Here is a 127,895-nt window from a genome sequence, read left to right on the forward strand (position 1 = left end):
CTACTTTAATGATCAATGGAAAAAAATATTTGAGGGAGGAAAGATTCACTGCCTGTCAGAATTAGACAAGAAACACAAGAAAAGCACATATAGGTCTAGGTCTTAGTGGGCTAGGACCACTCAAAGCTAGGTGTCCAGTAGAGCTGGTTACACTTCCATCCACACCAGATCAAAGAGAGATGAATTCAAATGGCACCTGGAGCAAGACAGAATTAGCAATAGGATGGGGTGGCAGCAGATCAGTCCCAAGTGAGAAGATTGAGTCTGTTGGCCTCACAAAAAAAAAAAAAAAAAAAAAAAAAAAAAAAAAAAAAAATCCTGGAGTGGCAAGGCTTGAGAAGGCTGATGGCAGCTGGGATCATAAAAAGATGCTCAAAAATTGCTGCCTATGACATTCAAAGAGTAGCTTAAGGTATAGAATAATACCAATAATAGCTTTAATGGGAGAAAGTATGGCTATATCTAAACCAGAAGTTATGTGGAGGTTTCTCACCCTGGTGGCACAAGGCTCTGGGGCAATCTTCTGATGGAAAGCAAGGAAGGACAGCTGCAGGGCTGTAGGATGGAGCCTGTCCAGGTTACAAGGGAACTGATATGGTGCAGACTCCAGGGAGGAGGAACCAGCATTGATGAAATTCTACCCTGTGGAAATTGATAAACTGTTGAACCATATTCTCTCAAAGGACAAGTGTTATTGTACACAACATGTTACATTTATTTCACATACTATATAGAACACAGGGCATGCATTATACCCAAATTCCTAATAACAATTTCCTTCCTCTGTGCAAAAGATACAACTCAGCAATTCATTTTGCAGTTCCAAGTAAGTTTATAAGTGTATTTTTCTTTCCAAGACAATTTTTTATTAACTCTAATTGGCATTGTCTCAGTCTTCATGAACCAAAGGTCTGGTGCTAGTTTGCTGAGCTTGAGTGAGGTGAGCTCAGGTGATCCCTTGAAGAAGAATGTGAATGTCCTATCCTCACCAGGCCTGTTCTGCCCAATGGTGCATACTGAGACTCAGGAATTAAATCAATTATCTTCTTATTTCCCTTTCACTTTTTCTGCCTTTCTTAGAAAATCTAACCTTTCACAGGACATTTGATTTCAGATGTTTCTTTCTTGCAAGATTTAAGAAAAACTGTATATCTCACCTTCCCTCATATTAAATAGGGATAATAACACTCTCTCCTTCCATTAGTAGAGGGAAAAGAATCTTCTGTTTTCAGATATTTCTCTAAAAGTTTCATTTGCTGTAGTTAAGTTTTTCTGTTAGTGTCCTTGGAGATCAAATAAATTGGCTGCACCTACAGCATATATTTCCTACCTTGTTATTGGCAAATGATACAACATCAGCAGAACTGGAAGCTGTCCAGTCTTCTGAGAAAACTCCTCACAGTTATCAAAACGCACAGTCAGCATTCAAGAACAAAAAGAAAGGAAAGCTGAATCCAAAGCAAATCCAGTATTGTGGTTAGGGAATATATATAAATATTTATTGTATCATATATTTTCCTTGCTTATACAAAGACATCAACCCTTTAAAACCAGTGGCCAAATTGAATGTTCTAAGATTGTTTTTTAAATAACTTTTTAAATAACTAGGTTTTTTTGCCAGTGAAGCTGGATCTAGGTCTTGCTCCCTATCACTGAGTAAGTCCTGAGAGTTGGATCCCTTCATTTTAGGTAGCACAGGGCACAGCAAGGCATTATTGACTCTCTCATTCTGTCTCTCTCACACACTCACACTTTCTCCCTCTCTCTTCTCTCTTCACATGTATGTGTGTATGCATATGTATGCACACATGTATGCATATACATATCCATATGGACAGTTTATTTTTAGCTTTTCAAGTAATTTGAATACTACAGAGCAAATCACAGTCACCATTTTTAAACACATTTTCAAAAGGAGAAAGTAATGTCAGGCGTATTGAGTGACCTGTGCTACCACAATGACAGCCCAGGTTAGCCATCCTTGTCCCATGTGGCAGCAGCAATGACATTCCCACTGAAGGGAAAGCAGACCAACAGTAGGAGGACGTCTTGAAATAGATGCAGCCTTATAATGCCAGACATTTTATAGTTTGAAAAAAGTTGGTTTTGATGATTTCAGCTTAAGTTACAGGCATTTTGCTTTTTTTCAGGTCTGTCAATGGAATGATGAATGTCATTTATTCAGCACGTGGTGGTGATAAAAGGAGATAAACATCTTTGGACTGTGGGTCTTGGAGTTCATCAAAGCTGTTTGTTTGGAGTTGTTGCTTTTAATGTGAAAAGGTCACAGTATCACACTTAAAATAGGTACAACTGGAAAGAAATTAAAATAAATAAACAGTGGTTCCCACTGGGATAAACAGAGAAACTCTTGCATTAAGAAATAATCAGTGTCTGTTCCCATAAAGCTCATCACTGACACATATCCACAGACACATGTGCCGGTCCTCATTCACACCTCCCTTCCTCAGTCATGCTGGTCCATGTCCATGGAGATTCTGCTCCAGTGCCTGGGAACGAGAGCAGCGTGGGAGAGGAGCCACTTGGTGATTGTGACCTTAGTCACAAAGCTGCGGAGCATCCCTCAGCTGAATCATTCCTGCCTTTTAAAAAGTCTTGGACAATGCTTTGGGACTCAGTGACCTGCAGGGACACTGTTTGAACTGTTCTGATGATCTGTGTGGGAGGGAGGAAGGCACAAGTTTTAAAAAGGACAAGTCCATTAAAAAAACAACAAAGCAAGGCAAAACCAACAGCCTATCATTTTACTGCAAAATATGCTGGAGGATTTCAGGGCCTTGGTTGCTGAAGGCCCTCAAATTCTTCTCCTGATATAAATACATGAACAAATTAAGCTCTTTGTGGTTTTGGCTGATCCCAGCCATGTTTAGTGTTAATCTATCTCAGTCATGGGCTACCTTTTAAAAATAACATTTTGTGGTTCCAAGACATCTTTAGATAATCCTTGCTTAGTTTGGAAAAGAATTATATTTGGAAGGATGCACATGTCCATGTGGCTTTGAGGGATACTCCCTTTAAAGTTCTCATCCATCATAAATTTTCATGAAAAATAATATATAATGCTTCTGCATCATGCTACTGAACACTGGATTCTAAATAATATGCTTTTTTCCCAGGGGAACCTACAGCTTGTAGGAGAGAAAAAAAAATTAAATTATTGAACATATGCCAAATTGATCCATGAATGTGCTTGGATCTTCTCCATGCTGGAAGTAGAGGCATCAGTGCTACTTACCACACAAGAAGTTAAGGAAAGAGAAACAAAAATTTTGTAATATTTCAAAGATCACAACCACAAATGCATCTGGAAAACGCCTGACATTCACATGGAGATGTAACGTTCTCTGAAAAACAAGAACTTGACTTTAAATACTGAATGTAAAGAAAACAGTTTCTGAAATTATTTTCTAATCCATGGGTAATTGAATAAAAGGCTTTTAAAGGGTTCATTTCAGGACATCTTTTGCACTTTTTTCTCAAGTGAAATATTAATTTTCATTCCTCATTCTCCTCTCAAATTAAAGCACTCTGAGAGACAACAAATCTTGAGAAATCTGGTATCGAATTCTCTTTTTATACTTCTTAATCAAACTTTTTTTGCTTTCCACTTCACCTTTCAGATACTCTACTGAAATTTTTAATCAATGACACTATTCCATCTAATAGAAAAAAAAAATTAAATTACATTTCATAAAAAATAACTTTTCTGCAGAAAATGTATACATTGCTTAAGGCTCTCTCAAATTTTTAAAATAGGTTTGCATGACACAAACACTGGGGATATATTTTTTTCTAAAGCTTAAATCTGAATGCAACACTGTCATCCTAATATTTTATGGATAGCCCTCATTTGTATTATAGCTAACAATGTTTATGTCCCTCTCAAGTAAGTACTTTTCAGTGAGGGCCCTGTGGTTGGTGTACTAAACATAAAAGTTCTTGTCACATTTACAATGTTCTTGTTTTGTGGTAAAAACTTTAGCACAGGATTTTTGCAACCAGTTTTCAGTTTATACCTTCAGATTGCATTTATGCAATTATGGAATTAAATGTTTTGAGAGCATGTCTGCTTGGTCATGTGGATATGTGTTAATACTGCTAGCATGCACATATCTGATACCACAAACAACAGCACATAAATTTCTGGACAAGCAAAATTAAGAGTGCAGTTGTAGAAGCCAGCTCAAAACCACCTACAAAGCAGTTAGGAAAAATTCAGGGATAATATTCAAAGAGCACAAAACCAAGGCTATGCAGTGCTGTCTGTACAATTTGAAACAATTCAGTATTAAATTCCAGAATGCAAGCAATTGCACAAAACATAAAAAACCTCTGAAAAAAAAAAAAAAGTAAAATTATTTTCAAATTAGTTCTGGTTTGTGAATCAGTTTCCAGCTCTCTTGTTTCCACTGAACAACTGGAACTGGAAAGCAATAAAACTGTGGAATTGCTATCGTAAGGGATTTTGGAGTGCATCTGTTAGCTTTTGACAACTAGTGGGGGGAGAGAGGGAAGAATTATATCAACAATTTCCAAAGTAATTTGACATTTCTTATATTATTCAAGACAAGTTACTGGAATCGAGTGCAAAAATGGTGTGACATGTGGTGCATGCCAGACACTCTGGGTCAGTTCCTCAGAGAAATGTGATTTATGCAGCCAGCCACTGCATATAATGTCACAAGAACTTGCTGTCTCCACTGACAGCACCCAGTACAGATCAACATCAACATCAACATGCTGCAAATAGCTGCAGCAAGGAGTACAACCCTGCCAAATATGGGTAGCTAAAGAATGCTTCACTAAACACATACTATGATCTATTAATTTAATTAAATATCCATAAACATTTGCATTTCTGCATGTATGTAGAATTTTTTTACCCTTTTCTAAAAACTGATTTTCTTTCATGAACCAAAATGAAACTTTGGGGCTTCTATATGAGCCAGACTTTCATCCAGATGCTGGTGCTGCTGTTGTGCCTGTCCGAAATAAATGCCCATTTAAACCTGCAGTAAATGTCCAAAATTGGGGGTACTGTCTGTTTTGGCATCTTCTTTATCACAATTAATAGGATTTCCCAGGTGTTAGGCTGCTACCCACACAGAGGATGACAGCTGAGTTTTGTCCAAGGTCTGCATATATATTTGGTATTTTCAGTTTCTACAGTGTATAGGAAGTTGTGGTGCAGCCATCGGATAAGTCAGATTTAAGAGAGGATTTTCATCCTCAAAACGTACATTCCTTGGCTGTAAAGGACACTTCCGCAGTGAGTCAGAAGGACACAGAGACCTTTTGTTTACCAAAGGCTGGCAAATCATTTCATCTCAAGCAACAGCCTCCTTAGTGACAACATCCTGACTACTTCTAGCAACCAAATGGTTTTTCACAGCAGGGTTCAGGCAGTAATTTCCTCTAAGGAACCTGCTTGTATTTTGCCTTGTTAGATACCATTCTTCTCCAGGTTTAAACTGCCACATGCAGAAAATATTTGCAGCTGGAAAACAGCTGCAGTAAGATAAGATGCCATATTTTAATTATGTTCAATTTAATCAGCTGCTGAAAAGCCAGGTGGAAGCCCACGAGCAGCTTGCACCCAGGGAGAACAGGTGTGAGAGAAGAGTAAAGTCTGCTACATTATGTCTTTAGTATTGCACTCAAAAATCCTGGGTTTGCTGCTTTTTACACTTACAGCAAACCCTGTAGAAACATGATTCAGCATTTCAACACTGTATTGATTTTGCACGGCCTGGTTTTAGGTAGCAGGGGGCCACAGAGGTGGCTCCTGCGAGAAGCTGCCAGAAGCTTCCCACCACATCCAGCAGAGCCAGTGGCTGATGGCGCTGAAGATGGACATGCTGTGGCCAAAACTGGGCCAGTGAGAGAGGCTGGTAACACCTCGGTAATGACATATTTAAGAAAATCAAAACAAAGTCACAGGTTTTTGCTCCTCATCAGAGAAGAAGAGGAGGTGAGAACATTTGAAGGAAACAACACGGAAACACTAAGGTCAGTGGAGAAAGAGGGGCAGGAGGCACTCCAGGCCAGAGCTGAGATTCCTCTGCAGGCCATGGTGAGATCATAGTGACGCATCCGTGCCCCTGCAGCCCTTGGGGATCCACAAGGGATGCAGAAATCCACCCACAGCCTGATCTCTGCATCCATGGGGGATGCAGAGATCCACTCATAACTTATGGGGGAAGTGTGCTGGCCGGAGTGGGTGGATGCCTGGAGGAGGCTGTGGTCCAGTAGGAGAACTGGAGGAGAGGGAGGGCCCTGCCTCCAGGCTGGAGCAGCCTGTCCCTGGAGGACTGCTCCCTGTGGAAAGGGAGGCCCATGTCACAGCAGTTTTGGGAGAACTGTGTGCCCTTAGAAGGGACTCAGCTTGCTGCAGGTGCGGCATGGCTGCTGCTCCTGAGAGTGGACCCACACCTGGGAAGCTCACTGAGAACTCTCCTGTAAGAGGGACCCCACGGTCTCACAGGGGAAGAACTCCTTTCCCAGAGCAGTGGAAGAAAGTCTTGGTGATGAACTGACCAAAAGCCCATGCCCTGTCTCCCTACTCTCTTGGTGGGAAATAGGGAAGGGCTGGGGTGGGGGGGGTGGGGTGGAAGGGAGAAGGTATTTTAAGGGCTTATTTTACTTCTCATTATCCTCCTCTGATTCTGTTAGTAATACATTTCACTTTGCAACTAAAGTTGAACCTGTTTTGCCCTTGAAATATTTCTCTTGGTCCTTATCTTACCCAAGAAGCCTTTGGTTTTTTTACCTTTTCACTCCTTGGCAGTGAGTGACTGGGTGGGTGCCTGGCGTCGGTCCAGTGTCAAACCAGAAAAAGCACCACAGGGTCAAAATGTTTGCATGTAGAGAAAGAGACAAGAGGAGAACATCAGACTGTGTTGAACCATGACTTGGAAATCAGTAGTACTGTCTGTCTCCAGTTGAACCTGTTGAGCCAATTGAACCACCAAGGTCACTGCATTATTCATCCTGCTGCTGTTTTCACCAAACACCAATAGACTAGAGCTGCTTAGGTGCCCACATGGCCAGTGGAAGTTGTAGGGCTGTGGAAATTCATCGGCATTTCTTGAGTGGATTGTTCCTAAGGTCTCCACACAAACTTCTCTAGGCTGAAAAACTACAGCTTGAGAGAGAGGTCAGCCATGGAGAAGCTGTCTGATGCAGACATCTGAGCTCAAGCACTGGTAAGCTGGCAAGAGCCCTGCTCTCCAGCCACCCAAACTCCTCCAAGCATAAAAGCAAGGGCCAGCACTGGCTCTGAGAAGTGTTTGTAAAGCTGCAAAGAAGCAACTCTCTTGAGGATGAGTAGAAGCTGGAGGAGGAAACATTGCAATCTCAAGAAGGTAACCAAGAGCACAGAAATGCTAATATGGCAGCAACAAGGACAGCAAGGCATGGCAGAGAGGCAGGGCCTAGGGCACAGCAAGGACACGAGGTGGCAGGCCATGAAATGAGAGGAGCAGCTGGGCTCTCTGAGTTCTGACCTACTCATGTGTGGCTGTTCTCCATCTGGGTGGCAGTTTTTGGTGACAACAGGGCTGGTCACAGGACTGGTGGAGTGGTGGCTGGTCTGGGTCAGAAAGGAAAGACAGAAACTGCTCAGTGTAGCATTGCTTTTCATCTTATTCTCTGGATTATTACCCATGATCTCTGTGTAGCTTTAAATAGGGCTAGCTCAGGGAGGCGGTTGCAAGTGATAGAAATTTGTGATGATTGGTAGGTGGCAAGGTTTATAATATTTTTAATTTATATAATATTAGGAATCACGAGGTAGAGCTATACCCATCATTTTCTCCATGAAATTGGCTTGTTACTTTTAGGCTATTAAGAGCAACCCAGTCTCCATACACCCACACATATCTGTGTTTAGCTAGCCAGCACTCAGCTGCTTATGTAGCACACTGAAGTGCACAGATATGCAATCCACTGTGTACATATGCACTGTATTATATACCCCAAAGATCAATAAAGTCATAATAAAATGACATTTGTGCAGGGTGTGCACAGTCTGTGTGTAACTGAACACTGAACAGTACTGCTGAGCACAAAGAGCCTTTGGGGATTACACCTGTTTGTACCAGGATATAAATGTTTTCTTTCCCAGGTTAGAGTCTATTCCATTGAGAATTTGGTCATGATCTTATATTCTGACTGTAAAATTGTCATTCTTTTAACATGCTCTTGGGAAAAAAAAAAAAAAGAAAAGGTCAAAATGATACTGTGGAAAAGAATCTAGGCTTGGAAAATACCTTAGAGATCAAAACGGTTTCAAACTCTCCCACTGAGGCACATCTTTCCTACTTATTCATGTAAACTTTCTTCTACTTAGAGCAGTTTGACATGAAAACAAGATTATTGCATTAGGAAGTTATGCACCCTGTGGTTGTGGATAATAATTTATTCTCCTTGTGGACGTCTGGTTACAAAATAGCTCCATTAAGGAAGGTGTCTGTCCTGAGGAAAACACCATCGAGCATAGCCTACGTTCTCAAAGTACTATGTGTTAAGACTTTTAGGTGATTGTAGCCTACTGAGATGAGCTTTTAAGAAAAATATTTGAGGGCTGCCTCACAGGGGACCTATTATATCCTCATGTTACCGTACCACATTCCTGATCAGATCTTTTAGAGGAACTCAGAACACCAGCCTTGGAGAGGAATCAATTGCTTTTTATCCATGGGTACAATGTCATGTGGCTCTTACATTATCATCAAGGCATAATAAATTACTTTTATTAGTAGAAAGATTAGTTCATTGTGAATTTCATGTACCTAGCAATCATTTATCCTTTTGCAAGGCTTCTGCACCCTGGGATGAAATGACTATCAAGTCCTTCTGGCTGTGTTCTGTATGTGTGACTTTCTCTGAATCGACAGACCAGCCCTGTGCCTGTGGTTGTTTCCCAGACACAGAAGTGTTGGTGTCCAGTAGGATTCATCTACTTTAACACCCATGCCATTTTCCCAGTTCCAGAGGTAGCAACAGCAATACAGACTTTGTGTGTAAAGCCCAGGGATTATGTTCTTCACCTCCAAAATTTAATATTTAGTGACACAAAAGGGTGAAGATATATAGGGAAGAGCTAAATACAAGTGCTTTGCTCTTCATAATGCAAGCTTTTCTGTCTGATCCTTCTCATGCTTACCACTCAGCCTAGTCTAAACTCCAGATGGGTGTATGTAGAGAGTGAATCCACTTTCTTGTGCAGCATCTAGCAAGTAATTTCTGTGTAATGTTATTCTAGAACAAATATTCATGCTAGTAATCAGTAACATCTTCTGCCTCCCTAAGTATTTAGTGAACAAAGTACACATAGTACCTTCTCAGTATTCACAGAAGCTCTGCAGAGCTTTTGGGGCTTTGAATTTAGTCTTTTGCATCTGAAAAGTTGCAAAAAGTTGGGAAATAATTAGATATCTGAAAAAATATATAATGGGGATCCTTTCAAAACTAACCTATTTTCCCTAAATTATTTTTGTACTACCCCATCCCAGGAACCCTGCATACTTCCCACTGGGTGGTAATGGGCCTTTTTGCTTTCTCTGCAAAGATTATATTGTTTGATTCAGGGCGTTTTTTTAATCCTCTGAGGCTGGTGTGATATATGAAATTAAACCTAGACAAGCCACATTTGAATTAGAGCAAGCCATTGTATATATGGAGACTTTCCCATATATCTGGGCTCCCTCATGAGGACCTCAGTCATGTACATACCCCTATGGAATGCTGTCAGACTGACATTTCCACAATACCTACCAAACTCTTCAAAGTGGAATCATTAGGCTTTTAACTCTATTAGTATCTCTTACAGAGCGCTCTTGATCAGCAGAGACAGCAGCTGAATTTAAGGCAACCTGGTATCTTGCAGGCAACAGCACCTTGTTATAGGTTTGGGTTCTCTGGAAGCTGGTAGGAGAGATAGGAAAAGCCAAGTGGCATAACAAATGAAAACTTTGAAACAAAATTAAATTAAGGGAAACTTGATGACAAGCAGTTTTGTTGAAAACTTTAATGTTGCTGGGAAACTGTCTTCTTGTATTATAGCACAGAGCTATACATTACAAATAACTGAAAATTCTACTTGGCAGAACACACAGTTTTGTTTATTCATGGATTTTTTTTTTACACATTATCCTTGATGGTGCTGTATCAAATTAAAAGGCTCACCTTATAGTAAAATATTTCTTCCTTTTATGTAGTATAAATTACCATCACCCCTTGTCATTTTGCTCCAGGCCCTGCTAAAAAGCCTGTCCCTGTCTTTCCCATAAACCCCCTTCCAGTAGTAAAAGGTCACAACCAGGTCTCCCTGCAGCTTTCAGTCTTCCAGGCAGAAAAACTGTAACTCGCACAGCCTTTCCTCATTGGAATGCCAACAGTGTTTTCATAATAAAAGTTGTCTTCTCTGAAGTCAGTGCCTGGAAATAGGCATGCAACAAAATGCAACTAAAAATATATGAAAATGTATTTTAAAAAAAGGAGGGAGAGGGGGTAGTACCAATCATAACTTAAGAGCTATGTGCCAGTAAATGCAAAGTAATACTTAATAGATAATCAACACATTTAGGAAGACATTCAAATGGCTTCCTCCCATTGCTCTATCCTGCCAACAAGGCTGCAGATGCAGCACAGGGACACACCTATAGATATACATTTAATTTCTCATACTGATGATCCAGTAAAGAACACTGTGCTATCAGGGCTGTGGGTTTACTAATTTGTGATTTCTCTTTTGTGAAACAACTGTACAAATAAAAAAAGCATGTAAAAGAGGCCAAGTGGCAGTAATGGGAGATTTTAACTACCAGCAATCAACTGCTACATTAGGAGGAGGAAATAAACCAGAAACTGGTGATCTCTGGTTTTTTACTTAATACAGAATATGCATTAAGTGTAAAAGGCTGGAATAAAATCCAGATTGCAGACAAGGGAGAAGGACTTTTAGAAATAGTCAGGTGGTTGCGAGGATGAGGAAGACATTTTTCCACATCTAATTTCTTTAACATTCTGCTGTAAAAAAGCAAAGAGACAGCACAGTTGCCTAATATAAAAAGCACCATTCAGCTTGGTCTCACCTGCGAATTTGCCGAGGGTGTGCTTGATCCGTGTGTCTATGTCATTAATGAAGATATTAAATAAGACAGGTTCTAATACAGACCCCTGGGGGGCCCACTTGTCACTCGTGTCTGTTGGGACTCTGAGCTATTGACCACTACCCTCTGGATGTAACATAATCATTTATTAGATGGATAAATCTAATAGTCCACCCATCAATTCCCTCCCTCTCCAATTCAGAGAGAAGGATGTTGTTGGAGACCATGTCAAAGGCTTTACAGAAGTCCGGATAAATTACACGTGTAACACTTGCCTTGTCCATTGATGCAGTCATTCCATCATAGAAAGCTGCTGCATTGGTCAGGCAGGACTTGCCCTTGGTAAAGCTGCAATTTTTTTTCAAATTACCTCCCTGTCTTCCATGTCAAAAGGTGCCATGGGGTCTGTGTCATGTAGGTGAGTGTATAGGCTGATGTATCTGGTTGCTTCAACTATGAATTTCTTAGCTCACCGATAGTGGCTGTAGACACCAGTGCTGCAGAGTTCCAGACAACATTTCTTAGAATGCACTGCAGTCTATTGGAAAGAAGGAAGGAAATCAGCTGGTTGACATGCAGAAGCTTGAAACATGTTTTTGTTAGAAAAAGTGCATGTGCACCAGTTAAGACAAGACTTGCTCTTGTCAAGGCGATCAGTCTAGCTTTTTGTCTTCTCCAAACTGATTAAATGAAAACAGGATTGTCATCAGAAAATTCTCTTTGTCAAGACACAGGACTGCCAATTTAGTAAAGAATTTCCACATAATCTTCTTTTTATAGAAAATGTACATGGCCCTGTGTCTAGACCATGGTGTACAGTATCCAAAGCTCATTTCAGAGGAAGGCTTTGCGAAGTAACTGTTTTTCACATGCTGAACTGCAGAACATAAGGGTAATCTGTCCTTCCTGGGAGTATATAGATGAGGGGATCAAGTCTATGATTAGCAAATTTACAGATGGCTCCCAGCTGGGTATGCATGTCAATCTGCTGGAGGGTACGGGGGCTCTGCAAAAGGACCTGGACAGGCTGGATTAATGGGTCAAATCCAGCACTATGAGGATCAACAAGACCAAGTTTTGGGCCCTGTGCTTTGGCCACAATAACCCCTTTGTAGGATTACAGGCTGGGGTCAGAGTGGCTGGACAGAGGCCAGGCAGAAAGGGACCTGGGGGTACTGATTGACAGTGGACTGAACATGAGCTAACAGTGAGTCCAGGGTGGCCAAGAAAGCCAATGGCATTCTCTCCTGTATCAGGAATTATGTGGCCAGGAGGACCAGGGAAGTGATTCTTCCCCTGAATTCAGCACTGGTGGGGCCATATGTTGACTGCTGTGTCCAGTTCTGCACCCCTCAGTTTAAGAAGGATGTTTACATGCTGGAGCATATCCAGAGAAGGGCATCAAGGCTGGTGAAGTCCTACAAGGAGCAGCTGAGGGAGCTGGGGTAGTTTGCCCTGGAGAAGAGGAGGCTCAGGGAAGAGCTTTTTACTCTCCACAGCTGCATGAAAGGAGGGTGCAGCCAGGTGGATCTTGTTCTCTTCTCCCAGGCAACCAGTAACAGTTCAAGAGCCTTAAGATGCACCAGGAGAGGTTTAGGTTGGACATTAAGATCCTTCACAGAATGGGTGACTGGGCATTGGAACGGGCTGCCCAGGGAGGTTGTGGAGTTGCCATGCTGGGATGTGTGTAAGACTGGATATGGCACTCAATGACAATCCATAGTCTAGGTGACAAGCTGGTGTTTGGTCATAGGTTAAACTTGAATTTGGTGGTCTTTAGCAGCATGATTGATTCCATGATTCTGTAATATCTTACTGTGCTTACCTTTACCACCCCAATACTGCAAGGCATAGTCTGTGATCTGGCTTGAGATTTTGCTTGTTGATTCCAGATGAGCAATTTATAAGCTGAAAGTAAAACAAATCACAAACTCTATTCTTCCATTCATTCTCATTTCTGTTCTCTGTACTAGTGGCTGGGTTGCCTGGCTATGACCTCAACCAAAGCATCTTTGGCAGCCTCTGAATCCTCAAGTCTGCTCCTTGTGCTTCACTTCTGTTGTTCCTCTATAGTAAAGGATTTTTCATTATGGTCTGTGTTGTTGGTGATTCTTCTAGTAAGTTCTTAAAAAACAGCCAAACCTGGGATTACTTGATTTTAGTATTGGTAAACACTCTTAGGTCTGGCTTCGATTACCCTTTTGAGCTGATTCACTCTGCATTCATACTAAAGTAATTGAATGCATCTTCTTACACTGGTTACATCTGCACTAACACTATAAGCAGATATTACACATCAGTGTTAATCAGGTAGAGTGTAATCCAAAAACTCAGTATAGCCCCTGTGGATGACATGTTGTACAGGGCTATATTTTATGACTTTTCCCTGGAGTGTTATGTGGTTAGGCAAAAAAGCATGCTGTTGCTTGATGTTTAATAGGTTGGACATTATTGTGGAGCCTGTAAAACCTCAACCTTGCTGTTATGTTAGCAACTGTACAATCAGCATGTTATAGCTGCAAAAGGATTCCTCAGTCAAGGGAGTTGAAATTTAAAATATTTAAAAGAAATATTCTGAAGGACTTTTGTCTACAGACTTGGGTCATTGCAACAGTAAAATTTTTTAAAGTGGATTTTTTTTGGCTAACTACAGCTATACAAATGAAAAAGCAAAAATTAAAATAATCAAAAACTTATTTTTGATAGACATTCACTTTCATAAATTGAAAACTGCTCATTCTTGCTTAACTCAGAGCTGTAGCATGTCAGCAAATGAAAAGTATTTCAGTGTTCAGTTTGCCCCCTGTGGTGGTACAGTTAATTACTGTGGGTGGAGTACTTCTGACCCTTTTGCCATTATTGGTTATTACGACTCTGATCATAGGTTAATGTCCAGGAAATTGTAAGGAAAAAAACCCAGCAGTATATTTAACTATAATTTCTGCAAATTATTATTTTCTGACAGTTTTCACTGTAAATAGAAAAATATAATTATACTGCTGTATAAGTATGTCCTCATGTGTCCTTCATCAAAGTACAGTACCAAGATCACATTTAATGCAGAGAAAATGAAGGTTAGGAATGAACTCTTGGCCCAAATAAAGCCAGTGGGAGCTTTGGCATGGCTTTTAGAGGACCAGCTTGTTACTCCATGTATTCAGCCTGAGTCAGTATAACCAATTCTTATTTATCGACTTTATTTTGAGCACATTTTTTTCTTTAGTGGTTAGAGTGTGTTGAAAATACTGACCTTCTGAGCTAAAGGAAAATGAAATAAGAAAAAGGAAAAAAAAAAAAGAAGTGAAGTGATTTGTGTGCATGATAAAAGTGTTTTTCTGCAATAACACAGCATGTGGTCAAGAATTATACAGGTTGCATTTGCCACTTTATATCTCCTGCCAGACGAATACAATTCAGGGCCTGTTACCCCCGCCTGCAGTACTGTTTCATAGTTATGAAGTCATGACAGCTGTGATTGCCCGTGTAGAGAATAAAGTCTGTGGAAAAAGTCTGGATAGCTTCCCACTGTACACAGGCCAAAAATAAGTTAGCTGGAATTAAAACAGAAGAGGAGAAAATTTGCAGGGGGAGAAAGCAAGGGAAGTAAATAACATTTCATACTGGGACACAAGCTGAGGCAAATAAGACTCTGGGGCAGATCCTGACTCCACTCCCATCTCTGCAGCATCCTGGATCTGATAAAAAATCTGAGGCGTAACCAAGAACCCATTTTGGCCAAGTGTACTCTACCTCATGGAAATTGGTACTTCCCATTTCCTGCCTCCCTGGAGATTCACAAGTCATTTGAATTAATTTCATTCCCAGCTTAACAATAACTGTGCAAACACACCACCTCAGTTCTTGCACCTGAGGAAACATTATGATCTATAAACTCACAATGTCCCACTTGAACATGGGGAGCAGGTGCTAATCAATAATGTGTTGCCGACATTTAAAAAAGGGAGCTCCACAGGCACAGTCTCCCATAGCTGGGACAAATGCTGCAGCTCCATCCCCCTGGGTTTGGGGCTGTATAATTTCCAAAGCAGGATCTGATTTCCTCTTACTTCATCTACCATCTGTGGAAAAATCTTCTCATATAATCAAAGCAACAATACTTTGCCAATGAATATTAATGGAAAATGTTTCTTTTAGGTTTGTGAAAAATAGTGCCAGGGTATGTGGAAGAGTATAATGATCAGTACAGTTTGGTTCTGCATGTTGCTGTGTAAGCACCACAGAGAAGAACGCCATTGTTTGGGGTTTTTGCATCTAGTAACTGATACTTGCCACAGCAAAAGATTTATCATTAAAGTGAGATCTGTGTTCTCAAGAAAGCCTTGGAGGAATCTTAGAGAGGTTGTTTTCTTTCTTAAAGAGAGGCATGATGAAGAAATTCCTAGAGATAGTGATGTGTTGGATACAGAGAAATAGAAGATGATTGCAGCACTTTCATGGGCCACAAAAAACTACTTTGCCCTATCTGTATCTCTGGCTGATCCAGGTAGACAGTAAAATTTGAATTCAGTATGGTTTTGGTGATTGCAATTGCATTGAAAAGGACCTACCCCAGGAAAAGCAGGTGTGGTCAAACAAGATATATGGCAAAAGCTCTTGAGAGAAAGGATTAGCCAAAAAGACAAAAAGAGGACTAAATTGGGGACCAGCTATTAAATTCTGAGTTCATGGGCATCAATTTCAAGTCGTCCATGACTCTATTCAGAGGGAAGGGTGCACTTCTGCCTGACTTGGGGAGAAGAGCTTTAACTCATTCTTACAATGGCAGTTCATGGGGGCCTAGCATTATGCTGCTGACCAGTTTCACTTGCGTGTCTCAGGAACTGTCCCTTACCTCCAACCCTTGCTATATGGTGATAAAGTTCCCTAGAACATACCAGTGACAACAGCAGCAATGATATTTTTTCTTTTTATTGCTCCAGCTTATGTGGTCAGAACTCATCTTTGCCTTATTTAGAAATAATCTTTTCTATTATGAAAGTATCCATTATGTTAACACAGAAGCAGACTCAGACTGTTTGACTTTTCTAATCTTTATTTGTTTATGATTTTAAAGTATTTAAAGCCAGAAAAAAAATTGGTTGAAAAATTAAACATGGTGAAAGCCACATGCAAAGGGAAGATTAGAGATGTAAGTTTTCCCCTTCTGCCTGTCCTCCCTTACCAATTACAGCATCACTGTAGCATCTCCTTCATGCAGTTCTGTGGGGTCTTGAGAAACATAAAAATAAGAAAACAAATATATTAATGGGAGATTTTAAACACTTGTTAAAATCTTCTCCAATGCCACTTGACAGTGAGGGACTTGTGCAGGGCTAAAGGACAGGTAAGAAAGAAAATGAACTGCTGCTTGCATTTTGAAATTGACTGTAAATAGGAGAAGGAAGAGCCAGTAAAAAAGCTGGGAAAATATCATCAAGGGCAAAGCTTGACCCATTCTGTAGCTATAGTACAGTCCTACAACAGCTAACACCAAAAATAAAGCCTCCTGTGTCCAGAAAATGACAGACATTTCTACTCCCACATCAACCATCCAAACAGTGCATTAAATATAAATACCCAAACCTGTTTGCCCTACTATTTTCCCTCACTATTTTTTTCCTTTGCATTTATTTTCTTCCTATGTCTTTAGCTTTTGAAAGGGAAACAAAGTTCCTGAATTAAGTACTTTCCCACTTCATCCAGATGGCAATGCCAAGGCTGCAATTGATCCATGCTTGGCACATAAGACAGCAGCCTCAAAGACAGAGTGAGGCTTCCAGCTGCTGGAGTTGGTCACCGTCCACAGGCTAGCCCCTGACACAAACGACATAGCAGAAGAGGAGAATAAAGAAACCTGAGAATTGAAGCACTGGATTTTAAGACAACAAGCATATGTTGTCTTAAAATACGTTTATTTCAAAATGAAATGCTTATTTCAAAATGAGCACAAGCACACATGAGCAACTGGATGGGGAATGCTGGGAAAATAATTTAACAAAGTGTATTCAGATGGCAGAAGTACATTGCCCTGGCCTTGAAGCTACAGACTGAGATGCTTTATTAACATGTAATTATGCTGATCCATTCCATTGATTTCCTTAGATCAGACTAAATGAAAAATTAGAACATCACTTTCTCTGAAGCCTCTTCCTGCTAATCACAGAGAATGTCCTTGGAGTATTTTTCATTTAAGAAAATTGTAGTCTGAAGACCTTTGTTTTATGTAAGACTACCCCTCACTTCTCTGAATCCTTAGGATTACAGGAGAAGGCAGTTGGATTGCACATCAGTGTACATCCAACAGTGTACAGTAAAAGCCCCCCCAAGATAGGGTTCCTTGAGGCAGGTGATAGGGCATTGCAGTTGAACAAAGACAGGGAAGGGTAACCCTTGGTGCTCATCAAGGCTGCAGGGCAGCACTTTGGGTTTTTTGTATTAAGGGTTTTGTTCTGTATCATGGCTGCTCCTCTCCTTCTGGGACTGGCTTTTTCAGAGGCAATTTCCATATAGGCACTGTAAATAGAAGTGGCATGATTTTTTGTTGTAGTGGACAAGGTCCACTTTTATTTCCTTAAATTACAATAATAGGCATGCTTCCTCTCCATTCCTGTTTTCCCATCAATCTTACTTGTATTTGCTGTGCATTGCACAGCTGCCTGAACTTGAGTCGAGGTTCAACTCTGCAGCTGCTCAGTGTGTCCTTCCCACTGCCTGATCCTAGTTAGGATTTGGTTGAACTGGTCAATGCACCTGAAGTCAACAGATGTGTCCAAAAGCTAATACAAACCTCATATATTTTCTTTATGTGCTGTTTTGTCCCTCTGCACAATAACATTGTACACATGATCTCCATGTTCCTTTACAATCATTATGTTCTTCAGTCCTACAGTCTGTGGTAAATGAGAATGACTGTGCACAAAGGAATAAACCAAAGAAGCACTGGGCAAGATCAGTCTTCTGATTGGTCTCTCATAAACAAAACTTCTCAAATTCTCATGCTTCATGTAATCCATAATGCACTGAAATAGTAATCCAGGGAAAGCAAATTAAATCAAAAGCAAAAATGCTATGTGGTTTTGGTTGTTTTTTTGTTGGTTTAGGTTTTTGGTGTGGCTTTTTCTTTTTTGTCCTAGGGAGAGAACAAATTAAATGAACAAAATTATTTTACTTTTTCATATCAACAAGAAGGAACCTCTAAGTCAACTAGACTTCCATTTTGAGCAAGAAATGCCCACATTTCCTTGTTAATAGTTTACAATATTTTCTGGAAAGGGTAGGCCAATTTTCTCTACTTTTATTGCCCAATGAAGGCAGAGAGGAGCACAGCAAGGGCACAAGTTTTTCTCACTGACCATTTGTGTGTCATTCTACTGGCACAATAAAACCAAGAAGTGCATAAACAGTGAAAAGCAGTACAGAATTGACAAGCATAGCTAGATCTCCATTTTCTCTTTTTCTATACAGGATGTAGGTATTACCTGTGCTTGCCCATGAGATCAGGGCAAGTCAATTTACTGCTATTATCAAAGTCCCTGTGACTCTTTTCAAGAGTCATGACATAAAACCCTTTTAAGGATTATACTTTTCTTTTCTGTAAAACACCAGAACACTGAAGGAAGACTCCAGTCTTTTCCTTTAAAGCTGCTATAGAGCAGAGGAGAAAAAGATCCCTGCAATGTGCTGTGAGCTGTACACTATACTCATTAGTGACTTCATCCTGTGAGCTGCCTTCTCTGGCCCACATCCAGGAAAACACGAAGTGTACATTTAATTTTCAGCATGTGTGTAGGGTCATTAACTGCAAGTACATTCTTACATGCCTCCCTCATTGCTTCTTTTCATTCTATTATAGAATATAAAAGGCAACAGTGGCTTTCAGGGGTTGAGAATATTTTGGAGGGGACTAAATGAAAGTACTGAAACCTCCTCACCGTATATAAGAATAGCAAGACAGTAATATTCTTCTGATTGACATGATATTCCTGCATGGAATACTGTACTGTGAACAAACTTTGTCAGCCAAACTTCTGTTTGCATGCACATTTCTCCATGCTGCTAAACTGAGCAGTAGGTTGAGAAAGGAAAAAGTAACTGTCAAATGATGTAGAATTTTCTCACCTTGGTCCATTATGCAGCTATCTTGCATCTGTAAAGACACTGCTTTCTTCTTAAAGAATAGCAGTGATATATTAATACAGTCTAGTCCAATTTATATTGCCACCTGCATGTGGCTGCCTTTAGCTATGTGTCTCTCTTGTTCCTCCTGGGCAAGGATCTGCCAGGAAGAAAAAGCCTTCCAGAGATGAAATTGCTGGGTTTGAGAACTTCCTCTGCAATCAGTCTCACTGAGGATCTCTGCAGGTGTCATTTCCTACCCTATGGCTCTTCCTGCAAGTGACCCTGTGGTTTGTCATGTGGGGAGATATGCAAAGTGAACTCCTGGCTCTAATAAAGTCACAAAAGATAGGTGGAATTATATTTTATCACATTTTCATTATTTCTTTAGCGTCACTGCAAAATCTCTTATACACATGCCTCCTTCTCAAGTTGATACAAATTCATTATTACGCCTGCTTCACCTGTGGAAGAACACAGGCTAGTACAATGGCCAAGGACCAGTGTGGTGGTAGAAGAAAAGTTTTAAATTAAGCAGGAGTGAAGTGGTGGGCTTGTGCCCAAATCATTGGATAGTGTAATTTCTTTTGAGATCTGACAGAGACTTGGTAAAGACAAGCTGCACAGGCTGCACAGCTGTCCATTTACAGAAATTCCTTGTCCTCTGTGCTGCAAACCTCCTGTGGGCACTGCTGGTGAGGACTGCCCAACTCCCAGCAGCGTTTGTGCTTGGAAGCCCAGAGAGCTGCCCCATAGCAGTGCTCATGCTGGCAGTTCTGGGCATGGGAAAGTCTTCAGCAGCAGGGCAGCTGTGCTCAGGGACTGATCTCTCTGGAAAAGCCACTCTGTGCTACTGTCCTCACCATCAGTCCTCTTTGAGCATTGTAAAGCATGGCAAACATAAATTAAATCATCTTTTAGCATTCCCCACAAAAAATAAATCTCAATTTGCCCTGGGAATTTGGAAAAACTTTCAGTGTAGGGCTAAATTTATCAAAATTGAGTGTTACCCACTACTAGAAAATATCCTTCCATTGCAGAAAAAGAAATATGTGAGTATAACGTTCAGACTTAGATCCTGAAGTTCCACAAACAACCAAACTTTTCTTTGACCAAAATTATTTGGCATTTATGGCAAATATATATGTTTCAAAGTAGCCTCTTTTATACATTCCAGTAAATAAAATCCCATTGCACTCGATTGGAAAAAAAAAATGGTGATACATTGTATGTGCCAGATATTTTTTGAAAGGTCTCTGGAGAAAAGAATACACACAGACACAGATTTATTAAAATCCAAGTCATTTTTGAAGAAGCCAGCTTTACTAATGAGACAGCCTGAAAACCAGAGGCTGTCCATTCAAGCATATGTGCATCATATGAAAGCCAGTAATTTTTTATTATCTTGGTATTGCCAGAAATTATATTAAGCTGAAACACAGCTCCAGCTAACAAAAGCTTCAAGTACATACTGGGACTTTTTAATGCTAGAACAATAAGCCAGCTTTATTACACTGATTATTGATAATATGAGGGTTGTACTGGCATTTAGTCATAACTACATAAAATTATTGTTTTTCTGCCATGATCATTGGCTACACAATTACAAGGGACCAATAATACGTTTACAAGTAATTACTGACAAAGATTTCTTTTGTTGTATATAAATGTAGTAAAAGCCCCAGGCTAATTTTACCAGCATGTTCATATGATATCACTTCCTGAAAATACATGGAAGTTAAAAAAATAAAAAGGCATATACACAAAGGAAAGGCTGTACAAGTCCTAAAGAAAAAAAATGCAACCTCAAGAAATATCCTGGGTTTCTACCTCAGAAACCTGTTTTAACATTGAGGTCATTGCAAGAGGAATTAAAGTAAAAACACTGTTTCTGTATTGACACAAGGCTTAGAGAGAATTTCTTTTACAGTGAGTAGCCTGCTTAGAGAATCATAATTCAGTGGCAATATTTTCTGAGTCACTCTATTGATTGGTGAGACTTTGGTTTCCTATATTTCCACACTGTCACTTTACCTAGGTTGGAGCCAACTGTACTCAACCTCTCCTCTAAATTACTGGTAGGCAAAACTGAATTGATTTAGCTGATTTTATAGGTTAGTCTATTGAGTTTACCAGCCTCTCTATGAATTTCCCCCAGTGAAGCATAATTTGGTCAGTTTTATGTTTGTAAGAAAATTTAATTAAGCATTACAGACATACTTATCCTAAAAAATATTACTATACTGTAAAAAGATATCAAAGATACCACTCCTTTAAATCCATGAAGCCTTTTTATCAGGTCCTAGAATATGTTTTGACTTTTTTTTCTAGCTTGTCCAGATACACCACAAATTTTCTAAAAGATTTCAAAACCCCAGATGAGTTTAAAGTAGTGTTTGAATTGAAAAAAAAAAATATTGCTACTTTTTTTCTGGCAGAAATCTCTCATGTCTTGTCTTTGGCTGACAAGCTTCTACTTTCCTTCAGATTATGGATAGAAATGTTCCTAAATATTTTTTTGCATGGGAAACTGATTTTGTTCTTATATCTATGTATTGAATGGTGTCAAATTTCCTGTGAACTCTTGAGCTATTCACAAAAAAATAAGAACCAGCCCAGATCCAACCCCAAAATCAGTGATGCCACTAAAATTGGCTATAGTGAACTTACTTGTTATATCCTTTTGCTCTGTACTCTCTGGATTTTGCTAGCAGCAAAACTTTTTAAGTACTCTGAAGAAGGTTAAGAGGTCTAACAAAAAAATCAGATGAGATTTTCCATCAGTTCCTCTTTAAGTATATGGTCTTTTTATGAATACTACACACTAAAATGAATTAGAGCAAAGGTGTAAAAACTTCCAACTTTTAAGTACAACCCATTGTTAACTCTGGGAACCTTATTTTTCTTCACATGGGTCATAAAAATATGATTTTTAAATTATTCCCATTAATCCAAAATGCCTTAATGCTTCATGTCAGATCACTAAGGCCACCTTATTGAGATGAAATGTTGTGGCATTTTGGGGTCATTCAGCTATTGTATGTAGGGTTACAAAATGGCGACATTTTTGTGACACTTCTGATAAAGAAAATCAGAATGATCCTGACATTTGTTGTAAGGAGACTTCTTTATACTAATCTGAATATTTAACTTTGAATTAAAATACTGCAAAGTTAATATTTCCCTTCTAAACATGCACCACAGACCTGTAGATTACAAGGGATCTCTTGTCACAGAGCCATGACAAAATGAACCAAAGCCATGCTTCTCAGTCTGGGTAGTTTTCATCCTCATTGCTTCAGCTACACTTCCTGTCTCTGTCCAGAAAAGAAAATATAGCATAATATATTGCAATATAATCAAATAAAGCTAGACAATATTATATGTAAGAAAGCCTGACTCTAATGTGTCACTACTGTAACTCCACAGGTCTACAGAAAATATTAGAAGCAGTTTCATGGAAAATTACTTCAAGAGTTCATTACCTGCATGAGTGGAAGTATACTAAATCATGTCCAACACAGAGACAATTACTTGCAAAGAAGTGCCAAAACCCTATTTTGAGTAAAGGAATAGTTCTGGCAGATGCATCAATTTGCTGGCATAAAGTACATCTTCCCCTAAGGGTTTTCAAAAGAAGAGTGCTGCCAGTCAGGGCTTGCACCCTGACATCACACATCCCTGTACCCAAACTGACATTGTTATGTTCATACATGTCTGTGAAGGTGAGTGTCACATAAGGAAATTTTTAATTTTTCACACTCTCATAGGCTCTGGTGGTTGCTAAGTAGAGCAGAATTTGCAAACATCCGATGATGATAAAAGCAGTACATCAGAGAAATACAGAATCAAATAATTATTAGAGTTGAAAGGGATGTCTGGAGATTATCCAACCTCCTGCAGGGTGACCTAGAGAAAATATAATCTGATTTTTTTGTTAGACCTCTTAACCTTCATCTCACCACTTCAGAACTTTGCTGCTAGCCAAATCCAGAGAGTACAGAGCAAAAGGATATAACAAGTAAGTTCACTATAGCCAGTTTCAGTGGCATCTCTGATTTTGGGATTGGATCAGAGCTGGTTCTTATTCTTTTCTGAATAGCTCAAGAGTTCACAGGAAATTTGACACCATTCAATAAATAGATAGGTTACACAGAAATTTATCCAGGTGGGTTTGAATGTCTCCAGAGAGGGAGCCTCCACAAATTCCCAGGGCAGCCTGTTCCAGTGCTCTGACATCCCTCATGAAACTCACACTCATGTAATGGTGCAGCTTCTTGTGATTTTGTTTATGGCCATTGGTCCTTGTCCTGTTACTGGGCACCACTGAAAAAAGCCTGGCACCATCTTCCTGGCACCCACCTTTCAGATATTTATGTATCTCTCAGTCTTCTCTTCTCCAGACTAAATAGGTGCAGTTCCTGCAGTCTCTCCTCAAAAGAGAGATACTCCAGACCGCAAATTATCTTTGTCAATCTCTGCTGAACACTCTCCAGAAGCTCCTTGTCTCTCTTTTTCTGAGGAGCAGAACTGGACACAGCACTGCAGATGCAGCCTCAGCAAGGCCAAACAGAGGCACAACCCCTCGACCTTCTGGCCAGGCCCTTCCTGAGGCACCCCGGGACACCCTTGGCCCTCCGGGCCACAGGCACTCTGCCAGCTCATGGACAGGGTGTGATCCACAAGAGTCCCAGGTCCTTCTCCCCAGAGCTGCTCTGTAGAACAACCCCTGGCCTGTGCTGGCACTTGGGGCTGTTCCTGCCCAGCTGCAGGACCTGACACCTGCCCTTGCTGAACTCTAAGTTTCTCTCTGCCCAACTCTCCAGCCTATCAAGGTCCCACAGAACAGCAGCAGAGCCTTCAGGTGGATCAGCCACTGCTTCAGTTTAGTGCCATCGGCAAACTTGCTGAGGGTACATCCTATCCCTTCATCTGGGTCATTGATAGACAAGTTGAACAAGACTGGCTCCAGTACTGATCCCAGAGAATGCTGCTGGCTGTTGGTCTCCAGTGGATTGTGCTCTGCTGATCACAACGCTCTGAACTCTGCCATTCAGCCAGTTCTCGATCCACCTCACCGTCCATTCCTCCAACCCACATTTCCAGAGCTTACCTGTAAGGATGTTATGGGAATCAGTGTCAAAAGCCTTGTTGAAGTCAAGGCAGACAACATCCACTGCTCTCCCTCCATCAATTTGTCTCCTGCCGTGCCAACCAGATATGCACCCATGATCAGAACTCTTATTTATTTATTTATTTAAGCCTCTGTAGATCTGAATTTTAAAATGGAGATAAATTAAATAGTCATACAATTCATTCACTGCTTTCCTGGATAGATTCAAAGGTGTTCTGCAATGCTAAAATCAGGTGGGCTCACAAATAAGAGGCTAGCCATTGGGATTGCCATTAGGTTACCTGGGTTTCATTAGGATTCTAGCACACAGATAATCAGGACATGTGGCACACCCAGCCTTGCCTATTTGGACTCCTCCACTGGGAAAGTGCTGCAGGAAGACATGTAAAAAAATATAAGAAGCAAGAACTCACTTGAGATCTAGCATATAAATACCAGTTTGACAACTGCTGGTCTCTTTAACAAAGCACCAGTTCAGGTTTCTCAAGAGCAAAGGCTTTACATCAGCTGCAAACCCACCTGGGAAACACTTTACTTCATAACTGGCCATGAAGCAGAGCCCCTGACACATGCAGCAAAGGGAGGGATGCAGAGGGTGCCAGAGCTGGCAGAGTGGCTGGGACACAAGGGGCTCGAGTGCCTGCACCAGCACCAAACCTGCATGTGCAACCACCATCCTTCATTGCAGTTGCTGCAGCAATGTTGTTCTCTGACATTCCAGCAGAGATGAGGGCCTATAATAACTTAAGAGCACACACACAAACCCCAAAATTTAAATAGCTTTGAGGTGATAAGGACAGTAGAAAGTAAAACAGAACAGCATTTTATTCACTTGATAAGGATAGTAGAACAGAACGATATTTTACTCTTATCTTAGGGACAGAAGATCAGAACAGCACAGCCTTGGAGAAATAGATGAAAGCCATAACTTAGCAAAACAGAAGTCGTGCAAAACACAAGCAGGGTGCCAGCTGAGCTCAGCAAGGCTGACAGAGCACCAGTTATCCAAAACAGCAATATTGCACTTACTCAAAAGTGGAGGTCAAGCAACAGCCACCTAAAAAGGATACTGAACAGTTCACCAGTAAGCTCGAGGCTGCTATGCAGGCTACCTGCCTGGTTTCTTAGAGAGAAACAAGAGTTAAATGTTATAAACTACATTTTAGGGCCTTTTACAAATAAATAGGAGTATTAATTAGGATGGTAATTTGTACAGTATCAAATAATGCAGTGCCTCTTCCGAACTTTTCAACCCTACTTAATAGTCAAGTATCTCTCTGGAACAGTAAGAGTTGAGGGGTATTTAGGGCATGAAACCAGCTGCTGTTTTATTGAGTTTCTAGTTCTAAATTGCTTTGGCTTTCCACTTTCTGAAGTCCACAAAAATCCTACACCCCCTGAAAAAAAAAATGGCATCCAGGTGGGAGGACTTAAAATCATAATACATATTTTTCTACTGGTTCTGAAAGGTTTTAGAGAAAATATTTTTGAAATAGTATTTTAATTTTTAAAAATATTTAAAATTGTTGTTGGTGTGCTGAAAACAAAGAGAAAGACAATCAAATTGAATTTGTCCCTCTTAGCTGAAATATTGCAGTAAATACTTGCATTCACTAAACTTATCTTAAATTACAAACATTAATAATGTTTTATTGCTTTATTTAAGTATATTAAAACATAAGCCTAGGCAACTTTGTACCCATGATAAGTAATAATATAAGAGCTGTAGCTTTTCCTGTGGTAAAAAGCCCCTTCAACTCTTTTTCACGCACATAAAAAGATACAAGATAAAATGGAAGATATAATGAAATAGTTAGGAAGTGGTCACTATGGAAAAAAGACTGGCAAACACTGTGAGAAATTCTGCTGACAGCCCAGGTGATTTGAGTTTCTCTTCACAGATCACTTCATGAAAGCATATGATCAGAGTAATCTAGTCTTGGATACTTTCTACTATATCTCTAGTCTTGCAAATGAACTGGAATGTTTGGGAATATAATTGGATGTCCTGAATATTTTTAGGAAAACCAGCATATTTGAACTGCGGTCACAGAACATTCTAGTTCATTTGCCAAGTAATATTTTTCTGAAGTCTGACTGAAAAAAAAAATAGACTCCACTGCAGCTCATAGCCAAATGTAGCCACTTAGAAACTTATTCATAACTATTCCATACCACCATTAATAAATTTCACATTAAATCCTGTCAATTACGAGGTATGCAAAACCACAGTACAGCTGCTGGCAGAAGTACAGCACTTGATAGAGCCATAAAAGCAGCCTAGACACATTCAGGTAGAAAATTGCATAACCTGTCAAAAGTTGAGTGCCATCCACCCCACAGAGGCACCTACGGAAACACGTCTAGTGCCCAGATTCAGACCCTATGCATAAGGGATAGAGCATTTTAAATATATCAACCAATTTTTCATTTCACCTATTCTTGGATAAAATGAGTAGTTTGGACTGCTTATTCCAAGATATTATTCAGCAAGGTTTTTTTTTTTGGTTTTTTTTTTTTTGGTTTTTTTTGGACCTAGGGATGAATGTTGCTTGCACAAAGCTGGACAAAGACCCTCTTGGTTAATGCTGACTGAAGAAAACACATCCTAGAGGTTTTACAAATGTTGCAATCTTATCATTCCTTTCAGTGAGGGAGATTAGATAAATACAGAAAGAACATATCAATCCAAGGGGAGGATCGGACTTTACCAGAGACAGCAGAGGGTGCATATTTCTCATATCACCTCTTTTTGGGGTGATCATCTGGAGCCAGATCTCCTTGTTACAGCTGGGTAGAACTTGGCAGAGAAGTTATAACCTCTTCTGCCTGCAGCATGAAAGAGGGATGTGTCATATCAGCTGGAGAGGTCTTCAGAGGAGGTGGTGGAGATAAATGCAAACAGCATGCCTTCCCACAGCCTCCCTCTCATCACTCTTTCTAGTCTCTTGGGCCACTACCCAGTGCATATCTGTCAGCTGCTTAACAAACTCTAGCTGTGGTTTCAGGCTGATAAATAATTATGCTAATTAACAGGTTGAAGGAAAATGTGATGTTGTTTCTGTGGAATGTTCTGAGAGGCTGGAAGCACTTAAATGTAAAAACGACATGTGGTGAAATAACCAATAATTTGCTTAAGAAACCCACATCTGGTATTCCTGCTAGAAACAGGGGTTAATAGTCTGTCAGGGGCAGGCAGTGGCAGTGAGTAGCTCTAGGATAAACAAAAAAGCCTTAACGGCAGGAAATGTGCTTGTTCTCCTAGCATAAGCATTTACATTGGCTGCTAACCAACAAGAGATGTAAAAGCAGTTGTTTAGTTTACACTTGGAAAAAAAATAGAGACGGAAACAAACAGACTTCTTCATTTTGTGTATCTGTGAAAAAAAAAAAAAGTCAGAATCTAGCTAAAAATAGTAATATATATGCTCCATGCTCTGAGATGGAGCCATAGACTAGGGTCAAGATTCCAGTCATAAAAGGGGAAAGGGACTGCTAAAATTATTTTTGTATTATTGAAATAACTGTCAGATAATTACATGCATGATTTTAGGTTACTCATACAGAAAATGGGAAAGATCAAGACAACAGAAGTAAGGACACTTGATTAATTGATGCAGGTTGACATCCTGATTTTTTTTTTTTTTTTTAATATAAGAAGATTGATCCTGGTTTTTGTTTTGAGGAAGGTCCAAATACTACTTGAAAAGTAAAGGCTTTCCCATTTGACACCACTGTAGTCCACAGGATACAGTCCACAATGTAGTAACACATGCTTGTGTTAGTGTGGCATTGCTACTGCACTTAAAAGCTCAAAAGAGAAAGCCACATTTTAAGATGGGATGAAATGTAAATAATGTACTCATCTGACAAGATTCAGATGAAGTTCTCTGTGTGTGGCAAGCTGAATCTGTATTTATAGCAGTTAAAGAAACACACAAGATTCTCAGGATACACTGAAGACTGTGAATAATACATTGTTGGTTCCTAATTTTCTTTTAAATAAACAGACAATGTTCTACCTTAGATGGTGTTTCTCTTCTGAAATAGTGCAACTCTTGAAAAGATTGCTGCTACAATCTGAGATGTATGTTTCACACAAGAAAACATGACACCTAAGCAGATGTTAGCAGCTTTCTGTTGCATGTTGGACTGCTTGACATCTCAAGCTAAATTTTGTTTCACAGTCACTCTCAAAGATGTATATTATCCCTTGTCAAAATAAAGTGTTGTGGTCTCTTTCCAGACCAGAGAAGTACAGTAAGTGCACATTGCCACCATAGCATCTAAGCTGCTCTCTCTTTCACTACATTAGTGCATATTGCAGCCTTGCAAATGACAGGCTTTCACAGCCTCATATTTTAGTGTCAAGCCTTGTTCTATAATGACACTGTGTTCTTTCTAGTGATACTAGCACAGCTTTGCAACCTTTCTCAAAGCAGTGAGAAAGGAGGTCTTCAAGGCCACATGCTGTTATCTGAGGTGGGAAGAAACAGCAATAAAATTCCTCAAAAGCCTCATTTGTCAGCCAAAGCAATTAGCATGGTTCAGCTCACATGGATGCAGGCAGCACTACATCCTCCACCATAGAATGTTTTTAGGTCTGAGGCTGAAGTCTTTTGTACAAAAGTTGAGTAAATTCTGGTGCTTTTTGAAGTTTTCTGTAAGCATCCAAGGCATTCAGCTGCTGAAAAGGTCTGCTTGCCACCACTGTACTCCTATGAAACAGCAAATCAGAGAAACTTGCTTCTTGTAAACAAGAAATGTCAGGGAGAGGCCATCTCAGACACTTCCACTTTTCCCCGATGTTGTGCTTACACTAAGCTGAGATGACACAGCCCTCAGTGTGCAATATGTTCCCGTGGGCTCATATCTGCTTAGGTTGTCTTTAGATCATCACATGAATAGCGTGAGGAGACAATAATTCATGGCTTCCAGGAACAAAGAGAAAGGTGGAAACCATAAAATGTATGCTTGACTTTTTGTTCCTCTGTGTTCTGGTTCAGACTAAATACTAGTGAAACAGTCAAGTTCTGAAACCAAGACTACATCTCATTTGTGAATGTATAAATTTAAGAATTCCAATAAAAACAGAGTCATTAATGCCATGAATTTCTGCTCACCAGAGACTGATACCCTGGATCTAAAATGGCTAGTAGCAACATGAAAGAACAAGTGACAAAAATAAAGTAAATTTTTGGAATGGCAATTAGATCTTAACTGAATTTTTCAAACTTCAGTAAGCTTGTTTTTTTTTTTTTTTTCAATTTTTTCTGAATTGTGATTTCCTTTTTGCCTTTTGCATATTCCCAGTCAGAGCACATCCATCATATTTTTCTTCATAGAAAAAATTTTATGATGAAGAGGAAAGGAGAAAAATGGGAAATGAACAGGAAAAACATGGAAAATGAGCATTAACATGGAAGCAATTATTAGTTATTAAAAATGTAAATCTTGCTGCACATTTTTCAGTTAAAGCATTACTCAAGGAATACAGTCATTCACCACAAAAAAAAATCACTCGCCAAATAGCTGTCTTTATTTTGTATTGTACTTCCATTTTCCATTAAGTTCCCACCAAAATGGTTTGTCTAGTAAAATTAGGTAGGAGATTTGTATAATTTCATATGGCTTATGTATAACTTGAATGAATTATGATTTAACTAAACTGTGAAACAGGCAGCCCCAATGCTCAAGATGTGAAGAACAACAGTCCTCACACTTCAGCATGGTTCTTTAGGGACAGGGCCACAAGGACAGTCACTGTGAGGCAAGGGCAGCCTCTCTTTGCTCCTATAAACCACATGTGGGGGTGTTTTATTTAGGTTGGCACTCAGTGAAGGCAGAAAGCAGCATGGGAGGATTCACCACCAGCCTTCTGCACCCCAAAGCTCGCAGAGTCGATCGCCAGGCCCTGGACATGTGAATGCTCACAGCACCCACTCCTGCCCACCACTCCTAGACAGAAGCTAAGTTACAACATATGATCAGATATCTAGGCTTGGGATCTAAAATGAAGCCTTACAAGTGTTTTCTGTTTTCTCAAGAAATTTCAGACTGCAGCCAATATTCGGATCTAAATATGGGTGTTCATATCTATTACATTTTATTCAAAACTCTGCAGATTTTTTAAATACCTGCTCAAAACTAAAACAAACAAAACAAAACAACAAAAAAAAAATAAACCTTTTGCTCAACTTTAAACATTACTATGGACTTGACTTTCACAACCGATTTATGTAGGGCTTGCATAAATAGAGCTTAATAAGCTTCCCATGCATTACCAAAACAAACTTTTAGTCCATATTGCATTGTTGGAGATTTGATAACACTGAAAGAATATCTGTTATTGATTCTCTTTTCCTCAGGAAAAGAATTTCTGTGATTGAAGAAAAAGCAGCAGGAAAAATCAGTCTTATGGGGTGGCCTGGGGAAGCTGTTCATAGAAGAATAAATGCTTTCTGAGCAGGTAATGTGGAAAGCAACCAAATATTTAGTCTCTAGACTGCATCTCCAAACATAGGGCCCACCTTTTGCTCTTACAAGAGAGATTGTTTTAAGCTGGGTGACAAGATTCCAATATTTTGACAATAACCAAGAATGACCATTTGGGGTGGTTTTTATTTGCATTAATATCCAATCTTTTTAAATAGTCTTGGCATGCTCTTGGCCTCGGGAACTTCCTGTGATAATCAGCACCAGAACTGAATCATGCATTGTTGTCAAAAGATATTTCTTGAACCAATATTATTTTGTCAGTTTGTTTTAAGGTCATTAAATGTTCTTTTTTCCCTAATGCACTTTATTTATAATTATGAAAATCTCATAATTATCAAAGTAAAAATTAAAGTGCATTTGTGAAAGGATAAAGTTTGAGTTGTAGTTTATGTAAAAATCTAAGTACAGAAGTAATTACATAGTCTGGGACAAAATGCCAATATTTGCATGGGAATAACACTGGGATGTTTCTTGACCATATGATTTATGTCAAGTTATTTCGCTGCACATCAGTATCTACATGGCTGTGAAATGTGCAACTGCATCTATTTTACATGCAAAGCTATGAGCACAATTTAAATCAGAAAGTTTATTTTCAAAAGAAGCAAAGTTGCTTGTGCCTATGCCTTTATGCAATGAGAACTCCCAGTAGGAATCAGAATAAGTGATGTGTTTCTGAATAGCTCATGTGTGTAGACAAATATTCCCAGTGATCATTTTAAAAAGAGCATTTAACTGGCTTAACAAATGGAAGGATGATTTAATGCTTGTAATATAGCAGAGTTGTGAGTTCCAGTGAGAACGAAATGTTCTGAAGGTTTACCTAGAAGCCCTAAGGCTGAGACACAGGCTGCTCCACTTCACAGAAGCTCATTGGGCCTTCTCAGTGTTGTGGTGGGAAAGTAATTTGAGCTACTTCCTTCCTTTTGTGCATTTTGCAGCTTAAAATTAAAAGAGATACTCCCCATGCACAATTGATGACACACACATCTAACAAGGGAAACTAGACAACTTCCCTTACTGCATTTGCAGTTTAGGTTTGTACAAATTACCTTTCCTTATAAAGCTGATTTTTAAATATCTAATAATTTCAATAACCTTTTCAAAGAGGCTATTTTCACCAATATTGGGCCATGTCACTGTTGGAGGTTAGGGTGGTTTCCTTTCTGTTTTCTCAAATTTTTCTCTCATTTTGTTGCTAAGGAACCAGAACAACCACTACTTAGGAGAGAGAAAAGAATTTGTCAAGCTTGGGAGGAGGGCACCTGGCTGCATTTCTCTGATATTAGGGTTTCCTCTTGGAGGGTCAGAGATATCAAGAGAATTGGGCTGGGCAAAAGAGGCCTGGGGCAGCTCCTAGCTGTCTTGCTCTCTCAGCTTCTGAGGAGGATGGTTGGGGTAGCTGCTTCTTCTAATCTGGACATTTAAAACTGATGTCTTTACATATGTGTAAAGTGTAGTGCTAGTTGCTGGAATATCCTACCTGTTTCCCCTCCAAAAGACTGGTTTTAAATTTTAATAATTTTTAAATGGTAGTCTAAGATTTTATGTAAAGCATATTGAATCTTAATAGTGAAACAGGACCAAGAGAAGTAATTATTTAATTAACATTTTAATTAAAATATTGATTGGCAATATTAAGCACATCCTGGTAAAGTTATACATTTTATTCTATATTTCTTAATTAGTCAGTGACACTCTGAAGTGGACATATTTAGAGAATTATCAGGAAGATAAGGACGCTTAAGTCAAAATCAGAAATCATCCCTCAACTTGTCTAGGTTGGAAAGGCAGTCTTTACATGTGTCACATCTCTAACATCCTACCTTTGGCACATCTGGGCAGATCAGAGCTCTCTAACACTGGGATGTGAACCCGTGCAGAAAAAATCTCCTTTAGGGCTGGAGAGAGTTCAGTCCACTTAATCATCCCACCTTGCTCTCTGTGTACTGAGGCTGCTAAAATCTGCCAGATATCCAGTCCTGTGGTCAGTTGTCTTCCTGAAACTGGGCTGAAACTTTGAAAAAGTATAAAATACTAAATAAAATACTGCTATTCAGTCTAACTTGGGAAGTCGGTGAGGCCTTTCCTCCATGGCTGGGTGAAGATGAGCCCCACTGATGTGGGATCCCAAAGCTGGTGATGTATGCTGTCACACCTGCAGGGCCTGGCTTCTTTCCCAGCCATCTGCTTCCACCTATACTGCCATGACATAATTGAAACAGCAGTAAAGTTTTGAACACAGTAAAGAAAGTGTTTTGTTTTGTTTTGTTTTGTTTTCCCCCTGGAACTCCAAAAATCATGAAAAATGCAGATTTTGGAGAGGAGGGAGGCAGAGGGACTAAATCCCATCCCAGACCTAATCTTTTTGCTAGCCCCTTGAAGCTCAGAGCAACAGCAGCTGTTGAAAAGTGCAATTGTCTTTTCTATATGTGATTAAATATAGTCAAATATCAAGTACTGTCATCAAGAGGTCAGTTAAATCTAATTTCTTTCCATTCTGCATATATGCACAGAGGGAGCTTAAGTCCTCTCTCATCTGGTTTCTTCATCTTTAAAAGAAACAAAAGCATACTGTGCAGTATTTCCTAATTTGATAGTATCTTTATAGGATTTTAATATCCTCCTCCTTGCCAGCAACAAGCCAGACCAGCAGCAAATACAGTCCAGTTATGAGCTGCAGCTGTTTGGGGCCTGTAAAGGTCTATCCACAGCCTGGAAATTTCCAATCAGTGAAGCAAAGGACAGGCTCCATCACCATTAGCAAAAGTTTGAACTTTTGCAAGCAAATATTGGCTGCCACAAGCAAAATGCTGGCAAAATCGAAACTGCTTAAGCAAGCAGACTAGTGTTGAAAGGAGTAGGGAAAGCCAGCTAACAGGGTGGGGCAGGGATCCCAGCAGTATTCAACACAGAAACTTCGTTGTAAGGCAGGGAAAATCCCACTTGCAAAAACTGTTCTGAATGGCACTTGTAATGGTTGACGTGGAGGACTATGTGCTTGATGAACATGAAGCATTTGGATCACTCATCCACTGAGCAGACCTATTTCCTCCTTCTCTTCTTCATGACATCAGGAAAGTTTTGCTATAGCAATGACAACACACTTGGAAGAATCAGAGGAAGCCTTGAAAAATACAGACTTTTTTTAAAATAGATTTTAATATATAAATTATTTGCATAGAATTTACATTACCATAGGTAATAAAATTCCAAGTGAGAAATTTCAGTTGCTTTAAAAGTGACACAGATAACAATGCCCAGGTTTACTGAACTGTGTGACAGCACAGTCTTGTTTTGTGATCCTTCTGTAGCTCAGATGCTTGTCACTGTCCTTGAATGACAACTACAATATCTTCATGCAGTCACAAACATGAACAGGGAGAAAAGCACTCTTCTTCCAGATTTTCAAAAAAATAAAAAAGACAAAGTTGAAAACAGATACTCATCTTTAAGCTCACTTTTGTTCTAAGGGTGGGGTTTTCTCCTCTTGCCTGTGTTGTTCATATCATGGGAAATTTTTATCACCCTTCACACACCATATTCAACTTATCCAGCATGTTGGAAATGCTGGTGAAGGATTAGCTGCTGAGGCTGGCACAATAAAATGTAGAGAAATATAGAAGGTTTAGCCACTTGCTCAGATGGCTAAAATGTTTGCCCATCCCCAGGAGTTAGCTTAGCTTACAACAAAGAGCGCAGTGTAGTGCAATGATACCCATTGGTTCACCGTATAGATAGGTCCACCTCTCTCACCTTTGCTGTAACTTCTGTACACACACTGTTTCACTGAAAAATCTGAAAACCTGTCTTCTGATGATGGCTTTTGCCTCAGTGTGAAATCAGTTGGAAAAGGATTCAGATAACACAAATATGAAGACACAATTACAGCATAAGAATGAAGAATTTGCAACACTTCTTTCAGCTTAATTCATTTTCTGTAAAATATAACCTATACCCACTCAAAGTTACAGAAATATGACTTTTTATTAAGTCTGAAAAATAAAAACTAATTTTAATTCCATAATGATGTTTTGTGGTTGCTGTTAAACTTGAAAGGATTATGAAAACAAAAATACATCATTCTATAAAGCAAATCCTCAGTCAATACTATTTTACAACTGCTTATTCAATGTATTAGAGGTAGTATCTCTGTTAAACAAGCTCTTTTTGTTTGAAGGTTCAGCATTAACATGCCCTTAAGTCTTCTTCAAACACTGGTAGCTCATCACCCTCATCCACAACAGCTTTAATAGTTGCTAGGCTTCATACAACAAACTCTGCTTTTGTTTCTGCCTTACCAGTTCTTTCATCAGCTGGTGTTGTGCACATTAGGTAAAACATATAAGAGCAAACAAACTACAAAATTGGTTTGTGCTAATATTTTAAGACAGCTGCTCCATTTTAAGGGTTTATCTTTACTAGGCAAAAAGGTGCAGTAACCAGATGGCTTCAAACACAGTGTGATCCTTGCAGGAATTTTATGGGTACACAAGCAAGCCTCAAAGCTGCTTTCAGAGAGCAGCTGTATCAAAATGAGAGTACAGTCCCTACCTCTCTCTGTATCCTTGTCCTTGTTCAGTCATCTTGGCTGAACTGGGACTTCATCCCATGCTAAGCTGACCACTTTACAAGTTAATTCTTTGCTCATGACTATACTGTACTTGGTGTAACAAGCACTTCATATCTCTCTCTCCCCAATTTCTGCCTTTTTGCCTTTTTGTGTGTAATGGTTTCCTGTCATGACTCCACCTCCTCAGGTGTTCAGCATCCTTTCCTGTACCTTCCTTGGTGCATAACTTCCTTGGGAAGAGACTGTGGCCCAGGGCCTAAAGGAAATAATGAACACTTATGAAGGTTTTCCAGTGGGATCTCTCTCTGAGCTTTATGATAGTGACACCCAGTGAGACATGGTTGCAGGAGCACCACTTTCTCAGATCATAGCAAGTGAGTGAGGTCTTACAACATCCACCTGGAAGCTAAGGGTGCTGGTTTCAGGTGCTGAAACCAGCACATTAAGAAAGGACTTGACAATAGGGCTTGTCCCCTGAAGGCCTGGAGCAACAAGGTGACTGTATTGAAGCTTTAGGAGAGGCATTGTTCCAAAATGCTAACAAACAAATTTCATTTGACTTTCTGATGCCACTTTCTCATTGTCTCATCTTTTTTTATCCTGATTGTTAGAAATATCCTATGAAATATAGAATTACAGAATCATTTAGGTTGGAAAAGACCTTTAAAATCATTGAGTACAACCGCAAACTTAAACTTGCCAAGTCCACCACTAAAACATGTCCCTAAGTGTCACTTCTTTACATCTTTTGAATATTTCTAGAGATGGTTACTTGAGCACTTCCCTGGGTGGCCTGAAATTTCTCACTTACACTCCCATAATCATTCTTTTCTTCTGAACAGGTTGCAGTTTAAAAATTTCCTTTTAAAAACTAGGCTCACTACACGAGCATCTTAAAAGTATCAAGCCACAGTTTCTGTGCTGGATTCAAGATGTAATATTTGAATTAAGTGTGTTGTTCTAGCACATTTTTATTGACTTTATTTCCAGTGGGCTTTAAATAAACATGCTTTAGGCTATAAATATATTCCTATCCTCTGAAATCTTGTCACGCTGAAATGAGTCTTCTAGCCTGTGGTCATCTTGAATGAAAGCTTGGAGAACCACTTCAACAACTGATTTAAAAACTTAGACCTAAGAATCCTATAATGTTCAACACTGTTAAATCATATGTTATAAAAGCCTTTTTTGCATTACTAAAATTATTCAAATAAAAATAAATTTAGCATGTGGGTTTAGACACAAATGTTTGTAAGCCAATACCTCTTGCTGATCATCATCTAGAAATAGGAGTACAAACACATCTGTAGATTAGACACAAAGGGTTGTATCAATCTGACATTCTTTTAAGAGGAAGTAGAAAACATTTTCTTTGGCAGTAAAGAAACAAAATACCTCCTTTAAACCATAACTAGAGAGGTTTATTTAGGCTCTTAACATGAGTAAACTAAGGATTATGGGAATTTAGTTCAAAAACTGTTGTAAAAGACTTGTCCTAATAAGCAAAGTGCCTGAAGTAGATACCTAAAATAACAGCAGATGTCAACACATCATAATGAGACATATTATTTTTATTTATACCTTTGATTTTTGCATTACTAATTACAGTAGGACACTAAAAAAGCATTTTCTTGTTTCTATTGCCAATTAAATTGTTTAACAAAATTTATCAAGCATTTAAAATATTTTTTAGTATCTGTTTTCTGTTATTGTTCATGCACACTCTTGGATGTTTATGAGTTTCATGCCAGAGTGGATTTGAAGGTAGAAAGTAATTTTTAGTTATTTATGTAAAATCTAACTTCAATTGGAATAGAAAATAATTAATCTGGAATAATGATCTGTTTAATTTCTGACAAAACAGATTCTGGAATAGTTTCAAACTAATACCTTTACAGTTTTATTGATTAGAAAAGGAAAAGTATGCAAGCTAATGCTGAAAGATAGATATTTAGTTCACAAATATAAAATATTTTATTTTATTCTCTCATGGCTGCTAGCAGGTATATCTGTGTTTCACCTCCTTTATTTTAAACCACCAATACATTTCATTCAAGCCATTATAACCCAGTCACCTCTCCAGGTAATATCAGTAGACAGTTAACTAGTTAACAAAAAAGTAATCAGCATATTAATGTGTGAAAAAAAAAACCCAACCCTGTAATAATTAAAAAAGCTAGCAGAATACGGTTACGTTATTTTTCTGGAAAATTAGGAGACATATTCTTTAATAACTGATTTTTTTAAAAAATCATGAAAATAATCCAGGCCAGTTAATAAGCTGATCTCCTTGCAATGATTCCAGCTAGTCACTCTCATTCCTTTCTGTGGCTTTGGGGCCTCATTTCTCTAGTGCTCCACATTGCAGCTTGGCTACTTGAACTTGCAATGCACCAATGTTGTTGTTCCAGCTCCAGAGCACAGCTGGAACTCCTGCCTCTAGGTATGCTCCTGGTTCCTGGTACAAGGCACCTAATCAGCTCATGCCAAGTGTCCAAATTAAGATAGCAGGAGGTGCCTGGCTTCTCTTCCCATTGTTCTTCTGGGCTATGCTGGGGTGATCCAGGAGATCCCTGCTGAGATGGTGCAACAGCCCAGTGAGGTGATGAGTCCTGCCCCTGGCTCCAGGCTGCATTTGCACACCAGCCAAATGTGTGGCCATTGCACGGAACAGAAAGAGTAATGACAGCAGCAATGACAGTTCCTGAAAGATATTTTTAAGGACAAAGGTGCTGAAGTCTGTAATGTGCTCAGTGGCTGTGGTCACAAGGGTCATGAACCCTAATCCTAAGTTAAAATGATTTCTCAGTGTACCACCAAACTGCAGCCTTCAAAGCCTGCTCAGTTATAATTTTTTCAGCGCTGGTCTCAAGACACTGTTCTGTAATCCCTTCCAAAAGGCATACCCAAGCTTCCTCTACTGGAGGACAGGCAAGCGAAGTGTTTTGGTGGTTGTTTTTGAGGACTACGCGGTCTCCTCATGCAGCTCCACCACATATGCAGCGGGATTCTAGCTGCATGGTGAATATACTTCCCATGTTCACTGCTCTGGTCCAGTGGGACTGCATAGGCAGTCAAATGTTTATATATATATGTGTGAACCTTGGCAAGGCTTTCTGTGGCTTTAAAATTTGTGCAAGGACTTCAAACTGTTTGGTGAGTTACATCAAGAGATACTAATCTGATTCAAAAACTAACTAGAAGAGAAAAACCCTTAAAAAAATCACTTCACTTAGCTAGATGGTGCTAGCTGACACCCTTCTTGTAAATATGTTCTAGGTCAAAGATGTTTTCTAGGAAGAAAGCCCTAATGATGACGCACAACACATTGCTACAAAAGGCAGGAGAAAAGGAAGTTATCACAGTACTGGAGATGGTGGTTAGCACCACCCTGTCACACTGCTCAGGGTCTGCCCTGTCCCCACAGCATCCCTGCTCACTGTCTGCAGAGTGTGCAAGAAATCAGCAGCAAAAAAAGCTCATACCTGCAGTCACATAAACACATAAACACTTTCACTCAGAGTTGTGCTCTCGTTATCTGGCCATCAGAGGCAGCTAAGGCTCAGACAGGAGAGACATTACAGGATCCTGTCTGCCTAGTGTGTTCACGGTCCACTCCAGCCGGGAATGACTTCCAGATGTTCGTGTGCTACAAATGCACCTCCAGCCCACAGCCCAACCCTTATTGATCACGCTGGACAACACTGGCACCGAGCGGGAGGAAGTGGTGGCTCAGTCAGCACAGAGGGACTTGATCAGGGAAACAACAAGTTGCCGAGGGAAAACATCTATTTTTGTTGCAGGAGAAAGGTTTCTTTAACTTAAAAAATTAGCCATAAAAATTAGAGCCAAAACAAAAACCCTAAACAAAACAAAAGGAAAGGAAACAAGCAAACAAACAAACCTCACAAAAATAAAAACCAAAACCAAATTAATCAAACTAAAAACCCAAACAAACACCCAACAAAAACAAATAAACAACGATCAAATAAAAACCAGAAATAAAAAACTCAGCAACAAGCCCACGAGGCTAGAAAAGTTGTGCCCTTATGTGAATTCTCTCTTACAGCAGAGGCTTTCTGAAATAAACTTCCATTAAAGGGTTAGCTGTTAAAAAAGCAAGTGTTTGGATCTTTTTGTGTTGGTTTGTTTCTTTATGATTGCTTTGTCAGCAGAGATATAAAAGCCTGCATAGATAGTCATTTTGATTTTAAATGGCATGGTTCAGGTTACCTTAACTGCACGTCAGAGATTAGTTTAAGCAACGCTGAAGTAATCAGGATCTGCACCACCAAACAATTGTTTCTGTGTGCAGCTAACTCCTGTTTAGAATCATGTAGGATTTTCTGTAGAAATTGTGTTCTTGAGGTATTTCTGTTTGTGAAAAATTTTTAACACTAACCTCTACAATAAGGAATGGAACTAATTTGCTGTAAAAAAGATTCCTTTCTTTCCAAGACAAGATCAGGCTCCTCCTACTGAAGGAAATAATTTATTCTTCTAGTGACAATCTCCTTGCAACCCTTAGGTTTTTAGCATGTCTATATTACAGAATAATTTCTCTCCTAATTTTTCTTCTGCAAACCCAGAAATCCCTCTTTTCTTTTTTATTTTTCCCCTTTTCAATATAAACAGAATACAAAAAAATTTCCTATTTTCCCCCCTTAATTTATAACCCTGCTATAGTAATTTCGAGTGTTCTCTATGTAAGATTGCAAAGCCTAAAGGGTTACAAGTTCCCTCTTCAATTCACAACCCCAGTGCTGTTGTGGAGGAATTGATTTATATTTTTCTGCCAAGCCATTATTAATAATTCAGTGTGGTTTTGCTATAACTGCAGGGATATGAACCTATCTGCCACAGAACGTGTGTCACATTGCAGCCCACACTGCATGGACTGGCAAAAAGTGTGCAGCTATACCTTCACCCAGGTCAAGGCCTTTTTTGCAAATGTGTAGTTGTTTTGAAACTAAGATCAAATCTTAAAAGTATTTAGCAACCTAAGTTTGTAAATTGGACATGCTTTTGGATTTTTCAAAAGAACACAGGCATAAATCTCCCACTAGATGCTTATCTGCATCATTAAGCCCCTAAATTACGTTATAAACTTGTTGCTTATGCTTTTTTTTCTTTGGCAAATTACTTAGAAACCAGATGTGCCTTTCCCCAAATGTATTATTTGCAAGTATTCTACCAAATACCTTGGCAGGATTACATTCATGCTTCGAGCTATTTGGAAAATGCTAATTTAATTTGCTCTCTTTTTGTTATTCATTTGGGCAACCAGTCACCTAAATCACGTTATCGTTTCTGCCTTCTTACTGGCTGCCTAAATGTTTTTACTAGGAGAATTATGAGTATCAAGGCATTAAGAAGCAAAGCCCAGGTGATTTGCAACAGATAGGATTTTGAGGATAATAGTTACTGCTGTTTAAATTCACTAAACCTGTAGGTGAACTAGGCATATTTGTGGCTTCCATCTCTTTACATCTAATATAAACCCTGTCACCACAAATCACAGTTACTGCATGCTTATCCACAGGAGTGTTTGCCAGACACTTTTCTTTCACTGTTGCTTGCTTCACCTGACTGAAGGTCCAATAAAGTCTGCATTGACAAATCTGAACTCTAAAAATTAGTGCCTTATCCTGTGCTTTGGAATTGAAAGAAACATTTAGATGTGATACATTCACTTAGGGGCTTAATGACAGACTTATGAGTGTACTAAGTAACCCAGTGTTGAAGATTAGTGTGAGCTGCCTGAACATATATGTCCATTAATTCATTTTTATTACCAAATTTAATTTGAAATTGTGGTCATTTCTTACTTTTTCAAATTGATCTAGATAATAAAAATGAACTATATTCCAGGTAACATTTAGGCCCAAAGCAGTGTTGACACTTTGTGGTAAGAAAGGTAAATATTTACTTCATGAAAGACCTGCCAAGCCCACAAACTCTGTGAAAACATGAGATTTCAGTTAAGTAAGCAACAGGCTTTCTTTCACAAAAATAGCATTCTGGTAGCAGTTGGTTTTCATGGGCACTTTTCACCAGAATTGAAGCATTCTATTTTACAGAGAAAAAGAATACTTTTGAAGAAGTGCTTTTGACCAGACTGGAAGATAAGCATATATATTTTAGTCTGTTCTGTGGTTTTTCCAAAGATTACATCTATTTTTTAAATGTTCCAGGCTTTGTGCATCATTAAGATAACGAGTACTCAGCTTCCCCAGCATCACTCCCTGCCTCCTCTGGCACATTTCCCTGAAAACGCATCTGAAGCCTTGTTTCTCTGGATAAGGAGGCTGAGACAAAGAGAGATGTGCTGCTCTCTTTCCATGTGTCTTCTGCAAACAGCTTGTATCATTCTGCTTTGTTCTTTACAGGAAGAGTGGCTGTGAATTTTCTGGGGACTTCTATGTTTTATGACTTTTACCTGCCAAATATAGAATGATTGAATGCCCTTACACCAGAGAATTGCCATATTTGAGCAGATGGGCTTAAGAACGTGAAAAAAAAAAATTACAGAATTCTGTTTCTTGCTAATTTGTGGTTGTCTGGGGTAACATGCCATCTTCTTTTGACAGAATAACACTACTTGGAGAGAAAGCCAAGAGTGGTCATACAGAGGTAAAACAGAGCCATTAAGGCAACTCAAGGGAGCAGAGAGGAATTTTACTTGTGCGTATTCCTAATTTCCTGTTTCAAAAATTTTTTAGTCCTTTAAAATTACCAGGCAGACCTGCTCTGCAGATTGGTCATTCCAAAGCCTCTCTGTAAATCAGCACCTTCATGACTGCAGCATAAAAACTCACTTCAGTGTAATACAACAGAAGGTTTGGCAAGTGCAGGTGCAGCCCCTTTGCCAAGGGTCTGTGGTCCTCATCAAATCAACCACTACCACTGCTAGAAATGTGAAGACACTCCTGCTGTGTCTGAGTAATGCAAAATCTGGGCTGTATATTTAACCCCAACCAAGATTGGTCACAAGTAGAGTAGAAGATCTGTGTGGCTTTCCACTGGTGCTCCTGCTGTGGTTTGGGGATTTAAAGAGGACTTTGATTTCTCAGCCTTCCTGCCCCACATCATAGACTTTAATGTTACCACTAGGTAAGAACAGGAAACATTTTTATGATGGTGAAGAGAAAGCAGAAAAGGAAAAAGAAAGGCTGTAGCTTTGTGTCTCTGCAAGACAGAATATCTCTCAGTACTGGTACAAATCATGGTTATCTTCGCCATCCCCACCAGCCCTGAGGAAGAAGACCTTTTTATCTCTGTAGAGCGATGCTCTGGCCAGAGCAGCCAGGCACATGAAAAAGCTACATTTTGGAAAGCAGAAATGCAAACATTACACTGCACAAGCTGTTCCATGGTACTTTGGTAAAGGTTTACTAACTTGACTGCCCCATGGCAAATGTGAGAAACATGACCCTGTTTTTGCCTGAGAAGTAAAACACCCCAAACCACAGAGAGGTAAATCAGGTAGCAGGGCACTCAGTAGGCAGATGAGTACCCATGAGTCTAAAAACTTGGCTGTATTTATTTGCTAACCTTAGACCTCTTCTATGTGGCTGCACACTGCTTTGTGAGACACGATGCAGTGCAAAAACAAAGCACTAGCAATGCATGTAGAAAAGGTTTGGTTTGGTTTGGTTTGGTTTGGTTTCCCTGTCTTTACCTACTTCAATTCAAATTAGACAATCTCTACAGCTATTGGCTTCATTCCATACCATACTACTGACCTGCTCCCTGGAGATATTTGTTTCCAAACCTCAAGTTATTTCCTTTAAATTTAACCTAAATGAAAGAGCCAGAAGAGGGATAAGTGAGTGGCGGTCTCTTAGCAAAAAATCTGTCCGCGTTCCAAATTTCCGAAGAGGTCATTTTTCAATTAAAGGACCACAGTTCTGGAGAGGAGAGTAGAGATTCATGATGAAAGCTGGTACCCAAAGCTGGTACCTCTGTTTTTGCCACTTCATGAATCTGAAATTCTAGAAAACTTCTCTTGCATGCTAACTATCATGTCTGCACACTGGGTATAATTTTTCCCCCCTAAAGCCTAACTTTCTCAAGGGACAATGCCAGCTGAAAAGGACAAAGCAACACAGAAGTACAATTTTACACAAAACTTGGCAAAAAGTTAAGCACATTCCTGTCGGGTTCCTCAAAGCTGGATGTCTGTAACAGATGCAGGGGGAGACTAGGAAGCCAGCCAATTCCCTCCTTTCAACCCCTGGAGCTCTTCCCACTTTCTGCACACAGCCCTAACCCCATGGGAGGTCTTGAGAATGTTCAGTGGAAGACATCCACCTTCCCTGCTGAAGCACTGAGCAGCACAAATGTGGAGGCTGCTGGAACTGGCCATCCTGCCATCCTTCCTGCCATCACCACATCAGGCAGGTCTCTGACATCCCCTCCAGGGTAGGAGGAAGTAAGGCTCTTCCTTGAGAGCCGTGCTGTTAAAGCCCTGCTAAGCAGACAATTCAATGCCATTTTTCAGTTGTTTATTGAAGACCTTTCTCCATGCTTCTTAGTCACTTGTTTTGCCATCTGTAAATAAATATAGTCCTCAGAAGGACAGCTTGCCAGGTACATGTCCTTTAACTACTGTTTCTTCTACAGAGCCCTTTCCCTGGTTTCATATATCTCCATATTTCAACCCTTTAGTGACTAAGGCTTTTATTTTCACTGTGTTTGAATTCCACCCCATAGTACAAACATTTAAATACATGAAAATGTATTCCAACCACAGTTTCCACTGCCCAGTGCATACTGGGTATATTTCCCCCTCCCCGGTACATTTTAAGGTCATTTCCATCAGTTCAAACACTGATTATTCATTATATCAAGTATCCAAGCTGATAGCTGATGACAGCCGGAAACCATAAGCTGCCTTGAGGCTTGTCTTCATATCAGCCCCTGCAGCTGGGTGATGGGGGACTATTTTTACTGCCATTGAAACCATTAGGTTTCTGTAGTTTGTTTGGTTTCAGCTTACCATAATTGCTGCCATTTCCATGGTTGATTTGGGCTATGTTTGAAGTTGATGTACAATGCAAAGTGTGCTGCATGTGTAGCTGCTCTCCACGTGTCAAGACATTAGAAAGAGGGAGAGTGTGTGTATATGTGTATGTGTGCATATATATAAACATCTGCCATGTAGCTGTCTTCTACTTACACATGTTTCTGAGGGGTTTACTCTACCAAGGGCAACTGAGTGTCTTAACTGCCCTCACAGTGATTCAGGTTCCTGCTACTGGGGAGATTAATTTTGGTTGGGTAGGAGCAGACAGAATTATTATTCATGCTTATTAGCATGAGCACAAATCTCATGAGCAGGGAGGTGTATGAGTGTGTGAAGCTATCAGGGTGATATTTGCACATAGCCCTGGGACTCCTGTCTCTCTTTGAGGAATTGTAATTCAGTGCAGTCACGGAGATCCCCTTATTACAATCAGCAAGGCCAACAGATATCCATGGCCCACAGATCTGGAAGGAATCCTAGCCTCGGAAAGAACAGGCAACAGCTGTCATAGGAAGATAGGGCAGTCTTCCTTGGAGCTGCTGACACAGGACCTCAGGACAATGAGGTAAAAACACTTCCTTGCTGCATCTCAGGTTCTCATTTGTAACTGAAGTATAACAGAGGTGCTGCCCACTGCCTTCTCATACATTTGTGGTACAAGCTCCTTCAGGACAAACCATCTTCTAGAAACAACAATAATAATCCTAATCCACCTTCCAAATAATTAGGATTAATATTAGGATTAGGATTTTTATTATCCATGAATAAAAATATATATAGTCTTTCTGTGAGTCTTACTTGCCCTTTGCTGACCAATGCTGGCAATCATTTTGTCCCTTTGAATCTTCATGAAGTAAGAATAAAAGAAAAAGAGAATGAAGGAAGCCACCACTGGAGGGGCTTTTTTGTAGCCATATGAGAACTAGACGAGAAAGAAAGAGTGCTCATGGGTAGGAGGACAATGAATCTCATTCTTTTTTACATTGTTTGCAGCTTCCAGCACGCATGAAAGATGCAGAAGCATATCATCAGGTAAAAATAAATACAATTAGATAGGTGATAGAAGTGTACACACATGATATGTTGAACTAGCCATAGTGGGAGGAACCTCAGCTCTGCTCTGGAGGTGAGCTGTTTTGCCTCCCTTCATCCTTTTTAGATAATTGGGCCTCAGTACCTCATTTAAGGCCTTGCTTTGAGATCCATAGGTTAAATGGCACACAGGAATTGAATGCAGTGTATAATAATTGTATAATAGCATCATAAAGGATGCAGAACTCAGACCTGGTTTCAGAATAGTTCAGGTCTCCAAGGTGAATCCACATGGTCTGTGCTCTGTCATCCCACGTGTCCAAGCCTGCACCCCTTCTCCCACAGAAGCTGATCCATACCTTCTGTCCCCTCTCACACTGTCACTCTCCTCTAGTCCTGTGATCATTCCCTTCACCTCCTTGCTTATTGATGTTCTGCTCCTCTTGAATGCCCTGTCTCCCTCCTACATTAGCAAACTCTGTCCCAGCAGCCTGTCTGACCTGAGACACCCAGGTGGGTGGATTACAGCCTGCTTTTTTGTGTGTGAAACCTGAACTATGGCTAAACAGCAGCTAATGTCACTGTGCAAGTTAATATTTGTTCCCACCTGTACTCTTATTCACTCTCAGTCAGGATCTGCTGAGACATCACTGATGAAGAAATGTCCTTGTCAGAGCAAGGATTTAGATCCTAATACCTCTGGGAAGGGACCAGTGCTCCCTCTTCTGCCTTCCCCATTCCCAAGTCTCAGCAGGCACTGGCATATGTACCTGCCTAGTCAAAAAACGCAATGGGAACAAAATGCAGGGGAGTTTCAGCTCTGCAAAAAAATCATGGTGGCTATCTAACATAAACACTCTTCTACAGCATCACCTTTACCAGATCCTCCTTTCCCGTTCACTCAGTGAATTATTGCAGTGTGTCAATGTATTGAGTTGAATGTTCTGTGATAATGGTATGTTCCAGTGTCTCCCAAGTTATTACTGTCGGTTGTTCCCTCCTAGTGTTATGCCCTCCTAGCAAGATGTCCCTCAAAGAATCCCTTTCCTTCTTGCCCTGTCTGTCAAGGCAGCCCAGCCCCTTTGCCCTGTCAGCCAAAAACTGTACCCTTTGTTCCAGAAAGTTCCCTGTCGCCCGCTCTCCAATTGGACCGCTCAGGTCCAATCCCTATCCATACCCTCTCTGCTCCTCTTGTTCTGCTTCATTGTAGCCCTAAAAGCCACACCTTGAAGACTGATCACTGGTCGTCTTGTTGTGTCCACCCTGTTTTACAAAATTTTAAAAACCCATGCACAGGTGTGTTCAGGGCTTTTTTTGCTTGTGTACCTCTCTGGTTCTTGTTTCCCATGGACTTTACATTGCAGAAGAGCCTCTCCTTTGGCTTGGGCAAAACCCAAGTTGGTTCCCCACTCTTGCCATTGTCCCCAGACCATCTCAAAGCCAGGCTGGGCTCTGTAGAACAGTGACAGTGAATGGTTCATGTTACACCATCTGTAGCCCTCCCTACCATCACAACTTCAGGAAGTATTTTTGACCCACTAGTCCTCTGTCCAAGATAACACATTTTTGGAAATACTACAGACAGGGTGCAGACACTGTATTTGCTGACACTGACCATAATCAGAAGTTTTCACTTGAAAAACTGCTGGCAGCTGCAAAGCTGATGGTGGAAAAGCTGTAAAGAAGTTGCAGTAACAAAGAAGAAAGTAACAGCAAACACCTCACACACATTTGGGATTGTTTTGCCATTCACATGAGGCTCTGCTTCAAGCAGCCCTTTTTCTCCATCATGCTTTCCAGAGGTTCCTCTGAGCTCCCAAGCTTGAGGGTGACACTTCAGCTCAGGACAAGATGCCCCAGCTTGACCTGTACATATTACAGAAGGCAAGGAGTGGCCACCAGTCTACTGTGGAACAACCCCCACCACAAAGGAATGGTGATCTCCAGAAGCGTATCATGTTAGATGTGTCTGGGTTTTTATTGCTGCTGGTGGTGGTTCTGTACTCATCTTTGCCCTGGTCTGGGGCATGCAGACCTCATTCCTCTGGCAGCACAGAAGATGGTTTGTTTCATAGTAGACACAGCAAGTTGACACTACACAGAGTAGCAAGGTCTACAAGAGTATAGTATTTTTTATTTCCAGGTTAAAAAAAAGAAAAACACAACAACAACAAACAAAAAAAAAAAAAAAAAAAAAACAAAAAAAAAAAAAAAACACAAAAAAAAACAAAACAAGAAACAAAAAACTAAAAAAAAATTAAAAAGAAACCATAAAAAGAGAAAAAGAAAACCAACAAAATAGAAACTATTTTCTTTGTTGGGAAGGGAAGGGAAGGGAAGGGAAGGGAAGGGAAGGGAAGGGAAGGGAAAAGAAAATTTAAAAAAATTATTTAGAAAAAAGGAAAATTACTTCACAAAGTCATACATCTGAATAAGCCAAAACCCTCACACTGAATGAATGAATGATAAACCATTTCTTCAGTGATTTAGTTGTTTGATGGCTCTTTAGTTGTTTGATAGCTCTTCCTACATGCCCATACTGATAAGAAGACTAGAACCAAACAGCATTTTATTCACTTAATAAGGATAGTAGAAAAGAACAAGATTTTATTCTTATCAAGGACAGTGGAACAGAACAGCACAGCCTTGGAGAAACAGATAAAGGATATAATTTAGGGAAACAGAAGTAATGCAAAACACAAGCAGGGTGCCAGCTGAGATCGGCATAGCTGACAAAGCAAAAGTTATGCAAAACATTGATACTGAGCTTACTCAAATGCAAGGACTGAGGAAAAGACACCTAAAAAGGACACTGGACATTGAAGACAGATCCCAGAGGATTATATAAGGACTTCCAATAAGGGGTGTGACTATGTCAAATAAGGTGCAGTAAGTGGGGATAGCTAATAAATATGTAATCAGTTTGTATGATAAAACTCTGTTTACCTGACACTCGGCACACTTGATTAGAGGAAGGTTCCTCTAAGTGACCAGCATGCTGCAATGAAGAATGCCTGCTTTCTAATATGCAAAACTCCATGAGAAAGTTTCTATCCAATCAATTTAATTATCAACACATTCACAGAGTGCTCTTGCTAACCATCAGAAGGGATGTAGAATCAACACAAGCATTAGGAGTTTACAGCAAATGTAAACATTGAGTTTACATTCAAATCTACAGTCCCACTGACTCACCTCAGAGGTCAACATCTCTTCTTGGTGAAGTAATGGGTTTTTTAATGAACATGATGTATTTTTATATTTCTCTTCTTTAAGAAATAGAAATACTAGGCCCAAGTGAGTGTAAATATAAAGCAGAGTGTAGGAGATAAAATGAAATCCAGGGCTTACCTCAACCTGATTTAACTGTAGTTAAAACTATGATAGCAACATTGATATTGCAATGTCATATAATACAGTCAGACCAACCTTGAGCAGAGAACTTTAAAAAGGAAACGACAGGGATAGAAGTGATGACATACAGTCACCAGCCAAAAGTTCATAAATTGGAATTAGTCAATAAATCAATGTGTGCAGTATTCTGGCTGTGAACCACTTGGTAATGGAGAGGCAGATGAGACCTTCTTTTGTCAACTGGAAGAAGCCTGTTGTCTGCAGGCAACAATCCTCCTGTGCCAGTGTTAGATCATGTATGGTGATGGTCTTGTCCACACCCCTCTGCTGGCCTAGGGACAGCCTCGGCTTCTCTGTGACTTTGTAGCACAACTAAGGAAAGCCTTTCCATAGTAAGACAAGATCTGATTTTCTGGAAATCAAAAAATTATCTTAAATGGATCTGACCTAAATAAATTTAAATAGAATTTGTTAAAAGAGCACATGTGTGCTTTTTGAAAGAAAGCAGGAATACAATCTTTACTCACTAATAACCTCTAATGAAGTCCCATAAACCAGCATGGAAAATTGCTTCGTAACAATGACAGAACTGTAAATGTCTGAAACAATAAGGTTCTCCTCGAGGCAGAGTGGTTCAAAATTACGATGGAGGGATCTCTTAATGGCTGCACTCCCAACTTCTTCCATTCATATCAGGTTGCACATTCTCCCTTGAGTAATGCCTATTGGAATAAATTGGACTGTGGAAAAAATATATATTTTTAGCATGAATGACTCAACATTAATAGAGTTAAGAGTTTCTGAATTCAACATGAAAACACATTATGTCAGGAACTAGTGACAAATCCTACTTCTCCAATGTCAGGTGGATTGAGTAATGTCTGGAAAGACTGTGATTTTAAAACAAGCATCTGGACATGTCAAAACAGTTTATATATCCTTTCCATGGTGTGCAAAAATGAAGTTAACTATTCACTTCATTTAAGATATTCTTTGTACCTCCCTGAAACTATTACTTACTTTATTGTTAACATTTCCAATTTTTAATACGAATGTTCCCAGCAGCTAAAGCTGGTTTAATACAACAATAACTTGAGGGAAGAGCTATGAAGTAGAACATTTTTTTACCTACTTTCTTAGAGGGGCTTACATGGGCTTTTAACATTGAAATCAGGACTCTTTCTTAATTTCCATTTGTTATATGCTCACAATAGCATTGCTGAATATTGCATGGATCAGTAGAATCTGGACAACAAATATGGTTTGTCTCCCTCTAAGTATCCATACCTGAATGAAAGTCAAGCTGACTGTGATCGAGTGAAGCCTAAGCTGAAATAAATGCAATAAAAATGTGTGGAATTTTACTTCATACAAGTGCAAACAATATGAAGAAAACTAATTACAGGCTTCTAGCAGTGCAATTGAATTTCCTCCAATTTAAATGTCCTCTCTTTTTCATATGAGATGCTCAGCACCTTTAGAGATGTCCCTCTCCTGTTCCAAAAAGCAGCCTTATCATATGACTACATGGTTTCACCACACAGTCCAGGATACAGCTAGTGCCCTTGGGAGTATGTAACATTCAAATTAACATTCATATTCAACAAAGTGTTAATAACAAAATGTTGATAGTTTGATTTCCCAAGCAAATGCAGATCCATCTAAACAGCTTGAATTTTACTGAGCTGTTTGCAAAACTAGAGAGAGGTTTACTATAGCTAACATAATTTCAAGAAAAAAGTCTGATTTAAAAAAAAAAGTATCGTATGTTTTTATTTATTCAGTCCTGTCATGTTGACTGCTTTTATTTTGTTACTTTTCCTAGTTGCTCTGTTCTTCTATTCACTGTAAAGGAACCCTGCCAAAAGTAAAAATCTTCATCCTCCTTTCCTCCTCCTGAAACAACAAAAACACATTTTCAAACCACAAGGGTTGTAAGCACTGTAATTTAATGGTATGTGGCAGTGAGAATTCCTCATACAACTATATTTTGAACATCTGGATGCTCTAGAAATAATCTGCAAGTATATCAAGAACACTCTTGCTATGTGAAAACTTCCACATACATCTCATTCTCCTTTAACTCTTTGCCATTCTCTAAGCCATTTGGCTAAGACTGGTTAAGTGACCTCCAAGCACATTAAAAGTGTATGCACTGGTTTTGCCTCTCCCTTCTAACCTTTTTTTCTTCTGGAAAAAAATGTAGAAAACACAATACTAATGTTCCTTTTAACAAAAGATCAAATATTCTGGTCTACAGCAACTCTTCTCCCCTCCAAAGTCAAATCCTCTTTCATTTTTTACATATGAAGCAAACCTGAAATAAAAAATAATTGCTATCAAGTTTAGATCAACAAGATGTTTACTGCATTGTCAGATTCTCAAATGGAAAAACAATAGTTCATAATTCTATAATTTGCTCCTGAGAAAATACTCAAATTTTTGTAATTCACTTTTACAGGTTTAAGTTTTATTCTACAATAATACTAAATATTTGTCTGCTTCAAATAGCTCAGCCCAGTAAAAATAGGAGCAATTTTGCCCTCCTGACTCTTTTCTTTCTCTTCTAGTTTTAAGGTTCAGAGTTTTCATCTCATAGCTGTGACAAAAAGCAGGGCAGTATAAAATGCACATGGAGCAGTGGCTTATAGGAAGAAATTATGTAAAGAGCTTCTGCTCTTTATCTTCCCTCACAAGAAGGTTTATATGAAACAGAATGATCAGAATGGTACAGAAGAAAATATTTCATGCAAGATGGAATTGAACCTTGGGATTTGTTCCCATAAGCAGACCCTAAGGTCACCAGTAAGGGCTAGATGTTTGTATAAACCTTGAAAATATCAAGGACAAGCAGAGGTATTAAAACATACTCTTCAGAGCTTTAGCAAAAGTTTAACTACCAGTAATCAAGACTGATTACTGATAAACCGTGTCTGAAAGCTTCTTGCACTTTTGTCCAAAGCATCTGGCCCTGACAGCTCTCAGATGTGGGATACTAGACTAGACAAATGATGGATATAATCCAGTCTAACTCTGCATTCCAGTTTCACTGTATAGAGGTTTTTTCCTCCAGCCTTTAGAACATTTTTCCTTACAAACTTCTGCACTGCCTTGTCCCAAAATAGGTACAACACAAAGCAGATTTTTACAATCATAATTTTTTGGAAGACAAAGGTTCTAGGCTATCACTTAAATCAGTTATTTTGCCCTTTACAATTATCTATTCTTTAAAAGGATTTTCATTATGAAGAGCAATCGTGAAAAGCAAGCCTTAATAAACAAAGTATTTTTGACCAATACAATGTTAAAAATAATAGAAAAATAAAAAACTATTTTCTAGAGCTCCTGCTCAATTTTTAAACCTCAGGCTTGGATTCTAAGTGATGTTTCTCAATGTATTTACCTCACTAGAGCCATCACAAATCCAAAGGCCTAGTAGGAAATTCCAAGGTGCCTAGTCCCTGTCCCACTTCAATGGTAAGAATCACTAAGGGACTAATTCCAACATGTGCTTGTCTATGTTCTTTATAAAGGTGAAATGTCAGCCTGTCCTTTCACCCTTGCACTTGAGCTATCATGTTGACTCTTCCATTGACAACTCCCTGGGTTACAGTGCCTGGGGCAGAGCAAGAGTGGATTTATGTGTGGCTGCATATAGGCTTTTTGACAGCCTAATAAATGTTTCCTTGCCTGTTTTAATGATGCCAATATTTTTTAATCCATTAATGGAGCTCTGTAAAAAATATCCAAAACCCTTCAATATTCGATTTTCTGAAGCACACCTGGTATCATCCTAAAACTGAAACGCACATTTGGTGAACTTAATTGAAAGGTTTGCCTTCTCCAGCAATATGCACTTTCTGTCTGCAGCAGAAGTAATATTAGACACATCAGGATGCAGATCAACTATAAAGCATTCCTTAGGACAATTGCTGACACCAGCAGCTGCTTTTCAGACAGGCTATTAAGGTTGCTCTGGACCTTCCCTCAGACATACAGTAACTAGTTGCTCAGCACTGCGTGGCAGGGAGGCACAGAGCTATGCAAGATGCCTGTGATAGCAAGAGAGCAGGGTATAATGCTGGAAATTTAAAAAATGCCTCAGAGATAAGGAAGAGGCTGCACACATATAGAAATAGGCAATTGTGAAACAAATTTCACTATTTTTACCAGGGGCAAAACAGTTATCCACAGGGCTGTAGGGATGGGCTCTTCAACATGTGAATGTTAGGATGTGATGGGGGACAGGGTGGGGCAGGGATTACTGTGAGGCAGGGACCCCTCTGCCCTTGGGACCATGTGCTCAACTCCCATTAAGCTGACATTTGGGTGTCTTTTACATTAGGTGTCTTTTACATTAGTGCTTTAGGTAAGGTCAGGAGAGCACTGCCACTTCCCACTGATTGACCATGGCAAGAGCAGTCACAGAGGTCACTAAATGGCTCATTTTGGGGAAAAGCTGGACCAGCAAATGCATTCCAGGATGTCACCTAATGCAGTCCTCAACACCTTGTCCAAGGAAAATCTCCCAAGCCCATAGTCAGTGACCCTTGAATCAGCACTTTCACTATGCAGATCTGCTCTTCCTATGTTGCACTACTTGCAGTTGCTGAAAGTTTGCCACCCTGCAACAGACCAGGCAGGTAACATGAATTTATATATTTTGATGGGCAAAAGGCTAGTCCTCATTCACCATTATCAACTCTAATTGCTACATTTTCAAGTCTTAGTAGCATTAACAACTAAGACAAAAAAAAATTAGCTATTACTTATTTTTCTACTTATGTATGGTCCATACCTGCCCATTGACTGACCACCAAGGGGTATTTGTGCTGCTTCACAGCCTGCAGTTCTGTGCTGTTTGAAACCATATTTAAGACATCACCTTAAAATGCACCCTTTAGTTCTTTGAGGTGAAGAGTACAATTGAAGCAGATGAATATGGTGATGATTGCTTTGAGCAGAGGCTGCATTTTCTGATAACCTACAGTCTCTTTTCCCCTTCTGTAGGACAATGTTGCTGCAGATCTGTCAGTCTCTGTATTATACTTGCTGCCTACAAGGAGATTTACTTCTTTGTCTCCCCAGAATAATTTCAGTAGGTCTTGTGCAACAGCATGATGTTACTGGTTTTCAGATTTTTAGGGCTGTGTTTAAATTTTAAAACCATGTGGTCACTTATGGAAACAACAGTTCCTTTTATATTATGCCATAATATCTTTCACATTTTCTTTTACACATATGTCACTTCAAGAACAGCTCAGCATGCAAGAATAAATCAACTGTCAGCATCCATTTAAAGATATCCTACTTGAGAATATCAGGATGTCTGTGGTGCAATATATTTAGACAAAAATAAATTTCTTTCCTTTAACAATAATAATTTTTGTCCCCTTTCTTTTTTTTTTCTTTTTACTCTTCAATCACAAATGGACCATGAGGTGCTTATCCTGTTACTCAGTGCTACACATAGGTAAATACTGCACTTCTTCTCCAAGCACATGGAAGCTGGTGAGCCCAACCAAGGCTTCCGTTCAGACTGATTAAGGAAAAGCTGAATGAACTAATTACAGCAGAATATAATAAAGAGGGCGGTCACAGCAGTGTTACTTGTAAGGTGGCTGTTTTTATGAGAAGAAGCTGATGAGCTGAATGATGAGCAGCATGACAGTGCAGACAGCTGCCCAGGGCCTGGCCAGCAGTTGGCAAAGCCCTCCAATGGGAAACAGAATATGAGGAAGGACAGGGACTCTGACTCTAGGTAAGCACAGTGGAGTGACTGATGATGACACACCTATTCTTTCCTAATTCTTAATACTGTAGCTCACCACCATCACTATATCCCAGTGGCTGGCATGTATACTTGTGGTTTTTATCAGTAAGGTGCCAACACACATCCTCCCTTCCAAGGTCTCCCCACTGAAGAAGAAAAAGTGGAGAAAAACCAAAAATATCTTTTCCATACTTGAACTGATCTTTATCTATCCTTTTCAAACTTGCAGTAATCCACAAGCATAAAGAGAGCCTTCTGTAATGTTTTACTCTGAATTCTCCAGGAAACAGTGCCTGAATCAGTTCCAGCCTTGCTGCAGAGTGGTCACCCAGCTTGCACAGGGCACTGCTTGGCACCTGATAAGGGCAGCAGCAGGTCCATGAGACACTAAGGAAGTGGGCAGAGAAGCTATTCCAATCACAGCTGACCAAAGGCATTATGAAACAAAACAATAATCAAAATAGGTTAAGACCCAGCCCAAATCACTGTCAGGGACAAACACAGACCAGATGATGCATCTTGCTGGGGTGCGATGAAGATGCTCTGCCATTTCTTTAGCAACATGAAACCATTAAACCCATCTCAAAAGCTACAAAATAAGAAGAATCTTTAGCCTACTTTTATACAGCTGGTTCCATCTTTTTAAATATAAACATTTCATGCTTTAAAGATTCAAGGAATGATCATGTTACACAGACATTCTTTTACTGAAACTCCATAAAATACCAATATGTTTAATTCTGCCTAGCTGTCCTGTTGCTACTTCGAAATACCCAGTAATATCTACTAAACAGCCATCTTCTCTCCCACAGGGTCTAACAAAAAAATGGTCTCATCAGAAAAATAAATCATATATCTTTGTAGAAAAAAATGTTTGTTATGTATGCTTGCAATTGGCTCCATTAGGTTTTCATACTCTCTCTACCCCTTGCTTTCTCCCTGACTCCCTCTCTCTTTTCAAGAGCAATTTTTAAGGCAGTAAATGGCAGGATTCCAGGAGTTATGTTACTGCCAAAAATTAATTTAAAAAACAAGTGGGAGGCTGGGAGCTGAAAAAAAAAAAAAGAAAGAAAAGGAGTGTGGAATGCATTCCCTCTGCATCTGGGACCTTCGATCTAGGCAGTATAACTGATGGCATTTTTACCTTGAAAATAGTTCTTCGATCTCTCTCTCTTCTGTCCAGAAGACATGGCTGACAGTACTGAGATTTCCCCTTTTTCTGCTGTGAGAAGAGATAAAACTTCACTTCTGCAATTGCAGCTGCTGGTTTGTACAGAAGTCAGTACTCCTAGGTTTTACATGTTCCTTGTTTACAATAGTGAGATTGTGGTTGAGAAGTGGTGTAGAAAACTAGCTTTTAAGAAAAAGATTTTGAAAAGAAAAATAACTGGATGTGTTTACAGAAGGGTTGATTCTGCCACTATGTAGTAGAGTGGATACTTTCAACAAAATTACTTTCGTTTATTTTTACAGTCTCACATCCACTAAAAATTAGTGCCTTTCACAGCAGCTCTCTGGGACAACTCTAAAACAAATAGACAGAAGTTATTCCCAGCCATAGCCTCAGCTGAGCCTGGGAAAGACTCAGCACACCAGGGCAAACACACTCTATTGACCTCATAGGGTGTCCCTGACATCGTTAGTGACAACTCATTAGGAAAATGCTTTGTATCCCTACTGACCTCTTCTGTCTCTTTTCAGTTCTAAAACAATTAATTTCCAAATAAAATAATTGACAGACTTGTGGACTTAAGTGAATGGCAAAATGATGCATTCTATTATTTCTCCCATAATGCCATACTATTTTATATGGTTCCTCGACTTTGAGCTGGTATCTTCTTGGATATGTGTGGTATCCTGAGCTGTATTGGTTAGCTCAGAAACTGCCATTTACCAGGTGAGTTTAAGGCCACTTTCCCCCTATTTTTATCTACCTTGTAAGATATCCAATAGATCCTTCTACAGTTCTTTATAGAGGTTCCTCATCTTTTCTGGTTTCAGTAATTCAGTTTCATCAACAAAATTTTTAATGTTGCTGCCCACTGAACATAAAAGGTCCCACCATAGATCACCATTTAATCCACCCTTCTCCAAGAATTAGTACTTTATTCATACATTCCATTTCTTACTGTTTATCAATTATTTATCTGTTTAAGGATCTTCTGTCTCATGCCATGTTTCTTAAAAGATTTTGGTAAAAAAAGTCTTTCAAAACTCTCTGGAAACATTAAGAGTAACTAGCCAGTGAAACACCTTTTATTCATGTGTCTTTTTGCCCCTTTCAAAAGTGCTAGCAGGTTTGTGTGGATGTATAAAGGCCATGTTGATTCTCCATAGATTGGAAATTATTTAAACATCCAACAGTTTCATTGAGGGTTCCCTACTGGCAAATCTCCCTATGCTCTTGGAAGGCTAAGAAATTGACAGGCCTTGGAATATATTCAGGTTCAATTAATTAGTCTTTCAAATCCAGAGTTCAGTACAAGGACCAAGGCTGGTATCCTCATGGCAAAGCCCTCTTGGTTTCACCTCTTTTGTACATCCAGATAAACTTTCAAATCCTTCCTACCTCTGCTATGGCACTTCTTGGCTGGCCAAGAGACAGGTCCCAGGATTGTCTAGAGCAAAACTTGAGAAATTCCTTGAGAAATGTGTTCTGGAAACAAAGCCAAAACCAAGCTGCCAAATTCTGCATTGGTATGTTACAGATAAGTCTAAAATATAGTGTCATATTGCATTACTGAAATAGTATTGCAGCAGTCTAATCACCAGTGACAGTTGCAAAGGTTGTAGCACAATGCACGCATTGTAACTTCTTAACAATAATTAAACACAGAACAGAAGACCTGTCTTTCCACTTGATCTTCTTGGAGCAAAACCAGATGTCTAGATTGACCACAGATGGCCAGCAAACCTTCTCAGAAGGCAAATTTCTGTGTGATAATTCTTCACATACCAACAAGCAAATATTTTTCTGTCAATAGAAGGAAGATGAATACAAAATGGATAGAAAATGAATGAAAGCTGAATCCTGAGTTCACCAATATGAGGATTTCTTCTCTGAATCTACCTCCTAACAAAAAAGTACCAGAGTAGTTTGCTGCCTGCAAGGAGACAAACAGCTTCAAAAAGCATATTTGACACTGGCTGAACTACAGATTTAGAGTACAATTCAGCTATTCCAAAGGGTGTGCCTAATGTTCAACTTCTAATGTTTGAGGTCACTGTAGTGGTCCAGACCTTTTAGCACCTTTGAAAAATGTTTATCTACAAATGCTTTTGTAGATAAAAAAATACAGAGAAGTAACAAACTGTAGATACCCATCCTTCATAAACATTTAAATTCTATTTTCATTAATTCTCTCTGTCTCACTTCCTTTCACTCTGTATCTGTCAGGCTCCTTCCTACTCCCTTAGTGAGCTTGGTCTGTGAGCAGGGGATCTGTGCTGCAGATCACTAGTCCTAGTATGTCCAACCTTCCTACTGAAGATCCAGAACATCTCAAAAGCTACAAAGTCCCCCATCTTTAATTCACTTTCACCCCCAGGCTCAAAAGTGACATCTTCATAGTTTCTGGGGAAAGCAGCTGTTCCAGGACATCATTCCCATGAGAGAGACACTGCCTTGTCTGACTCTGCCAAGTCCTTTCAGGATCTTGGAGATTACCACTGAGACATTCAATACAACTTAAAATTTCATGGGGAGCCAACGTAATGGGTAACAAATCACAGTGACACGTACTTGGCAACCAGTGTTGCCCAAATGCTGCTCCACACAAAGGCTTTCTCCATACAGCAATAGTAATTTCTAGGCATAATTGATACTACTACCTACAGACACAGACATGATGTGCGCACTGATCCCTGGGTAAAAGGGGGCACCAGCAAGCACAACTGTAGGAAATCCTGGAGAATATTCCTGCTGTTGCTCCCCTTAGCAGAAGATTTCTGGAGGTGACTATGCGCCAAAGACAGAAATTGGGAAAAAAGGAAATAAGGTCATATCATCTGGAATGCCTTCACAGCATTCTCCTTTTTCCTCCTCTGTTAGTTTCCTTTCTCACCTATTACTAACAGCCAGGTGCAGTTAGTTCCAATTATGTGAGAGAAACTCATAGAAAGTCATGTGTCCTCTATTTTAAGAATGTGGTTGGCTAGACATGGCAAAGCATCTTCCTGAATGCAATTGTAATGGAGAGCACTGGGGTTTAGCTATTCCTCTATTTGCTTTTGAAGAGCATTTTGGATAAATTTTGTGCTCCAACGACTGATTACTGAGTGTTTTAAGGGACAGTGATTACATTACACAGTATTTTCTGTACACATGCCCAGACCTACAGTGAAAGAACCTTTCAGAATTAGTTTCCTTACCACCTACCCCTTAAATTCTTTGTCATTCTTCTTTAGAACAAGTGACAAGTCTATTTATCAATAGACTAATATCTAATTAGATATCAGTAGACTAATTATCTAATACATTAGTATCATGAGGAAGAAATTAGCTACAGCATAGCTGGTTTTCCTTGAAATTTATTTCAATGGTACTTGCAGTACCTTTACATAAGAAAGCTGTAAAATAGGAAATTCACAGGATCCCTAAAAAAATGCTTCTAGTATGTATCAAACCATTATTGTTTGATATATACCACTTACACTATTTTCTTTAAGCCACAAACCACAAAAACAAAAAGTTACCCCTTGTAAATTAACAAAGTTAGGATGGATACTTATACAAAAAAGTGACAAAAACCATGTAGAAATGGTGATGTCAACCCCATCCATGACACAAAAAAAGATGTCTTTAGTAGCCCTGAAGAATAAATGCCATTAAAAAAAAAAAATAAAAAAGAGAGAGAGAGAGAGAGAGAGAGAGAAAATGGAACCACAGGTCCTAGAAGAAAAAGAGAGAAGACAGACTGACCATTCAGTCCAAAAATCTGCAGCAGGACTCTCTGTCCCTAGCACTGTAAGACTGGAAGGGAGAAGTGGTTCTAAAGAGATGACCTGGGATGATGGAAGTTTCATGTTATATGCCGTATTCCCCAGGCTGCTCAACTCAGGTACTGTTACCAGCATGTCTTTAATCCTGTCAGTGATAGTTTTTCTTGCTTGGTACTTGCTTTCTTAGAAAATGAAGCATGTTACAAATGCTCCCCTCCACGTTTGTTCCCATGAGTTTAATTTTTAATACTTTAAGTGCCTCCTGCAGATCTGTAGCATAAGAAGATAGAAGTAGCAATAAGGTGTTGTATAATTGCCTTAAAAGTGCTTTCTGTTTATACAGCTTTTTATTTTCTTCTGATATTTCCAACCAAGCATCAAAGAGCACAGAGAAAAACCTCTGCTCCTTGAATTCCCAGCATGTTCCTCCCTGCCTCATTACAGATACTGTTGAAGGACATGATAAAGCTGAGCTGACCTGTTTCAATCTCATCCATCAGCACAGGCACAACTGGAAAAAAGCCCTCCTGGAGTAATGTCAGCACTTTCATTGACATCAAACTAAACTACACAAGGGCAAAAGGCAAAACACCATAAAGCCCTATTTGTTGTCCAAGAAACTCTGTTGGTATCTGAGAAACTCTTTTGTCTCTTTCTTTCTGCCCCCTTTACCACGTATGATGCAGTTGTTAGTAGCGAACTCTGGAAACTCAGTACACTCTGAAAACTGGACTTGCCCACAAATTCATCACATTTCTGACAGTGCAGGAAAGTTATTTTATGCACTGGTGGTGGAAACATGCAAAAGGTTTGAGAACTGGGCTAGATCCTCAGGTGGTGTTAGTGTTTGAGGACAATGGGAAGGCACTACTTAGCATCAGTGGAGTCCATGACACTGCAATACTTCCTGAAGTAAGAGATACAAAGACCATTGATCACTTGCCTATACACATTCAAGTATACAGAAGCACTCATGCCTTTAATTTTCAGCTGTTTAATACTCCTTCTGAAGTGCCATAGCATCCATCCCATCCAACCCTTCAAACAAGTCCCCAGAAAGAAAGTCTATAGCGGCAGTTTTGACACCCTACCCAGCCTTTTCTCAGGCACAGAAAACCATGCAAAGACACAGAAGCTGAGATCCCAGAGATGTTGATCTGTAGATTAGCAGTGAGGAATAAGGCAGGAAGAAAGTAAAGCTGAAGGATGCATGAGGCTTTGGAAGTTCAGACAAGTCCTCAGGCCAGGTTTTGTCTCTGTAGCCCATGGATCCGGGTGCAGGATCAAACTCATAACAACTCCAGTGCCCTTGCCCAGAATAATTTGTGAGGAGTCCCGTTGTGTAAGGGGTAGATAAGGTCTTTTCACCTATACAGGCTTACTCCCCAGGATAGCTGGGAACCCCAGAGCACCAGAGCCAGCCCTGTACTGTTGCGACCTGATTTCAGTACCAAGATCTGGAAGAGGACACCATCATCCCAACAGAATGAAATGAGGCAGAAAACTACCCACCATGAGAAAGATTTTCTTTGATGTAAAATCTTGATTGTGTTTTTCTTAATAAAAACTACTTCTTTCCAGATGAGATTTCACCATTTAGGTTCAATTGAGGCAGTATGGTATAATTGGCAGAAAGCAGCTGCCTAGATTGTATTAGAACTCACCACCAGCACACATAATAATAATCTAGGGCAAAACTATGTTGTTTTCACCTGATATGAACTAATAACTCTGCAAGATTTTAGCATTAGCTTTGAGAGCCTGTAGAGAGCCTTGGTTAGATATCTAAACACTATCATTTGGAGACACACAGTGCATTTTTCACTGGGTGAGGCTGATACTGATGCAAATATAAGCAGAAATTATTACATGTCCAGTTTCAACTGTGGCTGTGCTGAATAATATCTATATGTGGCATCGAGGAAAATACATATAAAAGCAGCATGCAAACATACAGAAAGTAAGTGAAAATGTCAAGGGTACATTTCAAAAGAATGTGCTCTTGGTAAGGAACCCCTGGTGTGTACCAGTTTAACCAATAACTGCCTACTGTATTTGGTAAACAAAATGAACCACAAGTGATAAATAGGGAGAAATCTATAATATTATTGAATCACATTCAAAGGTACTCAGTTTGTTACTGTAACGCAATCCCTTTAAATTCTGATAGCCATGTTTTGTTTATTGTAGGCACTGATGAATGGGGGACTCTGTTATAATAAATTATTTCTGTCTTTGGACGATACAATGAGCTGCAACTGTTTCATTAAAGTCATGGCCACTTGTATGACAATTTGAAATCTAGGGAGAGTGGAGTACTTAAACTAGTGTGTGCATACTCCTAAACAACCAATCCAGTGCAAATTATTCAGTGAACTTCGCAGAGGGGCATAATTAGTTCCACAAATAAATAAACAAACAACATTTTGCTCTCTTTGTGGCTACTAGAATTATTATATAAGTCCAAAAGCAATGGTAATGCTTTTTATCATAAAATTATAAAACAAGAAAAAGGATTTAGAAACAGCATGGATCTTACAAGATTACAAGGAAACTTCTCTTCATTTATAGATTTAGTTTAGATATTACTCAAACAAAGCCCATATTCTCTTTTCCCTTGTCTCCTTCCATTCCTCTCCAAGAGACATACCATCAGATAATGCTGTATTTTCCAGAAGGGCTGAAACACATGGCAAAGTTTTACAAAAGCCATCTCTCCACACTGAATTTCAACACTTGGATCATTTACTAGGATGATAATGTGTCAAAGCACCATGGCAATACTGCAGCACTGTCCTCATACAGTCATGAGACTTACAATAGTAGAATTTCCGCAAACTTCTCTCTTAAGAGGGAGAATTTAAAAATAGATAATTAAAAGGGTAATTTTAATAGAACAGTGTATTATAAATTTCACCTCATATATGGAAGTAATTTTTTTATTTTAAAGATGTTTCTGCAATTGTTTATCTATAGGTAACCTGATAGGTATTCTTCACCTTCTCAATGCTACTCTGTCAGTTCAAAGGAATATAAAACCTGTCTGGATAATTTAAAAAAAAAATCCTTCTACTTGACTACTTGTATAAATACTATCAATCTCTGCTCTCTGTTAACCTGCATTTCAGCTTGAGAAAACTTGCAATTCCTCTAAAAACTTACAAAGCTATTTGTTTCAAACCCAGCTTTAATGAACATCAGAAATTTCAGTGGAACCAGAAGTTGACCACCAGTTGCTGAGTGTGTGTGCTTATTTTCCAAGTGTTTGCTGCTTTGCACCTTTATATTGACAGGATGTTTCCCTAGTAACATTTTACAGCTGGATTTTCATAAATGAAGCACTAGAACATTGGAGAAAGCAGTATGACTTGTGACAAATGAAAGCATGTCAACATCTGACTAGACTATGGGAGGTAGAAAATTGATGTTAATTGATATTAGATGTCAATGTTTAATTTGATTCAGGTTGTTTTGCAACATTTAGGTAAAAACAGGTAATAACAAATTTAGGTAAGTGTCTACATTCTACAACAGCTTAGCAGAGATAAATGTTTTGTTGACCTGCATAATAAAAAATGATTGGAAAAAAAAAAAAACAATTACTTCATGTTATGGGAAAAAAATAAGAAAGGAAAAATCAGAACTTGGAATGCAAGACTCACCTTTGCAGACAGATTAAATATCAGATCATGGCAGAAAATTTCTCTTAACCCATCAGGCATCACAATTGTCTTTTTCTATAAGGTAGTGGATGGTGAATCTTATCAAAGATTTGACAATGAGTCCCATGTATTTCTAGAAGGCTCATGTGTATATTCTCTAATAATACAGGATACTTACCAAGGTCGTCACTACAAGTCTGATCAAAGAGAAGTGACGATTCCTCACCTTAATAGCAATGGCTACTCAAGCACAGGTTTCTGGTTGGTATTGAGAATACTAGGGGTTTTTTGCATGGTTGCAAAATGATCTTTCAGAGCTTCATGTCCTAGGACTGGGAGATTTTCCTGATGGTAAATATCTTAAAACATAAGGTTGGTGCGCTCAAAAGTAATCTACAGGTGCAAAATTCATAGTCAAAGGAAAATGGTACTTTGTCAAAGGAAAATGGTACTTTGAACTTACACCAATCTGGGAAATAACCTGTCCCATCCATCTGGAACACTGAGACCTACCATTATCTCACTGCCACTCCTGGCTGCTCCGCAGCTTGGTGTGAGGGAAGAGCCAACTCCTCTCCAGTTACTCCTGGGCTTGGATCCAGGCTCTGGGTGCTGTCTGGAGGGGCAAAGGGGCTGTGAGGAACCGATCTAGGTCCTGTTTCTTATCTCACTTTCACAGTGAAAACTACAAACACATGGAGAGATACACATACACCCCCAGAAAAACACATGGATAAATACAGTGACACAACTGCAGAAAGCATCTCTTAATTATCATCAGTCAGTATGGTAACATGTGTTTTTATTATCAGAATGCCCAAAGCTATGACTTAACCCCTGGGAAATTTTGAGTCTCCACTCCTACAGGACAGAATACCACTTGAGCCAAAGAGGCTTCTATAGTTAACCTCAGGACAGCATTTTTAAGCAAAACAATTCAGTTCTTCACAAGCATTAATTTTTTTCCTTCACTTCATGTAACCTCTGACCTCACGTCTGGAGGTGATGGATGACATAAGACAGCCATGGGAGAAGACCTGAGGATAGTTGATGGCATACTATAGCTAGTAGTCATTAACAGGCAAGGTTTTCTCAGAGGGAAATAAGAATTATTTCAAATCAAGAAAAATAAACACCAGAAGAATCAGTTGTGCAGAGTGGCTCACATAAAATATGAATGTGGCCAAGGTTTGCAAGTCTGAAGGGAATCCAATTTTGTGAGCTTACTGCAGAAGAATGCAGGCCCCAGCCCTAAGGTCTTATAAAAGCTCTGAAATGAAAGAGTAAAGCCCTTCCTGAACATACAGAGAGCACTGCATTAAGGACTGCAGACCACAACCTTTCAGGCAGTCCTCCAGGACTGCTGTGCCCTCTTTATTTCTGCAGGATAGGCAGAAGACAGGAGGAGGAAAGTGTTCCCTGGCAAGTGCTAAAATGAGACTTTGGTATACAAAAAAGAAACTTCTCCTGGTGTTTGTTTTGGCAGGAATAGTTTTCGCAAACACGATTACAGTCCCATCCACTTGCAGAGCAAGGCTGCAGTTCATGTACTATTAAAACTACAGGGCTGATTGCTTTCCACACATCAGTGTTACTGGAGCTAGCAGAACATAAGCAAAGTTGTTTGGTCAGCAAAGACTTTTTTCCTTAAAAAATACAATAACATTTTCTCTAAATAAAGAAAGTTGGTTGGCTTCAGGCAAGGGGGACGACAAGATCCTTCTAAATGATAGTGCTGGGCATTCAAAGTTGAAACCCCATATCTTTCCTTCCAAGGCACTCAAGCTGCCAGCGGCTGCATTGTCTGATTGCCTGACCTTGTACGAATGAACAGGGAGCCTGGGAGAGGCAAATGACCCTGGTCTATCATTAGAGCTGCACTTCATAGTAAGGCTGCTTGAAAATGTTGCTGACCCATGGGCAGTTAATTCTGTGCACATCACAGAGAGTTACAGGGGTGAGAGTACTTTGTCTAGATATTCTAGCCCGGTTTCGTGCCTGTTAGAGAGAAGTAATAACAGAGGCACATATTCCTCAGCTTCTTGGTGACTGGAGTCTCTGGGTATCCATCCTACTTCCAGTCCCAAGTCACAGGTCATGCATGGTGATGTAGGCTATGGATGCATTCTAAATGCAGGCCTGCTTGACAAATCTCTGTTGGATCTCACCCTGAACCTCTAAGCTTCCCCATGCTCTGCTGGAGATGGGGCAGAGAAGTTTCCAGGAATGGAGGAAAGCCTCCTTTCAGTTTTCTACAACCCAGTTGCCCCATGCCTCCTCACAGACACAGCAGTAATCCTAAGAGACAGCAGTTTTGCCCCTGCATCCTCCAGCATGCAAAGTCCTCTGCTCACAGAGTAAGCAGATGACCTTGGAACCCAGAAACAGCTGTTCAATGTAAAGCATGCAGCTCCCTTAAAAGCTTTGGTATTTACATTGCCATGCTGCCTATCTTTCATGGCAGTTAAAATACACCTTGTTGGCTGATTATCTTGGTGTATCATATATGGTGTAGTGTTAGTGAAACAGTGGCATAAAAGAATAATATTCATCCCATGTGAATGAAAAAATCATAGCCTTTCTTGGTCAAATTTTCTATAAGGTTTATTTACTAACATGAAATATGAAAGTCCTGCCTTTCTCCTGGAACATGTTCTTCAAACTGTGTATACTGTACCGTATGATTTTACATGCCTTGAAACCAGAGTGTGTTGTGTTATTTTACTTTTTGATAGTCTGTAGAGCTAAAGTGAGGACAAATTATTGGCTTTCATATGTTAGTATATTCTCAGAGATTTCAGTCTTTCTCTCACTAATGGAAATGTCAAAATCAGAGCCAGTAACCCACAGTTTTTTTATACTCTAGGCCTGTAATTGGTAAGAACTCAAAACATCTATCTCTTGCTTGGGCAAATAAAAGACACTTTTGGAAAACATACTTACCTACGTCTGTTTCAAACAGTGATTGGCCAGACCAAACCTCAGCAGGCATCCAGTTCACATCATGAGCTGGTGAAATCTGTGATTCTTCTATTGATGACATGCAGCCATCAAGACTTGGAAACACTTGATATTTGTGTATCTTGCCTTAACACTGTCCTTCTATTTGCTGCATTACACGAAAGACTGAGCAGTGTGTAACCCTGCAGCTTGCTGTGGAGGGGTCAGATTCAGCAGTTGTTCAGACTGCATTCCTGAAGAATCACTTACTTCCAAATGAATGTTGTTTCCTTTCTAGCACCTTGATAGCTGTCTCACTTTAGGAAATATTTTGCAGGTGTCCTTGAGAGGCAAGATCCTCTTTGCACAGAAAGTCTGGGAGAAGGTATATAAAGCTGACAAAAACATCTCTTGGCATTCAGTGGATGATGATTTACTGTCACTTTCTTACCTATGAGAACTTTAAAAGACAAAGATAAAAAAGACCAACTGTATGATATTAATCATTAAACAGAACAAAATCTTTTCAAATGTCACATCACTGATATATCAAAACTGTGAACATTTTTGTCAAACAAATGGAAAAGTTTGAAGAGCTACTGGCATTGATGGCTTACACTCAATACAGCTCCCAGTCTCCCATTCCTAAAAAAAAAAAAAAAAATACAAACCAAGAAAGTCAAACAGAATGCAAGCAGCAAGTCAAGAAACTTCAGTTCCTCCAGCTGAGGACCAGGGATGCAAAAACTTTTAGGCTTGTTAGAAATAATCATACCACTGGTACTTTAGCCTCTTATTGATTTTTTCCAGCACAAGTACAGAATTTCCAAATGAATATAGCAATGAAAATATTTCCCTGTATTAGGATTCATGTAAGTAGTACAAATTTCCTGCTACCTACCCATAGGCATTAAAAATAAAACCAGACAATTTCTTTGCTGGTGGCAAATGAACTGGTTTACATTTGTATGGTCCTAAAAATTTGCTATTTACACATTGTAAATATTTATTTTAAAATACTAATAATCTGTATTTTTTCATTAGACCCTTCAGCTCCTATCAGTATTTATGTAACAGCATTTCCTCTGAAAAAAACCTAAGAGTTTTTCTTTCCTGTCAGAATTTTTTCTATAATAATTTATTAACAAAAGACACAACAAACACAACTTCACTTCAAGCTACCTAGAAGCATTTGGGAAGGTTTCTGTCTTTAATGGTGCTAAGCTGCCTGGTTTGGCAGAGAGGATACCACATGAGAGAAAGAATTCTTTTCAAAAAATTTAAAATAAAATATAAAAATAAAAATTATTTTGTACTTTAGAGAACTAAAGAAAGCAGAGCTGCTCATTCCTATATTTCTTCCTTTAAAAAAAAAAACTTAAATGGCTGACATATTTTACAAAGAAGTTGGTCTGATCATGAAATGGCCAAACCTCCAAGAATATTTTCATAATACAATTAAATATCCAGGTTGGAAGAACATAGAGCTTTCTCTGACCTAATATTAAACTCGACCACATCCAAGAATTTTTATTTTTCACTTCTGCATATGCCAAAGCAAATACTGATAGGACACTTCTAAACATTCTTGTTGAGCTGTTCTTGACTCTTGGAAGTGCCCCTAATCCAGTCCTTCAAAAAAAGAAGCAATTAACCTGTGTCTAATAATAATCCTTCCTTAGGATAGCTCCCAGGGTAGCCAATGCTGTTGTTCAGTGGTATGCAGAATGAAATTACCAGATGCTCTCTGGGTAAATCACAGCATATCCTGACCCCTGCATGGGCTCTCCATAGAGACCCTCCAAGGTCAGCACAGGAGAAAGATGACCTGGTGTAGGCATGTTTGCACAGGGGGCTTCCCAGCATTTTGATTTCTTTTTGATATTACTTCAGCCCTGGAAAGCACCTCTCATCCACATTGTCTACCTGTGTGAAGACCCTCTAAATTAAATAACAATTCACACAAAGGGAGACCGTTGCTTTCACAGTCTGGAAGTTTTGAGCCTTGTGCCATGATGGCGTCACAATTTGTTTTCTTCATTCTCTCCACCTTTGAAAAGAAAGCAACCAAACTAAACAGCATGCTGGAGTCTTGATGCATTGAGTACAACAGATGAGCCCCTTCTCTTGCACCCTCTGGCCATGCCTCCCCATGGCCACATTTGCCTAGTGGTTGTCTGTATACAATGGGGCTTGGGGGCTGCTCTTCAAAAGCCAAGTCCTCTATTTCTAGAGCTCTGCCCATGACCTTCACAACCTGCACTTGCTTCTGGCTTCAAAAGTCCTGTCATGCTCCATGCATATATCTGTGGCTTACAAATCAAGGCCTGACTGCTGAGCCTGACTACCTTCCCCACTTTCACATCTTAGTATTGCTTACCAGTATTTCCCCCTTGTTCATGGTTAAATCTCTACCTGTGATGGAAGGGGGAAATCCTCACCTTCCTATTTTGGTTGTAAACAGACTCCCTTTCAAAATTGATTTCTTCAGTCTAAAAAGCTCTGTGCATTTCAGCTGATTAATCATATCAGAAACAGCATGCAGTGTCCCCTAGAGTATAATCTCTACAACACAGCTCTTGCTTCTTTCTATGTCTGTCTCCTTATCAATGCTCATGCTGGCAACAATTTAGGAGAAATAATGAACCTCAAATAAGCAGAAGAAAAAAAAGAAGAGTGCAAAACCAGCACTTAGAAGCCTGTTTGTTATCTGATACTCAAGTGTATCAGGAATAGCAGAGAACTGGAGGAAAGAAAAAGCTTATTCTGCCCAAAAACTGGCCATTCTGTTCCATGTGAGCAGAAGAAAGTGGCAGAGTAAAGAACATTCCCAAAAACGTTCCCTGTGAGCAGAAAAAAAGTAGCAGAGTAAAGAACATTCAGTAAGAGAGTTAAGAACAACAGCATTACAAAATTTTACCTGAAAAAAAAATTTATTCCTACTTGATGTTCAAAATAAAGTACACAAATTTTACCATAATTAAGGACACAATATAGGAAAGTTATAAACCAGGCTTATAGAAATTTTGTAGCATGACAAAAGAACATAAATCAGTGGCATGGAGACTTCAAGACAGTAAGATGATTCCTAAGAGTGCTAGGAGTGACAAGAATCCCAGTTAACAGAGGCATTCCAGATCCAGGAAAGAATTAAATCACTGTTAGTAAAATACAAATCTCAGAACTATGCCATACAACTTCATCATATAGCTCAGAAAAAGCCAAACTTCTCTCCTATCACAAGGAAAATAGTGAATAAAACAACAACAATAACAGAACTTCACAAACCTACCAAAAAACCAAGATCAGGTTAAACAGCTACTGAAATAAGCAATTTTTGAACAATTAAACTAAAAACAGGTATAGAAAACTTGCATTCAAAAACTGTACAAGAGGTCTGGATGAAGTGTTCATGTGTTTGTATTGAGATGGCTTAGAATATGAAGAAAATTCTATACCAGAGAACTGATTGAAAATGAAATGCTGCAAGAGAAGTCTAATAAATGGGTCTTCTGGGTAGTCAGGGAAATGGGTGTTGGGCTGGGAAAGCAGCATGGAGCAATGTTGGGAAGTAGCATTTGTACTGCTCCTGGCTGGAGATTCACAGTATCCTATTATGAAGGAAACAGAGGCACTGGTGCCTTCCAGCCTCCAGAGGCATTCCACATTGCTCGCACCACACATGATGACATATTTATACTACACTTATCAAGGACCAGCAAAACTAAGAAGCATGTAATAAAGTGTCACCCTAATTGGAACTGTGGTTTTTGCAATAGCTTTTTGCATAATTGACATTGACAGATAAAACTGTAATGAAGTCTAGAAAGATGGCACTGAAATAAAATTTGGACTAACAAAATAATGACAAGACCAAGTTGCCTCTGAATTTGGATCACATGGGAAGGTACATGGAAAGAACAATGTTTAGCTCAAGAAAGTCAGCTCTACACTGCTTCATTTAGGAACAAAACGAGGCAGAGGTCATGGTGAGAGTTTACTCTGGAAGCAGATGCAGAAAAATATTTGAGCTCCTGCTGGCTATTCAAGTGATGGCTTTCCAGTCAACACTGGTCAACAAGTGTGGATGTACTGGATAAATTAAATGTGGGGATTTTGAAAAGGATCAGAATAGTCTCTTCTGGCCATGTACTATATGTAAAATCCAACACCAAAAAGACATAAAAATCCAAATAAACTTAGGGAAATTGACATGAAGTGCATATAGGCGCAGGCCCCTAATTTTCAGACACTGAAAACTTACAGTCCTATATGCAGAGCTTGTTGATTGACACTAATATTTCAGTATATGACAGTAAAAAGGTGGGTTTGGATAGTGCAAAAATAGGTTAAAAAAAAAGAGTGCAAAAGGAAAAGGTGAGCTTCTTATCAGGAAAAAAGAAACAAATTTTTTCAAACAGTGAAAGTTATTAAATTAGGTTACACATTGAGCACACGAAAAACATATTTAATACCAGACAACTAGAAATACATAGCAAAAATCCCAGAAGTTATTAGAAAAAATAAAGGGGTGTATGAAACCCTCCCTCCCCAACAACTTCTCTGTCATGTGATCCTACAATTCATTAGGTCATGTGTAATTGCCAGTAGTATATACTCTATGTTAGGGATAAATATATAGGCCAAGACTCACACTTCCTGTAGGGACAACTGAAATTTTAGGAAGGACTTTCCAGGCAAGTAGAAACCTGTACAAACTACAATAGGACTGAAAAATAAGAAATTAAAATACAGAAGTGTATTATGGAAAGAAAATGTAGAAATTACAGCTGCCAAGAAAAGAAGGCAGGAGGAGAGAGGAAGAACAGAGGTCAGAAAACTTCATGTACCAAGCACATTCAAGATAAGGAAGTAAAATAATACCTGAGGTGATAAGAAGAGTATGTAAACATCACATGAAAACCAAGTCTGCTGACTCTAGACTTCCAGAAAGCATTGGTGTAACCTGCAAATAATGTATGAGAGAAGCAACTGTCAGGCATGATACTTCAGTGAATAGAGAGAGATAAGCAGATGGAATTTTCCATCTTCTGGAGTAGAGCTTCCTGTCATTCCTGCCACCCTAGAAGTTGCCTGCGTGCTCAGCAAAGTTCCCTTGTCAAGGACTCTCCAGTGGCCTTGCTGAAAAGCTCAAGGCTGCTGAACCTCTGCACTAATAGGGTTGTTATGTCAGGAGTGGAGTCCTTTGGTGTCCATCAATAAAGTATTGAGAAGCCTGCAGCAAAATGACTGAAGACTGATCCCTCAGTGCTAGGTGCTTTTAAAGCCTCATGTGCAGGAAGAGGAAGAATTTTTCCTCAACTGATTTCTCTTTATTCTCCAGAATGCAGTATTTCATTCCCATGTGGACAGCGGATGAGAACAGGGAGAAGTTCTAATGATGTACCACCTGTACTGGGTAAAAAGGGACAAAGCAGGAGGAAGTCTTCTCTCTGAAGCTTGGGAAGTGACCACAGAGCAGACACTGACAGTCACAGCACAGTGACAGTCATCTTGTGTACTGTAGATACTGAGTCCACATCAAGATTTTGCCTTACAGTATAGGAGTTAATATGTCTGCACAACAATGGCCTGGGAGATTTGCTGTGAGGGCCAAGAAATAAACTGTGTCATTTCCAAATGCCAGATGGACTTTTTACTGGGAAAAATGATGATTGTAGATGGGAATGATGATTGTATAATAACTATTCCCCTTACCAATTTTGTCCACAGGCTAAAAATGAAGTGAAATACAAGGCAAATGGAGTCATCAGCCACTAAACAGTGCAAAACTTCACATAAAACCTACTCACTGGGGCTGTGCTGTGTCAAATAGTTCTGGGTTAGGACACAACATACAAGTGTCAATCATCCTTTTTCTTAATGGTTTCTGATGCAGCTTTTCTACATTTTCTTCAAAATTACATATATTTCACAAGTTTTTCCAAATCTTAATCCCCTCAGTTCAGAGAACAGAACCTAGCTGCTCTGCTGATAAAGCAAATTGAAAACTCCAAACCTCCCTAAAAAAGGTGAAGAACTTGGGCCAATTTCTACTGTCAAAGATTTGTATTGACCATTGTCCAGCTATGTAAGCATTTCCAAAAACAATGTCAAAGGCAAGAGGTTTGAAAGCATTTAGTTCTCTTTGAAGTCAACAGTCAATCTTCTAATCCCGCAGATCTCAAAGATTCCCTTCCCTGTAATATATCTAGTCTTTTGCTTTACTGATTTTGTGGAAAGAAAAGACTCAGAACATACTGTATGTATTCTTGCAATTAATATCTCCCCATCAGCATTAAATGGTCTGAAGGGGTCAAATTTGCTCCAAAATCCTTTTCATTAGAAACCCAGTAGTCCCAAGTCTACATTTCAAACAATGGAGCTACTTACATCTTTGCAGAAAAATAACTGAATAATTATCATGATGGATGATCAGTCCAGAAGGAATACAAAACCAGACTTTGTCCCATAAACTATGTGTCATTTACATTATTTAGTTTACTCCTTATGCAAATCATACAAAAAAGTAATTACTTAAACTTTTAATTAAAAATATGAAGTAATTACACATAACATTTGTGATATGAAATAATTCTAGCATATCTTGCAGGATGAACTACTGAACTTCAAACAAAAAATTATGATTTTGATAATACAATTATAAAGTGAACTGAAGAATATAGATAGCCACTGAAAGAGAAAATGAGCATGCTTGAAATGGCTGGTTTTGCAGGGCATCTATTAACTCCACAAGAACTTTCAGAGCCAGTACTAACTGCAAAATGCACAAAAGATGGCTGACAGCTCTAATATTTCTAGTTTCCACAACTAAATAAAATAAATCAAAAAACTTAAAGCAGCACAGAGGGAATAAACAGAGAAATATAAGTGTACCAAATGGGATGCTCAAACTTTGAAGAAAGACAGAGAAACCTAATAAGAGAGAGGAAAAACAGTTGTCACAGTGGTATCTGAGACAGCTAATCAGTGAAGAAGGAAATAAGAACACTAGTCTAGAATAAGAAATTTCAGACAAGACAAAATATCCACAGTCATATATGAAGAAGTGCCTCAAAAATGTATCAGCCCTAAATTAAAGAAAAAAAAAAAAATCAACTCAGAATGCTGAACAAGCCTGAAACATGTCATGGAACCAAACATAACAAAATTCTCCATATAGCAAATTTCTAATTTGTATCAGAAGTCTTACATCAAAAAATGCTATAGGTTTCTTCCTACAGATTCAATGAAAAAATGCCTTTCTTCCCTAGGAATAACCAAACACAGCTTCAGTGTCTTGAACTAAAGTAGAAGCACCACTCATGCAAGCCAAACAGCTGTTTAACATTGATTTTTAACAGAAAAGAAGGCAGAACAAAGATGAAACCCATAGCAAAATTATTCAATTCTGTTGTGTAAAACTGAAGAATAATTCATACCACAGTTTCCATATCTCTTAGATTATTTTCAAGGCAAGAAGGAGACAAACAAAATTTCAGCTAAAGAAATTTATTCACAAAATAGCAAAAAAAAATACCCACAGGATATAAAGACACATCATAGTTATATGCTGCTAACAACCCTGCAAATTAGACTGTATTACCTTGATTTCTATACACAGAAAAAAAAATTGTTTAGCTGATTGATCTTTTCTGCTGGGCAATAAATTAATTTCAGTGACTACTAATTGATTTTAAAGACTCTCATTATTTAAGTTGTATTTTTAGAACACAGGAAATACTTATGTGAGGGAAAAACGCCTGTTTCTCTTTTACTTGAAATCCTCATGGATGAGAAGGAGATGCAGGCAATATGTAATGCCTGTGAAGATTTCAGCAAGAAGGATAAGAACTTGAAAGTCATCACTCTCACTAACAAGAGGCGAAGTAGAGAAGCCTGATGATTTGAAGACTTCAGGGAAGAAAAGGATGGAAAAGAAGGCAGTTGCCTTTGCCATAAAGACTCTGATTATAACATCATTCCTGTGAGTATAGTCATGCTACTATTGGGAACAGGTCTTTGTAAGGAATCTGAGTCTTATTAATCAATTCACTGGCACAGGCAGCCTTCTTCTCTAGGCTGCAATCCCAGAAAAAATTCCAGAGAGAAAGCAGAAAAAGGAGTGTTACCCCCAGAGCTCTAGGAAGCATCTCAGGGAGCCAGAGGATATTATTTTAAACAAGCCATGTTCATTAAAGCCAGATGTTCAGAAACAGATGCATAAAGGCCATATCTAAGGAGCAAAATATATAGCCTGTCTTTTTGACCAGGTTGAGAGTCCTCTGGTACAAATTTACATAAAAGTTGACATATTGGCTGTTCAGCCCTCCAGAAATTTGATCAGTGTTGGATATTCAACTGACCCTACACGCTGACAATAGCTGGTATTCTGTTTAATAATAATAATTGTTCTTTTTTGTTTCTGTATCACAATGCCAAAATAGGCAGGTTGGGTTAAGTCCAAATACAAAAGTACAGTTTGGAGCTTGCACCAGAATATGCTATTTATGCTTGGAAGTGCTCTGTGAGCAGCTAAGCAACAGGACAATGGCAAAAACAACTCTTGGCTTCCTTTGAAGTCTTCATTTGTGCTCTTGCACAGAGGAAAAGGGGACCTGTCATGGCACATAAAGTTATGATGATTGCAAATAGCAGTCATAAGGATGTTACCTCTTCATAAACAGGAGGGACATGAAGCAGAGAAAAGATCCTCAAATTTCAAACACCATGGCCAGCAGTACTGCACTGGGGAAGTTGGTTGCATTGAGCCTGACTGGAGATGTATCAGTCTTGACTAAATTACACATGTACACAGTGGCTTTCCCAGGCATGGAATGGGAATGGAACAGCCGCATCTGTGACAGTGAGGCACATATGAACAGTCTGTTCAGAACTATCCCTGGGCCTTTCGTTCTGCTTGTGTAAGGAACAGCTTGAGGAGAGCCCTTGTTGGAGTGGGCCAAATCCAATATCAATAAAGGCTATAAAACCCTCTGACCACAAACAATACCTGATGCCCGAGCTAAATTTCATTAGCATAGCTACAACTAGGAGTAATTCTATGCTGCTTTTTGGGCAGGGCAATTTGGCAACAGAAGTTGTATGTGGATGTAAAAGTGCCTATATCCTGTAAGGGCAGTCTGTGGCTCAGGAACAGTAATGCAAGTTCATTTGGAAATGGTCAGAATGGCAACCTCATTCATCTTTATCAATAGTATGAGAAACCTGCTTTAGACACTTCAATCATTTCCCTGCACTGAAAATTCAGGGTCTTCTGACTCTCTTTTAGCCTCATCTTTAATGAATCTTCTTAATATTTTTGGGAAAAAATATTTTTCTCAAATATATAGTGTTTGAGAAATAGATTTGGCTATAGCGTTATAGCCAAGACAAAGATTCTCCAGAAGGAAAACTCTTTTGATGACAATCTGTTGTACAAAATCATGCTAAACATATTATTCATATCAATCACAGTATGAAGACATGATTAAAATGAAAATATGTGATAACAATTGTATCAAAATAATATATGTGAAAATAGAAATAACAATGGGATTAACAAAGTGTTCCCATTTTCTCCTGACAAAAAATGTGTGTTACTCAGGAGCAAGAAAATAGAGAGCAGCAATGATCAAAAATAAAAAGGATTCAAACTTGTGCAAATGGGCTCTGACTGGAAAATCCTAGTTTCATACTGAAAAATGTCCCCTGCACTGAGCTGACAAACCAAAGTCCAGCCTAAATAGTGTCTGGACTGCAGTAAACCATATTTTAGGATGTTCCACCTGCCCAAAATTAAAAACGGTGCTCTCAGCTCTCTTCCTAATGTTACTCAGACTGTCCTGGGTACACATGGGCAATGGCATGCCCAAGAGACACAGAGAGATGTCAGATGATACAGTGATGTCTCATTTATTATTTATTATTCAATTTGTAGGGAAAGGTTTGGAACCCCATAGAGTTTCCATAGCTCTCTATGGATATTCCTCAGGAGAATGAATAGTAGACATGGCACCACTTTTTCCCACTCAGGTTCTTTGCTTCTATGACATGTGATTTATTTTTTTCAGAGTCAGATGAGAGATTTGTTTGAGATAGAGAATAGATGGATCAAGCAGACCTGTAAAAATTATTTATGTGGACACTTTCAAACTCTAATCCAAGTTAAAAAGAGAGAAATAACTCTCACAAATACACTTCTTCTGCCTGAACTTTGTAAATAACATCTGAGCCCTGTTGTTTTGTGAATATACATGCATAAGCACAAACATGCTTAATACTGTCAGTGCAGCCATGTCATCACATTTGTGAGAGAAGCCAGGTAAAGTCCATTCTATCTCAATATTTATCAGCATTTTAATTGTCATGTAATTTCAAATCATTTAGTTTTTTGTGAGTGATATTGATAAAACAGGCAGAAAGAACACAACTGGCCCTCCAGCAGTCTGCTTGACGCCAGTACAGGGGAAATTATTCTTGAGTTGTTGAGAAAATCCATGACCTAATCATTACTGGACATTCTAATTTTTTAGTCCAATGCCAAAAGCTTTCCAAGCTTTAAATATGTTCTAAGAGTTGTTGTCAAACATTTGTAGTGAAAGAGGCTTGCTTTGTATTATACAGATCCCTCCATTACAAAAAAAAAAAAAAAAAAAAAAAAAAAATTAAAATCTTAGCTTCTTCACACACAGAGGGAGCCACACCAACCCCCTTTGAATCCAAGAACCCAAGCCTGGGTCTCAAAACACACATCTCACTCTTTACTGTACGAGTAGATACACAAACCTCTTAAGAAAACAAACCCCAGTAATCAGTATGGAGTTAGAGGTAAGCAGGAGGTCACTTCTAAAATAAATCAGTGGTTGTTGGCTGTCTGGAAAGAAAAAGTCAACTCCTGAGTCAGCTGCTTGACATTTCCAGAATCTGAAGCATATCCTATATGCTCATTCAGTTGGGAAATGGTATTCAGTGGTGATTGTACAAGCCACACTGCAAAACAGGCAAAGATAATCTGAATTTAGAAATTATCTCTTTTATCATACCCACTTCAATGAAGGGTCATCAAATAGAAGGGAGCAAAAGAAGCCTCAGGTTTATTATAATCATTACTATTATAATCATACTATTATAATCCTTACTATTGAAGCCAGATATCCCGAGTCTTTCTGTCTGTATTTCTAACACCTTTTACCTGCTTAAGCAGTTATTTGTCTACCTAAAAAACCAGTTTGCATATGGGCACTAGAGGGTGGCATGCATGAGTCTGGCCCCACACATAATGAAAAATAAAGTTGCTTTTCTAGCAAATAAATAAACGTTTTGGACATCAAGATTGGTAAAAGCTACAGAAAAATCTCCTACCATAAGTACATTTGGCATACTGCAGCCATATCCTAGATCTACAGATGCCTAAACACTGCTTCAAAGAGATAAAAATAAAACATGATGAGGAGGACAAGGGCAATGGTTACTTAACTCAGTACCCTTTGTCCAGAAGCTGCCCTCCCCTGCATGATGGAAACGATGCAGGGGCCATACTGAAATGCAAAAAGGACCACCTGTTTGTGGTATGTACTCCTTATATTAAAATCCCTTCTCTTCTCTGACAGCCTGGTGGAAGATGATTTCTCATTGATCTGCATTGAATTTAGAACTGGTAGCCAACTATTCAGTGACTTTTCTTCAGCTGCAGTTTTTGCCCTGTTCTTTATCTTCTCTCTCAGAGCCTTTCTACTTACAAGAACCAAGTCTCTGAGTTTAACTAGATCATTGACAAATTATTCATATAAAGGGAAGACCTGATGAAGGAATAATCTCATATTCACTCAGCTGTATAAAATCTTATTAATGAAGAAACAGTACTCAAAATCTGTATCTTAAATTGTCCTGAAAATGGCTTGGATTCTTATTTGACTTTAGCATTTATACACACACACACACACACACACTAAAGACGGACATGAGCCATGGTAAGGATTTCAAGATTAAATGACTACATTCAGAACTCCACAAGGTCTTTGCTCCGCTTGATTTAATAAAATATTTGTGTTTGGATCTTTGCCTGTTCAGAATCCAGAGATAAATGCTTTACCATTATATCTGTCATCAAGGCACAGCTGTCAGGGATTTAGCCTCAAAATAATGCCATCTGGAAAAATGCATCTATATATGCCCACTCTTGGCATAAGCCTCCCATTTGACATTTCCTATGCAGAATGTAGCATTTTATATACTAATTATTTTAGCAAACAGGTGATCAATGAGTTATCACAGGTATTCATTTACTCACCTTTTAGACTTTTGCCCATTCGGCTGGATATCAGCAAATGCCTATGTCCTTAGCATTTTTATCTCCAACAAAGCCAAGTAATTACAATGTTTTTCTTATTTTTATCAATATAAAACATTTTCTTAGAACTCCAAATAGACATGGTACATCACAGTCCTAGAAAGACATGTTCCCTGCTCAGGGACAGTTGAAAATGGAAGTCATGCATCACACACAAAACATTTTGGGCAGTACTGGATGACTTCTCAAAGCACTCCAGAAACACTGTTTATCACTCCTCCAGTTACTTCTTTAAATATTTCTCAGGCAACAACAAGACTTAATTCAAGACCCAGAAATTACATTCTTCTATGCGGCAGTATCTTCCAATATCGGTAGCTTTCAGTCACCAGAACAAAGTCATACATCCTCTGGTCATGAAATAATAGTTTCAGGATCACTTGAGTGCACCCTATCCCACTGCACTGGAGGATCCATCTCAGTTTTAGCATTAGTTTTAGCTTTTAAGATTCTTCTCAGTTCAACCCTTTTGGTACAAGAAAACAAACTATAAGATGAAAGATAAACAAGTGGGCTGTTTAGTTCCTATTTATTTTGAGAATCTAAGTTTTTGGTTTTGACTGAGGACAGATTATTCAGACTATGAAATAGCTGCCAGATTTATCATGAATGGCATTTAGCTGGCAAAGGGTGTATTACTGCCAAATGCCTAACACACTGGGCATATTGTATTTATACCATCTGGGAGAGTAAACAGTGACAGGAAATAACCACAAACAGGTGTTAATGTTAGCCCCTTAAGGGTCATTAATGAAGTATGGCATTGAAAGAGCCCACACACAAGACCTGGCAACTGGAGAAGGTGGGATTCCAGGGAGTGTAAGAATGTATTAATTTGTCACAGACAAAAAATCTGTTCTTGATTGCATCTCCTCTGCATGTCCTTTTCCCTCTTGCCACACCACATCCTTCAGCTGATCTCCTTTTCAATACTCCTTCCTTTTCCCTTTTGGGCAACAAACTCTATCCTTATCCCAGCCAACCAAGACAAACACAGTCCTGAGTTACTCACCTTTTTCAGAAAGCCTTTCAGCCTCTAAAGACAATTCCATGCTTTCATACATTCTTCAGAAAATAAATACTGTCTCAATTCCCCTCTAGGCTTTTTCAGAGACTTTTCCATCTTCACTAAAATAAAAGGCCTCTGGCTTCTACAAAGTGTAATCCATGTAACACTACATCACTGCTTCCCCAGTGCATCTCCAAGGCTGCTTGCCCTATCCCAGAAGAGACCTGAAAAACAGTGCATGACAGTGACTCTGCCTGCTTTTACAATAGCGTCACACAAATCCAGAATAGAGAAGGTCTAGATTACCACATGGAAATGCAATGGGTACTGTGAGGTGGATCTATCCTGACACACAACTAGCCACATACTTTTGAAAACATCAAAGCAGAATATATGGAGTATTGTCCTATATGGAGTATTGTCCTTTGTCTTCACAGAAGTTACTAGATTTCCAAAGCAAATGTTAATACTTAACACAAAGTCATCTAAATCAAAAACGAAAACTAACACAAACACAAAACCAAACAAAAATAGTTTGGGATTAAGTATAAAGGAAAACAGAAAAATCTTCAGCTGCTTCCCTACTCTGTCTCATCCTATGCAAAACCACACATTTTTCCAATAGGACTCTGTTTTCACACAAATGTCACCTGGCTAATATGTTGTGTTAATGATGCCTCAGAAGAACCAGAGACAGAAAAGACATATAAGGAAGAGTAGGCCATAGAGCCCTTTTCTTTAGGAGGCAGACCCTAATCCAGGAGTTTCACACTATAAAACCAGACTCTCTCTAATTCAGGCTATTAGTATTGCAAAGAACACTGGTGGGCATGTGAATTTAGCCATTCACAAATGATGAAGCCTAACTGCTGAATAGAATAAATGTTTCCAAAGATACTCTCATTGATTCTGGCTAGTGTTTAAGAGTATGGAAGGAGAATATTTTAAATGTCAGAAAGAGTTCCCTTTCTTTGCTCCTTTGTTAAAAGAATACATGAAGCACAGTCATAGATACACAGTTCAAGAGTTGACCACAAAATTAGGATGTGCATCAACTGCTAGCAGAGAATTGCTGTCACTGTTTAACTCTACATGGCTGTGTACAGCACTCCCCACCTGCAGTCCTTGGGCTTTGCACCAGTATATGTCAGAGGATCAGAAATACAGCCATGCCAAATTCCATTTTGAGAGAAAAGGAAGTAAAAACAGTAGGAGTGTGTTTGGGCTTATCTGGGGAAGTCATTGGAACTGTGCTGGAAAAGATCACAGCCCCAGACTTCCAGGAACTGGCCAATGCCCAATGCCTTCTTGTTACTTGAATGAAAGAGATGCATACTTTCTTACACTAGTCATTTTCTAAATGAAGTACTTAAAAAATTAAGCCCTTGCCTTTCAATAAAATTGCAGTTTTTCATTAATTATAACCAGTGGGGAAAGGAAACAAAATGGATCTTAAAGGAAATTTAATTAACATTTAAAGGTAGAAATCTGTTTACATCGTCACACCATCCCCGCAGTTCTGATTTATTTCTACTTCAAACAATGTAAGATTATTCCTGCATCATTATTTTGGTTTTCTTCAGTTAATCTTATAACCTCTTCTCCATCCATGAAGTTAAATTAAACTAAGGAAAATCAAACACTCTGCAGTGTAAAATCTTCAGATAGAAACTAAGAATACTAAGGTTGTTGAAACTTGGCCCCTTTGTGCAGATGATACTCTGCAGTTTTTAAGCATTTGTGTATGGTCTGTTTTTCCAAACAGCCTCTGCAAAATTCAGGGTAGAGAACAGATGGTTTGGGAATGCAGGAAATCTATCCAGTAAATAAGTCTACTGTCTCCAGAATCCCTGAATTATTTGTTGTAGGATCTGGAAGAGCCATAGAAAATAAAGCAAGAAGAGGAATGACTGCAGATCACAAATCTGAGTGGAGTGCTTAACTTTGGAGCATTAAATTTCTTGTAATGTTATTAACTTTGCTCTTTTGCAGCAAAAATAGAAATTCCAGACCATATAGATTCTCCTTTGGGGCTAAAACAGTACTTGCTTATGCATGTAAGCTGTGGACGTTTAACTAGATAAGCCAATAAAGGAAAATATGAAACACATTTTGTCAGTCTATTTCAAAGTAGTTGTCTGGCCATGGAGGAAAATATAGATTGGAAACTCCACATTTAACTCTCAAATTCTGGCAGAAAGCATTTTCTACCTGAGGGAATGGTTCTTCAACAAGGTCCTTATGCTGCTTTGCCCTGATAGTGATGAGAGCTATCCTGACTATCTGTTCTAGCATCTAATCTGGAACAGGCCCTCTACAAACCCAGTGAGGGCAAGTATTGAAAATGCTCATCTTGCAAGTAAATATACTCTTGCTGTTTCTGTGGCACTCATCCTGGAATACAGTATGGGCAGCTGGAAAGGTGTGACAGAGGATACAGAATCCCCTGTGCAAGAAGAGATCTCTAGGCAAAATTTAGCTCCGGGCTCCAAAAAAAGATTTTATTGAGCAAGAACAAATGAATTTTTTTCAAAGATACAGCCTGACCAGACCAAGGTTAGAGATAACACCATCTGGTAAAAGAGCAATCTACCTGCTACAACAAGAACTTTTCTAGAAAGCACGCAGGTCTTCTCAATAACAATGAAGAATGTTTATTCTCCTGTACATATTCCCAGAAAAGGCAATCTGACTTGAGCTTAAACTTTAGATACATATCAGCCCCAACAAGATACATACACTGAATATTTTTCCTCCTCAAGATGTGAACTTTCTGACAACTGAAAACAGCATCTCAGAGAACAGTGACAGTCCTATTTGAAGTATGACATAGCTAAAGAAACTACTCTTTCAAATAAAGATTTTTCACAACTTGCCACTGGCAAAGTTTGTGTATTTTAATGAAATTTGTGATACACAATTTACAATATATAAGCAAAACAGTGAAGAGTTATATACTGAAGTATATCTCAAAATAAGTTTAAGCAAAGAAAAAATGACAGGTTTTATGAAATTAGACCTTGTATATGCTGATGCAGAGATAAGAAATCACCAGACTCATGGTCCACCTTAAGGAATTGTTCCACTGACAATGTGTTCTATTTTCATCAGTGTTTTGCAGTATTCTCTGTGCAGCCTTAATACATAATAATCTTTCTCACAGATATAAAATAGGCATTTTCCCTGCAAAGAAATATAGACTATCTGCACAGAATTTGCTCCAAATTTCTCAAACAAGGGTTAACTCTGTCCTCAGGAGATCTAGTTTTCTTGCTTCAACTTGCATAGATTTGTAAACCATTAGAAATCTTTTACCCATTCTGGAATAGCAATTAAATTTTTGATAAAATATATCAAGTGTTCCTCAGAATACATTCACACAAATATCTTGTAAACATTTTAAGCCAGCTGGGAGAGCACTGGTCAAAAAGCAGGTCAGTGTGATTCTCATAGAACTGGCCACATCAACTAAGATCTCAAATCCAAACTGCATGAAATTCTACTTCATAATTATGACAAAAAAGTCTGGACTTACACTACGGTTGTGTAATTAGGGGAGATTCAAGCCAGATTATGCAGTGACACCCAAGAAAAATCAAGACATACTGTTTTGTGAAACAGCAGTTACTTCCCTCCTTAACAGGCAAGGTGTCAAAGCAGACTGAAAAGAGAATGCAGGAAAGGGCAGAAAGGCCTGTGTGGGCTGATTAACAGACAAGATATAAAGAACTTGATTCTGTGAATTTGCAGCTGGTAAGTCATTCAGGTAAAGGTAGCCTAGTTCTCCGCAATAACAAATACAGCAGTAAATTTTAAAGAAGCAAGAGTAATTTATTAGTGTGGTGCAGAATGGTATAAACAGGATTTACTGGTAATTGCTTCAGAAAGGCCAGGAGTTTATGGGCATCAGAACCGAAATATTCTTTTCTTCTCAGAGAGTTAAACTGGCATGGCGGAATTTGGACAAAAGAATGTGGTGGCATGATGTAGAGAAATTTGACCCAAGACTGTGTTTCTTCACAGTCATGAAGTAGAGAACACTAGTAACTATCACACATGCAGCTGGTGAGCAAGAGGTGTTACCCTGGCTCCCCCACTTGGCTCCCCAAGTATGCAGAGTCTCACTCTGACGGAAGCCTTTCCAGACAGCAGAGTCCACAGCTAAAACCCTAAGGTCACACTTCTTCATACACTGAAGACAAAAGATATGACAACAACAGAAAGTCCTCTTCAGTCCTGCACTGGGCCAAAGAACACTAGCTTTCACTTATAAACAACAATAACATGATATGAACCTGCCTGAAAACACAAAAACTAATCTGGATACATGGAATTGCAATTGGAATAGAACCCTTATTGTTCAGAAAGGCTGAATGCCTGGAAAATAAATGTATTTTGCTTAAATTCTGTCCTTGGTTACAATGCCACCTGGACGAAAGTTTAGCTAAATTAAACAATTCTAAAGAAACATCTGTATTTTGCTTTCTGCTGCAGTGCCTCCAGAATATGCCAACAGCACCACTCTGTGGATTAACAGTGAATGTTCTGTAAACTCACATGTTGCCTTTCCAAGCCCTAGATCAATCACACTAAAGCAAAATGCAAATGTATATATGTATATATGTATATATGTGTATATGTGTATATGTGTATATGTGTATATGTGTATATGTGTATATGTGTATATGTGTATATGTATAATGTATATATGTGTATATGTGTATATGTGTATATGTGTATATGTGTATATGTGTATATGTGTATATATGTATATATGTATATATGTATATATGTATATATGTATATATGTATGATGTATGTGTATATATGTATGTGTATATATATATGTATGTATATATATATGTATATATATAAATTTATGTGTATATATGTATAGATGTGTGTGTATGTATGTATATATATGTGTATATACTTATTACTGTTGCAGTGGCATGACTGTTCTAGCTGGCATCACTAGAATTTAATTAACTACCTTATATTCACAGCAATGTAATCTAGAGTATAAGTTGGCTTCCTCAGGTCATGTATGTGGCATGCCTTCTACTTATTTCCAATAATTTCTTTCAGAGAGGTTGCATGTGCTGAATTCATAACAGATGCCTTTTCCCATAATTTCTTTCAAAGAGGTTGCATGTGCTGAATTCATAACAGATGCCTTACACTGTACCAAAATGAAAACTTTACTCAGAATCCCATCCTAGATTTACACCTGAAGCTTCTCATTAGTGGTAGCTGCAGCAGAATCCATGAAAGGCAGATCAAAGTACATTAGGATATCAGCAAATTCAAATACTTAAGCCAATCTTCAAGTGAATTCCCTGTGTCTGCAAAATAGTGAGCTAAAAGAAGCTTTGTTTCCAGGTCTGGGAAGAGATCAGGGCTGAAACCAGGGGACTAAACTATAGTGGACCATAGAGCTCCATCAACCCATGCTCTTCAATATCCTGCACAAAGCACTGGAAGGGATACTAAGTTCTAAGATGATACAAAAGGGATACTAAAATACTGTGATGATTCAAAACTAGGAGGAGATGTTGACTCCCTTGAGGGCAGGAGGTCCTGCAGAGAGACCTCACCAAATTAAGGGAGCCTGGGAAATTACCAACCATATGAAGCTCAACAGGGGAAAGTGCCAGGTACAGGATCTGGGATGGGGCAGCCCTGGATGTATGAACAGACTGGGAATGAGATGCTGTAAGCAGTGCCATGGAAAGGCACCTGAGGGTCCTGGTCACAAGTCAGCAGTGCCCTGGCAGCCAGGAGGGCCAACCCTGTCCTGGGGGGACGTCAGGCGCAGCATCACCGGCCAAGCAAGGGAGGGGATTGTCCTGCTCTGCTCTGAGCTGGGGTGGCATCACCTTGAGTGCTGGGGGCAGTTTTGAGTGTCACAACGTGAGAAAGATATTAAAAACAATTACTAATTTAAGGTAAAAGGGCCTTAAGGGGAAGATGTACAAGAAGCAGGTACAATCACTTGGTCTTCAGCCTGCAGGAGAGTGAGGACAGACCTCACTGCAATTGCAACTTCCTTGTGAGGGGAAGAGAAGGGATTGATCTCTTCTCTGTGGTGATCAGTGACAGGACTTGAGGCAATGGCCTAAAGTTGTATCAGGGGAGGTTGGACATCAGGCTGGACATCAGAGAATGGTTCTGCAGCCAGAGGGTGGTTGGCCATTGGATCAGGATCCCCAGGGAAGTGGTCACAGCACCGAGTGTTCTCAAGCAAACGGTGTGACTCCTGGTGCTCGTCCTGTGTAGGGCCAGTTATATTCAATGATCCTTGTGGGTCCCTTCCACTTTATTCTGTGTTTCTGTGAACATAAAGAACTACAAAATTTTCTATTGAGACTGTCTCCCACATTGGATACTTCAGCCTGACAGCCAGCTGTCTGGACTCAAGATAGAGTTGAACAGATGTCAGCCAGTAATTCCACCTGATGGAGCTTAATGATACATAAGAAATATTTCCTACTTCCCCATCTCTAGCTACAGCAGCTTTAAGTAGTGTTTAAGTAGTGAATCCATCCAAAATGAGTGCAAGGCTGTGTGCTGACTTGACACACAGTCTCTGTGCATCCCATGGTATATTTTGCACCAAAAGAAAAAAAAAAAAAAAAAAAAAAAAAAAAAAAAAAAAAGTGACTACAGTTGTTACAGGGTACAGGGTTTGCTTTTGTAAACAAGCACCTGTGCAATGCTCAACCTGACTTCACAGAATGATAGAATATGCTGAGTTGGAAAGGACCTGCAAGTAGCATCTAATTATTCCCGGCACTGCACAGAGCACCATCCCCAAGAGTCACACCGTGTGCTGAGAGCATTGTCCAAATGCTTCTTGAGCTCTGTCACACTGGTGCTCTGATCAATACCCTGGGGAGCCTATTCCAGTGCCCAACCACTCTCTGGGTGAAAAATCCTTTCTTAATACCCAACTAAACCTCCCCTGACACAGCTTCAGGCCATTCCCTCAGTTCCTGTCACTGGTCATCAGTCAGGCTTGAGCACCTTGAGAAACCAGTGCAAAAATAATTGTTCTTGAGCATGCCTAAATTCTGGGTGTCAACCAAGTGCAGGGTATAGTCATGTATTATTTAAGGAGTGATTATCTCCTGGGCCCCCAAGATCATAGGCAAAAATGACAGGAAGGAAAAGCTACTCTACCATTAGATCATACATGGCCTATTAGTGTCTGTCTGTAATTCTGAAGGAAACGGGAAAAGAAAAAAAAAAAAAAAAAAAAACCAACTCAAAACCAAAACAACAACAACAAACCTCACCGGAAAAACCCACCAGCCCGGTACTTTGTTTAAATTTTTTCCCCGACACAAACGAGTCTCCCCAGCTGGCTCTGGCGTGCGCGGGGCGGAGCGAAGAGAGGGGAGGGAGGGCAGTGAGGGCTGCGAGGGTTGTGAAGGCTGTGAGTCCCCCTCTTCTCCCTTCTCCCCCGGAGCCCTTCGCCTGGGGCTGGGGCTCGTCAGCTGCACAGTAATCCCTCAGCTCCCTCCTCCCGGCAGCGCAGTTTAAACCCGTCAGGAAGGCCTGCGAGGGCCGTGCCGGCACGGCTCGGTGCCTGCTCGCAGCCCGCCCGCCGCCATGCTCGGAGCCGGGGCAGGCGCTGCGCCCTCGCGCTGCCCTCACGGGGAGCGGCGCGGCACCCGGGCTGCTCCCGAGTCCCGGCTTGGGTGTTAAAATTAAAGAGTGTTATTCCTTCTAGTGTATTCCTTCTAGTGGCGCCTCTCCGGCGTTGGTGCCTGGCCTGAAGGCAGCAGTGAGCTCCTCACGGCAGGTGGCCTGAGGAGGGCAGCACGTTTTCCATTGTGCTGATGTCATGTTTGGCGTTCCTCCCAGTTTTCATAGTTTCTTAATAAAACGGGAAGCAGGAGGAGAGTAGGGGGACGTAGCAGCTTTCTGAATTTCTCCGTGTCAATCAGCCTTCAGGTTCTTTTTGAGATCTGCTTTGCACTCTTTCCTGTTCAGCATCAGAGCAAGAATAATTCTGTTCAGGATGAAGACACAAGGAAATTCTGCAAATGTCATAAGAGGCTATTTCCCTCCTCCTCCTTCCATGAAATGGACTATTCAAAAAGGAAAAATTTTTAGTTTTGCAGATTTGTTGTAATACAACAATATGTTCAATTGATATTTGGAAAGGAATGTAAAACACAATGAAGGAGAAGTCCTCCCATACACTTCTGAAATAAATGGATTTTCAATTTGGGCTTCTTTATGTAGGCAAGCAATTTTTCATTGACCAGGCCAAGTGTAATTACTCTAAATGCAATGGCTAGTTGTTCTCGGGTATCTAAGGCAGGAGGGCTAATAAGTCAGTGAAACTCACCTTTATGTATAAGATTTTTTTTTTCTTCCCAGAGAGTTTCAGACTATTTAGTTTGTTCATCGTGTAGGCAAAAGCCATGTGACTAACCAAACATGAAAATCTATGGTAAGGTCATAGACATCATCTAAGTTACAGATTTACTGAACTTAATGTTGCTATTAAAGTTTAGGTACTCTTAGCCATTCACAAAGCACCTGTTGTGCCACGTGCAAGTGGCAAGGCAAACCAGAAAACCACTTCCTGTTAGCATGGAACTTGCATTGCCTGGGCTAGAAATCTCAAGTAGGCTGTATAAAGATCAGTTTCAATGAATGGCTCAGCCAAGTCATCTCAAAAACTCATCTGCAATTTCTGACCCATATCCCTCTTCTGTTGTCTTGCCACAATGTTCAAGTTCCTCCTTTGCTTTCAGTGTTATAACCCCAAGTGCATTCTGTGCTACTTTCCACACCACCATTTCTTACAGCCTCTAATTAAAGATCCATCTGAATAAAGCCTTTTGCTTGAACAGTTAGGAGTGCCCCTCTGAAAGGCCTCTTTTGTGGGTGACCATCTTGTGGAACACAACAAAGACAAGGCACTACAGAAAAGACACTGTTTTACTTTGTAGCCACTTCACTTGTCTCTGTCTCAAATTAATTTGCACTAGTCTGTTTTCAAGTGTAATAACACTTGAGTGAGGTGAATGGAGCTTTCAGAGAGTAAAACTGTGGCACACCCTCCCACCAGCCTTGAGCAACAAAGCAGACTACAGAAAGTGGTCATTAGAGGTAGTAGGTGATCAGGAGTGAGATAGAACTCAGGTGAATGGGATTGCAATTCACACACATAACCCCCAGCCTCCTGAAGTACTAGCATTAATATTATACTAGTTATTAAGAAAATGATTCAGAGTGATCCTTGCATTGATAAATTATATATTACATACCATTTACCATTAATTTTCCTGAAAAACCTGCACATTCTAATCCATGTGGTTTTCTTCTGACAATCATTTCCTGATGACTGTTTCTTGTTCTGCTTATGCTTAAAATTTCCCCTGTATCCTTGAGCAGCTTAGCAGATAAACATCTGCATCATTGGAGAAGAGGCTGCATCTATCTGAGGGCATATGCTGATATCCATATTAGAGCTGCTGAGTTTTCTCCATGAATTAACTGCTCTTGAAAACAGTTCTTCAGCAATGTGCAGGCAGAGACTATATTGAATGACTGCTGAAATCCGAGGCCTACATCTATAGGGTTGTACGGGTCAATACCTTAAGCTTGTGGCATGAGCGTCATAGAAACAAGTTGCCCTGGAGATACCCCAGCTTCTCTGACGAGCGTTCACCCGTGGAGCAGCTCTTTTGGAACCCTCCTGAGAACAATTCTCTTCTTTCTGTTGCCATCATTCTTCATGTCTTGCTCACAGAAGCTAATGTGGGTACAGCACAGTGAGTACTGCAGTTTTCATTCATTCCAAAGCCAATCATCTCTGTGTTCTCTTTCAGTAAATCTCCAGGGATGCATAAGTTCACCATAATTTGCATTTACTCATGAACGGCATCCCTGTAGGGTTATTGAAATTGCATATTACATTATTTGAGTCACTATAGCTCTAGCTGAAGGCCACAAAATTCAAAAGTTGCTTGGTATTGACTTTTGGCCCTCCTGCCTTGAGTTAAATTTTGTTGTTAAATATATAAAATGCAACAACTGTTAGGATACAAATGAATTACACTTCTCTTTCTCAGGTATAAATAAGAACAGGACTTTACCTACTCATGTTATTGTCACGTCCTCCATGTGCAAATAACCTTTTGGACAGGAAAATTCATATATGTGGAGTACAAACTCTTCTCTGAGGCTTTGTTTTTAGTTTTGGTATGAATATGCCCATGCTGCACTGATTTGATTTGAGCATATGACTGCAGGATGTTTCATATCAAGTCAGTGGTAATTCTGGAGTAAATTTAGTTGTGACTGGACCAGGTTATGAAGAATGTCACTCTCCATACAAGGAGACAGAAAACAGGCATGTGTATATGGTCAAAAGCAATGAGCATGAATCTGCATCCTGAGTACCCTCTTGTCCCTACTGATGGCAAAAAACATGACTGATGGAAATCAAGCTGGATCTTTTTTCACCTCAGAAAATTAAAAGGACAGTAATGAGCCTGCTGACAGATAACCTGTGAAGAATGAGAATAGTGAGGCACAGCATATTGATTATTCAATATAAACTGTTCACCCTGCTCTTTCAGCAGGCACTGTCTTCTCCTCCTGCTATTCTTTTTTTGCTCTGCCTGCATCTGCCTGAAGTCCTGACTGGACTGCAACTGATCCCGCTGAAATATTTTCCATCCACCTCTGCTTGTTGCATTCATGGTTTAATATTCAGCATATTTATAGTTCAGCTTTTTTTTTTTTTTTTTTTTTTTTTGGCTTTCTAGTGTCTACAGAGGCAAGATGCTGAGAAATGTAGAAGATAGAAGAGCACAACTGGAGGGAGTGGGGGTGGTGTGGAGCAGAGTCACCTGTGCCAAGATGCAGCTGTTAAAAACTTGTGGAGCCTGATCAAGCAGGACATTTAAACCCATACAAAGTTCCAAGAACTTCAGGGGAATAACCTCTGTGAGTATGTTTTTTCATATAATTAAGGGTGTATTGGATTATTTAACCTCTTTATAAACCAATAATGAAAAAAATGAAAGTTTTGGTAAATCTCTGGCATTAGAAAAAAATCCTGCAGACCAGCTGTATTTCTCAAGAAGTTCTTTGCAGTGACTTTTGCTTATGTTTTGTAAGTGTTCCCTGAAGGCCATTTTTCATCAACACAGACAAATGAGAGACTCACAGTTTGAAACTCTTTCTAAAAAACCCCACATGATCATCTCTCCCTTTGATCAGTTAATATAACTGACCCCAGTCATCGCTCTGTTGCTGCCTGTCATTGCCTACTTGCCCGTATCAGCTGTGCATGACATGAAAGAGTATATGAACTGACAGCAAAGCTGGGTGTGTGTCTCTTCAGCAGCATCACTTGAATCAGCTACTCTGGCCATAAGACTTCTCTTAATCTTCCAAGTACAGAGAATTCTGTGGTCTTGCTGTACCTCATGCTGCAATTTCATGGTTTGTGGCTACAAATAATTTGCTTTTATTTCTCCCTATGAAGCCAGTCAGCCCTAAGTTCGCATGTTACATGATGAACTCTGGCTTGAATGTGATTATTACTTGTACCAGGAGAGACACCAGTATACACCAGAATTGTGAAAGTGGCAGAAAAACAAAGGTGAAAAAAGATGGACAGATGTGAAAAAAGTGACAGATGAACAAGGGTGAACCAAGACTTGCCTCCAAATTGCTAGTTGCCCATGTGTATTTAAGATCACTACAAGCTGGCTGTTTGTTTTTGGTTTTTGTTTTTAATCTCAGAGGTTCTAAATCTCTCCATAAAACCAAAGTGGCCATATTAATTTCTCCAGTGTTACAACACTTTCAGAAGATTTCTCAGACTATTTCCCTGTTTCCAGGCAACCTTGCTGAGGAGAAAGAGAAATTGAACATTGTGCTAACAGATTGACATAAAACTTTGATAGCTATTTTTAATAAATGTGAATCTAAAATAATGCACCAAACAGCTTCTTTCAAAATCTGTGATCTCAGCTACTATAATACCTCTAATTTATTTCTTTTCACTTTTGCCTGACACACACAGAAAACAATCCAGATTTACAATTACTGGCAGGGTGATATGGGCAGGCATGATGCTTGTTAAAAAAATATCTCTGACAGCTTTTTCCCCAAACTGGGAATAAATAATCTGAGCTAAAAAGACAAATTGATTGTGGACCTGAAGATAGCTAAGAGAAATTATGTCTGGAGATAACAGAAATACTGAAATTTAGGGTTTTTTCTCTTTCATAGACACTCTGGAGCTCAGTCTAACACAAGTGAGATCAGTCATAGGTAGAGATAGGAGAACAACTGTAAGTCCATTGTCAAGATCAAACAAAAGCCCTGCTTCCCTCCAACACGGAACAAACATCAGTAGGTGGTTCACTACACCCACATGATTGAGATCTGAAGAGCAATTGTTTGTGGCTGACAATAAGCCCAAATCTCTTATTGACCCAGTCACTTATTAAGCCCAGTCACCACTTCTTGACCTGTCCAACAGGACATTTTCCCAGGCAGGGCAAAATGGGGATCAGGGTCCCCAGTTGTGGCTGAACTTCTCCCAGTTTTGTGACAACTAAAACATTGTCTTACATGAAAGTAATAGCTAGTATACTAAAGCTAGTATACTAAAATTATATTAAAGTATATTAAACATAGAATAACAAAACATAACACAATATTTTATTCTGCTGAATAGCTGATTCCAAGGGGTCAGCAGAATACTACATATGGTACCTTAGTGTGGGTCTGTGGAGCAAGCACTTCAGCACAGGTAATCACCAAAACCTGTGAGTCTGATTCTCTTGCTTCTGTACTGAAGCAAAATTCCCATGAAGTAAACTTAATTAACACCCAATGAAATTTTGTTACAGCTCTGTGGTGATTTACATAACTTTTAAGGCTAGCTAGGTAACAATAAGATAAGCACTCAATGCAAATGAGCTAATAAGGGTGCTGCTTGGATCAGGGGTCAGTGAAGATAAATTTCACAAATTTTGCCAATCTGTTTCTCTTAATATCTGATATATTTCTCCCTGGTTTTGGTTTGTTGTAGTAAAATCCCTGTATTTCAGTGTCTTACCTTTGCCTCAGATGTGCTAGCAGAAATCTGCTTTTGGCCTGTTGAAAAGTGATTATGCCCTGTTATATGTGTCATGTTTTGGTAGACGTTAGCTACAGAGCCTACATGCTGAATAATACTTCAGAAACTAAGGCGATCCTGTTTCTGAATTGCTGTGTGCTCTGATCAATGACAGTGGATGGTATACAGGTCTCTTCCCGCTCCTGATAAGCAGGTCACAGCTGCAGTCCTGACACTCAGATGGGCCTCTACTTCTAACGTGCAAGGGCTCTCAGTCCACCTTGATCCCTCAGTTGGTGGTAGTTGATGGTGCTTCTGTGGTCTCATGACTGTTAATACATTTTAATTGAGAATTACATTTTTTTCCCACCTCCTTTGTTCTGTGTTCATCAGTAGTTTGTTCATGGTATCAGTGTTACATCTTGATCTTTGTCTTTCTTTCACTCTATTTCATGGAAACTGATTTAAAGTAATTGCTTCCAAGTAACAATGGTTGAGAGAATGTCTAGTATGACCATCATTAAAAGGAACATGTTCTTCATTATTACAAGAGGAAAACACAGAGCTGTCTTTTAGCCCTGGAGAATTAAAGCCACTTAAAATAAGGGTCAATTTGGTGACTATAGAAACTGTAACTATTCTGCTCTCTGTGCTGTAAAGTTGGCTGGGTAACTGCATCCTAATGCTTACCATGCTTCATTAATGAAAGCAGAAGTGTAAGCCAGATGTGGGGACATGTACTTTGGCAAAGTAGCTTCAAAGGATACACAATCTAACAAGACAAGAGAAGCATCACTTTTGATGCTATTTAAGAGTACTGTTCTTCTAATGATCAGGACATGAATTCAGGAGCGAGCATTCTTGCTTAAGTGGTAGGGCAGTATGAGTATCTGGTATCAATTAGTTATCTGGATATGTGCTACAGAATGGGGTTCCATTAATCATAGCATAATATTGGCTGTCATTTACAAAAAGCTGTGCTTTCACGTGAAAATCAAAATATGGGTATCATATTTATGCCTTGTATTAAATAAAAAATCAGTGAGTATCATGTTCTTTCACAGGTAAACTGTTTCACAGAAACTGTTAACAATCTGATAATCATTTCTAATACTGGGGAGAGATTTTACATTTTTCTGTAAAACTCTAAAAGCTTTTCAAAACATTTTAAATGCATAATAGTTCTGTTTCAGTAGTATCAGTTTAGTTTTCAAAACATACAAATAACTTGTGAGGATCTAGAGGTGCAATAAGCTTTATTAGTGCTCCCATGAACAAGTAACATGGTCTTTATTTAACATGCAAAGCACTGCCATAAGACATTAACAGAGAAACTGCAAGGCAAGAGAGTCCTTTCCAGTATGTGGGAATTCCTCTTCCCACATTTGGTATTTACTCATATAGGCAGGTGAGTAGAACTCAAGGCCTCCCAACTCTTAACTTTTGATTTTAGAGTATGTAGCCTCACTTTAGATAGCTAAGTGTTCAATCCACAATTAAATACTTACTGGTCTTAGCCTTCTGAGGCATGGGTCATTCGTATTTCCCTTTTAATGCCAGCAGAAATTACTCATCACTGTTACGTAAGAGTCAAAGTGCATGGAAAGTTCAGTATCCCAGTGGAACCCAGGATAGGTGTGACCCAGGCAGTCTGGAATGCTAGATGGCCTATGTCCCACTCCTTAGCAACACTTCATTTAGACAAACTTCTTTATTTTGGACAAGTACAAGTCCCACGTTGAAATAATGCTTCATTTGCTGTCAAGATGGTTCAGGTGGGTCTGCTTCAAATAATCAGTTTGAGATATATTGGAAAATCGGTTTTTTCTTGCACTAGACTGTCAGGAATAGAGAGGCCAGTGGGTGGCAGAGCAGCATATGAAAGGGCAGGAATCGAGCAGGACTGGTGAAGAATAAGGGAGCTTAGCCTGAAGCAGAATGTCTTACATGAAACATGATGCTTAAATGCATCCATATGTCTGGGATTCAGAGAAAATGGTTCTTTGCACTAAGCATCCAAGTTGTTTCTTCATTATTCTAAGACGGCTGCTTAGTATTTATGTAAATTAGATTTTTTTTTTAATAGAACTCATGTTTTTAAGAGAATTTTCTTCTTTCCATGATTTACCTGCTTAATGTGACAAAGAGACAGTCATAATAGCAAGTTTCTTGACAACCTAAGGCAGAAAAATATCATGAGATATTTTTAGGCTTCTGACAAGTTGTTGTTTTCAGCATAGCTTGAAGATCTTTCTCCAGAAGTCTGTGCAGATAGTCCTGGGCTTTTTTTGTGCTGAGTAGAGTGGATTAAAGGTTTTCCCAAATATTGTCATTAGAGCAATGTTATATGTTAAATTAAATATTGATTTCCATGAAATAATTCAATTTTTGTATTAAACTCTGAAAATACTAGTTTTTGGACACTTTCATATATATATATCTATGCAAGGGATATTTTTGATGGAAATCTGTGTTTTTCACTGGTTAAAAAAAATAAAACAACCCTGATCTAGCTTCAGACATTAAAATATAAGGACTTATTTCGCATCTTTACCACAGACAACAGACTTCCTTCACCCACCAAGTTCCATAGAAAATATTACCTTGAGTCATAGTTTGTAATTTTCCCTCTCCTTCTTGCTTAAAGAGTTTTAGTCATTCTTACTTCTATTCCCTACCCTGAAATACATGATACCTGGCAGTGTATTTAGTAGCAGAAGGAAGCTTGAACTGGATGCATGCAGCAGTCTGAAATGCTTTTTAGGGGAGTAAAGAAAAGCACCTTTACTTCCACAATTAAGATCATTTAACAGAGAAGTCTGTTCTGGTTTGGAGGAAAATCAGTACTTGAGGAAGTAATAGAGCTACCTTTCTGAAGAGAGGAGCACTGACATCATCCTGCACTCTTTTTTGCAAAAAGTGAAGAACAGTATCTTTACCTTACCCTATACCACTAGACTGTCCAAGTGGAAGTGGAAAATGCTACAAAAATTCATTTGTCAACATAGATCATCAACGAAAACCTTAGTGAAACAATTTCAGTAATGCTAAATGATCTTTACCCAAGATTTGTTTCTCAAGGTTGTTTCTGAACAAAGAGGATACTGGTTTTTTAATTTCCAGTGTAAGAACATGTCCATTTCCAGTAATCCATGCACTAAGAAATCTACTTATAGAGATCATTGTGAGTAAAATACACAAGTGTTCTTGGAAAGCAGCTGTGCCATGCAAGTGTGTGTGTTATGTATTTAGGTTAAACTGTAATAGGAATTTCTAATTTCTCTGAAGTTCTTAGGAATCATTATGAAATACGGAAACAGATTTTTATGGTTTTGAGATAAACAAGAATTATATATCAGCTAGGAACCAGCAAAATAATAATAAAGATTATTAGAACCCTAAGGATATTAAGAAAAAATCTGTAGGTAGAATGTCACATACTATATCTTATTTATGATATTAATTTTCTTAAGGAAGACTGGATTATATGACCTTGTCAGCTGCCCACAGTTAGAGATGCAATGACAGCTATGAGAGCAGAATTGCCATGGAAGATCCTGAACCGAACAATGCATACTGATGATGAGAAAAGGGGATAGTTTTAGAAACATCTATTGATATTTTTGCCTCTGCAGAAGTCTCATTGTCACTGACTGACAAATCAAGTGCACTAAGGCATGGCTGATTCATATTGAGGGGAAGGATGCAGTTGCAAAATAAACAATAAAGTTTCTATCTTGAAACCAAGAATTCCCAGTTTGTACAGCTACAGCTAACTAATCCAGTTACCTGGATCCTACTTAACCAAAATTCCCATGCTTTTCACTTTAAAGAAGTATAATTAATGAAGCAAGGCTTTTACCTTTGATGTTTCACTTCATGTAAGGTTCCTCAAACTTCTATGAGAAGGGAGGCACAATTTATTGGTTAAAAACCTGCATGTCCTGATCTGCAGTTCAGCTAAAGCATTTTATGCCACCGGCTTTCAGACTCTTAACACAATTAGCATCTCTTACAATGAAGCACATAAAGAAAGAGTGCAACCTGAAGCCAGAAAGCAACAATACTATCTCAAAATACATGTTTACTGAGGAGAGCAATCACATTGAAAGATTGACATAATAGAAATGTGCCCCTCTAGTATTCTGTGACTTAAAAATCATCAGCTGCTGTTGCCAATGTCAAAGTTATGTTGTCATGACATTTCAGTTTTCATTATCTTACTGCCTCTTGGCCATTTAAAGAACCTTCAATAAAAAATGAACAAAACCAAGCTCTGGACCATAATAGCATACTACATTTCATAAATGTCACCATTTTCAGAGACAAATAATTACTTGTATAATTTGTTATTCCAGAATATGTAGAATATGAGCAGAACTATAAGAAGTCTAAAATGGTCTTCAATTGTAACCCTTAATAATCAGCACATAGAGCTCTTCATTTAACCTTTCCTGTACTCTGTGAAATGCAGAGGATAAACAGAACTGCCTGCAGTAACTTTCCCCAAGGCTGTAGGCTAGCCAATCTGGAATATAAAAAGCAAACTGCTGTCTGACAGTAGAGAACATATTCAGCTGTTAGCTTTTGTCAGCTAACAATCTGCAGCTAAAGTCTACTGCTGAGGTCCTGTTGTAGGACTTGTGGAAAGTTGTTGCTTGGATCTGGGCATCAGGATTAAATGGGACAATGCTGGAAAGAGCAGTCCCATTTTGGTAGCTGTTTCAACAGCTGGGTTTACTTTGTCAAACCAAATCTAGTTTGTGTCTACAGTAGTACATAAAATTGGCCAGGGACCATTTTCTGGCATTGAGGACAACAGGCATGGCTTGCCTTAAATTCTTGTAGCTGAGCTTTTTTATGCTTTGGAGTGGTTTCTTTTTATCAGTGGATTCCCTTTAGAGAAGTTAATGTTCTGCACCTATTCTAAGGCATGCAAAATATTGCTTTGGAAAGGATTAACTGGTGACAGACAGCTCATGCCAACATTCAGACACATCTGCCCCAGCCTTGTTGAGGTAGCTTTTGCATTCAGGTCCCATTCTATATGTGGATATAATATATAGAGTGGTTGCAGCATAGGATGTTGGATATAATATAGTGTTATTTTATTTTCTTTTACTTTTTCTGAAGTTTAAGATAAAAGATTAAGTGAAAAAAAAAAAAAAAGGAGCAACACCTACTAATATTTCCATGTCTAACCATTATAGTCAGACTGGATGTCACAAAAAATGGCAATGAGAGCTTTTCAAAACATTTCCCCAGGGTAGAAGCTGCTTAGCTTTAAAGAGCAAGAATGGATATCTTTTCCTATTAAAAAAAAACCTCAAGACAATCTTGCACAATGTTGATATATTAAATCATAATCTTGTGAACATGTAGAAGTTTTCAGATAGGTATATGGGGTCCTGTGTAGTAAATTCCAGCCCTCTGACAGTGGGCTTTTCAGATCCTTAGAAATAGTCCCTAAATATACTGAGAATAGAATAGAATAGAATAGAATAGAATAGAATAGAATAGAATAGAATAGAATAGAATATTTCTGTTAGACTGGACCTAATACAATCATCTAGTCCCACTACTGACCAATTCAGGGCTGTACAAAAGCAAGTTATGAAAAGCCTTCTGCAAATGCCTTATAAACTCTGACAGGTCTGGGATATCAGTCATCTCCCAAGGAAGCATGTTCCAGTGTTTGACCACCCTCTTGTTAAAGAAATGTTTCTGATGTCCAGTCTGAGCCTTCCCTGATGCAGCTTTGAGCCATTCCCATTCCATGTTGCTGGATGCCAGGAACAGACCAGCACTCGCTCTCCAGGTCCCCTCCTCAGGGAGCTGTACAAAGCAATGAGGCCACCCCTGAGCCTCCTTCTCTCCAAACCAGACAGCCCAGAGCCCTCAGCCTCTCCCCACAGGATGTGCCTTCCAGCCCTTCCACCAGCTCTGTTGTCCTCCTCTGGACCATTCCAGGACGGGATCAGACTGTGGGGCCCAGCACTGCACACAGGACTCAGGGTGAGGCTGCACCAGGGCTGAATCCAGCAGGATGATCCCAATCCCAGCTGGTGCTGCTGTGTCTGATGCACCCCAGGATGGGGTTTGCCCTCCTGGCTGCCCAGGCACACGCTGCTGGCTCAGCCTGAGCTGCTGCCAACCAGCAGGTCCCTTTTGCAGGGCTGTTCTACACACACTCCTCTCCCAGCTTATACTTTGCCCAGCTTTACTGCATCCCAGGGGAAGAATCTATATTTGTTCTTGTTAAATTTCATGCCACTGATAATTACCCATTGCTCCACTCTATTTCAGATCCCTCTGTGAGGGTCTTGTGCCTTGAGAGGGTCAGCAACACCTCTCAGTTTGGTATCATCGGCAGACTTGCTAATGGTGCATTCAAGTCCTGCATCCAGATCATTGATAAACTTATTGACCAGAACTGGTCCTTTAGTGAATTCCTGAGGAACACCACTGGTGATTGCTCACCAGGCAGATGTAGCCCTATACACTAAAACCCCTGAAGTTCTGACATTCAGCTGGTTCTTCATCCAGCACACTGTGAACCTGATCATCTCACAGCTAGATAACTTGCCCAGAAAATGCTGTGAGGGACAGTATCTAAGGCTTTACAAAGATCTACAAAAATTACACCCACTAATTATGATGAAACTAAATCAAATAATCTAGAAGCTTGGGACTGTGCAGTGATATGGTACTTTCAAAGCTTTCTGAGTCAGCAAAACAAAGAAACCCTCATGACTTTATTACTTACCATGTTTTGTTAGGGTTTATTTCTGGTATTGTGCTGCAAGGACTGTCTGGCAGTATATTTACCCAGATGCCTACATTTCACGTGCTTTTTCCTCCAAGTGCTGTTCCTATGTGACTGTCCTTCCTTGATTTTCATCTGTGTTACTGATCGAACAGACGGTTTCAGAGCAACAGAGCAACACTCAGAGAGTTGCATCACATGCAACGTTGGGACCAGATCGGCTGGGAGAGTTGTAATAAATAAATAGGGACAGAAACTGTTGAAGTTCCCAAAAAATCAATGTTTAATAAAGAAAAGTAAAAGGGTACAAACAAAACATAAACTGTATACTATGTAGAGCTACTCCAGAAGACAACAAAGCAAACATAACCTTATATAGACATTATTTATATAACTCAGAGCAGGGAACCAATGAAGAAAGAGAAACAGAAACAATACCTTATATGGAACCAATCAGAGGGCAGGGTTCAGAACATAACCTTACAAGGAATAATTTAATTTACATCATTCTTTTCTTCTCACCCCCTTCTACTATAACCTGACTGGATGTCTCCTGGCATCCCAGTGTCCAGGGTCCAATACAGTTACCTGTGGTGTGGCTGTTCCACAGCCTGTCCTCTCCACGATGGACCACCACATCAGAGCAAGGTGTTTTGTCGGTGTTGGTGCTGAGAGGGGAGATTGTCTGTACCTGTATCATTCAAGAATGAGCAGGAGTTGATTTGATCTCAAACATTAATTAAGAGACTGATAACTGCCAAGATACAATACATTTCTGTGGTAAATAAGTGGGAAATTTGTCTTCACCAATGACATAATAGAAATGGCTTTTTTAGCAGTGGGCTTCCTTCATTGGCCTTGTTCTCTGTGCTTTCCTTTCACTTCTGATGAAGCTGTCAGAAACCTGCAGGTTTCTTTCATATTTTTTCCTTCAGATAAAATTCCTGTTCTCCTACATAATCCTCAAAATAAATTCCCTGAGTAAAAGTAGGAGGTGATTAAGACACTGATGAAAGAATGACTCCAAAGTATAAATAGAAGCTTTTGTTATGTTACTCTGACCAATACACTAGAAACTTCTAGCAATATAAATTTCAATAACATACCATAGCATCTGGTATGTTCCATTATATTTAAAAGAGACATCATTCTCCACGTGCAGCAGTCATATGAAAATTTGTTTCAGGGAAGAAATTTAAAGCATTTTTCAATGCTTTTGGGATCTGTTCCAGAGTCCCATTGCAAGGGTTATGCTAAATAGGCCAATCTTGGATTCTCTGAGAAAGAGAATCGAAGATTTAGACTAGTGTTGATACAGAAGGTAATAGCAGCCCTGTATCACTGACTAAAGAAACTATGCATACAGTTAAAACAAGGCATTCCTTAACTTTATTCTGTTACTGATGTTTTTTCCACCTTTGCTAGGGTTTGTCTAACCAAATCTGAAAGTTTGAAATATTGCTCTTTTAGGTTCTCCACAGCTTTCTCTTTTGAACTTAGGTTCTTCTGATACCTAGATACTCTCTTATAAGAAATGCCCCATGCCAGTAGAGGAAAAGCTGCATAACAACTCCAGCCCATCACTTTCTAGTGGAGCCCATGTGACACATCTCCTGGTAGACTTTTCATGACTGCAAGGCAGTGTGTTGCAGTTCTCTGTTGCCCCAGGTAGCCAAGCTACCCTATTGATCTACTGTATTTGCATTATCCACAGTACAGGAAAGATGATCCTGCAAATATGAGGATGACTCTGGTCAAGGCCATCAATATTTTTATCTATCTGCAGCTTTCAAGAAATTAGATCATATTTGTGTGAGGTACAAGGAACCTTGTCAATCAAAAAAGGCAAGGCTCTCAAATGAGATTGAACTGGAAATACAGAAAATGGAGAAAGAGGAACATACACTATACTGGAGTACTTGTTTAGAGCAAGGCAAAAGACTGTGGGTTAAGGCTGTGGGGTCTGACAGTAAAACCTTAGTTTGGGAAAATGTTGCATATGTAGCTAGGGCTGATAGGTGGTGTTTGATTTTTTACACAAGTACCTGTGCAATTTACATGGCTTAGCATCAAGGTTTGCTTGCCAGCAAGGAGGTAGCTCTTGGAAGGATTTTTTTTTCATGAGGTTTAGTCTAACCTTCTTCCTATTGTTGTAATGCAAATTTGGGGGAGAGATGATGAGCCCTGCAGCATGAAGCCCTGTAAAATCACAGGTATTTTATGAGAAAGTTGTTTATGAAATGCAAAAATAGAACAGGGACAGTACACACAGAAAGTAATGCTGTATCCTTTAATCTCTATGGATATGCCTTCATGCTCAAGCTACATTTTCAGCAGAAAGGGCAATTTGTACCATGTAGAACAGAAGCACTTGTAATGAAAGCAAATTATTTGTATGGCTTTCATCTCTCTATAACATTAGATCTTTCTTGAACTTACATAATCTTACTCTTCTAAATTGCTTTCTGTCCAGCAGGGTTTTTCCATAGCAGATCTGCCATGATAACATTTTTTATTGATATGTACAAAGAATTTAGTTTTTATTATAATATCTCTTGAAGGCAAAGCACACACAGTGCTGGGGGGGAGGGGGATTCCCATTTGCCTGTGGTTTTTAGCAATTAATAAAATGCAGGGATATGTATGATATTGGTAGATCTTGAAGGAAGAAATCACTCATCCAGTGAACATCTTAGTCCTTGTATAGATCTAGTAAATAATGAAATACGGTATGAATGGTAGGTTGTGGTTGCAATTATATGTAGAAGAAAACTTGTAGAATATGATGGAGAAACATCCAGGTAAAAGGGGAACCTGTAACTCCATAAACAATTTTTTTAAGCAATCAAGACAAAATACCTAGCCAAGAGATGGGCAAATGTGTGCCCATGCCAGCTGGTCACTCTAGACTTGGCAAAGTTAAAACTGAGATGGAATACAAAGTTAAATGTTGATAAGGCACAACTGTAGTTACTGTTGCCATGGTTTCTGCTTAAGTCTCATGGCAAAGGTTTCCCAGGCTTTCTCACCTCAAGGCATGCTATGTTAGGGTGGTCAGAGAATTGCTACAACTCTTGGGATGGTGCCAACCAGAAGCTTCTTTGGTCTGTATGGTCACTTTAGTCTGTATCACACATCTTATGAAATGACACTTTTCTATAAGGCCTGCTGCTGGTGTTGATATCATTAGGGCAAAAATCCCTCCATCCCCAGAAGTTCCGTGCGATGGCTGTCAATGTGATTCACCTTCTGTCATTGTTTTTTGTGCATCTTCTGCGCTTAACAAAACTAAATGTCTCCAACAGCAGTTTGCAGTTACCCATGCCAGAGTACAGCAGTCTAAAAAAGGGACAGGATTAACGAACAAGAGCAGACCTCATCTCGTCTTTCAGGATGAAAAGACAGAGATCAGGCTTTAATTACCAAGGTAATTACTTAACCCCTGCTTTGTGAGCTGGGTGGATGGGGACAGAACCTAGTGTGCTAGCGGTGATCCATGTGAGGACACCCACTTAGCCAAGAACTTTTAACCATCTTGAGAAGTGTATTGCAAAAGCTGCTTGTATGCCAGTGTTTCCACCATGTCTCATTGGAAGCTGGATGTCCATACACTGCTCAGATCTCTGTATTGCCCTTCCCATGGCTTCCCATGGGGAGGTGGAAGCAGGGTGTGGCTTCTCTGTGGTAGTCCTCTGCTCCCTGATACATGCACAAACTTTTTTTTTATTGGGTTGTAGTCTAGCATTGTGTATTTGTAATTTTGGCTTTCTGGCCTTCAAGAAAAAAGGGCTGGAGGGTCTAAGGTGTTGCAAACTTGTTTAATCATTTTATGTTTTTAAAAGAGTATTGTTACCTGCTAGTTGTTTTTTGGGGGTTTCTTTCTAGAGTCAGCAATATTCGTTGCCAATATTAGTAAAGTGAATATACTTCTTCTCCCCATGTGTTTCCAAGGTCTGACTTCAGATTTCAGAACACAACCTTGCAGATGCAAAGACACATTAAGCTATTAGATCAGTCTTTAGAGCCAGTATCCCAGACTTTGATTCATGTGGGACTGCTTCCTGGCTACTCTGGAGACTGGGCTCTAGATAGCAGAATTAATTTGTAGCACAGCACATTTTATTTAATGGTACACTTAAATGAAAATGTTCATTTGCAAGCCATAAGCAAATGCTTCTTTGGGAGCAAGTGAAAATCTGAGAATTTTATGAGGAAAATTCAGATGCATAGGATGAAGTTTTCCTGTTTAGATAATATATCAGGTTTGGAGGGGACCTCAAGGTCCAACTTTTGGCAAATGCACAGTACAGACAAAATAGCCCAGCAACTTGCCCCACTGAAAAATGTTCAGTATTGGGAAATCCAACACATCCCTGGTGCAATTATATCAATGGCTGACTGTTCTCATGGTAAAAATTTTCCACTTGTGTCATATGTTAAAACCTCCCCAGGAGTAACTTGCACAAATTACACCTTGCCTGTTCTGTGTCACTCCTTGTAAAAAGGAAGTCTCCATTTTTTTTGTAGCCAATGCTTGAAATATTGGAACAATCCCTAATCCTGATGCATCTCTGGGAATAGATAGAACTGCAGTATCTCTTTGATGACTAATTATAAAGCATGTGAGTAAACAAGGGATATTCTTTTCTTTTGATATTAGCATGTGAGATTGAGTAGGCAACATTGCAAGGCAACTTTGTTTTTGTAATCACATCACACTTACTTACAATTTTCCAGTCTTTTTTTTTTTTTTTTTACTCAGCATCATGGGTGTAAAATAAATTTACCCAGCATCTTGCATGACAAAACAGATACTCTATTATAAGATGAAATATGGAAAGGAAGTGTTTCTCTACATTCTTATTGCCACAAACACTTGTTCCCAGTATGGTGGTTACTATGGTCACCGTCTTCTCTCTTAAAAGCAAGGAAGGCTAGTAAAATAATACATTACTCAATATCTTCTGTCTGATAACTCTGAAGGCTGCAAGATAATGGCTAAAGAAGCAAGACATGGGACAGTGACAAATACAGCAAGGATTCTTGGAAGGAAAGGATTACAAAGGCAGGAGTGCTGGCCTTGTCTTGTGCAATAACATGTTACATTTGTCAGCATTCATGCTGATGTACTTCTCATCTTGAGCTTGCATAGAGAGAAAACTTGCCTCTTGAACTACTGTGGGATTAAGAAAACTGTGTACATTAATTTTGTATCATAAAGACAGCTGGTCATCCCTTTGATGGTGGTACAGTTACTGGAGGAAGAAAATACAGTATTGTGTCTACTTTAAAACTGAAGGTCTGTCATAATAAAGAAATAGAAACAACTCTAAATGACCCCCAATGTACTATAACTTTACTGAAAAAAAAATACTATAGGAAATTCACCGTCATTTTAATTGAAGGAGATTGTTTTTCCTCAGATCAGCTGCACTATGTGGACTTACAGATAAAAAAATACCTTTATTCTATAGTTAAAAATGCTACCAGCTTTACTCTTCATTAACAGAAAAAAAAAAGTATATTTTCACTAATATTTCACTTTTTACTATCAAATTGTGCTGAAAAATCTCAGCAAACTATACTTGAACCTATGTAAAATGCCCCTAACAATTTTTTTAAAAAATGTAGCTTGTGTTTTCCTGTATTTATTCATTTATGTGCTACTCATCTTTCCAAAAAGAAATAAATAAATATGCTAAGTACTAGCTTATACACAGTGTTCTGTTTCAAGTGTGACAATTAAAGGGCCAGAATTAAAGCATTTACTTAATTTCATAGGAGTCTTGACTATAAACGTGGAATGCACAACATAGGAAACATAAATACCATTTGTCTAACTTATTCCTTCTGAACTATTCATATGAAAAAAGGATTAAATAAGTCAGAATAGAAATTGTTTAAATGTAAATTTACTCAACCTCAGTGTCTTTTAGTTTTAGAAACAAGTTTGACATAATAAGTTAAAATCCATGCTCCAGAGCAAGCACTTTTTAAGAGAATTGGAGTAATGCATGTCAATGAAAAATAATATGATTCAAAGCATTTTGTCTGACATGAACTGATAATTTTGCTGCTCTTTAACAGCAGAGTTACATACAGAGACAGAGTTACACAGCTGGTACCTTAGAATTTATAAGATCCAAACTAAATGGTGGGGAATCAGCTAACTTCCATCTGCAGGAGAGAGACCTGAAAATCAAGAAGTGTATGAAGCTGCCTGGTGTCTTTCTCAAAGAGACACCTTAAGGCTGATGGTTGCACATACCTCCTTGGACCCCAAAAGAGAATGAGCTGAGGGTTGATGCTTCACATTATTTTCCTTCATTCAACAAACAGACAATGCCCACATGACAGATAGGAATTAAAGGGCTCCTTCCATTCATGCAGCAAGAACTGTTTATTGTGAGCAGAGAGAAGGAGGCAAAGTAGAAAATACAGTAGGTCTGGATAAAAATAACTCTTCCTGAGTTGAGAGAGTACTTTAAAGAACGGGATTAGGAGTATTGCAGATCCCTAGTTTTTTGACTCCTTCTAACTTTTATTTAGAAACGATTTTTTAATCCTAGAATTTTTTAATCCTAATTTTTTTAATGGATATAGGTCAGAGAACTGCTTTTATAAAAACAAAACCTCAGTCTCCAGTGAGCTCTGAATCAAATCTCATAATCTTACTAATGAAAGAGTTTTCTGAATTCAAAGAATATAAAATAAATCAGCACATATATAAGAGTCTTCCAGTTTTACATTAGGCTTATTAATGAAATGCTGTATTTACCAAATGTAGGAGATATAGGGCAATAATCCACTACTTAGGAATCAATCTGCCTTTGTCCTTATGTTTCCTTTCTATTCATTTGCACTCGCTTCCACTCAAGAAAAAGTGTTAAGACTTATATTATGTACATATTTTCTTTAAATTAAACATCTCTATAATGAAATTAATAGAAATACAGTATTTGAAAATTTAGCTACTTTTAAATTACACTGGTTAGGAAGACTTCAAGTGTGCACATAATGGCAACTGATAATAGCTGTCTAGATTATTACTTTTTTCTACTAAATTGTAATCCTGACAGTATGCAGAATATTGTATTGATTTTTTTTCAGTGTGTAAAAGTATGACTAAAATCACCCAAATCGAATCCTATTTCATTTTGAACTAATACTGTCACTTTTGTAGACCCTTGACTTAGATTTTGGAAATAAATATTTAGAATGAAATTATAAATTAAATAGTCACACAGTAGTGGCCTCATCATAATAGTACAATGACTGTTTTCTGACCATTGTATCAACAGTACTGTAGGAAGTATTGTGGATTTACATTCAAATATTTTTTTTAAAAAGTAGCTGAACTTTGTTAGCATTATCTTCTCATAATCCTGCACAGCAAGTCAGAGAGGAAAATAATAACTCTGAATCTCCAAGATAAATCCTCACTCAGGAGAATCTGGGACTTGTCCTGCAGTTTATCTGTGTACTAGGCTATCCAGGTAGTTTGATCTGCATGTTACATCTACCCTGGGATTCATAGCTGCCTTGCACAGCAGCGATCACTTGCTGAAAGACCCAAAGCTTTCTGACACCTGCTCAGATAGCCTGTAAACCACTGTCAGATTTGGACTTATGGAAGATTTTCTCTCTTGACACTGGCAGGACCTATGAGGAAGAGGAGAATTAGCTAGAGGAGCTGTGCTTCCCTTCTAGGGCAAGGAGGAATAGTAAATGCCTCCTTACCACGCAGCTGACTGGAGGGCAGGGCAACAGCCTTGCTCTTTGAATAGAAACTCTCATCTCTTCCCTCCTGAGACACTCAGGAGTGCCTTTTTGTGAGGGAACACACAAGCCACGCTTTTCACTGGAGAATTCACTGACCTACCAGTGCTGTTTTTACAGCCAGCATTAACTAGAGATGATCAAATACATAATAATTTGCAAAATGCAAGTCTTGTTCCACCATACATTGTGTCCTGAGCTCCTAAACAAGAACTCATGCAGAGTTGTTTTAGAAACAGTTCTTTTTCAAAAGGGCATGCCTCAATTTGTTGCAAGATCTTAGAAAACAGTAAGTGAGCAGTGCATTTTTGCCTGCCTGCATAAAAGAACTGCATTTGGTACTATGTTTTATGTTCTTTCAAACCTGTACAAGCACAATGGGGTGGGTTTTTCTTATCAAAGGACACACAGATTCAACAACAGCTATGGGCTTTAAGCCATAACAATTTTTGAAACTTACTGTGAATTGTAAAAATAGAGAATATAATGCCTATGCCTCCTGCAAATCTAAGTTCAAATTTCTACCTAGGCTACAAGCAAACACAAACATGTGGCTCTGATCCTGTTTTTCCTCTTTTGCATACATCACAGAGCTGTTGCAAACCAGCATGACTTGGAACATCTATTAAAGGCACCCAATGGTAGTTAAGAAGGGCAGTTTGTAAAGGGCAGGGTGCAGCTGTAGTGAAATGCCCTGGGGATGGGAAATAAATGTCAAGGAGCATGAAGGTGCAGAAGAAGTGATGTAGAAAGTAAGTGCATGTTTTTTGCCTTGCGTTGTAAACATTTAGTTGTCTTCACCAGTTAATGACCAGTTTCACAGAGCTTGTATTTTTTAATCCTTTAGTTAACATCCAAACCTGAACATTCTGTGCTGGCAGCAAATACTGAAAGCTGCTTTGAAAATTACAACTGTTTTGAAAATCTACAAAAATTATAGAGAATTTCCTTTCAATTTCTGCCTCATAGTATTTCATTCCTGCAGACATGAAGTCATGTGACCTTTCTGAATCTAGACACTAAAACAAAGTTGTGAACATTTGCCTGAGAGCACCAATGTTTTACTTTGATTCCTTATATCCTGGGCAAACTGTGGAATCAGTACTTGTCCATCCAAAAGCTACATCTGCATGAAAGCACATATTCACTGTAAGTGACTGTAGCACACAAGAAAAAGAAAAAGAAAAAGAAAAAGAAAAAGAAAAAGAAAAAGAAAAAGAAAAAGAAAAAGAAAAAGAAAAAGAAAAAGAGAAAAAGAAAAAGAAAAAGAAAAAGAGAAAAAGAAAAAGAAAAAGAAAAAGAAAAAGAAAAAGAAAAAGAAAAAGAAAAAGAAAAAGAAAAGAAAAAGAATAAAGAAAAAGCTGCTAGATTCTGCATTCAACAGTTTATCTGGTTTTTGCTTTCATGCTTTGGAAAAATCTAAATTTAGGAATACACATGTAACTATGTGGCCCAATACTCAGATCTCTTCAGACTCCCATTTCCAACTATTAGAGTTAGGTACCTGCAATGCATTGGAAAGGGAATTTGAAATCCATAAGATTAGAATAGTTCTAAAGAGAAGTAAAGAAGTAAATATTATTTGATAAGATGTAAATTATATTTGATGGAAAGTTCAGAGGGAAGTAAGAATAAGGAGAATCTCATACTTGTCTGTGGAGAACAGGATGAGCTCATTGACATGGCTCTTCTTATTTCTTACCCACTTAGGTAGACTAAATGGGTCCACCTAAAAGTGGTGCTAGAAATGGGTTTCATTCTTTTATAACATTAAGTCTCCTTGCAAGTAATCTCCATAAGGATGGTATACAGTGATGCATAAGAGTAAGAAATCCTTAGATTCAGAAAGCAAAATATCTTAATAAGACAGCATGATCAAGTTTCATGGCCAGGTTGTGCCTTTCAACCTTTCCAATTGCTACAATTGTCTCTCTCTCTCTCTCTTTTTTTTTTATTTTTTTTTTTTAATGCAAAACAACTGCAAGATTCCATCTGGTATCAATAGGTAATGATGAAGACAGAATGTGATATATTTTTTCTTTTACAAGCTGGTGTCCGGGACCATGTAAACAACTCTGATACTGTAATGCTAGGATTGCCTTAAAAGCAGGGTGAGAGTGTCTAGAGAAGCAACCACCCTCTTTATATTGCACAATCTCATCAAGCCATATCAGGGATATAGTTTCTTGGAAGTCAAATCCGCTCAGGATAATCCCATGGCAGGATAGTGCCATGGTAGAAGTGCCCCAAGCCAGCGCTGATAAACCTTTGATAAACCTGGATGCCAGTTCCATGCACAAACTCATTAGTTGCAGATTTCTCCTTTTGCTGCTATTAGGTCTTCAGACTGCATTCCTACTTCAACGTATTTAATGTGGAAAAACATAAAAACAGCTCATGCTTGAAACACAGTAGCATCTAGCAATGCTAAAACCCCTGGAAGTGTTGAAGGCCAGGTTGGATACAGCTTTGAGCAACCTGGTCTAGTTGGAGGTGTCCCTGTCAATGACAGGGGCTGAAAATAGATTATCTTTAAAGTCCCTTTCGACTGAAACCATTCATGATTCTACTATATGGAGAGACATGGAGGTGCTGGAGAGAGCCCAGTGGACGACCACAAAGATAGTTATGGGACTGGAGCATCTCTGTGCTAAGGAAGGTTTGAGGGAGCTGAACCTGTTCCAGCTCAAGAAGGGATGACTGAGAGGGGACCTCTGTCAGTATCCATCAGTATCAGTGCACAGTTCAAGGGCATGGATCCAGGCTCTGCCTGGTGGTGCCAAGCAATAGCACAAGAGGCAACAGGCACAAACTATTGCACAGGAACCTCCAGCTGGACATGAGGAAGAAATTCTTTACTGTGCAGGTGAACAAGCACTGGAACAGAGTACCCAGAGAGGTTGTGGACTCTACCTCCCTGGAGATATTAAAGAACTGGCCAGACACAATCCTGTGCCGTGTGTATTGGAATGAACCTGATGATCAGGGAGGTTGGACCAGATAGCCCATTGTGGTCACCCCCAATGTTGCCCGTTCTGTGATTCTGGGACACACAGAGGGTTAACAAACCTCTACATTAAGTTGATAGATCCTACTGTCACTACAGCCTGGACAGTTGATTGTTTTCTGGTTCTCAGTTTCCATTACACACATTTAAATTGATCTTACACTTCCCTGTAACAGAGGTGGAGGCAATGATCACTGATAATTTCCCCAACAGGAAGCAAAACTTTTTTGGCATACAGTTATCTGTGTTTACACAGTCATACAACTTAATTATTGACCATGATAGCATTTCTTTCAAGGCTTTACCTTTCTTAGATGAATTCACCTTCTCCAGCATGATGTTTTGCTGTGTATTAAGAGATGGTCTACTAATCTGGGACATAGGATTTCTTGAGTTTGGATAGTGAGAGACTAATGAATGGCCCATTGTTTTTTTACTCCTTTGGCTTCCTTTCACATCCTCAGAAACAAATGTATGTTTCAAATGGAAGAGTAATCCATTGCCCTTTACCACTTTGCTGCCTCCTGTATCACACATTATTTTCTTGAGCTTTTTTCAGTGCAGAAGGGCGTGCCATCCTCTGTGATTCTGTTAAGTTCAGATCTATCACAAGACAGCACAGTGTAGAAATTTTGCTGTAAATAGAAAGACATTGCATTCACTGCTGGTGAATAACTTTGCAGTTGTAAAGTATTTGTCCCAAAACAACTAAGATTAGCTTTCACAGGAGGAAAGAGCAGGGTGACTCACCACTAAAAGGCAAAGGTACTAATCAAAGGCAACTTTAACAGCTCCCTCAGTGAGCAGTATTTTCTCCTTTTGGGAGAGAATTATACAACCTAACATAACTTACCTCATTTAGAAGTGAGCTCCATCTCACAATCTGAACTGCACAGAAAGTAGATTAAAATGCAATGTAGAACTTGTAGTCCAGCTGAAGGAAGAACAAAGCAGACTGAAGGGAGACAAAGTTGTGTGTTGGACTAAAGGATCTAGACTCTATTACTGAGCTATCTGTGGTGGTTGCTCTCTATAACTTCTAAGTACCCAGAATCAAATGATTAAAGGATTCAAGCCTAATTACAAGGAGAGGTGCTGTCTTCCTAAAGCTCTTTTCTTGGAAGGAAAGGGTTAAAAGGGGGAGAATGGCAAGGAAGATGGTCAATTCACTCAAGTGACCTTACAGCTAGGAATGCCAAGGTCTGGAGAGTATCAGTGTGAAAAACCACATGTTAAATCTACTGCTGTTTATCCTCTATCTGTTTGGAGAAGAATTTCTGTGTAGAGGTAGCAAAAGTGTTTACAGAGACTTGTAGGCTCTATCCCAGACATGCTTCACTCCCAGCTGGGAGAGAGATCAAAGCAGAGACCATAAAAAGCAGAGGGAGATCACAGCATGGTGCTAAACTGTGCTCAGGGCCTGGATGAACGGGCACAGCAGCAGCCCCACTGCCCGCTCGGATTGGGCTGAGCCTGATGGTGCCCGTGCCCTCACTCGTGTCTCTGCTGCCCAGCCTTGTTCCAGGATCCTCCAGTTAGTGAAGTAATTGAGTAAATTTATTGTTTGCATTTCAGCTGAGGTTCTTCTGTGGTTGCCCTAAGTCATCGGTGTGAAGATTCTGTTGATTCACACAGCTGCGAACGGGTGTCAGGGGTCTGTTATCAACAAACTTTCTCTAACACACAGGTCTCATGAGTTCTCAGATCTGGAAACAGGCAACAAACATAGTCTCATTTTGGACAAGGAAGACCTTTTCAGCTCCATCCTTTCCACCCATTCTCCCTACCTAATGAATGAAAGTGATACCTGTTTTGATGAGGCAAAGCTTTTCAGTTCTTTTCATAAGTGTTGAAATAAAAATATTTCTGTTTTTTCAGACATTAGCTTCACTATCCACTAGCAGCCACTCACAACAACTGAGAATAAGAAAAAATTGGAAATAAACATTACTGTCCTCATCTCTATACAGAATGTCCACTTGGGCCCTTTAGTACTAGTATAGGAGTCTTTGCTGAGGATCCCAATGTCTAAAGTAGTTGAGAAGTAAATACTGGCAACTATGGGTATGACTTCTGTTATCTTATTCTTTTATCCAGAAACTGTGTGGGAAGGCCTTCTCTCTCTTATGGTCTGCAAACTGGGAACATTTTGTAGAAAGAGCAGAAGTAATCTCTTATGTCAAGAACATGGTGTTATCCATTGATCTTTTCTGTTGGAGGTGCCAACTTCATTGTTATATGAACAACTACATGAAAACCCCGATGGTCCAATGTTTTGACTAATCTGCAAATGCTTAACTGAGGTCACTCTTCGTGTCCTTTACAACTGAGGCGAGAGATTCCTCATAAGATCTTTTGCTCTCAAAACATATATAACCACTATGGAAATATGCTTTATTTGATGGATTTGCTTTTGTTACCAGCTTCCTGGATACTATCTACTTTATTCGAGGCAACACTTTTTTCCATTGTCACATCACGATTATGAGCACCTGTTTGTCTCTTTTCCATTTATCTGTCAGTGGCATTGCTCCCATGTTTCCCTTTAGAGTCATGAAGAGCCAGTGTTCCCTCATTTTGTGATCAAGGATAGCAGCATAATATAAGGCAAATAGGTTTTCAGGAGATGTAAACAGATTACCACCTCAGAGTGACTGATAAATATCCGGAAGAAACAAGGTCTGGTGTCTGGTACTGCCAAACACTGCAAGGTCACACTAATGAGCCCTGTTAACAGAGGAAATCAGAGGCCAGGAATTCATTATTGTCTTTGAAAAATAATGACTGTGAAGTACAATTAAAATAGGAAAGGTGTCAACATCCTTGTTACTAGGATTTTCATATAAAATTCAGACAGATGCTGACAGTGTTCTTTATAATTTCTTGAATCACTGAAAAGTGGAGGAGGATCTCAGGCCAAGGTTCAAAGTTCCCTGGTCCCAGATTTGATAGACCAAGAGCAGTTCATAACTGATGGTCTAAGGCCGTAGCAGGGAAGCACAGGGCTTACTAGGGTACACGTTCCTCCATGGAAGACTTCTGGAACCATTTCCTCAGGATGCCCCTACCGTGTTGAGAAACCATTGAAATCATTCAGACTGTAAGGAACTGTGGCTTACCTGCCAGAGCTCTCTACAACATTTAATAAATATAACTGATGCAGCAGATATAATAGACAGCTCCATGTAGATAAATAGTGAAAAAAATATGTTTCTTTTACCATTGGGGTAAGGAAGAAAGAGCTGCTAAAAATTTAGAGCTTTGACCATACTGAACTGTTCAGCAGTAAAGGATGTTAGTATTTACCTGGAAGAAAAACACTTGGTTCAGGCAGAAGCACAGCATCACTCATATCTTTAACCTCTCTGTTAACAACAATGAAAGAGTGAAATGTGGATGTGACTTGACCACTGTATAATGCCAGGACTAATTTTTAACTACCCGTAGCCCAAACCTTCTGAAATTCTGGAGGTTACTGCATGCACATGTGGAGCTACCACCTGTCTCTACACAAGAGTGCATGGAAATTCTTCCTTGTAGTACTGACAAGAACTTATATTTCTTTCCAGGTACTTTAGTTGTGATCTGGAGTATTTTTTTTTTTTCACCTAGAATAAGATTATATGCCTGATTTTAATCTTTACTGTTAATTTCTGATCCCTTGTAGTTTAGCTTTACTGTCTGTAGTATCAAAATTAGTTTATTGTCAAAGGCCACATTTTGAATTAGGATCAAAAATGTTCATGTTCCCAGCAAAACCAATTTTCATTTGTAGGATGAAGAACCCTGAGGCTTTTTTGTGTCTACAGCACTGTTTGTCTGGCAAGGCTGAGCTTTTAACTTAGTATTAGCTTTGTCTTTGCAGTAGTATCTATGTTGCCATATGCCAGAATCAGTAATTTAAATTTAAAACATCTCTTCCATTTTATAAAAATTTATAATGTATTTAATGTAATATTCCCTCTGTTGTATTGCACAAGGTCAGTAAGTTTTTGTGTCCCTCTATATAGCTTGAAGGTTTCAATGTGTGTTCTTCCTTTTCAGCCAATACCATCTAAGTGCAGTGGCTTTAAGAAGTGGTGTCCTTGTTCCTATCCAGATCAGTGAGAGCAGGCATGGCCAAGACCATGTTATTAAATACCATTTTGCATCATTACCAGGGCAGAGGAAAAGGCACTCTCAGTTTTCTAAGTAACAGTGGTCCTTTCCAGTCAGGAGAGCAAGCATGGCCATGGCTGTGGCAAGGGTCCTTACACCATTGTTGTCCATGTTCCTGGGTTTGGTGAGCAATTTCCATGTATATTACCCTCTCTTTGCACACTTTAGTTATTAATATTGTCACTGTAACTGTTCATTTTCTTATCTTATTCCTGTTTCCCATAAATTGTTCCTATCTCAACCTGCGATTTTCATATTTTTGTGCCTCCAATTCTCAATGTCATCCCCCAAGAGAGAAGGGGAAGGGGAAGTAGGATGAGCAAATTCTCATTTGAGAGAATCTTAGTGGGGGACACTGAATTGAGGAGTACTATTCCTAAGTAATGGCAACTGGCTATTTTACACTTTGAACAAATGCATGAACTAATACCAATGACAGCAGACAAAATGCAATTTTTACCCTGTCTTTTCCTGCTTGGTCTCCTCCCTGTGCAATGGTTGACACTGTGGTAGATTATAATTTCATAAGGAAACTGTTAATGAAAGAATTTCCTCTTGCACAGAAGTTTCAGGGCCAGATGGAAACTGTAGCTTGACCAAAAGTTGTAAAACCAAGGACTCATGCCACAGTTATTCTTCTACACAGACAGCATTGTCTTTCTGTGTTGCTATGTATGAGCAAATTCCAGCACCACTTGCTATGTGCTTACCTGCCAAAGCAGAGGATAGCAAAAGCCTTACTAGACCAATTTCACCCCTTTGTTTTCTTGGTAGGCCTGATTTAAAGCAAAGTCTCTATTCACTAATCCTATTGCATTTGTGAGGGAAGAAGTGGAGATTGGTGAGGAGTGTGTAGGCCTGAGGTTCTATTCTCTAACCTGAGAAGAGCATAGACAAAGCAAATCACTTATTCTCAGCTGCTACAGGAATTTTCCTTCTCTGGAGTTGAGTCCTCCTGAGCAGTGCACACAGTGTGTCCTGGTGAGCACAAAGAAAAAGGCTAGCCATATGGCTTTACATTGTTCAGGCAATTTAAGGAGTTTAATAACTCCTTAAATTCCTTCTTATTCTTAGGAAAGCACATTTGGAAAGTATTGTTTTAAGTGTTATTTCTTTATTTTCTGTGACATTGCAAAGCCAAGCCTTTTCATGAATGAAGCTCAGTGTGCACTAATGTCTGTACAGGCACCAAGCACAAAGTGGTTCCCACCACAGAGAACTCCCCCGTGACTCACACTAAAGCTGGTAGGACTACTTTGCAGTCCTTCTGTTCACTGTGGTGAACAGTAGAAGGGCAGGACTCATACTGACAGTGTTTTTAATATAAACAAGTCTCAGAAAAAAAGATCATCACTCATGGATGTTGCTATGATACCAGCATCACATAGGCTCAGTGTCATTCAGGGAAGTGCAATCCCTGAATGTACACTAGGGTTTTCTGCAGCCCACAGGCAGACACAATCCCAGCTCTCACACTGCAGTATTTATTAAAACCTACTTATCTAACAATATGTTCATTTGCTGAACCCTAAACAATAATCAATGCTGAAGTAGTGTAGCTGTACAGTGCAATGTAGATTATGTCATTGTTTTGGAGTTAAAGACAAGAATAAGCATCATATTTCTCTTCTTTCTACGAGGTTAAAGCTGGGATGACATCCCACACATTCCACCTTTTATTCCCCTATTACACTGGTGCTGCTATACTGCACCACTATAAAGGAAATTTAGATTTTGGGTTGTCTTTTGGTCCCAGAAGAATGACACCTATGTAAGACAGACTAAAAAGTAACTTTTAATAGTCCAATAAAATTATGGTGCTTCCTAATGCTTAGCATCTACTTCCAGTCCCAATAGCTCAAAAACCAGCATTTAGGGGAAATTTCTATGGAGTTTAATAAGGAATGACAAACTTTCTATCGAATGGTTAGAACTACCTAGAGAACACTATAACAGGGATGTAATTCTCCATTCATAACTATTAGCTGCACTAAAATTCTATGGAATCTTACTGATTTCTTTCTTGTTCAATTCAATAAAATTTTTCCATAGAAAAAAACATGCACACTTACTGCAGCCTACACAGATACAAGGCTGAATATATCTGTATTGTTTAATAGGAGGTAAAATTGCTACTGTTCTGTTACATACAAGGTAGGAGGTCTCTGCTGCATAAATTCTAAGCATTTGATATTCAACAAAAATCAGTTCATACTAAACATACTTTGTTTCAAAAAAATATTATAACTTAGGCTTAACTAACAGCAGCCTCAAAGTACTCCATAGTGTTCACAGAGGGCTCTCTAATGATTATCAATCTTAGAAGAAGAAAAAGTGGATTTGTGCCTGCCATATATTATTGCTAGGGTATAGTAATAGCATAGATTAATTTGCTCATGGTTAGTGCTTAAAAAAAAGTACAACTCTGAAAAAACAATGTGAAGTTCTGTACAAACACATAGGAAAGCCATGCTCATTTAAAGCTCCATTAGCAGCACAAAGGAATAGAAGAAGCTGATACCACACTTGACACTAGCAGCAGTGCCAAGGCTCACTCACATTAGAGGGCCTGGGCTTCCTGCCAGAGGGCCTGCCAGCAGGAAAACTGGTAGTGATGTTGTGAGAACAAGAGCACACAAACATTAAAAGCAGATACCAGGCCAAAAAGCACATAAGGTTGTCCCTGTTCTTTATGCAGCAAGAACTCTGAGACCAAGTTTTACTTCTTCAGTGTCATGGACATGTAGTTCAATGCTTTTCTGTCCAGAATAAAAGTATTGCAGTTTCCATGAGTGGTAATTCTGTGGCAGAATCTTTGTCTGCTAGACAGAGTCCTTTGATTGAAAATTCATAATTTATAGGCAAAACACTTGAAGAGAGAGTGAAAATTGGTCGCAGAAATTTCTCAGCAGTGCTGGTCTTTGCAGATGGTTTTTTCTGAACAGAAGCTGACATAGCGCGATATGCCCTAAGAAGACTTCCCTCTTAGCCAGAGATTTTCATCTCAGGACACCTAAAACATGCTAAGGTTTGTTTGCAGCCACGATTGCCAGCAAAGATGAGGAAGTGTGTGCTATAGTGCTGTATGAGTAAGATCAATGCCAACCACAGATTCCTATACTCAACAACCACAGATCCCTTTATGCAACTCAGGTCCCAAGAGCTTTCTGAAATGGTCCAAAGGTGAGCAATGACTGCCAATCTAATCTGCTATAAATGTATGCTAAATATAGTGAAAATGTGGTAAATCAATATTTCTGCACCTCGCAGCCTGGTAGGTGCTTCTAAGCTGAGTTTTTAACAGGACATCCTTGTCTCATCAACATACTGGAGAGAAAAACCCTTTAGAGATTACTTATCCCTTATCTGTGTTTAGTTTTGACTTCTGTCAACTGAGTCCCTGGTTCTTATTTGCTCTTCTCTGTTCTTGTTTCAGTTTTGGGTCTGGTTTGTTTGTGTTTTGTACAAATTAGTCATACAGAGAAATTGCTTTGTTTGAATCAATGTCTCTTGCCATAATTGTGCTGCCTTTCTTCACTAAATTTGTATTTTAACTATCAATATTTTGGTGCTTCCAGGAGTTTTTTGTTCATGGAGCTCAGGGTATCTCACAGCAGCAGATACCTCTTTTGGAATATGTGTGTCAGAAAAAAGGTAGAAAAATATAATTTTTATGTCATAAAAAAGCTTGCAGATATTTCAAAATACGCAATCAATATAGTAAAAAAATAGAATTATACCTGGTGTAGAGCTAAAGTAGTATAAACTTGAGTGCACAATTGAAATTAACATCATTTCTGAGCAAAGAAATAGCAAATGGGTTTTTTCCATAGTGCAGGCATTAGGGGAACATTGTGAGATAAAGCCTAAAGTCATGAAATGAAGATGCCTCAAAGGGGAAATGGGGGAGCAGCTCTCCAGTACAGGCTAATCCTTAGCTCGTCTAGCTAGTAGATCACAATGCTCATTTAAACCCTGAAGAGGGAAAGAAACCCAGAACTGATCAGTGTTCCTTGTATCAGCAGCTTGTCTCCAGCAGACAGAGTGGTGATCCCAAGGCTTTGGCAGGCATTGCTGGCACAGAGCCACACAATATTAATCTGGCATTCTGATAAAAGGCTTTACTTCTTCCTGAAAAGGCATGATTAGCACTATTCCTTCATTTTATGCTGCTGCAAAGCTTTAACCTTTCTCACACAAAAAATGTAGAAAATTGGGTCCCCAAGCACCTATTCACCATCTCAAGCTGCTGCAGTTCCTAAAGAGAAGTGCTGCTTCCAGGGTGTCTTGTAATGGTCATCAAAGCTACTTTAGTAGCTTTAACCAGAAGAAATTATTTTCATTCATTTTTTATCTGTATAGAATAGAAAATGGTGCAGGCCAGATTCTGACCTCAGTTACATCTTGCTAAATCTCGAGGAACACTTAAATAACTGTAAAAGAAATTTAAACTCTAAGTGGTCTGTAGCCTGAACATTGAGAATATAAATTGTAAATTTGTTGTCACTTCAAACCAAGTCAATAAAGCTAACACAACCATACTTTATTTCTTTTAAGAGAAATGTTAGTAGCCACAAACATTTATTTTTAATATTTACAGATATTTCTTTACAAATCAATACAAATACATGGACAAAATATGAGCAATTTAGAGGAAAGGTTTGTCAAAAATATGATTTCTCCTTTTCTGATACTTTTGTTATTGAACACTATAAAAAAAAAAGAAAGAAAAAAAAGGGAAAAAAAAATCTGTTCTTTGTTGCCATAGCAATAGATTCCCAGGGTGAAATTATATCATACTGCCTTTCTTCTAGGTTTCTGCTATGTGCTATCACCACCCACTCTCCTTCATTACAGTCAATAATCAGCAAAACCTCCCCACCCCCAGCCTTTATTCATCTGCATGTTTTGGGGTGGAGGATGCAATAGTTATTGTTTTGACAGGTGTAGAGAAGACAAGTGAATTCTCAGTGTGCTGAGGGAGCACAGGATGTGCTGCCTGAAACGTTTCCAGTCCGGTCCCCTTTGACAATGCCTATGAGCAGCCGTCCATCCGCAGGCTCGTATCTCTTCTGGACATACACTAACTGCTGGTGTCAGCTCTACAGCACTGCTCTCTGTCTCTTGGGGAGATGGGAATAAGCACCTGCACTAGCTCTGCATTGCCAAAACAATATCAAATTTGTAGTACAACCCTGATTTTCTTAGGTAAAGTGCTGTTGCATTAATTCAGTGTGTCACCTTTCCTTTGCACCACAGCAACTTCAAAATTAACACTTCCATAGCAGACCAACAGGCCAAGAAGAGTTTGCAGAACACAATCCAAAGTCTGAACACTGGAACATGTAATATAATTTTAGCAGGCTTGCACAGGGGGATAAAATAAAAAACTCCTGGCTTCCATGTAGTTATTCTGAAACAATGTACCATTTCCACTCTCACACTCAATATCTAGCCCAGCATTTGAACTGTATTTCAATAGGATATAATTGTATACTAACTGGATATTTCTCCAAGGCTGGATTCACATATGCCTTTTCTTTAGCACTAAATCCTCCTAAGTCAAGTGGTTAAGTTAAACATTTAATTCCTGTTAAATACTGACCTTGTTTAAATTATCCTGGTTCCATTACTTTACAGAACCAAACCAATTTATCATACTGATTAACAACAGCTGAAGAACTAACCCTGGATAACTTTCTGACATTTAATATTACAGAATAGTTTTCACTTAATTCAGAATAGATGTTACTGTTTTCTGGTATTTCTTCCTGTTTTCACTACTCATGAAATGCAATGCAGCTGCAGATTTTCCAAGGCCATGGCAGAGACATGAGCTTCCTCATTCCTCCTCCTCTGGTCCCAATTCTTTTCCATTACCACTGCTTTTGCCCCAGAGTCAGAGGTCCTGGTTGTGCAGCTGAGTCACCAACCCACCTATCTCCCTCACTTGGATTCAAGGCAGTCTCTCCCCTTGAGCAATATTCACCAGGTTTTAAATAGTAATTTCTAGTATTTAATTTGAATTTACTCCTATGTCTTTGTTACTCTTTCATGTATCCTCATTAGATTTTTTTTTTTCATCATTGGCCAGCTTGTAAAACATCTTTGATTGTTAAATACTGGAATGTAATGTTAAAAAAAAATAAATAAAAACAGGAAGAGAGAGAAAGAGAAAGGAAAAGGAGCTTTGAAAGTGCTTCACATAGTATTATGCATTAGGTTTTTGCAGCAACCTGGTAGCTGTAGGTCATGTCTGCATGACAGAACTCTTTCTCCTTGCCTGTCAGTTAAATTAGTTGCTAAATATGGTTTCAGGTACAAGACCCATCATTGTTAATGCATGTCTTTGTTAATTCAAGAATAAGATGTTCTGAATGCTTACTTCGCATTTAATAATTCTTTGTTGGATACAATGGTATCCATTTGAGCAATATGCATATAAATAATGTATAATTTTTGTAATGTGAATAGGAATGAATCATGATGCTACTTTTCTTATGAGAATACTAGAATGATATTCTGTATTTTAATGGTGGACCCATGCTGCTCCCTTTGTCTTGAAGTCAGGGTGAGATTCTGGATTTGAAAAGCAGTCCCTTTATTTAAGCACTTAAGTTTGACTTTCACCCTTCATTCTACAGGATACTGCACACTGAGGTACTCACCCAGTAGAATGACTACAAACTATCCAGTCTCTACTTATGTAAGCAGTGGTTTACTCCACCAGATTAACAGTTCATGTTGTTATGTCTACCATCTAGACCTTCAGATCTACTTTGGTGAATGTCAGCTTCAGACTCCTGCAAGAAGTTTCCATAATAATAGGGGTTCGGACAATCACTAATATATAATAAAATATATATTTGTTTTTGCATTGCAGCAATACCCCCGCTTGTCACGCCTGTTCTGTTTGTAGCTGAAAAGCCTCTAGTCTCCTTCAGAGACTCAGGATGTAAAATCCTACTGGGACAGTTGAGTATATAGGTATATGGCTGCTGCTTTTCCTTTGAAAATTGTACAGAAAGAAGATAATCACTAAAATATACAACAGTAACCCATCCATTGTAGTACCTGAAGTAATTAAATAATTTGTTCAGCTTTATTTGTGATACAATAATAAATCAATTTAAAGGATGAAATACAAAACTAATTGAAGGCATGCTGAAAAGGATTCATTCAGCTGAGAAAAATGGTTTTAACTGTCCTTTTAACACACTCTGAACCATATATAATGGGAAGTATTCAATACTGGCCCTCAATGTTACACATACACCCTGAGTTAATTTGGAAATTATTACTTTGTCCCAGAGTCCTTCCTCCAGCATTTTTACTCCCAGTTACACTGGCAAAGATGTGTTATGAGGGAAACTCTCAGACTCTCTGGTCCTCATCAGACTTTTGTAACCATCCACAGCAAGGCTGGACATATTAGGTTGTGTTACCTTGAACTAACAATGCAACTAGGTAAAATAAAGTGGAGGGGTAGGGTTTGGGGAAACAAACTTCAGCAGGCAATGATTGAACATCACAAGCAGTACCACTTATATCTGACAAACTTAAAGATCAAACTCAGAAACAGGAATTTCATCAGAATAGACTTTTCTATACCACAGGAAACTTCAACTGACTTGATTAACATATTTGAACAATATACAGCATCTTTTAACCAGCTCTCCAAGATTATGTATCATTTATATAACAAAAGCCTCTTGTGGTTTTTTTTTTTTTTCATTTTGCTTGATGGGTCTGCCAGTTTGCAGAAGTTTAGTTTGGCTTCTGCCTAGCTCTCTGCATGGCATACACACACAGAGAGAAGCACTTGACACAATCAGAGTGTGTTGTGGGCAGTACCTGGGCAAAGAAATTGCATACAAAGGAAACTGAACACAAAATTCCAATTCCTCTCTTCAGAAATTAAGCACAATTCTTTCATTGTTTGCTGTACATGTAAGCAAGATAGGCAGATGGAATGTATTACTTTAGCTCTCTAACATCTAGATTGCAATTCTATACCACTTCTGTTTGTTGTAGATTCATGCTTAGGGTTGTTTCGTTTTCAGAAATGCCCAAGTACAGAGAGCAAATGCTGTAAAACAGTCAAACAGACTGCCCTTTTTTCATATGTTGATGATTTCACACATAAGCTTTTCACAAATAGCTGGAGAATGCTATTCCTTTAACACTCCACCTATAGCTTGTCAGGGTGCTTGGAAGCTGATGCATTCATCCCAGTTCATGATTTTCAAACTGCTGCCCTTGCTTCTCCAGTATTTTGAGCAACCTGGATCATCTACTAATCCCACAAAAGAAGTCCCCTATATTTTTACCTTTAAATATCACCTGCTAAATCTGTTCTGGTTTAGCACTTGTCTTGCATTATCAGCTTTTCTCCAACAAATATTGTGACAGGCACATGCAAGCACCAGTGTGAAGATTGAGTTTTTGATGAGTATACAGATTTGAGATTCCTCTGGTAAATGTACTTTCAAAACCAAAGAGATAGTAACACTTGCTGTAGTAACAAGGTATTTTTTGTGGACTCCACAGTACTATATCTGTCATGCCAGACCTGCTGAGACAGGAAAAATCTGATGCAGCATTTAAAATATTAATGACTTTAAATCAAAATTTTCACAGTGCATACTTGAAGGCAACACTACTATATAGGTGTCTTGTCTCATGGTATCTGGCAGACACAGTCTTAGAGTCTAACTGGAATAAGGAGTTGAGTGCTAGGATAACATCTTTTTTCAATCATCATAATTTATTTCAAGTCTTATACTGTGCACATCATGCAGATCCTACAGACATTCTTCATGTACACTTTAGTCATGTTTAGCTAAAAAGATAAAAAATATTTTCAGCAACCAAATATACATTAATGGTTTGGGGATTAAACTCCAGCCTGCACTTCCCATGCTTTATCTGATACATTAAACACTACTCAGCATTTATTTCTAAGGGTAAGGTTATAGCCACCACATTACCATACCATGCCAAAGGAATTTGAACCCACAGGTGGCTTTGGCAGGCAACAAGCCAAGGCCATGTGTCAGTCAGCAAGCACACTTACCTTCTGACACCTGACATCAGCAGAGAAAGTGGTGTGGGAAGTTTGGTGGGTTACAGCACCAAAATAGTCCACCACAGGCATTATCCTGCCAATCTCTTCTACCCTTCACTTGGGTTTCTGTAAAGCTGGTTCTTGTGTATGGTGAATGCCTGGAGTACCTGTTCAGTGTCTACAAGTAAAATTACTTCACACCTAACTGTTACAGAGGTGTAGGAAAGGATAATTAAAGGTACCAATGTTCACAATGTATTTGGGGAGCACTGAATGCAAGTCATTGTATAAATTTAAGTTCTCTTATTAATTTTTTTTTCTTTTGTACATATGTATTCTTTGATTTCTTTGTTTCTATACTGACTGGAATTGTAGAGATTCCTTTAAAAAAGAAAAGATAATAAATAGACATAAATACAGAACAGGAAATGCTACCTCATCCTGTCATTCATTACCTCATGAACTTACTGATCTGTGTAAATATGTGTTTGTTGTATCATATATTACTGATAGGCCTGATGAACTTTTATATTTTGAAACTGAGTGGCAGGAAATCTAAGGCCTATTGCATAAAAGCTGATGCAAAGCTCATGGTTTTATCACAGCAATATTATAAAATTTATTATTAAACATGCATATCACAATACTGAGATGCCAATCAAGTTCAAGGTTTGTAGTGCAATATACAGTACAAACAAGTCCCTCATGGTCCCTGTAAATTTCTTGAGGTAACATGGGAATGAATTACTAGGGATTTCCAGCAAGTGTTTTGTTGACTTTTACATTCAAATGTAGATTTAGAATATCCTTTGGCCTGACTAAAGAAAATTTAAGAAAAATGCAGCTATGTATTTGATTTACTTTGTTTTTGTAGGAAACCAACTGTTTGAGCTCAGAATTAAAAAGTCAAATAAACAAAGGATTTAGTTGTGCTGTGTTAGAACATACATATTTTTGCTCCACAGAATATATTTTCCAATATGCAACAAAAAGATATACTATTAAAAGTGATATTTTAACTAAACACAAGAAAATACATATCTACCTCACTGAAATTATACATTAACACAATCTTTGTCAAAATGTTTTGACTTGGAGTAAACATTCTTTTCAAAGAAAAAAAAAAAAGTTCTGCCATAAAAAAATCAAGCAATCAAGCATTTTCAGATTATTTTCTATTAAAATAACATATGATAACACAGAGAACAAGCCTGCAAGTCAGAATTATTATAATTCAAAGGAATGTAATTGCTATTTAGCCCTGATTTTGATTAGTGATTGTTCTTGGGTCATTTGTCAAAGGAGGCTTTCATGATCACAGTTCAGCTCCAGGGAAAATGATCCCTCTACTGCAGATGTGAGTCTTCCTGTTTCCATCAACCACTTGCATTTTTCAGTAGAGAAGAGCATGTGATGGGGTATGTACATGGTATGGCTCCCTGATAAATAAACACATGATTTGACAGGTGCTAGGTTAGCTGTAAGTCATTTGGGAGATGAGAAAACCTTTTATTTTTTCTTTTTCCTGAGGAACTGATATAAAGACCATGACAATAAAAAAGACACTAATGATTCTGAGATGCTTCCAGAACAGTGATCCTGATACTTTTGTATGATCTTTATTTCTACATATCTTCCAAAATACAGCAATTAAATGAATTTTTGCAATTTTGAACAGCATAGTGTTTTGTTTACTGATTGAAAGGCTAAGGAATTACTTTTCCACCTAGAAAAATTTACTCTGCACCACTTAGTTGAGTGTCATTACTGCAGTAAAAGTACTGCCTTGTATGGCTAGAGGTCCTACCTTGTCAGCAACTTTAGGCTTTTGTGAATCAGTGTTTTCTGTCTACTTTCTGAGTGATACAAGATCTAATCACAAAATGCACTGGCACACCTGGAGCAACTTTTCTAGAAGTGCTTTGGGTTTACTAAAACTCAGTGGCTCTGTGACAGCAATTGTCACCTTTCAATTATGTTATCATCCCTGATGTTTATGATGAATAAAGAAGCTCAATTTTTGGGAGCAATAACTAGATTGCTTTGTGAGAAATTAAAATAGGGATGGAAAACCTATAAATCAGCAAAAGTTATCACACATAACACAGGAAATTTCTTCTGTAATCATGCTGAAAACAAATGCTGATCTCTTAAAAAGAAAACTGTACACAGAAGAAGTAATAGCTAGCCTAAGTATTTATGTTCTTTGCCATAACTGGAATCTTACATGAGAGATATGCTACCTGGATGTCAGAAAATAATCTGACAGTGATCTTGAAAATATTATCCTGAAACAGTTCACTTAATTTGCTTCATTGTCTGTTAACTTTGCCTAGAAAAGGCTGTGTTCGTTCAGGAGCCAAGTGGCTAAAGAGTGCTATAAATCACTTGACTTGAGGAAACAATGTAGTTTTCACCTAACATTGCTGGGGGATACACATACTCTGCAAATTTGATTCTTTGTAATATTTACTGAGAAACAGAACACTTTTGTTGCTTTTCAATGCAACAAAATGCACGAGACACTTCACGAAGGAGTCTGGCAGGCACAAATTATAGAAAACACATTGGTTGCTACTAATCTTGCTCCTGAGCCTCTTTCACACTGAAATAATCACTATCACTCCTGATTTGCAATGGTGTTAGTAAGGAGTTAATCTCACTTTATTATTTCTGTTATACTACAATAAGTGAAAAAATCACACTGGTTTGAAGTCATGGAGCTGTTAAATAATGGAGATTCTGCCACCAAGTTTATTAGGGCTGGATTTCATCCAATATGCTATTAAACCTGTAAGCATAAACCACAATCAAAATTGCTGAATTATATTTGACAGCAATTTAGAATTATTTTTCCATTTACTACATGTACAATCCAATAATTCTCATGAATGTTGATGAGCATTTTGAAGGCACAGCAGTGGGACTGGGTTTTCACCTGGACTAACTGTTCCCAGACTGCCAAATGAGTCCCACCAGGAACTGGGAAGCCCTTTAAAAGTGGACTGCATCAGACAAAACCAGGTGAGTACTTCCCTGAAGAAACAGGAACAGTGTTTCTGTTGGAGACCCCCTTCTTTTGTACCTGTGTATATCATGGCATGGATATGCCATTGCGGCTGACTTCACTCGAGTATGACTCCTCCTCATGCATACAACGTAGTGACCTGTGCTGCTGCTGCTGCTGCTGCTGCTGCTGCCACAAGAGATTTAAACACAACCCTGTGGTTACTGGAGGGCCTGGGCAACAGAATTCAGGCACCCCAGACCTAGATGGACAGGTGACAGTTGCAAGATTTCTACCTTCTAAGTTGTTTAATGAAAGGTGAATGAGAAACATTTAAGCAATTAATTTTTCTGTTTTTCTTTTGCATCTTGGTCATTATCTCAGTTACTGTGTATTGATTCCAATGTGCACCTGCTTTACTTGAATCAATAACAAAATTCCATCTCCTTCAGTTGAAGCAGGGTTGGGACATAAAGAGTAATATTGAATTGCATGTTTGAGCACTGCTTGCAATGCAAAATATGTACAAGGTACAATAAATGTTACTCCTGTATGAGCTCAGGGCCCCCATAAAACACACCAAAGTAAAGAAGTTAAAAAGCCCTGAAGATCAAGCAAGGTTGGACTGTTGGAAATTACACAGACTGGCTACACTGGTTGTCCTTATTTTCAGCAAAGGAACAATCTCCAGAACCAAAATGAACTTTTGAACCTCTACAACGTGTTTGTTAAAAGCCTGGAGCTGTGTTGAAAATCTGACAGCCTAAACTGTGCGAATTATGACTTTGAAAACCTGTTAAACATGTAGAAGATGGGCTGAAGAAAAGGCAGAGCATCCAGACTCCTGCATCTTTAGCTATAAATGAAAGAGGGGTGCATAGTTCTAGATCTAATCTCCTTGCAGGTGGTCTTGTGTAATTTCACATCCAGCAAATTCACAAATGCCCTCCCTTCACTTACAGATGACTTTAGTGGAGGTGAAAAACATTTTTGACACTTGCACAAGGTCATGCTGTAACTCACTCAGAAAATACCAGGGATTCTGTACTTGTTGATCCGTATCTGAAGGCTAGGCTCTTTCAAGTGCTAAATCAAGTAGGTGTGAAATCATATGAGTGCGTTGAACTTCCCATTACCTTTGATGAGCAATTCTCTCTCAGAACACCTCCAAAGTTCAGATGGAACTTAAAAGTTGCTCAGTTATGTGACGTCATGTACATTTCAAAGGCTGAACAAAATGGATGGGAGGAAAATAGAGCTACTAGGAAAAACATGTGTCTCTAGGATGTAATCAGTAGTCAACTTGGCATGGGACCAATGCAGCACAGAAAACATAAAGTGCTGGGAAATCTGAGAAGCAGCAGAAGCACATAAGATGACATGAAAACGCCAAATATAAGGTGCAACACCCTGTAGAAGGAATGGACGATATCTTGTATTTTGAAAAAGGGTGATTATTG

General features: G+C 39.0%; 1 long non-coding RNA gene across 6 annotated transcripts; it reads right to left on the bottom strand.

The window, feature by feature from the left end:
* Positions 1-19,647: 19,647 nt before the first annotated feature.
* Positions 19,648-103,062, bottom strand: LOC146763892 (uncharacterized). Of its 6 annotated transcripts, none has more exons than XR_014951264.1 (5): positions 99,418-103,062; positions 68,112-68,235; positions 66,189-66,645; positions 24,666-63,861; positions 19,648-24,363 (listed from the first exon to the last, which is right to left on the bottom strand). It is a non-coding gene; the product is annotated as an uncharacterized LOC146763892 (long non-coding RNA). The 6 variants fall into 6 exon arrangements; XR_014951260.1 differs by adding an exon at positions 79,550-79,770 and having other exon boundaries at positions 19,648-63,861; positions 99,418-103,055; XR_014951265.1 differs by lacking the exon at positions 68,112-68,235 and adding an exon at positions 79,550-79,770 and having other exon boundaries at positions 19,648-63,861; positions 99,418-103,054.
* Positions 103,063-127,895: the final 24,833 nt, after the last annotated feature.

This window comes from Lonchura striata, chromosome Z (assembly GCF_050655825.1).
Source record: "Lonchura striata isolate lonStrDom1 chromosome Z, ASM5065582v1, whole genome shotgun sequence".
NCBI classification, from domain to species: Eukaryota; Metazoa; Chordata; class Aves; order Passeriformes; family Estrildidae; genus Lonchura; species Lonchura striata.